General features: G+C 37.5%; 17 protein-coding genes and 2 long non-coding RNA genes across 55 annotated transcripts; 11 read left to right on the forward strand and 8 right to left on the reverse strand.

The window, feature by feature from the left end:
- Window positions 1-14,910: 14,910 nt before the first annotated feature.
- Window positions 14,911-16,983, forward strand: LOC116192732. 2 transcript variants are annotated; one of them, XR_004154137.1, is made up of 3 exons: window positions 14,911-15,941; window positions 16,065-16,490; window positions 16,777-16,983. XR_004154137.1 is itself a non-coding variant. In XM_031521356.1 (2 exons), the coding sequence occupies exons 1-2, from the start codon at window positions 15,111-15,113 to the stop codon at window positions 16,434-16,436; spliced, it is 1,203 nt and encodes a 400-aa protein (XP_031377216.1). In that variant the 5' UTR covers window positions 14,911-15,110; the 3' UTR covers window positions 16,437-16,771. The 2 variants fall into 2 exon arrangements, 1 of the variants encoding a protein (XP_031377216.1); XM_031521356.1 differs by lacking the exon at window positions 16,777-16,983 and having other exon boundaries at window positions 16,065-16,771.
- A 3,104-nt stretch (window positions 16,984-20,087) lies between these two features.
- On the forward strand, window positions 20,088-21,370 carry LOC116192565 (heavy metal-associated isoprenylated plant protein 39-like). Its single transcript, XM_031521150.1, has 3 exons — window positions 20,088-20,375; window positions 20,524-20,599; window positions 20,713-21,370. Exons 1-3 carry the CDS (start codon window positions 20,367-20,369, stop codon window positions 21,024-21,026), a joined length of 399 nt encoding a protein of 132 aa, XP_031377010.1. The 5' UTR covers window positions 20,088-20,366; the 3' UTR covers window positions 21,027-21,370.
- A 6,273-nt stretch (window positions 21,371-27,643) lies between these two features.
- Window positions 27,644-30,025, reverse strand: LOC116193255 (1-aminocyclopropane-1-carboxylate synthase-like). Its single transcript, XM_031522068.1, has 4 exons — window positions 29,724-30,025; window positions 29,460-29,591; window positions 29,202-29,362; window positions 27,644-28,975 (listed from the first exon to the last, which is right to left on the reverse strand). Exons 1-4 carry the CDS (start codon window positions 29,898-29,900, stop codon window positions 27,967-27,969), a joined length of 1,479 nt encoding a protein of 492 aa, XP_031377928.1. The 5' UTR covers window positions 29,901-30,025; the 3' UTR covers window positions 27,644-27,966.
- A 3,285-nt stretch (window positions 30,026-33,310) lies between these two features.
- Window positions 33,311-35,080, reverse strand: LOC116192037 (2-C-methyl-D-erythritol 2,4-cyclodiphosphate synthase, chloroplastic). The gene is made up of 3 exons (XM_031520435.1): window positions 34,503-35,080; window positions 34,258-34,388; window positions 33,311-33,733 (listed from the first exon to the last, which is right to left on the reverse strand). The coding sequence occupies exons 1-3, from the start codon at window positions 34,846-34,848 to the stop codon at window positions 33,500-33,502; spliced, it is 711 nt and encodes a 236-aa protein (XP_031376295.1). The 5' UTR covers window positions 34,849-35,080; the 3' UTR covers window positions 33,311-33,499.
- A 294-nt stretch (window positions 35,081-35,374) lies between these two features.
- Window positions 35,375-37,881, reverse strand: LOC116192038 (DET1- and DDB1-associated protein 1). The gene is made up of 4 exons (XM_031520436.1): window positions 37,536-37,881; window positions 36,104-36,164; window positions 35,831-35,892; window positions 35,375-35,743 (listed from the first exon to the last, which is right to left on the reverse strand). The coding sequence occupies exons 1-4, from the start codon at window positions 37,617-37,619 to the stop codon at window positions 35,648-35,650; spliced, it is 303 nt and encodes a 100-aa protein (XP_031376296.1). The 5' UTR covers window positions 37,620-37,881; the 3' UTR covers window positions 35,375-35,647.
- Window positions 37,882-40,618: 2,737 nt separating this feature from the next.
- Window positions 40,619-44,549, forward strand: LOC116192985 (G patch domain-containing protein 4). The gene is made up of 11 exons (XM_031521700.1): window positions 40,619-40,844; window positions 40,931-41,015; window positions 41,110-41,186; window positions 41,281-41,305; window positions 41,425-41,512; window positions 41,601-41,667; window positions 42,123-42,222; window positions 42,771-42,949; window positions 43,255-43,467; window positions 43,568-43,684; window positions 44,097-44,549. The coding sequence occupies exons 1-11, from the start codon at window positions 40,767-40,769 to the stop codon at window positions 44,160-44,162; spliced, it is 1,095 nt and encodes a 364-aa protein (XP_031377560.1). The 5' UTR covers window positions 40,619-40,766; the 3' UTR covers window positions 44,163-44,549.
- Window positions 44,550-50,001: 5,452 nt separating this feature from the next.
- LOC116197579 (probable WRKY transcription factor 29) lies at window positions 50,002-51,517 on the forward strand. Its single transcript, XM_031527759.1, has 3 exons — window positions 50,002-50,510; window positions 50,647-50,760; window positions 50,844-51,517. Exons 1-3 carry the CDS (start codon window positions 50,107-50,109, stop codon window positions 51,298-51,300), a joined length of 975 nt encoding a protein of 324 aa, XP_031383619.1. The 5' UTR covers window positions 50,002-50,106; the 3' UTR covers window positions 51,301-51,517.
- Window positions 51,518-52,655: 1,138 nt separating this feature from the next.
- On the reverse strand, window positions 52,656-56,146 carry LOC116200161 (endoglucanase). Its single transcript, XM_031530887.1, has 8 exons — window positions 55,866-56,146; window positions 55,491-55,703; window positions 54,963-55,163; window positions 54,809-54,886; window positions 54,199-54,351; window positions 53,997-54,105; window positions 53,574-53,740; window positions 52,656-53,194 (listed from the first exon to the last, which is right to left on the reverse strand). The coding sequence occupies exons 1-8, from the start codon at window positions 56,124-56,126 to the stop codon at window positions 52,799-52,801; spliced, it is 1,578 nt and encodes a 525-aa protein (XP_031386747.1). The 5' UTR covers window positions 56,127-56,146; the 3' UTR covers window positions 52,656-52,798.
- Window positions 56,147-58,106: 1,960 nt separating this feature from the next.
- On the reverse strand, window positions 58,107-65,363 carry LOC116200150. Its single transcript, XM_031530875.1, has 9 exons — window positions 65,120-65,363; window positions 62,237-64,915; window positions 62,049-62,152; window positions 61,347-61,416; window positions 60,463-61,233; window positions 60,107-60,309; window positions 59,900-60,023; window positions 58,948-59,154; window positions 58,107-58,621 (listed from the first exon to the last, which is right to left on the reverse strand). Exons 1-9 carry the CDS (start codon window positions 65,276-65,278, stop codon window positions 58,484-58,486), a joined length of 4,455 nt encoding a protein of 1,484 aa, XP_031386735.1. The 5' UTR covers window positions 65,279-65,363; the 3' UTR covers window positions 58,107-58,483.
- Window positions 65,364-65,554: 191 nt separating this feature from the next.
- On the forward strand, window positions 65,555-69,893 carry LOC116200165 (protein SGT1 homolog B-like). The gene is made up of 10 exons (XM_031530898.1): window positions 65,555-65,890; window positions 66,268-66,337; window positions 66,535-66,659; window positions 67,284-67,449; window positions 68,123-68,219; window positions 68,336-68,401; window positions 68,825-68,963; window positions 69,177-69,259; window positions 69,339-69,443; window positions 69,535-69,893. Exons 1-10 carry the CDS (start codon window positions 65,731-65,733, stop codon window positions 69,640-69,642), a joined length of 1,119 nt encoding a protein of 372 aa, XP_031386758.1. The 5' UTR covers window positions 65,555-65,730; the 3' UTR covers window positions 69,643-69,893.
- A 918-nt stretch (window positions 69,894-70,811) lies between these two features.
- Window positions 70,812-90,068, forward strand: LOC116200170. Of its 34 annotated transcripts, none has more exons than XM_031531065.1 (21): window positions 70,812-70,961; window positions 71,050-71,128; window positions 71,362-72,320; window positions 80,465-80,779; window positions 81,008-81,328; window positions 81,506-81,612; window positions 81,753-82,012; window positions 82,137-82,176; window positions 82,420-84,040; window positions 84,119-84,464; window positions 85,031-85,137; window positions 85,240-85,509; window positions 85,673-85,993; window positions 86,114-86,220; window positions 86,361-86,537; window positions 86,677-86,914; window positions 87,355-87,558; window positions 88,417-88,480; window positions 88,698-88,808; window positions 89,058-89,227; window positions 89,536-90,068. In XM_031531065.1, the coding sequence occupies exons 5-21, from the start codon at window positions 81,040-81,042 to the stop codon at window positions 89,694-89,696; spliced, it is 4,593 nt and encodes a 1,530-aa protein (XP_031386925.1). In that variant the 5' UTR covers window positions 70,812-70,961; window positions 71,050-71,128; window positions 71,362-72,320; window positions 80,465-80,779; window positions 81,008-81,039; the 3' UTR covers window positions 89,697-90,068. The 34 variants fall into 34 exon arrangements, 31 of the variants coding, with proteins under 31 accessions (XP_031386925.1, XP_031386922.1, XP_031386773.1 ...); XM_031531062.1 differs by having other exon boundaries at window positions 82,420-83,226; window positions 83,305-84,040; window positions 85,031-85,509; XM_031531168.1 differs by having other exon boundaries at window positions 70,813-70,961; window positions 82,420-82,738; window positions 83,567-84,040; window positions 85,031-85,509.
- A 3,511-nt stretch (window positions 90,069-93,579) lies between these two features.
- On the forward strand, window positions 93,580-94,233 carry LOC116207235. The gene has a single exon (XM_031540141.1). It carries the CDS (start codon window positions 93,580-93,582, stop codon window positions 94,231-94,233), a length of 654 nt encoding a protein of 217 aa, XP_031396001.1.
- Window positions 94,234-97,125: 2,892 nt separating this feature from the next.
- Window positions 97,126-97,812, reverse strand: LOC116192635. The gene is made up of 2 exons (XR_004154118.1): window positions 97,656-97,812; window positions 97,126-97,500 (listed from the first exon to the last, which is right to left on the reverse strand). It is a non-coding gene; the product is annotated as an uncharacterized LOC116192635 (long non-coding RNA).
- Window positions 97,813-98,875: 1,063 nt separating this feature from the next.
- On the forward strand, window positions 98,876-99,529 carry LOC116207246. The gene has a single exon (XM_031540150.1). The coding sequence runs from the start codon at window positions 98,876-98,878 to the stop codon at window positions 99,527-99,529; it is 654 nt and encodes a 217-aa protein (XP_031396010.1).
- Window positions 99,530-102,656: 3,127 nt separating this feature from the next.
- LOC116207255 lies at window positions 102,657-103,307 on the forward strand. The gene has a single exon (XM_031540162.1). It carries the CDS (start codon window positions 102,657-102,659, stop codon window positions 103,305-103,307), a length of 651 nt encoding a protein of 216 aa, XP_031396022.1.
- Window positions 103,308-110,073: 6,766 nt separating this feature from the next.
- LOC116192857 lies at window positions 110,074-111,505 on the reverse strand. Of its 2 annotated transcripts, none has more exons than XR_004154155.1 (2): window positions 111,369-111,505; window positions 110,074-110,355 (listed from the first exon to the last, which is right to left on the reverse strand). It is a non-coding gene; the product is annotated as an uncharacterized LOC116192857 (long non-coding RNA). The 2 variants fall into 2 exon arrangements; XR_004154154.1 differs by having other exon boundaries at window positions 111,357-111,455.
- Window positions 111,506-117,110: 5,605 nt separating this feature from the next.
- On the forward strand, window positions 117,111-118,008 carry LOC116193285 (late embryogenesis abundant protein At1g64065). Its single transcript, XM_031522109.1, has one exon. The coding sequence runs from the start codon at window positions 117,118-117,120 to the stop codon at window positions 117,907-117,909; it is 792 nt and encodes a 263-aa protein (XP_031377969.1). The 5' UTR covers window positions 117,111-117,117; the 3' UTR covers window positions 117,910-118,008.
- A 5,774-nt stretch (window positions 118,009-123,782) lies between these two features.
- Window positions 123,783-124,854, forward strand: LOC116193085. The gene is made up of 2 exons (XM_031521837.1): window positions 123,783-124,083; window positions 124,182-124,854. Exons 1-2 carry the CDS (start codon window positions 123,900-123,902, stop codon window positions 124,652-124,654), a joined length of 657 nt encoding a protein of 218 aa, XP_031377697.1. The 5' UTR covers window positions 123,783-123,899; the 3' UTR covers window positions 124,655-124,854.
- Window positions 124,855-128,021: 3,167 nt separating this feature from the next.
- On the reverse strand, window positions 128,022-130,165 carry LOC116193084 (probable membrane-associated kinase regulator 2). 2 transcript variants are annotated; one of them, XR_004154194.1, is made up of 3 exons: window positions 128,663-130,165; window positions 128,416-128,569; window positions 128,022-128,323 (listed from the first exon to the last, which is right to left on the reverse strand). XR_004154194.1 is itself a non-coding variant. In XM_031521836.1 (2 exons), exons 1-2 carry the CDS (start codon window positions 129,792-129,794, stop codon window positions 128,478-128,480), a joined length of 1,224 nt encoding a protein of 407 aa, XP_031377696.1. In that variant the 5' UTR covers window positions 129,795-130,165; the 3' UTR covers window positions 128,022-128,477. The 2 variants fall into 2 exon arrangements, 1 of the variants encoding a protein (XP_031377696.1); XM_031521836.1 differs by having other exon boundaries at window positions 128,022-128,569.
- Window positions 130,166-134,192: the final 4,027 nt, after the last annotated feature.

Raw genomic sequence — 134,192 nt, forward strand, 5'->3', positions numbered from 1 at the left:
TAATTATATCATTTTTTTTATCTAATAAAAATATGCTGATTGTGCACACTTGTAAAAGCAATAATAATTTCATGTGTATGCATGGGCATTCGAGTAAGAATGATGTTATTAATATTTTACAAATTTTATTATAAATAACAAGTAATACAAACTAAATATTTCTTCGTCAACCGATTAAAACTTGAAGGATTAAAAGAAAGCTATAAACAAAACTATTTTTTTAATATATAGCACTACAAAATTTTGCACTCTTAATTCACAGAAAAAAAAATGTAAATTCACCAAAAAAAAAAAGCTCTCTTATTTATATGTTATTTATTACTTGATCCTTGCTAGTGTCCATTTGGAAAAGGAAGAGGTTTGTTGTGTTTTGCTTTTCTTTTCTTTTGTTGATAAGTCGGTGTCTAATCGTCCATTATCTCTTATATATATAAGCATTTACCGTTAGTCGAATACATACATCCACTAGCAGCTCGAAATATATACCTCAAAAAGAAGTAAACTAAACATTTATCTATAACTGAATTCCTCACAAAAAAAAAGATATAGCATTCATGGATCGACTTAATTTTAGGCTAATGTATATTTCATTTTCTCATCGTTCACATAACACGTGACGTTCATAGCACGAAAATTCGTGACTGGTGGTGAGCATATTGAAAGAGCAGAAACTTCTATCCCAGGTGGAACTTTAGCTCCAATTTCTCACCAAATCTCTCTTCTCATTCAAGGGCTACAGTTCAGAGGCCACACCTCCATGAGTGACAGCCCCGGTCACGTATGGCATTATACTGCTTCAAGATCCACATACAGACGTCGAAGCACAGCACATATATAACACATATATAGACCATTTGCCTAAGTTTTACATTTGGTCATACAGAAATTGTAAGCTCAGGACAACGAAGGTCCGATGAACAACATTCTTATTCTATTTTAAATTCGAGATTGCGTATGCATAAGAGTTCAATAATTAGCAACTCATGTTCTGTATTAGCACTAGTGAAGTCGTGAGACCACCTTGTCTTTCCCAATGTTAAGAACACAGCTAGATCAAAATTGTCGCATGTAAGAGAAAAACCATTTGCGTATGTTTTAATAAGAATTAATTTGTCCGGATTAACATTGAGAAGCAACCAATAATTAGTCCCTCGTGTTTACATAAGTGCACGCGGGGACATATGTATGGAAGATTTAAAACACTTTTTTTTACTTGATATTCCGAAGTTTAAAGACCCCGACTAAACCAATTTGATCTAGGTCGGTACATTAAGAGAGTAAAACTTTCCTAACATGAATTGTTTCAATTCACAATACCCGAATCGAGACCTTATTTAAGAGGAATAAGTGTCAAATTACTTTTGAATGAATCAATGTTGATATTTAAACACATTAATTTAATGATATATATCAAGAATTAGTTAGGGAACGAAAATGAAAACATGGGTATCCATATATAACTATATATGTATATATATTTCTATACTTGAATTGAAGAAATTAATGTTCCCCTCTCCCGCGCATGTTAAACGTTGTAATTATGCGTACATGGAAATATTATACAAACACATACATATATGTCGTGTTTATCCTTTAGGGAAAGGGAGAGAGAGAGGAGAGAAATTGAAACATGAAAATGAAAGGGTCTGTTGATTGATGCAAATGAGCCACCGCATTTGATGTGAAGAGAGGGAGATTTGTGAATTTAGAGAGAAGAGACGTTTGCTTGGATGGATCGCAAGCCATCTTTGAAAGTTATTTACTTAATTATCATTTTTTTTAATATAAAAAAGGAGGGACTCCCCTCCCCCTCCCTTTAGGAGGAATCAGAAAAGGGGAACAATGATTATGCTTAACTTTAAGTAGGAGCAAATTGGATTGGCAATAGGCCCCACTTAGAAATACGAAACCAGGATTTTGGGATCAGCAATATGAATATTTCTAGGAATGGAATGCGGGGTACGAGGACGATGTCGAGATTGAGCCCGGAACGGGTTAATTTCAAAAGAAATAGAAACAATATATAGACGAGATCGTAACCGTATCATCCCTCGGCTTGACTCTAACCCAAGCCGCAACGGGCCTACACCATTAGCTTCTTCTTCCGCCCCTTCCTTGAAGGATAATTAATTCTTTGGTTTGATGTGAATTAATTGAATAATTATATGAGTGATTTAGAGAGAGAGAGAAATTAGTGGGACATTGCCTCTAAAAGCAAATTGGTTGTTGGTTAAACTTGTTAAGTCATGGATGTAATGTCAGTGCTGTGAAGTGTCTAATTAAAAATAATGAAAATACTCGAGTCCTCCTTTATGATGATTGGATCGCCGTCCTCCATCTAATATAATAATTAATGCAAACCATCATCATTTTGATCTTAATCTATACTTACCCCCACCATAAATCTTCTCTTTAACCCCTTTCTTTCTCTTATTCTCTCTCTTTTATTTTTTCCAGTGACGTCCTTAACTTATCATTTGAGCGGGTTTTCGTTTACAGCACCAAATGCTTCTATTGAATTTTAAACTCAGACATTACAGGTAAAATTCACTCACTAATACGTAACAGCAGAGTTAAATTAATTGATGGATTTTGATCCTTCATTCACCCAAAAAATAAAGTTAATTAATTGTACCACATCCTCATTTTATTTTCTTTTCTCTTGCTTTCTCTCTCTCTCCCCTATTTCCTTCTCCCAATTGAGATAAAATATTAAATGATCATATCTCACAATGATATGGTGATGGAAAACTAATGAGGTTGTTTCAATTAAGAATACTTACCGTAATTAATCAAGTGATTAGCACTTATTATTCTATTTATTGCAATTTAATTTGTGTTTTCTCACATCACGTGACGAGATAGGATCATCGAATAATTTCTCCCCCAATTGCTGTTTTCCACCGCCTAAATCCTAATGCGGGCATACACTTTCCTTTAATAATAGTTTTTGAGCTTTCTCACCCTTTCTGTCGCCCTCCCTAATTGGAAAACAGAAATGCAATGAACCGGTTTGCAATCTTTATATATTTTACGTCGACTTTAAGTTCATGTAAAGCATACCTCTGTGCTACATCAAATCAAGGGGTAATCGACAACTAACTAACCGTTTGAGATCAACTCATTATTCGTAATCAGCTGATACTCACATTATACCTTATCGTATCTTGTTAAAAGTTCCAATTACGTATCTGTCACGTTGATCATGCAACTATCACTCTCACTTTGTAATGCACTACGTAGTTTGGCTTTTAATTTATTTTACTTGGACTAACGTACGTTTGAGGAGACAAATGCGCTTGTATATCAAGCTTAACAGGTTTTACTAGCGACCGGTCTTTCTAGAAACAAAGGTCTGGTTCCTAAGTAAATATAATATATATACATATTCTATAGACTAAGCAAAATATATTATATGTATTACCATCCAATAGCATACACGTGATGTCATGAATGACATCAGTTATGTATTATGATGATTAGATGATGACGGTTCAAGTTTAAATTATGGTGCAACATATCATAAGTAACTGGTATACGAGATATGTACCTATCCTTGAGTGAAGATTCATGTTTATGTTGTTTTTCCTATCCAAGGCAATGTCTCTCTTCCTTAAACCTTGCAGGAGAATATTAACTATTGGTTCACCTGTACGGCATGTATAGCCAGACTTACCTCTTTCATGGGCTTGCTACAGGAGAATATTCACTATAATGTTCACCTAGATCATGAAAATCAGTCTGGATGAAAATTTTGACAATCTCAGCGGGAACAAAGGGAGAATGTCAGAGGGGCCTCTAAACAGTAACTATCAGGGCCTAAATTCCAACCATCCCCAAGCCTACACCTCTCATGCCCCAGCCCATTATTGGCTTTTTTCATGGACCTGTTGGAGATGCATATGGACCGACCCAAATTAAGGTTTCGGCCAATTTCAGACATGTTATGCCCAATTCAACTCAATCCAATGAAAAGAGAACATACATAAATCCAGGGGAAGAATGATCAAAAGGAAAAATAGTATAATTTATTTTGTTGCAATCTGCCTAACGTGAAATCATTAATTATGGATCTTTTGCTTGAGCAATTTTCATAGTACATCGGCCTTTCCGATCGAGCTGTGTCATGGCTGTTGAGAGTTCAAATTGATTGTATCCTCTTTCAGGATTTTTAACGGAAACTGTGCCACATCCGCGTTTAAATCAACACAGAAACTACGGGAACAACTTGCAAGGTCATTATACCCGTTTGGTTTCGTAATCGAATTTTAAAATTTTAACTCTAACTTTAACTCTACCCACTACACAACAAAAACCAACTCTTTAAAGTAAAAAAGGTGGGGCCCATACATAAATCCACATACACCTCCATTACACTCAATTTAATTTTTAATACTAAATTCTCTCAACTATTCATTATTTTTTCACATTTTTTCTCATAATTCAACAATACAGTCATTACAACCCAATTAAAATCAAAACTCAACTCAACTCAATTTTAAAACCAAACACACCAGAAACTGTAACAAAAGCTTAAATTGGGCCTTGGGACAACAAATCAAAGAATTACGAGCAAAGCACACGGAGGACTTAGCGGCAATGCAACAGGCAAATGAAGATATATATGCTGCTATGGAAGCTAAATACGAAGATAAGTTAAATGAGCCGCTCACGGACCTCCGTGCTTACCGCGTATGTGACGCCGAGATTTGGAGGCACATAGGCAATGGCTAGCTGAAGGAAGTAAGTAATTGTTTTTCCAGTTAATTGATTTCACTTCAGCTTTCTAATTTAGATGTATTGTTAAGGTCGACGATTATGTTTGTAATGTATATGGTATTTCATCGAGTAATCCACTCTAACAAGCTTCTGACATTGGTTAGAGACCTCCGCCGAAGTTTTATATATATATATATATATATATATATATATATTCAGAACGATAAATTTGAAATATGCTTGTATGTATGCATGGATTATGCAGCTTTCGTTTGCAAGTTTATTGATTTTAGAAGGCTGTTATTTATGGGTTTCATTGCTCATGTTGTATGCAGGTCTTTCATCTAGTGACACATGCTTAAGGACTCCCGAAGTCATTGGTCAGAGACATTCACCATAGTCCCATTTACATATTCAGAATTATTATTTTGAATTTAGCCCACATACGTGCCTAGGTATACGGGCTTGTGGACCATGCGGGTTAATGCATGGGTTTAACTTTTGCTCGGTTGTATTAAGATGCAAGCTTTTATTAAGACATCGATATATTTGGAATGCATTTTGATGTTATATATTTTGATATCCCAATATGGTGGTTTGAAAAAATTATTTGTATCATAATATTTCACATCGGATTGATAGAAAGACATCAAGTCAACTTATGGGTATCATCCTTTTTCTTTATTTTTGAAAAATACATTGCCAAAGGAGACGCGAGATGAATATCGCCAAACACTGTACTATGGAGCATGCCAACGTGTCATCGAAATTTGAACTATGGAGGCGTGAGGTAAAACGTCACGAAAACATGGACATTTCGGGACGAGACGCATGCATCACCGCAAGATGGAAGCTAAGGAGACGCACAAAAAGGTGTCACTATAACTTGAATCTATGGAGATGCTAAAACGGTATCTCTAGGACTGGGAAGGAAGTTTTATAAGGACTAAGAAGGGGAGACACCAGAAGCAGGACTATAAGGACACGGAAGAAGCGTCGCTAGAATGCGAACCTAAAGCGACGCAAAAGAAACGTCACCAAAGAAGACCTTTTAAGATGAGAGACTTTCGTCGATTCGTATCCAACTGCTGGGAAATTTTCACAGTGAAACTCACGTCACGGAATGCCATCAGCCCAACTTTAAATTTCCCTCATCAAACAGCATTTAAGATCTCATCATGAAGTAACTGCAATAAGCCATCTCTATCCATGGCTTAGAAAATAACATGAGCATTTACAAGGTGAAACTACCTAAAGACCATGATGGAGCAAACAATGCATTAGGATAGGACATTTAGAAAATAAAATGAAAAGAAAAATAATTCACATGAGAATTGGCACATCGGTTGAATAAACAATAAACTATTAACTTATGTATAAGGAAGATGCATAGATGGGGCTTACCTGGCAGTGAGATGTGTGATAATCGAGTGTGGTAATGCGTAAAAACCATTTTTATAACCGAAAGAACGAACGACCTAAGGAAAAGCGAGTTCCAAAGGGTGATTTTGTGGGGATGGCGTAAACAATTTCAGTTAAGGAAAGCTGTAATATTGCCGCATCCGAATTGGAGAAGTAAATGCCAGAGCAGAAGCAGATTGAACCACGTCAAGATAGACCAGCAGAAGCAGAGTCAAAAACCGAAGAGGTCGGAAGTGCTGAGAAAGGGATAAAGCAAGGGATTTTGTGATTAACAAAATCTAAGGAGGAGACATATATAACCTTTCTGATGGGAATATTGAAAAACTCACGCGAATTAGAGCGAGACGAATGTAAGAAGAACTTGATCGAACAGTTTGGCAGTGGGAGAAGAAAATACAATTGGAGTGGACCGAACAGAGGTAGTTGATGGCCGGGAGAAGAGGAAGCAAAAGGTGCCGCTCCATGTGTGGCGTGCAGTATATCTTTAAGTGAAGATTCGTTTTTTCTGTAGTTTTGCCTCGGCAATGTCTCTTTCCGTCAAACCCTGCGGGAGAATGTTTACTATTGAGGTCCAGTGTGCAACATGTATGGCAAACTTATCTCTTTTGTGGACTTGCAACAAGAGAACGTTCACTGTTAGGTCACTTGTACAACATGTATGGCCAGACTTACCTCTTTTGTGGACTTATAGCGTGTTCATGTGAACCGTGAAAATTAGTCGAAGGAAACTTGAAAGGCTCAATTATAGAAAGGGGAAAATGGAGAAAAAAAGGAGAGGAACAAAGAGAGAATCATAGAGGGGCCTCTAAAGCCCAATGCTAACAATTTCAATCACGGCTCTTAGCCCAGCCATCCACAGGCCCACACCTCTAATGCCCGGCCAATTATTGGCTGCTTTTCTGTTCATGTTTGAAATTCATGGACCGACCCACATTATGGTTTCGGCCAATTTCTGAGATGCTATGCATATTTCAACTTGATCCAATGTAAAGAAGATATGCAAATCCAGAGGAAGAATGACGAAAGCAAAAGTAGTTTATTATTTTGTTTCGTCTGCTTAGCGTGAAACAATTATGAATCCTTTTCTTGAGCAATTTTCTTAGTACACATTGACCTATCCAAGTTGTACTCACGGCTACTGAGAGGTCGAACTGAACATAGGTCGTAAAAAGAGTTAGAAGAAGCTTGTGATCCGGAGCCAAAATGGCTCATTCGGGGCACCTCAACCCCATGCTGCCAAAGATGCTGGTTGTGGTAGAGGATGATAGCGGCCGCGTTAAAACATTAATATAGCGTGAGTTAAGCCAATTTTCATGGAGCAGTTATTTCTCCAAGGTCATTCTTCAAGGTCTCGTCCTTCCCATGTCCATCCACCTCTCCAGACCTGCAAGAAGGGATTTCGTGTTGGCATCGATCAAGATCATTTTTGCCTAATACTTAGATCACGTGTATAGGAATAATGTATGCACACTATTCAAACGATTTGGGGTTCAATTTCAAGTGAGGTTCATGAGCATAGTACAATGAAATAGAAATCATAATATTTAATAAATAGGCACTACTAGTCGTACCATGAGTATCGAATCCGTAATCTCTTAGTTGACATGCGAAAACTTACGTTACAATGCTATACCATCTTTGATAGATTCTACATTATTTCAATAAGTAGTTTTTTTTAATGGCTGAATAGGTGATTAATAACTAAGTAGTTAGTTAGTTAGTTAGTTAATTTATGATTTTCGGTTAATTAATTATGGCCAAGTGTGCCGCCTCCATCAACTGCTGCTTAGTGGCGAAAATCTTTTTTATTCCAAGCCTTTTGTCTGGGTGTGTGAAGTGAGTCCTGTTCTCCCCAATCGAATCTTTAATATTGGTCCAAAAGAAAATTCTTTAATTGCTTTTTCTTTTTCGTTGGAAAGGTATCTTTAATTGCTTTAAGTCATGTTGTTCGATCACTAAACCACTCCTCGCACAGAAGAAAGAACTACTGCCCGGTTGTCCCATGTTATTAGTTACGTAGCTATAATTTTTATAACTATATGTGTCATTTGGTATGCCATAATGAAATGTAAATGAACGGAATGGAAATTTACTTTCTACTCTATTTTTTTGGCAAGGACTTTTGACTTTATTTTCTTTTATGAAAACACATGAATTAGAAATAGCATTCTATTTGGAGAGAAATTTCTTTATAATATCGTGGAACGGTAGTTAAAACTTAAAAAGAGTGCTCATTCGATCATTTCTACTAAATTTTATACATATCATATACCATCTTTTAATTTTACACATACTATCTTTTAATTTTATATATCTAAACATATGATATATCGAATGATATCATGAAAAATTAAATTAAATCTAATCATTCATGTTCTCTAGCTCAATCTAAAAATCACTATTTTTTTTATCAATATAATTACATTCACTATAAAAAATTATATTCCATTAATTTCGTTTTAGTCAGGCGTACCAAGCGGGGCATAAGATTCCAAACATAGAATCGACTCCAAGTAAACGAATTCAAGATAAGAGGGAACTCAACTATCGACCAGTATGATATCGAAATATATAAGACGTCGTCGCCAACTGAAGCAAGGCAAATAAATAACAGCGTGCAAAAGACGATACCACAACATCATAAAATGGATTACAAAGAAAGACATCATATGTATCCCCCGACAAAGAATCACTGTATATATCAGTACGGAGTAAATAACGTCTTATGCATATGATCTACAGAGCGATCAAACCATGAATATTTTGCATGTTTACGTGAATAAGCATTAAGCATTATTTTATATATTTCAAATGTCACTGTCGATCTATTATATCCACGCGCTTTACACTCGAGCCACATGACTTCGCGTGTGGACATATTATATCGACCACTAGCTCCTACTACTAGCAAAGATCCAAAAGAAGCGAAAATTATTCCAACCCTTTTCCTTCTTTTGACAATGACCTCTAACCGACGAAAATTGGTTAGCTTCTTTTCCTTCTTCCCCCTAGCTACTCATCAGTATGCCCGTTCCATATGGATCCACTTTCTGAATAGAAATTTGTTTTCAACACAATCAAATATAAGGTGCGATTAACACCGGTGACAGGTAAATTCCAATCAAATGTCAAGAAAATACGAGAGAAATAAATATTGTTGGTTCGACCAAATAATAACTCTAAATCTGAGGAGTTGTACACAATAGCGTGTATATGTTAGTTTCACATAATATTTTTTTCATTAAACACCCTAGTTAGTAAGTTGATCCTCTTTTTTTTTTGTTTAATTAATTCTGAACAGCATCTAACTATTCTGTTCCACATCTAGTAGCATGGCATCATAATGGACATGGAAAAAGATGCAGCCTTTTGAAAAATTTAGGTTGTGTTTTGTTTTAATTGGTTTGTAATGATTATGTTGTTGAATTATGAGAAAAAGTGTGAAAAATAATGAATAGTTGAGAGAAAATAATAATTGTGTTGTTAAATTGTGGAAAAAACAACGAATCGTTGAGAGAATTTAGTATTAAAAATTGAATTGAATCGTTAAAAAAATTAAAGAAAAAGGGAAAAATAATAATTATGTTATTGAATTGAAGATAAATAGAATTAAGTGGGGCAGAGTCAAAAAAATTTTAAAAACCAAACAGGCCAAGTTTCAAATAAGATTAAAAATATCCAAAAATTTTAAAAAATTCTTTGTTTTCCCGTGAAATTACTAGATATTCTTAATGTATTAGTCGAGATCAATTCCCGCTGGGACGTCAATTTGACTGTGACAACCACGGAAGAGAAAGAGGGACAAGGAGAATAGTTAAAGGACAAGAAAAAAAATATGTTATCGTTTGAGAATGGAGACATTTAGATAAAGAATTTCCAAAACTGTGAAAGGTTCTACAATGTCTTTAAATAAAATTACGAGATTAATTTTCTTTTCATTGTCAATTTGATTATGATCACGAGATTATATATATATATATATATATAATTTGTTTTAAAAAAAGAAAGAAAATCCTTCCCGCACCGCGAGGTATACTACATTTTGATTCATGTGCGCTTAGCTCCTAACTGATGGAGAATTAAAGTCCTCACAACAGTGCAAACGGTCTCTCCTAAGAGGGAATCATTGCATGTCTGAAATTCTTGATCTGCAGGTCCCTTTTCACGCCACAATTAACGGAAACAGTCCCTATGGCAAATTGAGGAATCTTAGCCATGGCATTATCCGACCCGAGAACTCAGATGTGGCGTGCCAATTGGCGGAGGGAAAAGATTATATATATTAATGCTGATTTATTAATATTAACTCTATATCTCATGAAAATATAACTACTTAATTAGGGGCCCCATTGATCCCTTCATGCAAAGGCTACACCTAGCTAGGCCGGCATCCTATCCATACAGATCCACTTTAAACAAAGATTTTACAATCTACATATGGAGCTAGACGTTGCAGTTGGAATGTGAGCCATGGCACATGCACATTATATATGTAGATTCAACCGATGCGCAGCTTTCTATAGATTTAGCGAGTTTACGATGATTTTTCGCTCTATATACATATTATAACCGTACTAACTGATTTTTGCCTTGCCTTTCATTTGTACACAAGGGCTGGCTGATTTAACTCGGATATGGAGATACTGGTTTCAAGTGGCTCGGATGGCCCGCATTACACGAAACTGTATATCGGAACAGTTATATATATATATATATGAAATACTTTATTTCTTTGAAGGGCCGGCCACAAATAAGGCCGCATCAGAATTATGTGATAACATAAATACTCTTGATGGGTCCTCGAAGGAAAGTGGCCATTTCCATTTGGCCATGTCCATTTTCTTCTGATTGACCATTTTTCTGGGGTTCGGATTATGTGGATCGTCACATACTTTGGTCCTGGCAGTTTTTAATAAAATTATCCTATATAAGCAGCGGTCGCGACCATCAATACTTGAGAGATTGGCTCGGCGGGGTTAGCTTACGGGGAGCCTGGGTCGTCATTAATCTGGCAATGTCCTAATTACTAATTATGAATATATAATCACACAAAAAAAAGAGTGTAAAATTGGAAAATGAGAAAAGAAACGGGGACAACACACAATAGTTAAAAGACAAGATGTCGATGGTCAAGACTTGTCCTTCACCCATCGATCGATCTGGTAGTGTCCGACCGGCAAATTATAGCTTGTAGAGGATCGCTATTAAATAATACCACGATAGAATTGGAGACACTACCAATGGCTTAATTTAAGAGAAAATATCTCACTGCATGAATGTGCCCGCCCCCCCCCCCCCCCCCCCCCCCCCCCCAAAAAAAATGGCTGCTTTGGCTTATACGTAAAATTTAAACATTTTATAATCTATACTTACTAGGATAAACTTTTCGGATGAATATGCCAAATTGAGCTGAAGATTAACATTATAGAGTACGAGGATTCGGTAACGAATATACATATTCCTATAGCCGAAAAGGAAATACTTATTAAACGAAAAGGGAAAAAAAAAAAAGGACTTTCGGAGTTACCGTCTCTGAGATTTACGACTGTAATATTTAGATTGCATCGCACGCATGCACCCTGGGATACATCGGTCCATAATACTTAATGAAGTCTTTCTTTTTCTTTTTTTGGCCAGAAAGGGAAGCAAAGCCTTGGTGTAGAATAGAGAAGTGAAGTCTTTTAATTTGTATGACCTTATGAAAATCAGCTCACGACTTCGACTGTTCCCATTAATACAGCTGAAATATATCAGTATGATAATATACATTACGAGAACATCATAAGATATAGATCTTATCAGATTGAAGTCTTTGTCTAAAGCCACCATCAGTTGTTGCAATTTAATACAGCTGAAATATGTATATATATATATATATATATATCAATTTGTTACATCAAGAAAAAGATTATTACAAGATATAGGTTGACCCAGTACTAGATACAGAGAAAATTAGTTTCCGAGTTGGTCAATATTATGAGATTCGAAATCTGATGCATATAAAATTTCTGAATAGGGTTAATTAATATAATGTTGAGACTTGAGAATTAGACTCCCACTAAAGAGATAATAATAAAAAAAAGAACTGAGTTTATAAAGAATTCGAATATCACTATCTATCAGCTCGTATAATTGGTGAAAACCTAAATGTTGTTCATGCAAATAAAGTATAAGACCGGATTCATCGATGGGATCTTGAAGCAATCGGAATCGAACAAATTCATAGTGTCTAAAAGTTTAAATTGACATGTGATGATACCTACCTAAATCCATTATCATAATTTATTATACAATTTTTCTTCGTAGAAGATTCTAACTCTCAACGAACATACATATATATATATATATAACTTTCGATTATGGAATAATTTTGTCTTTGCGGAAAACTTAGGATAGATGATGTATGAAAAAGTGGTCTCACACTAAAAACATAATCGGTAATTGATTGTTAGGGTTATCGAATCAGTCGTAGCACATCGATACCCCATGGAGGCGTGCAGTGATATTTTCGAATCAACAAGTATCCGGCTGGCTAATGAACGAAGACGAACCTGTTCGTCTTAGTCTGGCAGGGTTCAAAAAAGTCAAGAATGCGGAATTTCTGATCGTGCAGTCGCGTTTTCTTGTTGGGAGAACAACATAATGTATAGGGGGAGTGTTGACCTGTTCAAAGCTCACCGATTCTTTGCTCTACTCGACTGACGAATAGGGGACCATTGGATGTTGGACAACTCATCAAGTGGCTCGCTGACAAGGGAAAAAAAAAAAGAAGAAGACAAAAGTGATTTGATTCAAACAATTCGGCGTCTTAAATAATGTCTTAAATTCGAGTCCTGATGAATACAATGAATTCATAATAGGAGAATTTTATCCCTTAGTGAATAAAATCGGCTCAACTGAATTAGTCATGGTCCAAGTGGTCTTTCGGGATTCATTAAAAAAAAGCTAGAAAAATGAAAATATCTTGCGGCTAGCTTGTTCTGCCATGTGTTCCGAAATCCAAGGCCCTCAGAGGTTCATGAAATTACCGAATTGCCATTTCGAATTATACTTGAGAGAATTTCTCGTCGCTCATTCATCAAATAGCATTACACGGAACGAAAGTAATATTGATATGACGATTCAGAAATATCAAGGATTGAATAAATGATAAAGGGTCCATATGACCATGTCTCGTGATAATACGATGAAGAAGAATCCAATAAACTTCACATCACACAATTAATAAAAATAATGACTTAGTGTTTATTTACGTCCATATTTATGTATCGTTTGGTGTGATTTCATCGGCACATGTACGTAACAAGTTGTAGTTTAGTTTTGTAGGAGTCACTAATTTGATTTGCTAGGAAAAAGAATTAGTTTATAGAAGACTAACGTGGTAGTTGCTATAGCCTAATACGGTTTCTTAATTTTGTCATCTATTTTTAATGTGAAAAGTTAATGAGGACAAAATCACTTTGTAATGCGGACCACGTTCTACTTCTCCTGGCAGCTACCGCGACATCGTTGATTGAGGTCATCATTAGCTAGCAAGGTATTAGAATATGACAACATTCTCGACCTTCAACCATGCAAATTAAATTTAAGCAATCCACCAACACTAGTTGAGTTAATTTAATTGGTTTTCTCAGTGAGCTGAATTAGATATATACACAAGGTGGTGATCGAGTAGGCATATGATATAATATGATATCTCGGTTACTCGTAATTTACCTACTATGCTTAATACTCTGAGGCATTATATAGTCATGCCTTTCTTGCGTTTTGTTTTCCCCTATTTTTCCATGTCAGGGTCATTCTAAAGCGCAAAGCATATCGTGATAATCCTTAACGAAGCTTGATATCCAAAACGTTATTTGTTTTCCGAGAGATAAAAGTAATACGATAATAAGTCCTTTTGAAATTCTTCACACATTAGAACAGTATATTAAGCAATTAAGTACAACCTGCACAACTTATCTCATGAAATGAAAACAAAAAAAGTTTTATGATACAATTGCAAACCTGCTATATATGATAAGTGAGAATAATAAATGTTTTTCGTGGGTATAAACTGTCAGCCTGAAATCAAATGTTGCGTTTAGTTTCAAAGTAATATTTTGAATTTAAAAAAAAGTGGTATAAATGGGGCTCATCCTTTGATTTTGTATAAATTATTTTGTTTTGTTGCGAAAAAAAGTGGTATAAATGAAAATCACTATTTAACTTTATATGAGTTATTTTATTTTATTATGGGTATAATTAGATTAAAATTGTAATTTTAAAATCACATTTGCAAACCAAACAAGTGATTAACATTTTATTATTATTAGTGTGCATTCCGTGTCTTTTTATTTTGCCCTTTTTTTATTCTCATATTAGATTTACAGGCCTTTTGTTTATCGAAAAAATAATTACTTTCAAATGGAAAGCAAATCAAATAACCAGGTGAATGCCAAACCAATTCATTCTACTTCCCTTTAATCGGGCATGCATCGAAGTGCCTTCTCTAACAGCACCTAGATATCGTCTGCAGTACGATTCAACGTTATGACTACTCTGGATAACGTCGCTCTGTCTGATTATTCGTTGTTGCCTGTTAAGGCCCGCCGCGAACACGAGATGGATTTTAGCACGCTATCCGGAAGATGTACTTCTGCAATTTTTCGTGGAGAGGAGGGGTAAAGTAGGAATTACACCTGAGAAGGATTGCCGAGTCAGCGTCTTGGGAGGATGGGGAAATGGTCTGGCCCTTTGACCGGCCCCTTGACCCCCCAAAATTTCAGCCTCCTCCTCCCTCCCCCCACCTCCTAACTGCTCCAACCGTCTCCCTCTTCCCTTCCTTTTAATCCGCAATCTCTCCATTTCTCTCTCTCTCTCTCTCTCTCTCTCTGTGTCTTCTTGACTTCTTCATAATCATCATATTCTTCTTCTTCATCTCGTTCTCTGCAAGGAGAGCTAAAGATTCTGTCGACAGACGAAGAAACATGCCGGCGACAGAGTACCAGGGATCGTTTCTCGGGCGGATAAGCATCCGCCGGAACCAGGTGGTCTCCATGGACGGCAACCACGAGCAGGAGCTCGAGGACCTCGAGATCTTCCAGAAGAACATCTCCGACCGCTTCTCCGACCTCCTCTCCGACGATTCCTCCTCCTCCTCCTCCTCGTCCGAGCCCTTCCTCTCCATCGCCTGGGTCCGCAAGCTGCTTGATGTTTACCTCTGCTGCGAAGCCGAGTTCAAGGCCGTCCTCATCATGGGCCGCGACCCTTCCCTGATCTCCAAGCCCCCGCTCGATCGAGTGCTCCCTGAGCTCCTCGACAGGTCCGTGAAGGCCCTCGATATCTGCAACGCCGTGATGCACGGGGTCGACTCCGTGAGGCAGTGCCAGAAGCTGGCGGAGATCGCCGTGGCCGCCCTGGAGCAGCGGCCTCTCGGGGAGGGACAGGCGAGGCGGGCCAAGAAGGCCCTAGCCGGGCTTATGACCGCTTTGGGGATAGACGATAAGGACAGTGGCAGCCACAAATCCACCGAGCGAGCATGGTCTTTCGGCCGCCGTGGGGGCTGTGGCGGCGGCTCGGCGGCCAAGGACCGGGGGTTGGGACAGTTCCGGGCCCCATCCTGGGGGGTGCCGAAGAACTGGTCCGCGGCCAAGCAGATTCAATCGATGTCATCCAATCTGGTGGCGCCACGTGGGGCGGACTCCACTGGGCTCGCCATGCCCGTCTACATCATGAGCATTGTGACGGTGTTCGTGATGTGGGCCCTCATGGCGGCCATCCCCTGCCAGGAGCGAAGCGGACTCGCCTCCCATTTCCAGGTAAGAACAAATGCAAGGACGAATGAAATTGGAATTCGACTGAGAATATCTGCAATCCCACCAAAAAAAAAAATTCAATGAATGACGGCAGTTTGCCTGATCGATGGATGATTGCATTTGCAGGTGCCGAGGCAATTGGGGTGGGCGCAGGCGATGATGTCGCTGCACGAGAAGATCGGGGAGGAGTGGAAGAAGAAGGAGAAGAAAGGGTCCGGGTCCTTCGTTGGGCTGCTGGAAGAGATGCAAAGGATGGAGAAGGTGGGCCATTCCTTGATGGACTTCGCGGACGGGTTCCAGTACCCAGGGGAGGCAGAGAGGCTGGAGGAGGCGGCGGCGCAGGCGGCGGAGCTGGCCGAGACCTGCCGGAGGATGGAGGAGGGGCTAGTGCCGCTGCAGCAGCAGATCCGGGAGGTCTTCCACCGGATCGTCCGGAGCCGGACAGAGGTCCTAGATGTGTTGGACCAGGCTGGGAAGCCGTCTGCTCCATCAGTGTAACACGTGTCACCACCCCACCGCACCCCAAAAAAAAAAAAGGACAACAATGAACATGTGAGAAATTTTTGTCTGTTTGGCTTAATAGGTTGATTAAATTAAATTACCCACACGATCAGCCAAAGTTAAGCATGCTTGGTTGGTCTTAATCTAGGCTGTTTAATGGTGCTATAATTTCATTTACATCTCTCCGTAATTCTGTTGATTTACATGTTTTTCACACCTTAGGGAGGCGTCACATTATAGAAATGTACATAGGCAGGCAACTGTCCGAAACTTTCGCTTGTCGGGAACGGTATATTATGTAACTAAAAGAAATTACAATTGTCTTCTGTGTATACAGTCCTGAGGAAGTTGCTGATATGGCTGATGATCTCTTGGCCCTTGTCGTCCTCCTACTATCTCCATGCATACTGTGAAAGTATAACATTAGGCATCCATTTTTTGGTTTGGATATACACATATTGATTGGACCGTGAGTTCGTTACGGTTATAGTAGGTTCTGTTGCGGGACTGAATGAGTGAGATGAAAGGCTGCTCTTTTCCTACAGTTTAGCGTGCTTTCTGGGATGAGAATATCATTTGCCGTAACATAAGGGATTTTCAACCGACGCGTTGGATTTTGAACGGTCTTCGACTCTTTCGGATGTCGTTTATAACTATGTCCCTGTCTGAGTTCTTTTAATTGTATATTACAACCTGATAGTTGAGTATATGGACTTTAGTTTGGTGGGGGATGGAGAAAGAAACAAGCAGGCAAACACAACCACCGAAAGGCAAAAGCAGAAACTTTTCCTCGTGTCTTCTTTCTTGTCATGAAGAGTCCAATCGAGTAAGATTTTGGCTTTTGTTTCCTCTCATTCAGGTTCATATCTCATACACTGTGTTTGGGAGAAGGAATTCGGACGGATTTGAAGCGAGGGGATTTACAGGGGAAGGAATATCCCTTGTTTGGAAGTGTCTTGCGGGTTAGGGAGAATGAGGAGAAGAGAAATGGAGGGAGGGCACGCTTCCTCCCATTCCTTCCATCATGAGGAATATGCAAACCCTCCAAATTGAAAGAATCTGAAGGAATTGCCATGTAACTCTCTTCTTCCTCACTCAGCTTCACTGCAAATCCTTCGCACTCCTCTCTTCTACCTTTTTCTTTTTAGTTTATTTTTATTACAAACGAGACTAGTGAATTTAATACAATAAAATAAAAAAATTAATTATTAATAAATGGACACAAGTAACCTTATTACGTATCGAACATAAAATCTCTCAATTACTTGACGAGAGCATGTCTTGTCCTGCTACCATATTCTCTTCCAAACAAGGGAATGCTACTGTCTCTCTCTCTCTCTCTCTCTCTCTCTCTCTCTCCCCCCCCTCCATCTCTCCATCCCCTCCTTTCCTCTCTCGCCCTAAAACAATCACAAACACACCGTTAGGAATTTGCTTATCCTTTTGTTTGGATGCAGAATTTGGAGGAAAAGGATTTAAATAGATAGTCGTCCTGTACCATAACAAAGTTATGCTAGATTCAGATAAAAAGAGAGTGATGAATAGTAGCATGTATCTCTCCTAGTAGGAATCGATATTGGTGCAATGTCACACATTTATTGGTTCGGATTGCCGGAACCAATCTCCAAATTTAATAATTAAATGAGAAGCTTTTACACTCTTTTGGAAGCGAAATCCTTAACGAGATCACCTGTAAGTGCAACTGTACAGTTTCATCCCATGCCGTTGCTGTGTTTCGGGCCCCTAATTTATTCTTGAGGGGTACAAAAGCCATTTTCCGTATTAAGACATGATAAACCTCCCGCACTAATATGCCTTGGTTCGAGCGGTTCAAACGCTTATTTTTCTTAAGTAACACATCGAGTTCAAGTCTTGTAAATGAAGAAAATTCATGTTGGGAGAATTTTATCTTTTAATAGGCTAATCCAGCTTGAATTGAAGTATTCGGGATCCGTTTGCCTTTCGGATAAGCAAGACAATTTATGATCCACTTCACTTGATAATGTAATGACGAGAGGACAAATTAAATGGAATGACAAGGGAATAAAATGTAATACATCGACGGGAGAGAGTGCTACTAACTACTATAATTCAGTCATATTGGCAAAATCAAGATTTTTGGATATCCCATTATCCATCCAAAAAAAAAAGAAGAAGATTTTTGGATATCCAATTCCCCTTAATTACCTATTACGGAAGAATGAGATTGATCTGCAAATATATCATTACCAGAAACTGAAGGTAGATGGCATCAAGATTGGGGGCCTGTTCCCTACGAAGCCCACTTACGTGCTATGTGCTTACATGATCAATAACGGATTGGGCCCCCATCTCTTGCTAGGATATGAAGTGAGCCCCGCCTCTCTCCCATCGATTTTGTTTTGGCGTTCGCATCTAATTGGAATAGATACTACTATACTCATCATTTTCATGTAATAAATTCATTGTGAAATTATTCAATTTGTCTTGTCAATTTGATTGCGAAATCGCTAATTGAGACTGCCCCGCCAAAGATATTTACGTGCGAAATTATTGATTGGTGTTCCTATCTAAATAAATTAGACTTTGAGGGATTGGAGAATCGAGAGTTATTGGATACATAATCAATCCCATCCCTCGGATTTTTATACCATTTTTAGGCACATGATATTTATATTAATGACTAATAAGGGTGGAGAGGATTGTGAAATTCAATGATAAAATCGCTGTCAATTGATTGGGATGATTTGTTTTCATTTGATAGGAATTGACGGCAAAAATTATTAAAACGTAATGATACCGACACCCATATAATAATATTTGACAAATACGAGCAGATCAGGCAAAATAGATTATACAAACTGCATGCTTATCATACTTAACTTTAAACCAATCCGTCCAACGGAAAATGAAAGAAAAGGAAATAAATTATAAACAATCAATTGGTGGCTCAAACAAAAACCAAAAAACTATAAGTCTAAATTACGTATTTTTTAACTGTGTGTGACAAAGTTAGCAAACTGTTATCCGTAACGATTTCTATTTATAATCGTAAGGGAACAATTCGAAACTCATTAAAAGTACTTGATGATTAGTTCTAGTGAAATATGGTGAGACGTCCCTCGAAAAAATAAAATGAATAATTTCTTTTTATTTTTTTGTGATGTCTTTTTTAAAAAAAATTTCAAATACTTATTCGGATCCATTTTCTGCGTAGGAACATTTCCGTGCAACCACCACGTGGTTGTCAAAGGCTTGTAATTCCAAAGCTCGCCTACAATGAGCAATATTCTCATGAGGACACATTCGTCCAGATCCTCCAATCAAATAGAAAAGAAATCTTCCCGCCATTCCACGTGGCAAAGAACCTGCTTACTCGGCAAAGCGAGCAAATCATGTCGAGTTGGTGTGATGCTTTCACGTAGGGGCGGCTGCAGAGGAACACAGCCCGGACAGCGACCAAGACTCGGTCGTCCGGTCTCCGCCCACCGGAGGAACTCGTCTCATCTGATTGAACTTACCAACTCATGCCCTAATCGATCAATTATGCCCCACAAACCCCATCTAGCCGAATCACTCTCCCTTGTTCCTTTCCATTAATCAAGCCAATAAAACGACCAAGCGAGCTTGATTTTTCTTTTATATGGTTGTATGACGTAACTGACTTCCGAGTCGTATCGATACTCAATTTCCTGATGTGACAATCAGAGCTATAAATATTATGGTTTGATGCCATGGGAAGTGGATTCTCATGGTTAAGCCTGTGGCTGTGGGCTATATATTAAGCAGGTCCATCCACCCATCTTCCTCACCAATTTATTATTTAAATATCTTCATTCGGCTTCATCATCATCATCATCATCTTCCTCCTAATTCAAATATTTCTTCTGCTTCTTCTTTCACAATTTTCCTTCCCCTTCTTCTCTGCTTCTTCTGCTCACGCCTGAAATGTCTAAGGTGAGAGTTTTTTTCATTTATCAGTCATGAATTTCGTTTCCTATGTCATCATATGTCGGGTTGGGCATTTGTGTTTTGGCTCTTAGTTGTCATTCCGGTGGGAAAAGTTTCCAGGAATTTGATGTCTGTGTTCTTATGTTTACCGCAGAAGATCGTCCTGAAATTGGACTTGCACGATGACAAAGCGAAGCAGAAGGCTCTCAAGGCAGTCTCTGGTCTTTCCGGTACTCACCATTCCTCATTTGCCTTTGATTTTTCGATTAGATTGCTGAAATACGAGGTGATTGACATCGAGCACGAGATATGTATTCACACGAACGAATGGGTTTTTCTTTAGGGATTGAATCCCTTGCGATGGACATGAAGGATAGGAAGCTGACAGTGATCGGGCAAGTCGACCCGGTCAATGTGGTGGCCAAGCTAAAGAAGAAGTGGCACACCGAGATCCTGACGGTCGGGCCGGCGAAGGAGCCCGAGAAGAAGGAAGAGCCCAAGAAGAAGGAAGAGCCCAAGAAGGACGACGATAAGAAGAAGGAAGCAGACCAGATCGCGGAGCTCGTCAAGGCCTACCAGGCCTACAATCCTTGGCTCACGAGGTACTACCATGTGGCGAGCGTCGAGGAAAATCCCAACGCTTGTGTCATCACTTAAGCTCGGGATTGGATCGGTCGTCTCGCAGTCTTCTTAGCAGTTTTGATCAGTGATTGACCGGTGATGATATTGAGGAGGCCGAAGAGCGAATAGCTCGATCGGAGAGTGCTTCCCCCTTGTACAGCTTGATAGGGTGAAGGATTAAAGAATTTGTACGGTGAACTTGAGGGAATAAACATTCCAAATTAGAAAGGCAATCTTTTGTAGGAAAATAAAAAGCTCGAGTGACTTCTGGTTGTACTATGAAATAAGCACTGTATTTCTTTCATATACTGATTCGAAACGCAAAATATTAAGAAAGATGCGGAATTCGAGTTCAATGAATTGGTGAATTTGTCCTGTCATTGGGGTATTTCACTTTCGTCCGACTAGTATAACACCTTACAAACTCACTAAATAGGTAAGTCTAACTACATTGATTGTATAGGTGATCTGATAGAGAATATCTCTTACATGACTTCACTGAGACTCAATCTCGTTTCCATTAAGAGAATTGTGCGTTCAACTAGCAGGCAAACCGTATTGAGTTTTCATGGAGTAAACTCGTACTAAAACTACTCAGGCAGAGATTGTTTTCGAAACATAGACAAATCTCTGTCTCGGGCATGTTCCTAAGCCTGGACATCCTCGTTGCTTTATGGGTTAGATTCAATTCCACACATCCTTGGAAGACTTTAGACAATGTCATATGAGGCGTCTTTTAGGACCACGAAGGATTATTATCAATCAATTCAAGAGAGAGAAGCCTCTGGAAAATTAACTTGGTTGACTCTAATTCTTCGAATTAATTTTTCTTCCTCTAGCCCCACAGTATTCTATAATTCAATGGCCTTGTGTTGTTTCTACGAGTCATAGGAAAGAATTAAGAGCTCTACATTCCTAACAAAAACCAAAGCAGTGACTTTGACCTTAGCGACCGCCCATTAGATATATACTCCACTAGGGAGATCGAGTCCCGTGTTGCACACGGTCATCACCCACTTAATTATAGATCGTAAAATATAAATATGAATGATATTTTTTAGTTATTATTAAGTAATAGTGGGTCATCAAATTTATATAGAAATTCATATAATTAATATATATTTATTGAAAGAGTAAAATGCGGTTTGCCCCCGATCTTTGGACTCAGTTGCATTACGCCTCCCAACCTTTGAAAATTTGCAACTTGCATCCTCACCTATTTAAAAAAAAGTATGGTGCACCCTAAATGTACTTTCCGACCACTTTTCCAGACAAGCCAAGTCACATGCATGTCATGTGAGAACTACATTTATTAATTGAAAACACAAAAGAAAAGGAAAAACCATAGACGTCTGTGAGCTAAAGATTCTCCACCCGACCAGAACTCAGCTAGCTTGGCGGTTCAAATCCACTCGACTTAGCTTGGTAGTGTCTGCTCAAACCTGCGAGATCTTTTCCTTCTCTGATATTGTTTTCTTCAACATCCATTAGGCCGAACATCTAATAAGCAGTTCAAATGTAAATTAGCAGTTTAATTTTCCACACTTAACAACATTCACATTACTTGTGCTCGAATCATAGCCATGCTTCAGCCTCTGTATCTAAGCTACAACATCTTATAGATCAACGCAATATTTTGGGTCTATTGCAAGATTCACTTATGAATGGAACAAATAAACTGGGTCTGGAACAGTGTACCTGCATGCTTCAGGCAATTCTTTTTGGTCAGATGGGTCTGCAGCTGTGACATACAAAGTGTCCCTCCAATTAGCTGCGGTGCACTGAACAAGTCGAAGTTGGACATGTAAAGAACTTTCTTGGTTCGATCCTGAGTGTAAAATGCTTTGTTCAGCTTAGTGTCTTGCTCGTGAAATGGGCGAACCCCTTCAAGCACCTCATCCAATACACTTTCCGGGATTGCCGAGCGGGATCCATGTGGACGCCTTGCAAGTTTATGACTGGTATGCTGTGAGGAGATTCATTGGTTGTCGGTTCTGTATCCCGATCCATGAAGCCAATCCAAGTTTGGTTGAAGATGAGCGGGACCCTTTCCACACCGGAGTCTATAAGCCCCTTCAAGCCAGTTTTCGACTCATCAAAGGCTCTCAGCTCTCTTGCCCTGTCGAAGTCACCTCCATTTTCGAAGGAAAGAACCATTTTCTACTCCAACTCTAAACGCAAATCTCAACAAGAAAATGCTGGAAAATGCAATTCACTCGATTCTCAATCTCAAGGGTCAAACTTGTAGGAATAGTAAGGAAAGCTCTTTTTTTTCTTTTTTTCTTTTTTTTCTCTTTTCCCTTTGGGTGAATTAAGGAAAGCTCTTCAATCCCGAGAGCTTCGAACGGTGACCTAACTTGATTCAGACTAATGCCCGGCAGTGGGAAATGCATCCATCACAACAGTTTCTTGTTCATATAATAATTTTATGGAGAAATTTTATCATTTTATTTTAACTTGTAAGTGGCATGTACTTTTTTTTTTTGCTGGAATTTTGATCAGAAATTTGTTGAGGGGGCATGTTGGTTATTTTCCGGTAAGGTTGGGAGGTGGTCTGCAAAAATTTGAAGGTTAGGGGGCAAACCCAAACTCTCATCGTAGGTCGGGGGGCAAAGTGTATTTAACTCTTATTGAAATAGTGATTAGATCTTATATTTAAAAAAATACTTACTTTCCTCATTTAATGTTGACATACCGTAATAGCTCTTTAAGTTGCACGATTTTCTTTCTATATACGATTGTATTTTATTCTAAACTCATAGAGGTTTTTTTTTCATAAATCTCTCTGTAAAAGGAACACCGCTGTTCATAGCTTGTGAGAGAAAATTGTGTTGTCAAGAAAAAAAATAGTAATGAGAATGGATAAAGAAAAACAAAAAACGAAAGAATGAAGCATTGTGATTGTGAGGCCTGTATATAGAGATGTAAAATGGTAAATATTATACATGTTAAAAATATATTTGGCTGTCCACATATCAATATACAATTGATTGCATGATAGTAGTTTTATGCATATTGACAGGTAGATTTTATTTAGAAAAATACATATCCAACTCAGATATAATTTAAAGTACCAATACATAAAAGACGGCCCACTTTATAGATAAATTTATTTTACATATTATATATTTTATTCCACTTTGTAAATTAAAATCTATATAGTACTTGACTATAAATTAAGTAAATGTCGAAATTAATTCAAATTTATTATTTTATACGTAAAATAATTTAGACACGTTTGTGTAAAATAATTTGAAATTTATATATTACTTAACTTTCAACTCAGTAAATGTAACAAAATCAATTAAAGTTTACTATTTTATCCAGTGAAAAAATATATATATATATATATATATATATATATATAAAATGAAAGTATGGGCAGTATATAATCCGCAGTACCCATACTACCCGAAACCCTAATACCCTAAAACACTATGTCATAATCCGAACACTTATCTTGGAGTGATAGAGTAGGATCCGTAGTATACGAGAAAATCACTCGCTTGATCAAGTATACTACTAATCAATTTTACGACAAAAATCATGAAAATTAATTATTGTAAAACTAATAGAAAAATAAACATACACATTAATATATTATTTACTTAATCGTTAAGTAAACGTATATACTAATATATTATTTATAACATTATTATTTATTCACAACGTATTTGTTATAGTATTATTTTATAATATTATTATTTACTTTATCGTTAAAAAATTTATATGCTTAATAAAATAAATAGAAATGTGGACGCATTATTATTTTCGTTCGTTTATTCATCAATAGTCGAATAGAATATATTATAATAAAAATCAATTTATTAAAAATATAATGAAAAATAAATGAAAACGAATAATAGTCGCGAGAATAGAAAATCGAAATCATACCCTCCCCAACATACTTCGAAAACAGCCAAGTTATAGATATATATATAACTTGAAGTAGTTTCAATTTGTGACCAATGACATCGTCGATGCTAAGTCGGTGTTTACTTGACTATGACAAGGAGATATTACCAACTCGACGTCCTAGGAACTCTAGAATAAAGTGATTCGAAGAAATGATTAATGGAATTTCACATCGTTGATGCCCATTAAAACACAATTTTCCTGGAGCCATCGGCAACTCAACATCTTCAACATACCATAGCCAAATTTTCTAAAACCTATTGCAAGGATAAACTCTGATCTAGCTATATATTAAACAATCGATGATTACATCGTTCCTATGTGATTTTACGTATTTAAGAAAAAGAAATTAAAGGAGATGTCGCTATATATACGCACATTACATAATCTCTATTGATATGCATATGGTTAGGTGGAAGGCGGCGATGGAATTGTCATCTGAGGTCATATGTTTATCATACAAAATAATTTGTCCACCAGTTTATAACTAATCTTTGTTGGGGTTGTTTAATTAAGCAAGAAATCCCTCATCCAACCATTCTGCCCTCATGTTTGCATATAAAGAGGTTTATTAAATTTGTCTCTGATGATTGATATGAGTTAATTCAAACGATTCAGCACTTGTTCCTCTTAAATAAAATTTTACATTCGAGTCTTGTAAATAGAAAAAAATCATGATTGGGAGAAATTTATCTATTAGTGGGCCAACTTGATATGAATTAAATTAGTCAGAATTTATTGGATGTTTTTACGCATCAGGTTGCATAAAAAAACTGGACGGTTTTTTACTCATGAGAAGAAAATCAATAGTGGCCTGCTTTGTTCTTTTACCTACATTGATCACCTTCTTATTTAAAAAAAAAAGTAATAGAATTTGCCACAATATGTGATAAGCGTGAGACTTGCCCTTCTCTCTCTCTCTCTCTCTCTCTCATTTGTATGTTTATTTATAGCTAACCTCAACTGCTTACATTTTCTTAATTAGGTTTTATATTTTTATTTTGATGTTTGTTATATAATAAAGGAAAAGGCAATTCGAGGAAAATTATGATTGACGGACGCAAGATCCTGTTTTTTTTTAATTATAATGGAGGTTATGAGCCTGATACAATAAAATAAAAATATTTAATATATTTAATAAAGGGAGCATGGACAGTCTCATTAGAGTTTCAAATATGAGACATTTTGATCACCATATAAGTGCATGCGCCATTGCGCTATATCTTTTTTTATAAGAGAGACCATTTGACTTTGCAATGTTTGATTTCCTCTGTTTGTTTTTAGGGTAAATTGCATCGGTGGTCCAAAATATTTTACAAATATTTTATGATGGTCCAAAAAGTTTTTTTCGCTATATGATGGTACAAAATGTTTCAAAGTTGTTTCATAATGGTACAAACCGTCAACTCGAGCTTGACGCCGTCAAGCCGACGCTGACGTGGCTACTACGTGTCACCTCCTTACTGACGTGGTCGAAAAATTTTAAATAATTCTAAAAGTTTTAAAATTTTAAAACTTTCAAAATAATTTTAAATTTTAAAAACTTTTAAAATAATTTTAAACTTTTAATTTAAAATAATTTTAATATATAAATTTTAAATAATTTTAATATATAAATTTTAAATAATTTTAATATATAAATTTTAAATAATTTTAATAAATTTTAAATAATTTTATTAATTTTTAATTTTAAGATTTTAAATTTTAAATTTTTCTAAAATTATTTAAAAAATTTAAAAAATTAAAAAAAAATTAAAATTCTCAAAATTTTAAAATAATTTTTTTTCTAAATTTTTACTCTTTTTTTGTATTTTTTATATTTTTTTAAAAAATTTAAAAAATTTAAATTTTTTAAAAATAATTTTCAAAATTTTAAAATATTATATATATTTTTTAAAAAAATTTTACTCTTTTTTTGTATTTTTTAATTATTTTTTGTATTTTTTTGGACTTTTTAAAATTTTATTTTGTCTTAAATGACGTGGCGCACTATGATTGGTTCCACGTAAAAAAAGTGACACATAGGACGCGCTACGTCAGCAAAATGTTAACGGCGTCAACTCGAGTTGACGGTTTGTACCATCATGAAACAACTTTGAAACATTTTGTACCATCATGTAGCGAAAAAAACTTTTTGAACCATCATGAAACATTTGTAAAACATTTTGGACCATTGGTACAATTTACCCTTGTTTTTATTGCTTTTCTTTTAACATAACTTTCTTTCATAAGCACTTTCAAATTTCAATGTGAAGGACCACCCACTAATCCAACAGAAGTCCGGCCTGGCCCAGCCCGGCCCACTACCCCGCTCGACGAATGGAATGACCATTGCAGACTAGAGTTTTAATGAAGGTATCACAAATCTTTCTGCGCTGAAGGTAACAACAATGATGTCATAAGACATAGGTTTCTCGATCAGTTTATCTTTATTCATTCAATATATGAAATTTCTGGACCAAATCTTACGCCGGTTTTTGAATGTTCGTTTCCACAAGGGATCCCTGATGATTCAATGAATTTATGTGGATTATCGTTATGACATGATGATCCTTCTTATAGTTAATAGTCTAATTCGAGCTTTAAAGATGTCATACCCTGAGGGTCGTGCTTAATGGCATGGTTGCGACTGCTGCATTTGTATTTAGACACTGTTAATATGCTTCTTCTGTACATCTTAGTGAGTGCAACTGACATTTGCTTTCATACCCTTGACATCTATTATGTACAGGAGTAACTTGATATATATGGCACGAAATGGTCGGATTTAGTATGGCAGGTTATTCCTGCCGAAGAACTCTACATGGGTTAAAAGTAAAGAACTTCATTCAGATATTAGAGACATACATGTTTCTCATTTCTGAATGTACATGAAGGGAATCGTTCGAATCTATTAATCTTCCGATTCGCTGCTAGCAAATCTCTTGCTGGCTCGAACTGGAGAAAATGAATCCTATACCTGCCTATCATTATGATGAAGCAGAAAAAAGATGTTGGATAAAGGAATTGCCTAAAGATATTTGATAATTCTGAAGGAGTTTTCAAGAGGTCACTGGCTTCCTCAGGTCCGAGCTTGAACAAGAGGTGACTGTGGAATAGGCGAATGAGGAGACATCATCATCAAATCGTCCATTTTACGAAATGAGAAACTGAGCCTGAGCTTGGTGTTCTGGCTTTGCCAGCACTGTTTCTTCTTTGCGGGTGCCACCACAGCATTCTCGCCCTTGACGACAAACGCCCGGATCCTTTTCAGTGCGATCTCCACCGTCGGTTCATCCATGTTGGCAATGCAGACACGGAACCACCCGGGCTCGGAGCAGTGGAACGAAGAACCGGGTGAAACATTCAGCTTAACCTCATTGATTATAATGCGCCAAAGGTCTGTCTCGGCCAAGAAACTCTTCTCCCTCAGGAGGTGGCTCAAGTCCATCCACACAAACAGGCCTGCATTGCTCTGCAGACACCTGATCCCGACTTGGGCCAGACCATCGGTAAATGTCTGGTGCCTATTTTCCAATCTCTTCGCACTTTCGGAAAGGAACTTCTCTACGAACTCATCATCGGACAGCAGAGAAGATATCAAATGCTGGGTTTGGGATGAGACCAACCCGAAGCTTGACATCTTTCGGGCGCATTCAACCACCTTGTCGTTGTAGGAATACACGATCCCAACCCGGAACCCTGGGAAGCCCAAGTCCTTGGAGAGGCTATAAATTATGTGTATCAGATCATGATTGCATATTTCTTGGTCTTCCTCGATTATTTCCGAGATGCTGATGAAACTGGGCTGGCTGCCAAAGACTGTGGCGGAGTATATCTCATCACATATCAAGTGGATATTTTTCTCATTGATGAAGCTTACAATGTCACGTAATGTCTTGCGGTCGAGGACAGTTCCTAGTGGGTTTGAAGGGTTCGTTATGAGCAGCGCTCTGACTCTGATATTGGCTTCTTTAGCTTCGATGTATGCAGCTTCCAGGGCCTCTCTTGTGACCTTAAAACCATTAGAGCTGTCGCATACAACTGGGAGAAGCTGCGCACCAGTTCGCCAGCACAGGTCTCGATCAAACCTGAGATTGACAGGCAAAAAAGTTGCTAAGAAACTGAAACTTCGAATATATAATTTTTTAAAAAAAATTTCCGAAATTTCTTGAAAAACATTCATCTCTTTGGTTCATAATATCAGTATAGCGAACGTACAAATGTTTCATAAACTTCTGAATAAATTAGGAAGACGTACATAAAAGTATGACTGTTTTGATTGCTTAACATAGGTCGAGGGAAATGTCTTATTACCCTGGATAATAAGGAGTAGGGACCAAGATCGCATCCCCGCGATCAGCCAAGCAGAAGCTGATCAGCTCGTGGGCTCCCGTTGCTCCACCACTCATGACAATGCGGTCCGGATTGAACTTCCCTACGCCTCTTCTCACTTGCCCCATAAATTTCGCGACAGCCTGCAGATTATAAATTGCAACAATTTAGAGATTAGACAAACATATGATTTCATGAACGGACAATCAGAAATGGAACTAATATGACCGTTCTCCTTACATTTCTAAACTCGGGCAGCCCGTGGTAGTCCTGAAAGATGGCCGTATCCTTGAACATGTCCACTCCTTCAGCAGTGCAGATAGAAGCTTGCGGATTGTTGATGAGCCATTCTTGAATCAAATCGAAACAGAGCTGGCAAACAGAAATGACGCGATAATAAGTTCATCTGGCCATTAGACAATAGACGTAATAACTCTTGAAAATGACCACTGATATGTTGGGTCTAGTTAGTTCTCTCTTTTCAACAGCATTAATGTGTGTTACCTGATTTTCGGCGAGGCCCATTTGGATAACCCCATCAGGGTTCCGGGATGCATCGAACGGGTTTCTCTCGTAGGCCTTCCACCCATCAAAGTAAGGCGAGTTCTCGGCGTGCCCGTCATTGGTTGCTAACTTGGACAGTAAGGCCTTCCTGCCACTTGACATGTTCACGTTCGCCATCGGTATCTTTTGCAGCAGCGAAAAGTCGACAAAGCTTTCTAGTTAGTTTCTATCGCCGAGAGCCGAAGTCAGTTTTCCAAGTTTGGAGCAAGAGCTTGGGGGAATATATCTTGGCCTCTTGGGATGGAAGCGTATATATAGATGTCGGATGGACCCCTATGTTTCTCCGAGAGTAAATATGATGAAGTTTCTGAGAATCCGAGGGGCATATCAGTGTTAAAGTGGCAGCTGAGAGGGGGCCAGACGACAGAGAGGCGGGCAGCTGCGAAGTCATTTCTTCCTCACTAATAAAAAGTGTAGGGCCACCTCACGCATCATTGGAGTTCCCGTGGGATATCCAAGTGAGTTCTTCGTCCCGAACCCGAACACTCCGCGTCATTGATGTTTTCAGGTACAAATGAGATCTATAAACCTAGAAATATAAATTTAATGATTTTATAAATTAATACGAATAATCCCATCACGAGAATCAAATCTGCAACCTCTTAATTGACAGATGAAAGCAATGCGCCCCGCGCTGTCCATGTTTTAGCATATGAGGAGTGGTTGCCAGAGAGCATAGCCACGATAGTCTCCTCGAGAATAGTCAGATGCTATAAATCAGTCGATTCGAACCGGGGCCACTAAGCGTCATTCTTGTACAATCATCGGAGACCATGGACTCATTGGACAAAGTTATACTTTGATTATAAATTTTATAAATAATCGAGTGTTAGACTGAGCCACTAAAATTGATCAGTAAATACTAGTAAGAATTCTAATTGCAATTTAAAACATCTGAATTAATCTCATCTCTGTTTTAATTCATAATTTTCTCCATTTGAATTTGATTGTCGCCCTCTGCCTCTCGACAAATTTTCTTATTTTTTACTCCCTACCCCCAAGAGAGACCATGCTTAAGTGCCTAAGTCCACATTTGAAGGCATAAGTCGAAGCAAACCATGGAATTGTTTGAAACAACTCATTTTGAATGTGAGATTTGATTGTCTCTCCCCAGTTGATTCCGACTTGTCTGAACATAATAGCCCGGTCATATGCTTTTTCTCATTACTCGATTTGGACCATTTGATGTCGATGACCATTCTCCATTTTTGTTTCATGTCACCCGACGATACCAGATGGGTCGGGCCATAAATGAAATAATGACCATAGGGTCGTCCCGATTGAAATAGGTAACCATTTATGCTTTTTTTTTTTATATTATTATATAAAGAAAATTCATGAATCTAATATAAAAAATTAGAATGTTTTTGATTTAGTCTTTTGATATTTTTAAATTGGGGGTAATTTAAACATGTGGGTGGCTGCAATTGGTCCATTAATTCTTTTCCTTCAGTCAAAGTTCCCAACATTGAAGCAGAGGTTTTCAATCGGACCCGATTGTCCGGTTAGGTTCCACTCGGATTTGGATTTGGGTTGGACTTTACAATTGAAACCGAAAGTCCTCCCCTTCGTCAAATGTCAATGATATATAGTCCTTGCACGTGGAGCATTGAACATTCTTTGTCTTGGGCAAACCGACCTTTCGGCACAGTAGACCATTATGAGATGCAAATCCGTAAAAATAAAATGTAAAATAAATTATTATTTTTAACTGTGCTATCAGTCCATAGACTCAGTATGCAGTATAGGAGTTCAAAATCTATTAACAGTACCTTGTGACCATATTTAAGTCAAATATTCGAAATGGTTAGTAATCTCAGGGCGCTTGGGGTGGCCAATAAGAGATAAATTCCGATTTAGAGCGGGAGGACGAGAATACAATATGTAATTTCATCGAAAACTAGAAAAACAATATGTAATTTTCAGCAACCAGTCGACCTTCTGCACGAACCCGCCCTACAATAGCCTTCTGACCAGACTCCTCAACCCAGTCAACCTACTCGACCGGAGTCGTCGGCGATTAGTTCTTGACCAGTCCTCAGCGACGAGACGACCCTGCTGCTGCAGCCTGTGGAGTTTTCATCTTCACCACTCCCTCTTCCTATCCTTGCCCGAAGGGATCAATGCCAGAATTCAGGCGGGTCTCTACTTATTTGCCTCATTTCTTAGCAGAATTCTTCCCTTATACCCAATTTGATTTGTAATTTGATGTAATCTTTACGCGATTCAGTGTCAAATTGTCATAACAATTGTTTTTGCCTGGTGGTCAGTGTTGATTTTGGTCCTTGATTCCCCGATCATAGCTGGCGTGGGGATTGTGTCCTTAGATTGGTTAATTGGAGTTTGTAGAGGTGGATCGGGTCTATCCTATCCGTGAATGTGGCTTTCAATGTAGAATTGTTGATTTTGCCGAGTGTTGATTTCCCCAAACACAATTATTGATCAAGTTTCCCTTTTTGCATGTATCAATTGATCGAGTGCCATTTTTGTCCTTTTCAAAATGGCACGTAAGTGATATGTGCCGCCTTCTTTTGGCTGAAAATCTGGATAAAATTTAACCGAGAAGTCACCTGGTTTATTTTCAAGTTAAGTCGCGAGATTACTCTGTAAAATTTTAAAGATCAAGAGGCAAACTCAATTTCACCTCATAATTCGGAGGCAAGTGCATTTAACTCAAATTTCATCAAAATGTCAAATAGACCAACCGCCCCTATGTCCCCCTTGCCACCGCGTCCTCCCCGAAACATCCTTTATACGATTTCCAACCATAATAACAAGAAAAACTTACCACTTCAACTATAGTATCTTCTTTTTTTTTTTTTTTGAGTCTCTAAAATTGATCTCACAATTTAAATTAAATAAAAAAGAAAGGAGCAAAAACTGTTGGGGCTACCACGCGGTAGCCGTCCATTGGTCTCTCAAACGTTGAGAGACGCCGCAGCGCCGGCCATCTCTTCCCTGCGTCTTTGACGATGCCACGTGACATCAAAGACACAGGTGAAGACCCACGCTGCAGACAGTTTCATGGATACCTTGTGTTTTAATCCAAAAAAGGAAAAAAACATGCGTATACGTTCCTCACATGAATGGCAATTACAAGAAAGGAGAGGGAGGGAAAAAGAAACGCGGAAGATGGCGAAGAAGAAATGCGGTGCGGGCTTGCCCGACACATTTAAATCCTGGAAAAGCCCTTTCTTCCATATCTCTGCCCCGTCTTTCCATTCAACCTTCGAACCTGGACACAAAGACTAATAAAAGAAAGTTCAGTGTTCAGATTGCAGTGGTCCGTCACGCCTCACTGTGTCATCAAGAAACATGAGCATTTAAACATATGATGTATGCCCTGTCGTCACATTCAATCCAAATAAACTACACAAGGACATGATATGCAATCCGAGATCATCTCAACGTCAATTTCGACCTCACGAACAGTTTGGAAGTGGCAACCACTTTATAATTTGGCACAAAAACAATCTAAACCGACCATGCTCAACGTCCCTGCAACTATAGCAGTGTGACAACTCGGATAACTTCTACTTTCATGATTTGATTTCTTCTTCCCTCTGTAAATGGAACGGAATACCGAATCGCACTTTACGTTTATAATTGTGATTTCATCTATTATTCGATCCATTAAAAGTACACACCCTTTCGGGGACTGTAATACATGGCTAAAAGAACACAGTAAGTCGATTCTTCTCGACCTACTCTTTTGCTTACTTCCTCATGAGAAGGATAACCGTATGAGCTGCAATGCTCCGGTTTTCCCCGAGGCTATCAACCTTCTCATGGGTCTTGGCTTTGAGGTTCACGACACTGGGGTCCGCCCCTAGCAACTTGGACAGGTTGGACCTGATGGCCTCCTTATGCGGGCTGAGCTTCGGCCTCTGAAGGATCAGCGTGGCGTCTAAGTTCCCGATCTCGTAACCCGCTTCATCCATGAGGCGGACCTGGAAATGTATTCATTCCACGGTAAATCATATTTGACCACTCAATCAGCACCATTGACTAGGTTGAAACCGAGTATCCCCATTCACAAAAGCAAAGTTTAATACGTGGGGACAGAGTTTTCAGGCTATCTGTGAGCTTTCATTGAATATAATCGACCTTTCCGAAAATTTTGAAGGGAATTCACTTCCCCCGATTTTGTTCTTCGTTTGCAGTTTGAACAAAAGTATTTTCCCTTTTGTCACCAAACACCGGAAAGTGCTGAAATCATTTTACTGGAAAGTATTGCCTTGGCCTTACTTCTTTCTACAAAACCATAGCAACAATCTCAAAGGGGACTCTCGTCAACTGTACGAGATGATAACGAAGATTGGCTTCCTAATCCTTTTCGAAGTAATCCAAGTCAAGTATACAACCCGAGATCAAAATTTTAATTCAAAAGCCTCTGCTTTTAGAGGAACATCAACAGCAAATGAATCATTCTCCGTTCATTGATTCAAAGAGTAAAAGGAGAATTTTGACTTACAGCTTCCTTGATGAAAACGGAGGATGGAGCTCCCTTCCACTTGGGATCAGAGTCGGGGAATATCTGCCCAATATCAGGAAGCCCCAGAGCTCCCAAGATCGCATCCACCACGCAGTGAAGCAACACATCCCCTGCAGTCAAATCATACCCAATAATCAATCACGGAAACCCATTACAGAAATCAAGGCCCTGAGCTCAGCTGACGCAAAAAGCTTCGATCTTTGAAGAAGAAGAGGAGCAGTTACCATCAGAATGAGCCTCGCAGCCCCTGTCATGAGGAATATCGATGCCGCCAATTATCAGAGGGTACCCGGGCTCCAGCCTGTGGAGGTCAAACCCGTGGCCGACTCTGAACGGCAGCGACTTCGAGGGCTTTGTGGCGGGAGCGGTTCCATCTACTTCTACGGCGGTCGGTGATGCGGCCATCGCCACGGAGAGTGGCGGCGGCCGCCGAAGGATCAGCGGGGAAATGTGCAGCGCCGGGAAATCGGGGTGCCTGGTGGCGGCATATCCGGGACGGTGCGGAGAAGACGGCGGGTCGGGGCGGAGGGAGGCAGCGGGGATTGAGGAGGAGAGGAGGTGAGCGGCCATAGGGGGGTCGGGAAGGAACGATTGTGGCCGTGGGTTAAGTGGTGGCGAGGGAGTGATGCAGTCAAGACATGATTCCAAGGCTTCCGGTCCCTAGATGCCAAAAAAACGAAAAGTAATCCCGGTGTACCATACACCCAGCTGTGGGCACACTTGTTTATGCGTTGGGCTTATCATGCACCCGGAGCATGGAAATACGTATATGTACAGCCCAACTCGTTTTACACGAAGGAAAATTAAGAAAATAAATAATTGCTGCCAATTTTTCGAAGTGGAGAAACTCATGTTATTTCTGTCATTGAAAAGAAGAGTATATATATTTTTGGAATGACTGATTACAAGGGATACTAATCGACAATGGGAAATAAATAACTACCCGAAATTCGAACTCAGGATCACTTGGTTTGAGATGGGAACGTGCTTTATTCATTTCATCGATTTCTCGGGCATTAGTCATTTTTCATCATAAACATATTCGCTCTGTGCAGGATCAAATCAAGAATCATTCTATTTCACTTGATGGTACACGTAGAACAAAGGATCATCTCTTTGCTTGGTAATCCTGACAAATGGTAATCACAAATTCATCTGTAGGTATAACTTATGGTCTTGTTGTACACACAATATAACCGAAAATTACATTCTCATCCATGTTTTAAGCTGCTAGTGACATTCTTCCAAGCATACAGATTACAGCCTTTCCAGACACATTTTCGAGCCATTATAAGATATATATACAAGGGAGACCCAGATACTGTTCTCAACTTTCCTGAATCGCCGACATACTCCAGCAAGGAGAAGCTCAATCAGAAAGATCTGTCACTGATGCAGAAGCTCTGGGCTGCTTGGACCCGTGATCTGGATTGAGAAGCTCGGAGGCAGATCTCTTTGGTCTCAACTGTACTCGGAAATCTAATCAGCCCAGTGAAATATATAAAAGAAAAATAAATGATTTGAATGAGTCATTACTGAGTGAGCAGCGGACCTTTTCTTCAGTGCGGCGATAGAAATTTCGGATCAGAATGTTCTTGGCTTCGGTGGTAATCACTGCAATGAGTTGCAACCAATACAGCCACATATTACTAAACACCATAGTAATAGTAGCAGCAGTTGTCGATTAGATGAAAATATGACTCAATTATCCAAACACAACAGTCTAACGTTGATTTCTGTAGAAAGAATACTATGAGACGTGAACAATATTACCAGAAACAAGCGGGATAAGAGATCGGAGCAAAGCGTCAGCAATCAAACTCACCCTGGTCAGGTGGTGGCAGGGTCCTGCTGTGAGTAGGGTGATAGGTAGTAGGGGTCATTTTCTGCATGAAAACATTATTTGTTGTTAACTAAACTGCAGCTAGTCCTCCAGATTCTCGAATGACAACATCAAAGGGCCATCAAGAAAACTAGTGCTAAACGCAATGCTATGATTCAAACTACTTGTGCGCTCCTTAACAACATATTCCCCCCCTCTCTGATACACAAAAGCATACGCCAAAAGTTCTTTCTCAAGGTTGATAGATCCCAAGAATAACCAAGATTACTCTTTTTATTTTATTTTATTTTATTTTGTTGGGGATGAATTCCAAGATTACTAATCTAGCCCACATAAACATTTTTATTTTTTTTACTTATCCAAAAAAACATTTTAGAAAATTTGATTCCATAATGAAAGTCACCAATCTATGTAACCCATTCATCAGTTATGCAAGAGCTTCCGGATTTCTAAACAGGCAATTTCTTGATTTACCAAGCTCAATAGACAGTAAAATTTGGCAGAAGACCCTTTTAAACAAGCTGAATGTTCTACCTCATCAGAGACAGGTCATACAACTACGTACTGCATTAGCAAGTTTCAGAGAGACACATAATTCTAAGATTCATGGAGATCAACTGTTCCAGTACCTGGCGATTGAAACCAATGACTGGTTATTCTAGTTATGGCATCATGAGAGTCTGGAAATTGAATATGTTGTCTCAATAAGATATACAACAAGAAAGCCTTTTAGAGATTCTCAAGACTTAAAGCACCGTTTACAGCACACCATGAGTCAGAAATGAAAGACATATTCTCGCAGAGTTATCACTGATGATTACCGACATAAATTGGAGTAAATCCATTAAAGCGTTGGACAATGAACCAAAAATAATCGGCTAGATGCAACACATTCAGCTAGCCGGAGGGCAAGTGAATTTCATGGACATTGTTTAAAGTCAAGAAGAGAGGAAGCCATTGATATACGCAGCTCATCCAGATTCAGTTTGGACAGGTTTTTGCTTATTTATTCCAGGTGTGGAAAGAGAGTAGCTCGGATTAGACTACATCCAATCAGCCTGCCATTGTCATTCAAATATCTAAATCGCAATACTACAATCTTCTACATGACTATTAAAGCTGATTGCCATAGAAATCAGCATTTGCATCCTCAGCCAAAATGGATGGTATTCACAATGTTCCTTAACGCGAATGCGACGAGAAATGCCCAACTAAATCCGAGCAGCAGCAACAACAAGAAGAAGCAAGCAATAAATGCAGATTGCCCGTATTCTAAATCTAAATTGGACTCTTCAAAAAACCCTTAATCTGGATAGGGAACAAGAAAAATTCATCCAAAAAGCAAAACTTGGGAAGTTAAAGGTGGGATTTTGGCTCAATCTGCGGGAAGAGAGAGGGGGCGGGAGGAACTTACAGAGGTATTGGAAGGATCGGAGGGCCGAAAATGGCTGAAGTTGTGGGGGTCGAAGGACGGCCAGTCGCCGAACAGGGACCCCATCAAGAATGGCGGCGTCTTCTTCTTCCTCCTACTGCACCCCCGAACCAGAGAGCGAGAAGAGAAATGGAAATGGAGCCTTGATTATAGAAGAACCGGCCCCCTCTTCCTTCTCCTTCTCCTCCACCACCTTCCTCTTCCTGTTCCTGTGAGAAGTTGGCTCCTGTTGGCTGGTTAACAATGAATGAAATCTTGCAAAAATGGACGAAAAACGATATGAATATGAATCTATGATCCATCTTGATTGAGGCCAGCCTTGTGTCCTTAGTAACAGGACAGGAATCTCCCATAGAAAAAACACAGTACTACTACTAGAAAGACCGACCACTAATCATTTTGTTACCAATCTATCTAATAAACTTGCCATAGAAATTTTTTTCACCAATTTGCCAAACAACTCCATTTTTTCTTTTTCTTTTTTGTATAGGCAGGTATGTTATGTTATACACAATGTCCCTTCCATGTTTAATCTTACTAAAACATCTTAGAACTCATAATTAATGTTTTTCATTGCGGACAGACACTACTGTGCGAATCATAATGTTGAGACTGTTTAGAAATAAAAATTTGTTGAAAACTAGATAAATTCATTCTTTTGGTAATCACGCAAAAAAAAATCAAGTAATTGTCACTCTTCAAGATGAAGAACTTCATCTCGTTCAACTAATTAAATTGAAATAATTGGATATCAATATTAACATACCGTATTTTAATTGGATGTCGAATACCATAGTAGATGAATAATAACTATTAACTATATGATATTCCCTCTCATCACTTCGTATTATTTTGGATTTGGCAATGCCCAAAATTAGTTTTTGCCAATAATAATAATTTATGAAGCATGCAGAGGTTTAGGCCAATTGATATTAGTTTCTTATTCTTTCTTGCATTCAGTGTAAATGAGGAGAATACAAATAAAAATTATCAAGAATAATTTTTATGTTTCAATTTACAAAAGGAATTATATATATATATATATATATATATATTATTATTTTTATATCATTTTTCTAGACTCATATATATATATGAATTAGAATCTGTTGAAAAAATAACTCTAGTTAGACTTGGATCAATTCACAATCCAAAAATTTAAACCCGTTAATTGTTAGATCCAAGTATTATATAAATTCATGAATTTCCTCTGTTGTTTACAATGTGAGACAAACTTTTGTCCCTTATTTTAACAGAATCTCATTGGTGAGAATTGTAATAAAAACTTCTTATTTTCATGTCCAATGCGATTTAATTGCACAAAACTTCCTCTCTCCAATAGCTTTTCTAAACTTTCGCTTTTCCTTTTTGCCCATGTTCTGATAATTCTATTAGTTAAGAGCCATTTGATTTATGGATATTATGGTAATTTCAAATAATAACTACCTCTTCCACTCTCCTCTTTTTTCTCCATCTCTATCCTCCTCTTTCTTCCCTCCTTTCTCTCATATGCTAACAAAGCCATCCCTTATTTCGGAAGAGAAACTGCCAATTACATTGCTAATCTTGGCTCTTATTTTCCATTTGCACTATTAAATAAAAAAATAAAATAAAATAAAATAAAAAAGCACATGTCTAGTTTTTTTAAATTACTTTTATTGGATTTCACAATTGTACTAGTTTTTTGTCCCGTGCGTTATACGATTTCATTTTGATATATTTCTATATAATTTATTATTGTAATTATTTACATTCTGAAACACCAATTCTCTTATTAATAATAATAATAATAATAATTAATTATTAATTTTAATCTTCAAATATTAATCTTCAATAGTTTTTTTTATTATAAAATAGAGTAAGTTAATTATTATAATAATAATTTAAAATTAATTATTTCAATTATAGGTGTCATTTTTAAAATTAATGATTAATATATATCTGTTGCATATATTACATTTTCCAATTACGATAAAAAAATGTTTGGTCCTTTTTAAAACCTTGTTTAAGAGATCCATATTTTTAAATTTTATTTTTATTTTATTTATGAGCTTAAGCTTATAATGTTGTGTCATATATTTTTCTTCTATAGGATCATAATTTTTTTTTTATAAATTCTATATATAATTAATTAATTTCTATGAAATTTTATATCATTTCCATTCTATATCCATTTTAATACACACACATATATACCATTTCTTATAATTCTTAGTTTGATTTTAAAAAAAATATATTTACTTTTTACCATGGCAAAATATTTCAATGCTAATTTTATGTTTCATATGATAACCAATTAATAAAGTTAGACTAATTTTGAATGGTTTGATAAATATAACAAAACTCAATTATTGTGTAATGTGTATTTATTAAATTGTTGTATACTACATGTTTACACAATTTTTTTAAAAATATAAAATTTTTATGACATCCTTATTTCATATATTCAATTGTTATTTTTATATTGCAATAAGTTCATATATTATAATAGGAAATGCGATATATGAAATATACAAATTATTTCAAATTATTTCTATTAATCTTTCAAATAAATTACTTTAATTAATGATTTTGTTTATTAAGGAGGAACATTATTAATTTGACTTTTATATATATATATATATATATGGATATATGGATTATCACTTCGCTTACTTTAAAGTTCTTAACGTGAGAGTAATAAATTATGTGCTTAACATTGCTGATTTTTTTCAGTTTTTCAATCTATTATTCTCTGTTTTTTTTTACATGTCTGCAACGCAGGAGCATTCCTCGTGATTTCTAATGGGAGTTCATGGCCTTCACATCGAACCGGATGGTCCTGTCATCAATCGGGCCGAACCGGATCGTAGGACTACACTACATACTACACATGTACTTACTGGTTCTAGACCTCCAGTCCTTGTCCGGCGGGTCCTAAAGTACTCTCGTGTCATCTACGCCACGCCCCAGCCGCAGCACACGTGTCCGATCCAACAACCCCACCAAGCTACCCCATCGGACCGCACAGCAGATTAAATCGCCGCCGCTGAGTAGACAATCACACGAACAACATCGATACTCCTGGCAGCACCTGATTATTGCTCAGGTTCAGTTAGGTCTGGAAGAAGAGAACCGCGCGCCGTCTCCAAACTTGTCTCCTCCGCGAACAGAGAGACGGCTGTGGATCGCCGACGGAGCCAGGACGCCGACGAGGCCGCACCAGCAGCAGCTATGGCGGCGCCGGAAGCTCCTCTCTGCTACGTCGGGGTCGCCCGCCAGTCTGCTGCTTTCCGCCTCATGAAACAGATGGTGAGTCTTCCACCTGGATTAACTATCGGCCATGGAGCTCTGAACCTGAGTTGCGGTTTTTATGCGGCTTTGGTGGTTGTTTGCAGGGGTGGGAGGAAGGAGAGGGGCTTGGGAAGGACAAGCAAGGGATCAAAGGCCACGTCAGAGTCAAGAACAAGCAGGACACTGCTGGTCTGTCCCTCTCATTGTTCTCTCCCATCGTATGTTTTTGATTGATTAGGGTTCTGTGAGATTGTTATTGAGGAAAGATCAATTTTTGGAGCAGGTGTGGGCTCTGAGAAGCCCAACCCGTGGGCATTTGACACGGCTCAGTTTGACAGCATTCTCAAGAGATTGAAAGTGGTATGATGCACTGCTTATTGCCATGGATCTGACATTAGCCTGCTAGTTATGTTAATTTTCTAATTCTTTTCCCGTCGTGGTTGCTAATTTGCAGCAAGGTTCAGAAGCCAATGCTGAAGGTATGGCTTCTTGAGGTTCTCAGCAGGATCATTTGTTTGGCTAGTTTTGCAGTTTGTTAACTGTATGTCCATAAAAGTGGGGATTTTGCTCTATATATGTTTCAATTTGCTTGCTGCAGTGGAGAAAGGTGCTACTCAATTGCAGAATGAGGCTACTGATTCTAATGATCAGGCTGCAATAGTTAGGGCTACTCGAGCAAGAGGAAGGTTAGCAGAATAGTTTGATATCTTTGCAGGTTTACCGGGTCTGTTTACTCTACTCATTTTCTGTTGTCTTTTTTTTCCCTTGGTTTAGGTATCAGAAAAGAGAAAGAGGCAAATTGGTCCAGGCATATTCTTCGCAGGATCTTGAAGGAATTCTGGTATGTTCTGAATATACTTTGATCTAATTTATCGATTCATTTAGTCCGTATAACTTGTGGAATAGCGATGCATTTCATGTTTTGTACCAGTTAGATTCATGTCCGAAGTGTTTACAGAAGAATTGCACAGTCATGATGGACTTTTTTCTTTATCATGTTATTGTATAGAAAGAAGTGTAAGAAGTATTGGTACGTGCCCTCTAAAATTTCTAGTGTATAGGCTTTTAGTATCTTTTATTTATTTATTTATTTAAATAAGCTCGAGAGACCTACAGGGTCTTTGTATAAGTGCAACCTACAGTGTCTTGAGTTCTATGAGGGTTGAATTTTGGTTTAGCTGAGGAATATTGGAAACTTTATTCAGTGTCTTTACTTATAATATGAATTTATTGCTAAACTAAAGGTTATTCTTTGGTCGAAGCTCTCATCTTTCCATTTACACATTCATGCTGCAGGTAAAAAAGGTTGAGCCTAAAGAAATAGAATCTGATTCTGATGTGGTTGATGAAGTCAATGATGCGGATATAACACAAACCCATGTTTCCAATTCTGAAGGTAATCCACCTCGACAGAAAGAATGTTTACTATATCCGAACAGAAGTAGTTGTTTATGGTTGGTGATCAATGAAACTGCTGAAAAGATTTGGGGAAGCTGCAGTCAAAACAAATTTATCTGTGCTGCTGTGTCATATAATTGTAGAAACAATGTGATGCTGTCTAAAATGATGTGTGTGTGTGTGTATTTTTATATATTCGACATATTTTAAGATTTCAGTATATCAGTAGTTTTAGGAGCGACATATTTTTGAGTTAAGCATTTGAAATTAATGGTTGATATAATTGAACAGCAGGATAAGGGTGACATGCTTATATGTGTAATTCCCTCCTACATTGTAGGGATAAGAGAAGAAGACTATTGATAAATATTGCATTATTAGCTGTATCATGACTCATGATGGCCTGTTTCCAAATCTTAGCAAATTATAGCCCGTATACATTTCCTATGTGGGTGATTACATCTTCTTGTAGTTGTTAAACTGAGAGCAGTTAGCATATTGATACTACAATTGAAAATTCATGGTTGTAACGTCTTGACATTACAGGAAAGAAAAGTCAGGATGTGGCAGAATGGTGGGGATCAAAACATGGATTTGTTTTTGGAGGTTTTCTTGGGGCAGGGGCTACTCGGAAGAAGTCAGCCTTCATTAAAGAAGCTGGCAACAAAAATGAAAGAACTGCGTTCTTTGAGGAAGATCAAGAGAATCTCTACAAGCTTGTCCAGGTACTGATATTTAGTTGGTTAAACTCTCACTGTTATCACATGATCTGTAGGAGTATATGCCCTTTATGTGCGACATTATGTGGTTTTATGGGCACTGGTATATTGGCATATGTATCTAGTCCAATGCTGTAGATAAAATCAGTATGACATTTACAAGAAATTCAACATGTTTGACTATGTCATTCTTAAAAACTCACAAGGAGAATGAGCTTCTTGATTGTTGTAAAAGGAAAAGATATTTTTATAGTAGAAATTGATTTATTATTATTATTATTATTATTATTTTTAATTCCATCCCATCATAGGACAAATCTACAACTGGGAAGCAAGGACTTGGCATCAAAGATAGGTCGAAGAAAATAGCTGGTTGCTATTTTCAGGGGAAAAAAACATCATTTGATGATGGTAGTGATGAAGAATCTTCCGATTTGGGTTCCCTAAAGCGAAAACGTTCTGACATAGCGGAGATTGCAGATAAGGTGAATCTGAAAAGGCTGTGTAAGCAGCTTCTTCGTCAGGTACATCTTAAGTACTGGCCTTTGTCCACTTTATTTTGATTATTGGCAATTTTCCCAGTTGGAAAATATATACTGATTCTTGGTTTTATTGTTCTCTCAGGAACCGGAGAAATCACTGAAATTGAAAAGGCTGAAAGTCCTTGCAGAAGAGCGGTCGCCCTCTATTTTCTCCATTTTTTCTTCAGAAAAGGATGCAGTTGCATACCTTAAAGGAAAGGTATGTCCTGTCTTTATCTTCTCTTGGTTAATAGGTTCCGTTGCCTTCTGCTCTGGAGACTTTGCTCCTTGTTTCTTGAACCCTGACCACTCAGTTTGCCTTTTAATGGATGACCATATATTGTGTTACCAACTCAGCATGACGTGATCTTCTAAGTTTCTGTCTTCAATCTGAAGCCTAAGAGAGTTTTTGTCGACCATGCTACAAATTACTGACACTCCCAAGGGAAAATTATATTGGATACCTTATATTGACTTTGAGTACAAGTTTTCAGTCTTCATATAAGGCAGATGTCTACTATCCTTTCTTCAGTTTGGTCTTGCACTTTGTGCAGACGGACTTGTGAGTTTACTCGTTTTATGGTTCCCTTGTCATGGCTCATCCCCTCTTGATGTTTTCCCTTTGGCTGCAGTTGGAAAGAAGTCGGAAATTCTCTATTGAAGGGAAGAGGGTCAGTCTTGCATCACACAGAGGCTGAAAACTTTTTGCTATGAATATACGAATACGGAGTTGCGTGTTACTCCTGTGTACATTGCAGCTGAGTTTGGACAAGGGCGGTTGCAGGTGGCTATTGATGCATTCTCATCTGCAGTCCTCGCATCGGCGAGTCGGTCTTGTACTTAGGTTTCCTGTTGGATCATAGAAATAACAGTAGATGTCCCTTTGTTCAGGATGTAATTCCTCTTTATCAGATTTTAGGTCTCTGATCTTTCTGCAAGTCTCAGAGGATTTTTAAAAATTATTGGCTCATTGGATAGGAGGTTAGGTATTCTTGCATCCCCTAGCATTATAGGAGAGCACAGTGTCATCCGCACCGATGTGTTTATGACTTGGATGATAATATATAAAGTTTGCTTTCGGGAAATATGATCCCCACGGTCAGTGACCGTGTACTGTGAATTCTCTGTTATAAGCCCAAGAGTGGATAGATCTATCATCAATCCGTCATTCGCGGGGTGTAGGATGTACTGTCGAATATAACCCATTAAACTGAGAGCATCTCGACTAAGAGGCGCATATAGTACCATCCAAATAGACAGGTGAATAAATAAGAAAATGAATGTCAAAAAGCGTCGGTAGCTTGTAAATCTGAACTTTGAAAGAGTACAAAACCAGGGACCAAAATGACACGGTTTTCTCGCATTATATGGAAGACATAAAAAGGTATATTACGGTGATATATGTAATATACCTATAAAATATAAAGAAAACAAGATATCCAAACGGAGAAGAAAAACATAAAATATAAAGAAAAAATATCTAGAGATAAAGCAAAATAAATGTTTAAGTAGATATCCAAACAAGATATAGAAATTTCTAACAGATTAGATGAAATCTAAAAAAAAATTCCAAAATTCAGTATATTTTTATTAAATTTGAATTCTTTGATTCGCGAGGAGCTGGATGAGAAGAAACTAGAGTGTCCGGTTTTGTAGTAGAGATGGAATTGAAAAAGATGCATCAACTGTAACCCCAAAAGAATCAGATTTCATAAACAACATAGAGGAAGAATGACGAGGCGATCGTATTTCTTTAGCTTTAGATTCGATTCTCGTCAATAACATTGTTTTATGTATTTTTATTTTGTTTAATCTTTATTCGATTTAGAAGACTTATGAATTGCCTTGTAATTGGAAGAAAAAGAAATCTCACCTTGCAGTCACCAAGAAGCCGCGTTCAGTCCCAAAAGCCGGCAACCCACTCGCTTTCAATTCGGTTCAATTTTCTAAAGTCTCGCCCACACCCTATAGCTCTGCTAAGTCCATAGCCCGGAAAAATTAGGAAAAGGAAACCTACGGGGGATAGAGTGGGAGAGGACATCTCAGTACATAGTGCTGAGGATGGGCCTCAATCTCCCGCATGGCCACTTGCATGCATTACCCGATCTTCACGTCGGCCATTCAAGATCCGGATATCCGAGGGTAGGCCTACCACCGATCCACTTCCCGATGTTGAAGGCGGGTTCTCGAATTTTACTCTACTTGCCCCGTTGATGATGAGGAAACTCCTTATGAATCAGACTAGCTAGCAAGCATATGGTTCCTTCCATAAGTTCGACAGCCCCTTCCATCTTCTGGGAGTCCAACCCGACCTTCTCTCTGGTCTCTTCTGTGTTGTATAGGGCACCCGCTGTTTCCCTATACAACAGTAACTGTAAGATATTTATTTATCAAACACTCAGATGCCACATTTAAAGTTTGGATTAATTACTTTAAAAAAATACAAACTCTTCACCTTTTATCAATTCTACACTACAAGAGAAGGGTCCTAGGGCGACCCATTTTTGGATCACTAGGTCTCCCGACTCTTTCAAAAGGGTCACATAAAGTATAGTTGTTTTAGACTCGGCGACTCATTCACAAATTGGTCGCTATAGATCCGACCCAAACTTTTGGGTCGCCCAAGGGGAATATGAGCCGACCCAATTTGGGTCGACAAAGCTATAGCCAAGGCTGACCCAAAATTTTGGGTCGCCCATAGTTAACCGGGACTGACCCAATTTGGGTTGGGAAAGCCTTGCTTTGGCCGACCCAATGTTTTCGGTTGTAAAAGCTTTGTCTTGGCCTACACCATTTTTTAGGTTTGTCCTCTAGCACCAGGCTAATAGCCTGCTGTCAGTCCACGAGGACAAAAAAACGGGTGCCACTGTCAGTATGATACCAACGTGTTATCAATTTGTTCATCGCTTGTTGACAAGTTGTTTGCCAATTGCAATGTAGACAATATAAATTACACTTGAATCAAATTTACAATCCAAATAATTATGTCCATATTCATAATAATTTAAGATTTCTACAATTACAAGACCCGACAAAGTCAAATACTTATAAAACAAATTCATACTTATTCTGCAGCAACTTTAGCTCGAAACTTTGAGACATGGACAATTTCTCCTTGAATGGTTGTTCCTCTTCTTTAACATGAGCCCCGATGATCTTCAATCTCATTCGTTATCCTTTTGAATGTTCACCTCAAACCTAGGGCAAAAGGCCACATCACTTCGGGCAAGTGCATAACAAATGACAAATGACGGAAGTAACTATCGATCATGCTTTTTGTTTCTTCAAAGGAGGAACAACTTATCGAGCCATCCGATGTCGCATAATTTGGCATGTCATCAAATTGGAACTCCATATTATTGAGAATCAACTAAAGGACAACAAAATCATGGTTAAACATATACTAAAATCAGTAGTGATAATCATGGAAGACAACATAACAGAAATAAAGCAACACGAAATTGGTAGGACTATCTCTCCCTGTTTTGAAAAAAATCAACTTACTCTATAAAATCCTTTGGTTTCACTTATCGAAGAGCGAGAAATGATCATCGTAACTGGAAGTCACAATACAAATTGACTCGATTGCCAACAGTAAGAAGCAACACAATCAAATGCCTCTTTCCCATCCATTTTTCCCAAACTTTAACTTAGCATATGAGTAGAGAGAGAGAGAGAGAGAGAGAGAGAGAGAGAGAGAGAGAGGGTCGCTAGTGCTCAATGACGATAGCTTTCTCCTTCTTTTGCTTTTCCTCTGTAGAGGTGAATGGCTAAACTTCTCTCAATTCATCAATTTCACTCTCCGCGAACTGAAACCCATCTTTCCCTTCCATCTCTACCGCGAGTTGAGCTGAAAAAGATGAGAGCTTGTCGGGGAAAGAGTTGTTGTTATTGAGAAGAGAGGATGCTGCTCTACTCATCGTTGGCCAGAGGTGGCTCGGAACGGAGTTAGGCATTGACAGGACTAAGAGGTTGAGATGAACTTCTCCATGAGGAGCAAAGCTGAGAGGCAACAAATAAGGAAAATGAAGGTGGAGACAGAGTTTGTGTAGGGCCGGAGATGGTGGCGGTGTAAGGTGAAGGAGCTTGGGCATCAGGGGAAGGCATGAAGAAGAAGGGGGTAAGAAGAGGTTAAGAACCAAATTTTAAGTGAAAATTTTGAAAATTTAAAATCGTGGGTGAGAAAGTGAAAAATCGGAATAGACCGTTCCTATGGCGACTAACTTGTACCGACCTTAATTATTGGGTCTCAAAAAATTATACCTATGATGACCCTTTTCTATGGGTTAACATAGGCTGGCATACCACAACCATTTTTTGCCAACCCATCCAAAATGGTCGGCCAAAGCCCTATTGGGTCGCCCCAGACCCATTTTGTTGTAGTGCTAGCATAATTTTTTTTTCTTAACTTAAAAAAATGCATGAACTATTAATTTGATATCAATTTTAGCACTCATTGACTTTTCTATTTATTTAAACAAGAATTGCTACCCACACCCCTCCAATTTGGTAGCCAAGGTCACCGGCGACCTTATGGGAAAAGCGGTGGGTCCCAATGAGTCCCTCATTACTTGAATTTTTTTTTTAAAAAAGAGGAAAAGTAAGATTGAGAAAGGAATGAAGGGGTAGATATTGGAGCCTCATCAGTGGCCACCGTCCCCATAGTCGGGCTCATCGGTGACCTCTTTCGTCATGGACAACTCCGATTGGGAGGGCGGTGGTCTCTATTGAGGCTCATTCGATTGAAAAATTGATATCGTACTAACATTAATATCAAATTGATAGTTTTTCTATTTTTAGGTCAAAAAAAAAGTTCGTGCTAGAATTGATAAAATGTAGAAATTTTGTGTTTTTTTAGATGATTAATCCTTTTAATTTTTATAAGGAGAGTTCAATATATATTTATATTGTGTGTGTATATGCACAGGCACACATCAGAAACTTATATAGAAGAAATATGATAATTAATCTTCTTCCATTTGTTATTTTAGTATGAGAATAACGGGCACATAAAAAGTATTGGCAGGAGAGCAAATGGGGAAAAAAAAGGAAGAAAATGTATATGATATACTTCTAACTTCTAATTATATATTACATAGATCCAGGACCATGTGTCTCTTATAATACCGAAAAGATTCCAAGTGCTGATAATAAGAATAAATTTTCCATACAAATTCAACAAAAAAAAATCCCGGTTTTCTATGGAGAAATTATCGGCTGAATTTAGTTATGGTTCTCAATTTTTAATTGTTTAGTTATATTATTATCCATTAAATTTCCCCAAACTATACGTCAAGTCGAGTTAAATAGTTTCGTCATGTATGGGTATGGATTTGGTTGCGGCCCGAAGTTGCAACTTGCGAAGATTTTATTTATATAATAAATTGCCGCTTTTTTTGACCACGCGGGAGAGAGGTCTTTCCCTCTCTTCGGCCACTCATGAGCGGTATGGTCCATGCATCTTCACCATTATATCAATTGAGAATTTTTCACCAAAAAAAAAATTGAGAATTCAAAATAACACGTAAACGAGACCGGATATAACGATTCGATCGACATGAATATGAAAAGCGAGATCAGTTCGTGCAGGAATTTCACAAAATTATCGTTAAACTACTGCACGCACCTGTTTATATCGATCAACTGATCTTTGTCGTGCTCTAGTTGAAGTTCTGCGAATTGATGAGGGTAAGCCTATGGAGTATTGCGCGTGTGGAAACTAAACAGAGAAGGGACCGATCCCCCGTCTCCTTTTGCTCAGAGAACAATCTACCCAATTTTGTTGAATAGATAATATCCTCTTTGAAAATTTTATCTTAATTATTATAGCAAAAAACACGAAAGTAAAGAGAGATCGCAATTGTCAGAGTCCATAACCGACCTGACGTGGAAATTTTAGGTTGCGTGGACTTCTAACTTCTTTATAATATAATATATACAGTTAAAAAATATCAATAAGATCGCATGCACGTTTCTTACACTTTTTAACAAAAAGCATATTTCCTGGAGTTTCAAGTTATTAATTACATATTAAAGTTCGACGGTGAGCCTGCATGCACGACATGAATATGTAAAGCGAGTAGTTAGAATGGTATGAATTTGAGTATCAACGTATAGGAGAACCTTGATCACCCGGTTAAGTTTTCTGACCCGAAAATCCGAAAGAAACTTATGTACCGAATTTATTATTGGATTACTAATTTTTTTCGGTGAGCGATTGGACTACTAAATAAACTATAGCTAGTGTGCCAGTTCAATTAAAACCCATTTGACAATTTCAGCCCAATATATACGCGCGCACACACAGATATATATATATATATATAGAAATATTAAAAAAAAAAAGAGGGAAGAAAGGAGTTCATTTAAAACCCTTTGACTTTTCCCATATGTCAACGGACCAATGTGGATACAAAACTGGTTTTCGTTCCCCGTTTTCGGTGTAATAATGCACAGTTGGAGAAAAAGGCCAAAACGGGCTTCAAATTGACAGCTAATTTGTGCTTTATGTGTGCGCGTATATATAATTCCCATCCAAGTCTTACCTCTTTATCGCACTCAAACACACAGTCTCTCTCTCTCTCTCTCTCTCTGTGTCTGAATATTATATGCCTTTTGGGAATCAATATTATTCCTCAATTCATGGCCGGAGAGTTTGTACGCAGGGATGACTGGGATTTAGACGCCGTGGTGACAGGACGCATGAACCAAGCCTCCTCCACTCCTTGTGACATCAAGGAGTGGTTTGATTTGTTCATCGACGATGACCCTCTGATGAGAATGAGTAATACCGGATGGGAGCTTCCTCCTGATGACTTCCCAACGGGCTTTTATGAGACGATGACGATGTCTAAGGTTTTGGATGATTTGGAAGGGCTTTACGACCACCCGGTGATGCTTCCCGCTTCCTCTGAGGCCATTGAAGTTGGGTCCTCGGGCAATACTGCAGAAACCAGTGAAGGTGCTCAGCAGCTGCAAGAAGGAGCTGGTTCATCTGCACTGGCGGATGTTGATGTTGTTCGTGCAACTGCTAAGTATAAAAGAAGGTAAGAAAATTGGATTTCTGTAACGATTTGGCTTTGGATTTTCATATATACTTATAATTTGTAATTAAAGTTCAGTAGAGAGTTTGATCGACATAACTTGGTTGAATTTAATGGTTAGTTCTTTGATCTCTTACAGGAAGAACCAACACAAACAGGTAGTGCAGCACGTTACATCGGATGGTCTTTCATCGGATTTGTGGGCTTGGCGTAAATATGGCCAGAAACCAATCAAGGGTTCGCCCTTTCCAAGGTAACACAAATTATAAATTCAAAGGTTGGCATTTTATTCCATTTCAGTGTGCCGGACGGCTAATTTATTTGGTTTAATTACAGGAGCTATTATAGGTGTAGCAGTATGAAGGGATGTCTTGCACGAAAACAAGTCGAGCGGAGCAGCTCAGAACCCGGGATGTTCACAGTGACCTACACCGGAGAACACAGCCACACACAACCCACTCGCCGAAGCGCCCTCGCTGGCATAAGCAGGCCAAGCAAGTTTTCTACTTCTAAGAAATCCAGCACTGCTGCCACCACCGATGAATTCGCACGCTCAATGCCTAAGTTACCCCAAGGCATGTCTATTAATAATCATGAGAGCTCTCCAACCTCAACTTCAACGATGGAAGACGGTCCATGCGCATGCAAAGCAGAAACAACATTCCTGTGGGGTGAGAGTGAAAATGTTGATAAAACTCTGAATCTTCCAAGTTTGGTTTTGGGTGAAGAAATATTCATGGGATTTGATGAGCTGGAAGGTTTAGGCATAGATTTTGCCCTAACTGGTTATTGATTTTGATGGGAAATGTGGGGCAAGCTCATAGAGATGAGATTGTTCCTTTGACCAAAATCTTAGATATCTTCATTGCAAATGAGATGTCTTCAGATAGGATCTCATATCGTATTGTTGAGGCAGCCAATTGAGAAAGACATTTGTGTATAGTGACACTCGTTTGATCTGCCGTAAAAAAATTCAGATTCGATTCTTAACAATAAAATTTCTCGCATCACTTTATATCTCTTTCCCATATCCCTTTTAAATTCGTTGATTTTCCTTGTAATGAAAAAGAAAATAGATGCCTAGCTAGCCAGTTTTATCTTTTCAGCGAAAAAGAAGAAAAAGCCACCACCACCCCCCCGCCCGGATTATTTTAGTGTAGCTTGTAAAGTTTATGACTTTTTTTTCTCGGTTATAAAGAAGGCTCAAAGTCTAGTACAATGAAAAATGGTGTAACGTAATGGCGTACGCCTCGCCTGTTATCCTAGAGGTCATAAGTTTGATATCTAATGAGACTGTTTGTGCTCCTTTATTACTTAAGTTCTTGATCTTTTAGAACTTTTTCGATTTAAGTGTAATTTATAACTAATTTTGTGGATAGAGCTGAAGTGAACGGCTAAAGAAAAATAATGGAAAATGAATATGATGGACCTTTAGTTTTTTGACTTTCTATATGTGGGAGGATGAAAGAAAATTATATTGAAAATGAAAACTTCTATATGAAGCATATTGGGATATATACAAGCAGCATGGCATTTTGAGACTGCAGTTAATATACATAGTAACATATGGGGGCAAATTGAGATTAACTATTAAGACATTGTCATTTACTAAGAAAATACTTATCCCCAACGATAAAAACTAGAGTGATTGGAATATCATTTTTTTCGATTATAAGAGAGTCTTATAAACCTGATATAATGAAATATAAATTATAATATATAATAGAGAAGCACAAGTAGTCTCACTAAATATCGAATCTAGAACCATGTTGGTTACTAAGCGAGAGTATGTGCCACTGAGCGAGACTATGTGCCACTGTACTACACCCTCTTTTAATATAGGACTGTCATTTGAGCTAATTGGCGTAATCGGCCTTCTAATTTTGTATAAGATTCAATAGCAGGATATACATATGCATGTGAATATATTATGATATGCACAGAAAGTCAATTATTGAGACTAACGTACAATTTGCAATACAACTTGCTTGAAAGTCAAACTTAATTAAGATCATGAAATAAAAATCAAAGCCATACTTTCAACCAGTACGGATAAGTGGACGATCTCGGGGGTAAGAATGACATCACTGAAAACGAAACAAAGCTTTGAGAAAATTTAATTTGCCTTATCATCATAATGCAATTATATGAATTAAGACCTTCCTGTTTATAATTTTGATCTTATCGTAAATGATTTCATAAACAAATCATGCGTATGGATCGATAAGGACGATCTATGATGATACATGCATCATATCATATAAATTGTATTTGGTTAAACTATTCGTTCTCTAATAAACTGAATCGACTTGATGGCTGGTCCCTCTGATCTTTTTATCGACTGCACACTTTCCCGATCCTTCTTCGGTGTCAGCAAGAAGGGCAGCCACCGAGCCCACAAAGGCAGCGTTAATGTAAGTGGCGGGCTCGGAGTGGGAGTAGTCTGATCGAAGGTCACTATAGTGATCGTTCGAGTTAGGTCCTCCAACTATGGCGCCTATGTGCACGTTTGGGTTCGGGAGCTGAGAATTGTAATAGGAGTAGCCGGCGTTGCACCCAATCTTGGCTGCGTGGGTCTGGATCGAGGGAATGGACGCACCCCGGTGGTGCAACTGTAAGGGGAATTTGGACCCAAACCCCACCATGTATGACATCTTCATTGGGTTGTTCCCAAGTATGTAGTCCACCTTAGACATAACCATAATACAAAGTAAAATTAAGAGTTGAGGAGTGCCAAAAAAAAAAAAAAGGAGATTTGAAGTAAGAGGGAAAATGTAAAAATAAAGAGTAAAATTTGTGGAAAAAAAGAGAGCAAAATTTCTTTTCTTTTAGGCTCATTGGGCCATCACGATGGCCGGGCTGATCTGTTTTTTTTTTTAATTACGAAGAAGATCCATAAGTATATTAAACAGAAGGAAATGAGAAATAAAAAGGCCAAAAAATGTCCCTAAAATTAATCTTAAAATCTCATAATTTAGAAGTGAGAATGTGTGATACTACATTACAAATATTTTCTTAGCCAAAATTTGTCGAATGGGAGAAAAGTAAACGAGTATGTGTAAGAACCTGTGATTTTGCAAATGCTCTGATCTGGGATGGAGAGAAATGGGCCGATCCGCATTGAACTCCATCGACGTGGGCCGAGCCCAGCGTTCTCGCGTATGCCAGAAGCACCAGGGACGCGCTTGTCACGTACTGCAGGTTGCTACTGTCTCTCGTATACAGTAGACCGCCTGCATTCCATTACGTGCAGGATTTCATTTTCGAGAATATATGACACTGACTGTACTTGATGAGATGAAGGATTACATTCTCTATTCTGAATAATGTTAAGACGCATTGGTTTGTAAAAGATTTTCTAGTTTCTGATAGACTTGGCTGCCAAGAAAGTATGTCACCATTGGCATAATCATCGGGCATATCATAGTCCAGTCAGGATATTCAGGGGTTTCGTGATAACCCGAAGATATGCAGATTTAAGATGGATACCGGGAGTTGCCCTGATCTGCACAGAGCTGCTACCGCGCATCAGAGCACACGCAAATGATTCCATATCATTGTTGAACTTGCTCAAGTTCTTCTTCCCACCATAAAATTCCTGGAAAAGACAGTCCTCTTTAGAATATGGTTTTCGCTTTAATACGGTTTTCCTACGGAATAGTCTCAAGAAATTAAAAGAGCTGAAGACAACCTTAGCTAGGATTGCTTGTACACCAGCAAATTTGTTGTCCCAGCTGAACTCGGACACTGCCTGGCTCCAACCTTGGTTGCTCACAATGTAATTCATGTACTTATCCTCTCCGGTCGCTCTATAAAGCCATGTTGCTGCCCATAACAGTTCATCCTGTCACCAGAAATTCATCAATCGAATATTTTACACTGTCTCATCCAGTGCTTAAATTTATCTAGTTATGCATGATCTGTTTATGCTTACATAATCTGGACTTCCCTCTACTTTCCTTTTAGTCCGTTTGTGGTGTAAGGACGTTCTTTAGCAATGTCCGACTCTTTTATTAGGACTGACCCATTCATGTCATTATACTATATAGACAATAATATAATGATGCATTCTGCACGATGGAATTAAGTCGTGGAATCGCGTTCTGCTTCTAATTCAACATATCAGACGGCTCCTCAAGCTTGATCATAGAGGATTGATCTTATATGAGATGAGAACAAGAAAGTTGATGATTCATTGAACTATTATCCATCTCGATAAAGGTTTGTAGTGTTTCCTTTTCCATTCGATCCACTTCAGTATCAACAAATTCTAGACAGATGTGATTTCATCTTTCTTGTACCTGATAACCCGAGAACGAACAGTAGAAGGGGCAAGAACCCTGGTAAGATCCTCTGTACCTGTCTGCAAACTCAAAGAGCTGGAACAGTAACCAAGTGTTAAGTTCATTCGATAGTTGGAACGAGACCGACTCAAGATTAGGAGCGGTTTCTTACTGATCTAGATGTGCTAAGGAGCTTGGCTGAGTAATTTGGGTCAACACTTTTGAAGACAATTGAAGCTGCGGAAAGAGCTGCAGCAGCCTCAGCTGCTGGCTCAGTTCCTCGTGAATTAGGAGTAACCTTGTATAGTGTTCGAGGCGTGTCCATGTCTTCGGGTCGTTCCCAGCACCGATGATCGGCATTCCCGTCTCCAACCTATGGAAAGGCGTATAATGAACACCAAACTATCAAGTTTCCATAGTATTCATAGGCTCGTTACTCGTACCAGATCTAAAACTAGATCTAATAGCTCGAACCAGTAGTACTGAGACTAATGGCTGGCTGTCGTGAAGTTCAGTTTTATGTACCTCGTTATCACAAAATCTTTGGCATAACTACTAATTAAAGCCTAGAAACTGTAAGTTTGGATGACTGACTCATGATGGTGGCAAAATCTATACTAAAAGCGAGAATTGGAAAGAGAAAACTTGTTCCGGTATACACATTGAGCTCGATAATGCTCATATGTATAAGGTAATGGACCTGTGTGTAGAGAGTAGTAGGCGAAGTGTGAGCTTGAACTAAGAAGTCGGCCCCCCAACTTATCGCGCTTTGGAGATATCCGAGCTGATTCACGGATGAGATCTCCTCCTCATAATCCAAAGCTACCCAGCTCAGCAAGGTAACGGTGATAGCCATTGGCCACCCGAACTTCACATTGTCACCAGCATCATAGAATCCTCCAACCAAGTTCACCTGCAGAAGAGACCATGCCATAAGACTAGATTAAGGGAGAGCATAAGGTAGATTTCTTGAACTTTGATCAAATGTTCCAGTCCATGAGTCGGTTTACGATATCTACAAGCATGTTAATTGGTACGTTATGGAATCGAATGTTGACGGAATGTACATAAGTACATTTTCGAGCATGCCATCGGTGAGTGCAGAGTCTCCTCTCCACTTCACTCGCTGTTGGGCAGGCAACTTCCCTGAGCGCTGGCCTTCGAAGAACAAAATGGCCTTCTCAAGAGCCTCGCTGTAGTCGTAACTCGATGAGCACGATGAGCTTTCATGCTCAATAGAAACCGCAAGTTGACAAGCACACAAGCACCATAGGACGACCAAAACCGCAGCCATGACTTCATAATGCCCATGCGGCATATTTTGGCTATGGATCATAGGACTTGCATGGAACGCAATGGAGTTCTTGGTTTTTATAGAGGGCAAAGTACTGCTCTGAGCAGGGCGGCCCAAGAGACTTTGTGGTCTAAAGCCAAATTTTTTGATATACCTTTAGCTTTATTGGATTGAATTAATGCAATGTTTGTTTGAATTTTATTATTTTAACTTTTCAAAATGTAAAATTACAAATTATAAATTTAGTATCAATTTGTTTGATCATTGGTTTCTTAACTGATAATATAGCTAACTAATTCATTTAATCTTTCATAAGACATCATAAACATTAGGGAAATTAATTTCAATAGTAAAACCTCTTTTGGGCCGAAGCAATAGTTTCGGGTTAGATTGACTTTTATAAAGAAAACGAAACTAGGAAATAAAATAAAAAATAAAGGAGGTCGTCCGTTTGAAAAGATAATGCGGGAATCCATCACGAAGTAAATATAATGATAGAACCCCTTGAATAGTACAATAATAAAGAGGACTAAGTTGTGGTTTATATAGATTATGGAGAATAATTAGCGATTGCAAAAAAAAAAAAAACAAAGAGAGAGAGTGAGAGAGAGAAATTGAGCTGGAAGAGAGAAAAATTAGGGATTAATCGAAAATTAATTAAGCTGTAATTGATTAATTAATACAAATGAGAGAGAATGAGATTTATCAGGAATCATTTAACTTTTAGGGACCTTAATCATTTTTTATGTGAACTTGAATTGGAAACTTTACTTAATGGGAATAAGCGTCAAATCACTTAAATTAACCCAAACGTTAGTTAAGGACCTTAATTTATTAGGCAGAGATAAAATAATTGAGTAAATTATGAAGGTAAATTTTTTTAAATTAGGGAGGAACCTCAAGTAAAGGCTTGATTCGCCTTCTGCTAGGACCGCCTCTGGCATGGAGGCGAACATGGAGACAGAGCCACCTTAGAAGTTTGTAATGCGACGGATAATTGAAAATATTTTTATTTTTGCGTCTCTCTTATAATTGAAAAGGAAAGTTTTTAACTCCTGACCTCATAACTGTTGGATTGTCTGCACTAGGTAGTCTACTGGTATTAGGAAATTTTACAATTTACGCCCACATGTATTAGATTGTCCTCAGTATTTAAGTACATCAAAGAGCCTCCAGCTAGTTAGCTTGCCAAAATTTAAAGCAACCAGTATAGTTTTAATTGTGTTAATTAAGAGGACAAAAATAATGTTGCAGTAATTTACTACTGTAGGGAGTTAATTTTAAAACATATATGCTGCCATTACGTATATTGATGAAAAGCTTCTTCTTTTTTTTTTTTCCGGTGTAAAGAGAGAAGCTTTAAAGAATCAACCGAATAATAGAAATGACAGATTTCATTAATACTACACGATTTAATTAATTTTTTCTTAGCATTTCTCAAGAAAATAAAATTTCCCATTTTTTACGTACAAAAATATCTCAAGACCTGCGATGAACAATGATCTTGTGAATTTCTTCATTTTATTTATTAATACATATCTATTGATTTCAAATTATTATGTATTGTCTGTAAAAATTGTCATTATGATGTATAAAATATTGGAAGGTACCGATTAGATATGCTCGTAACTCAAGTGTAATCTTTCTTGTTCGATAAAGGGCTTCTCATTGACTGAATCTCGAGTCACCGGAGAATTAAAGCTGGCCATTCCGAAGGAATAACCGGGAGAAGTCGTGGATGATGTAGAGGGATGGGGATTGCTTGAATCTCTTGATGTAACTTGAGCGACTGAGATTCCACAAAATCATGATAATGTAGAAGAAACACCAACCTCCACTCCTCAGCGTCCCATGCTTCAAATGTTTATACACATTAACTGCCCCACCGACTTTCTCGTGGAGACCTTTGCTTTCAAGCCTGGGCAACAAAACTTCTGTCCTGAGAATTTTCTCGAAAAAGAAGAGTTTCCTCCCGACAGTTACCTCTCCTTTCCCCGATCTTCTCGGGTCCTTCATCTACCATAGAGAAGAAGTAGTCTATTCATTGTAATAAGCTGTGGCAAAATTTGATACAACCTGGGAGCTCTCCACAAGCACAAGTGAGAAACACGCATGAAATACCTCGTTCGGAATGAAATACACATACAGACTGCTACTGTTATATCAAAACTGATTAGCAATTATACACCGTACTCGTATCTTAGCTCTATTTTACAAGCAAAAAGAATAAATAAATAAATAAATGACAAGTGACATATAATGCTTATCTACATCATCGTATCTGGATGGTCCAGAACGGTAATCCTTCGCCCAGGAAGGTCGTTTGCTGCGGTTATCAAACTGCGATTCTCAAATAAAATATGAAGATCAACTGTTAAGATTTGCATAATACAGAAATTTCACAACTGGAAGGTTCCCAACTCAAGGCCATGTCTGGTAAGGAGTACTTTCCTATTGCCAACCCATTCAAGTCGATATGAGAGGTCAAGGTTCTGAATCAAATACTTCAAATTTTCCATCTCGCTCTTCAAGTGTTCCTGCAATGGAGAAACCATGAGGGCATTTCAAACAACGAAGATTAATGGTATCTATTGTTATTATATTACTCAATCATAAGTTTCATGATAGTAATTAAGTCCCTCTTAGTCAGGCTATTGGTATCCCCATTGTATTGTTCTATATTATCCCATACATTTAAATGCTGTAGGACCCAACACAACGGTGGAACCATGAACACAAGAAGCTATACCTAAACTAGTTAGATATGCTGTCCTGCCCAAACAAAATTTTATAAGCACATAGACCCTATATAATGACAACAGCAAACCTGAGAACTGCATATATATGATTTTGAGAGCATTACCTTCAGACTGGTTGGTCCATCGGATCCCATTATGCTTGCTATTACACTTGTCCGCGCAGTTTTGGGCGAGAATCCCTCCCAAGGAGGGACAAAAATCAATTTAGTGCATTGCACAGGAACATAGTTCCGACTGAGTCTCTCCCACCATGCAGATCCTAATGACCACCACCTGATCATTAATCCATGCTCGGAGAATGCAACTAAGCCCTGAAGTTCGAAAAGGAAGTTAAGAAATGGCAGGAGAAAGAGACTCCTATTAGCTGGATAATTCCGACTTAAAGCAATATTACAGGAGTTGTTATTGAACTTCAGGTCAATGCATAAGAAATATCATCGAAGTAAACTCATGCCAAGCGAGAGTTCACAACAGCATGCTTTCATCTAACAGGAACGCAACCATTGTGTGTACAGAACCAAGTACCATATTCCCAAAAACAGTACTATAGGTGGTCCAGACTCCAGATATAACGCTTCAATGCAGCTCAGGGCAGTAAAGATTCAGATGTACTGCAAATTTTCATAGGGTAAAGGAAAAAATACATGTTCCGTTTCTTCACCCCAAGTCCAGAAGGTTCACTAGATCAAATTTTACTACAATTCAGAACCAGGCCAAGTAAGATTCATGCATTGAAGAATGATCATGACCGAATTAATTGTAACTTTCTACCCCCTTTTAGGATATGGATATGAGCTCCGGTTTTAATGAGGGAAGAAGTGCTCCAACAGATAAGTAAGAGGGAGACAAATTGTAAATTTGACAAGAAATCAATTCTCAGCAAAATACTGTGAATACCAGTTGGCAAGTTGGTCTAAGACAAGGCCCGGGAAGAAACTCAAGTCAAACCTTATGACAAGATTTAACAGATAAAAAATGCATTGAAATAGCAAAATCAAAAGATAATCCAATTCTGCGTTTTGATAAAAGAAGAGATAGTAATGCAGAGTGAGATACCTCCCCATCAGGAGAAAAACTCAAGGCAGAAATCACAGTAGTCAGTGCCAATCCAGACTGTCCTCCAAGCAAACTTGGCAGTGCTAGAGGTGCACTTGCATCGAGAACCTTAATCTTCGCAACACTGCTCAGGATGCAAATGAAATTAAAAAAGTAATAAAGTCAAAAAGGGTCGTCATTTAATGAAATGAACTCATCGGTTCATACCTTTGCATATCATACACCCGGATGCTTGCATTCTTAACATCTCCTATTGCATCTCCCACAGCTAATCGAGTTGACGTATCATTCAAAGCTACCATGGGAAAAACACGCACTACTTCCTTCAATGTTGTCATAGAACTTTGAAGGCAAGTTTTGCGCATGACCAAGTTGCTAGGGTCCATTGTTTGCAAAATAAAGTTAATCACCTGCAAATTCATCCAACTAGTTATAGTAGAACTCTCATACTTAAAAGGGAATTCCTCACAAAAAGTCAAAAAAATATGTGGAACTGATAAGGAATTTGGTAATTCTATTTCCAAAGGATCTATCAACTCAATTTGTTAAATTGACGCACTAACCTTATCAAGATATTGAGCCATGTTCTTAGGAGCCCCACGCAAAACCCTGATGAGAGTTGTAAGGGCTACTAAGTGAACAGGTGAATCAGATGCAGTAGACCATATCTGGCTTTCTATAGCTGTCAAAAACCCATGAATGTCTGCCATTACCAAACTTGGAAGAAGGATCCCGATTAAAGTCTCTCGGATGATAGTATTAGGTACAGCTGGACTTGCTGAGGTACCACTTACACACTCTATCTGGAAAAAGATATCACCGATCAACTGGGGTATCTCAGATTCAATGCAAGTCTTCCATGTCTCATCCATGCCCTCAGCCAAGAGCTCTGCAGCAGTGCAGCTATATTTTCCGTTCATGGCCATTACCAACTTCACTAAATGATGGACAACTAGTTGGGCAAGGGTTGGTTTTACAAGGCTAGGGTACCAAATGGCCAATGCTGCTGCAACAATAATATGGGAAGTCATTGCATCTTGTCCTGTCCCCCCTACACATGAAATCCAGTCCTGCAGTTCATATGATTCAAGCCAAGCAACTATAGTGGAATCTTCAAACTGCAAGATCTCCTGAGTTTCTGACATTCCCTCTTCCTTTGTACTGTTCAATCTGTTTTCTTCAGTTGCATTGAGAGAACTCATAAACTTGACATGTTCAGAAGTTTTTTCGCTGCACAGTGGCTTTGGTATTGCCCGTGAAGCAGCACAATGGAATAATGACCTTGCGGCCATCCGTACATGTTCAATATCATCTTGCCAGAAACTCACCAGAAGCTGCAAAGACACACAAATAGAAGGAAGTCAAAAGCTATTGAGAGAACCAAACAAACCGCAAAAATATTTTTAGAAAGTCAAGCAAAGTCACATGGAGATAATAGATAGATAACCTGGAGGGAAGGTGGCTTTATATCTGGAACTTTCTCCACAAAATTTCGAGTATAGAATGCGGCCAAGGCGCTGATAATACACCAAGCAAGTTTTTGTTTAGTATTCCATTAAAAAAAGTTTTATTCTTCAAATATGTACAGATTTTAAGAAAGTGAAGGCGGTGTCTTATCTATAAATTTAGAAAACCAAGAACCCTAAGAAAAACAAATAGCTTTAGGTGTTCCGGTAACACTAGAACAGTTGAAAGCACGGAAATAAGTCATTTTATTGCAACTGTAGTACTTGCATACACAATATTAAGCATTCAGCTACAATGAGCACTTCTTCCCATAAAAAGATTCCTGGGCCAAAGTCAATTAATTCGACCGGTTAAGCTATTCATAAGTGTGACACCATCATTCACACTATAAATATTTGTTTTCTGATGTACCATCATATACTTTACAATTTTTTTTAAAAGAAAAGAATATCGCTAAGCAGTCAAAAAGCAGTTATATGTGAAGCAATTCAAGTAAGTACGCTTCTCAAAAACATCTAACCATATGTATTGGCGTAAATTTAAGTGGAATCCCACATTTGAAGTACAAATTGATGCTACAGATGCGATTCGACCAACCAAGAACAGGTATTGGCATTTTGAAAAAGTGAAGGTAACATCAAACTACAAATCCAACTGATATCAGAGAAAGGGGGTTTCGTACCTGCTAGCTGCTGAACAGGAATGCCACAAGCTAACCATTCGCTGTGCAAGGGATACCATAGTCAATGATCTCAGTGCACAAAATTCCGATGACAACTTCCAGAGCTGAAATGTTAGCGGAATGTCTCAGAAGATTGCAAAAGTTCAAATAAAGAGCACCCTGCACTACATACTTTTCATTCAAAGTACCTCAAGAACTGCATTTATACCCGGAAAAGTCAGCGTCAAAGCCCCTTTGTCACCAACCAAGCCAGATGATACAATGAAATTCTCTGGTTTCTTCAGCTTCATGTCAGTTTTAAGCAACTGATCAAGTTCAGTATCAACATCCCAAGAGTGCAAAAATGACAAGCTAAAGCGTATTATGTTTTCTTCAAAAGACCTAATCAAGTCAGATTCAGCAGTGCTATCATTAACTGTTTCATTCATGTCTGGACCAGAATCCTTATCTCCAATCTCAGTACCCTGATGGATTTCTCCTTCCTTTCCACCAGAACTTCCACAGTGGCCATCTCTTTGAAAAGGAAGCATCAATGATGCGAGATCAAAACTGAGTGCTGCAACTCCAGGGAACGGACAAGAGCACTTAATGGAGTGCTTGATGTTCTCAAGGAATGGAGTGGGTTCAGATAACCTAATTAAGATCTCATTCATGCCAAGGGCTTTAGAATCATCAGACTCAATCATCTTTGTAAAACTTGCCACCCCATTAACTGACGTTCTACTCTTCTCCAAGTTTTTCAAATGAGATCTAGAATAACCTACATCTTCACTAATAGGAATGAGTAACGACGATGCTGAAGTATTTTTACATGCAAAATCGGCTACAGAATCCTTGCTAACCTCCTTACAGAAATGTTCATACATGGAATGAGAAGCTGTACCACGTAGAACTCGCTCTCGAGACCCTGTTTTAATGTCCCATATGCATAAAACATCATTGGCATCAGAAGCACCTGCATAGCTTCGACATAAACATGCAAGATAACCTCTTATTCCATCCCACACGACTCTTGTAGGGTTACTAGGATGTCCAGGAAACATTCTCTCGACCCTCAATGTTTGAAGAGATGCAAGAGCTATGCAGCCATCATCCCCAACAGAGAGGAAACAATCACTCCATGGACGATCTGTTCCAATCGGAGGGAGAATAATTTGGCGGACAGGAGCCACATGCTGGTGCATTACTGCAATGGAAGTGCCAGCATCAAGATCCCATATTCTAATAGTGCAGTCCATGCTTCCAGATATTAGAACATGACGGAAATTCCATCCTTTTGCTGAACCCAACATTCGGTGTGATGCTAAACAAATAACCGCACTTGTGTGCCCACAGAAAGGTTGCTTGATCACATCAGAATTAACTCCATTTCCACTATAAGAATCCAGTACATGAACCACATCAAACCTAACAACCTCTATTTCACCGTTCAGATAACCATAAGCAACAGCATATGGAGCATATAAATCTTCAGAAATGACCATAGACGAAGATACTATCCCTCGAGTGTCTGCAATATCACAATTTCTGCCTTCAGAGTGAATTTTGTTTGTATCCTTTATAATAAAGATGTCACCCTGAGAAGAACCTAATTCACAGGCTATTCCATTCTGGTACTCTGCTTCATGCTGCCAACTAGAATCGATAAATGGAATCCATTCAACGGAAGAGGGACCCCTTCCTAGCATTTTGCATTGATGAAATGACTTATCACTATTAGCATCTTTCCTTGGCACTGACCACATTGTGATGCAGGATTTCCATTGGAAAGGTTCTTTGAAATGAAAGCAATATGATTCAACACGAAGAAGATTATGGCTCAATTGAATGTATTGAAACCTCACATTCACATCATCTGGATGAGAAGCAGCAGGGATTGAACAAAAAGGCTTGCACTGGAACACTTTGTTCAAATACGAAATGTGATACATGATTGAAAAGCCTTTTCTATTCCATAGAATGAAATTTGCTGCCAATGCTTTGTCTGTGTCCACTTCATTCAACAGAGTCCCCTTATAACTGCCTCCAAGAAAAGTGCTTCCAATCACAGGCAATTTATCAGTTGCACCGTGAGAAGAAAAATCATTGGCAAAATACAGATCCCCGATAACGGCACCAGTATCTACTAGCTGAAATATGCAGTGATCATGTGACAGAAAAACAATTAGATCTCCTTGGGCAGCACAAGACAAAACTGGGATCTCACTAAACCCTTCTGCCAACACGGTTATTTTGGGCTGAGAATCATTTTTGTGTATTCCGCTGTCATCCTCTCCAGCTGATTGAGGGTGCCTCGATATTGGAATTGACTGCAGCATACCGTGAGAATCAGCCAAAATCACTGACTGCTTTTCTCTATCCTCCAAAGATGAGAAAGCAGTCATGAATATTGGCAACCCAATTGCCAAATTACCATGAAAAACTGTTTGTGTAATGGCAAGAGTGTATGTATCCACGATAACTATGGTGCACTTAGGAGGCCTCTTGTGATGAGAATCTCTATCCACTAACAGCTCGTCAGCATAATCCACAGACCCATGTTCTGCTAAATTGAGACTAGCAGAGAAAGAACAGCCGACACACACATATCTAGGATTCAAGGGCAATGTTTGAATAACAGATGGACTTCCCGCCCAAGGGGCCAACTTCCTCCGCCGACGACAGTGCCCACTGCCTCTGCTCCACACACACAACACACCGTCAGTACAGGCACTTACTAGAGCACCACAACCATCCGCCGTAGAATCTGCAACAGAATTAATTGAATGATCAGTGTTCACATCTCCTGGCACTGCAGTGGGATTGCAAATCGCAAGATCAGCTATCGGTGCAGCATGGCCGCACAACATGGCGATCGGTTTGAGCTCCTGGAACGACAAGAAACATAGTCAAACAAGGCCAACTTCATCTGGAAAAAAAAAAAGAACATAACTCAGAAAATACACTCAATCCTACAATCTTGTCGCTTCATAACCGTCTCGTCAGCTTAATCTATCAACTATGAGCATCGCAAATTCAGCGTTAACCATCTTAAAGCTATAAATCAGCAAAGAGGGCGGTGTGGTTCCTACCGGCTGGGAGTCCGTGCCGGAGATGTTCCACCAGAAGATGGAGCCATCGGCGCCGCCTGTGTACAGCGTGGGCGGATGAGCCAGCACGGCGGCGGCGGCGACACGGTGGAGAGAAGGCGGCGTTCCGGACCATACGCACGCCACGGATCGGCACTTCATGGCTTCCCGTTCCCTTCCGTCGCTGCAGCAGCAGCTCCGACCGTCAGGAAGTGAAGCTCGCTCTTCCCGTCGCGCCAAAACGCAACAGATGGCCGTCGTTTGCGCCAGATGATTAACGGGCCCTGCTAAGACTACGATTTCAACCGGCCCATTAGCATTCTGGGCTAGCGGCCCAATTAAGAAGCTTTGGCCCAATAGCATTGACCGAGACCGTTGACGTTGACTCATGAAGTCTTCTCATGCTCAGTCTCCAGTGAAGCATCTGGATTTCTTCCTTGCTTGTACGGCGGTTTCCCCCTCCCCTTCGTATTCTAAAATCTATAAAAGTTCCCTATTCTCTTCGTCTCCCACTCCGCACAGAGTTCCTTCCTTGGACCTGAAGTATACTTCCCATCCATAAATCTCAAAATCCCCATTGCCTCAGTGGTGCTCATTGTTGAGAGTTCCCATCAATGGCGAGCGAACTTGCAGAGAGAGCGAAGGAAGCATTCGTCGACGACGACTTCAACCTGGCCGTTGACCTCTACTCCCAGGCCATTGACTTGGACCCCGGCAACGCTGATCTCTTCGTCGACCGCGCTCAGGCCCATATCAAGCTCGGCAACTACCGCGGTATGTTTTCTGTTTGTCGTGAACGTGCATTACTCCTCGCTCGTGTGTATCAATAGCACTCAGAAGGCAGTGGGGAGCTTGTTAGTTTTCCCCGGGTTTCTCTCTCACTTTTGGTAAATCATCGGCTTTGACTTTACATGAAGCAGCCGCACGTGCGAACTTCTTGAATTTCTTAATGATATGTTGGTCAAATGGGGGCGAGTAGGCTGGTAGGGAGATTCAAATTCACGATCTTGTGCTAATTCATTAAGCTAATAAAGCAACTAGGTGGTATTATGAGGACATGGTTGGTTTCTTTTTTATAACTTCCACGACTCGATCCCGGCCCGAAAATGCCAAGTATTCTTGATTTCTCATTAACTTTCCTATTTGAACAGATGCTATTTCTGATGCTAGCAAGGCGATCGAGTTGAGGCCTTCAATGGCCAAGGCATACTTTCGGAAAGGGTGCGTATGCGTTGTTTCTTTAATGGCGTCGGTCGAATAAATTTTCTAATGCTTATGAACGTAAACACCTTATAACAACCCTGTGAAACTTGTTACTTCGCTCACCAATTTTGTTGCATCTGGACACTTCATAAGTGTCTTCACAGCCCATTGGAGAGGCTTTCATAATATCTGCTTAACTTTTCAATGGTTTCCAGCTCCGCCTGTATGAAGCTCGGAGAGTACCTTACTGCGAAGGCAGCCCTTGAACGAGGTGCTTCTCTCGCCCCGGATGATTCTAGATTCACCGAATTGCTTGACGAGTGTAAGAAGCATACTGAAGGTGGGTATATGTTTATTTTCCAGCTGTCAACCCATAGGAAATAGGCAACTGTAGATCCTTTAATTTTATCGAGATGTCAATTTCGTACTCCCTGTTCTATAATGCTCCTCTTGGTTGATTCTTTTCTTTTTTTTCCCGGTCAACATCTTCATTGAACTGTTGTAGCCTTATAGGTCTCTGATTCCACCAAGCGAACTAGGCTCTTATCAGGTTTAAATGGTTGAACTGTTTTATGGAATGCCTTGTTCTACTTTGAACTGATTTATGGAATTCCTTGTTCTACTTATGAACTTTGATCGGGAGTCATACTGCCGAGCATGAAGAACATGACCCTATATCTATATTATTTTTTCCATTATCTGTTTAGTTTGTGATATAATCCTAGCTTTGCTTTTGTTAGCCCATTAATTCCCATTATTTTCTTTTCCAGTTCGTTTTTCCTTTGTCTTTGGTACTTGTTCTGTAAATTTGGATGAAGCGATACGCTGTTCGTGTTTTTGGGATTATTTCCATCTCACATTTCTAGATACAGCGTCCACAGAGTTATTTTGTTGCTCATTAGGTAATTTTTCTCGTGAGAAGTCCATTCTGGATGCCTGACATAATTTGTGTGGCCATGCACAGATGAGATTATTGAAATCAAGACCCCTGGTTTCTTGCGAAGCGCGGCAGCTTCTGCTGTTGCTGACCAGTCGTTTAATGCAAAATCTGAAAGGCTTGAACAATTGCAAAATGGACGAAACAAAGCACCGGAGGTTAATGCTGCTGCAACAGTCCAGCCAAGATACAGGTTACTGCATAATTTCATTTATTTATACTCTTGTTTCCATCATTGCTATTAAGCTTTGGTAGCTGTTAGGGGTGCCTAAAGAAAGTTATAAGATCCTTGTTACTCCTTGGGGCATATGGATTCAAGAATATCTTCTCAGTAGTCATTTATCTGCTATATATGTGATTTGAAAGCTCTATACCTCAGACAGGAGGGGACAAGGAAGTCCTTCCCTGCTTCACTTGCACCTGGACCTTGTTACTGAGCAAAGCACTAAGATGAAAGGAAACAAATTTCATTTTTAAGGAAAAGGAAAGCAGTCCTTAACTATAAGGAAACACATAGGCGAGCAATGCAAACCAAACAGACCTATTGAAGAGCTGCAGAGAGCATAGGTTGTGGATAATTAATTCCGTTGATGGCTGGAAAAAATAGCATATTTCTCTTCCACTTTATTATCTTTGGGGACTACCCTTTGTAGCAGTATTGGCATGGAAATCCTTATACCTGGCTTACCTTAGTGTAAGACAATGCTTAATCAATCTTAAGAATCTGTATTTGAGATCCGGGAAAGTCGGTGATTTATAATTAATACTGATATGTGAATCTGTCTGTTTAGAGACTTGACTCCATTCACTTCCAAAATATCTTTCTCCCATGTTGCATGGATACCTAACAGTTGATCATCCGACAGGCATGAATTTTACCAGAAGCCAGAAGAAGTTGTTGTGACAATCTTCGCAAAGTGCATTGAACCAAAGGATGTCACTATTGATTTTGGGGAGCAGATTGTATGTTCTTTTCCATAAAATTTGTTCAATATACAAAAGTTTGATATGCATCTGTTTTTTTTTTTACTAGTATATCTCTGTAATTTCTTTTACTACTTATGGAATCTTTTTTGCAGTTGAGTGTATCCATCAATGTACCTGGTGAAGAAGCTTATCATCTTCAGCCTAGACTATATGGAAAGGTGTGTTAAATTATTGCTTTGCTGGTCCATTTCGTTAGCGTTTGTTGCTACTTCTCGTCATTTGTTTCTCTTGTTAAATTTGTCATTGAGATTCCGTTCATCTCATAACGAGTTGTTGCACCCGATAATGGCAATACTGATCTCATAATTTAGTGAAACTTTTCCTCATGTTCTGCCTTCCAAGAAGACACGGTGCTGTAGTGCTTTTACCGTTATGGAAATAGAGTATTCTTTTATTTGTGTTAATGTTCTTCCCGCTCTTTTTCTGTCATGGAATTTGGTTCACAGGGTGGCAAGATGATTGACAAGTTCGACAATTTCTCTACCTCTTTATATGTTTTGCTCTGTTTCCCTTTGATTATGTACTCTGCCTTAAATTTTCTTTTTGACTAACATGTACTTGTTTGCCGTGATGGTAAACAGATAATTCCTGGAAAGTGCAGATTCAAGATGCTGAAGACTAAGATCGAGATACGCCTTGCCAAAACTGAACAGATCCATTGGAAGTCCCTCGAATATAGCAAGGAAGCTGCAGCTCCTCAACCAGTGAATGTCTCGTCAGGTCTGTAACCACCTTCCATAGTATTACTGATCGTATAGGATTCAACCCGCACCTTGTGATTCAGCAGAAGCTTGAACATATACTTGACTTTTAGTTTGAGCAACTTTATCGTATTTAATCCTCAATGATCTTGACGGGGGAGAAATGAGGGAAAAAGAAGCGCAAGGTCAAATTCTTTCATGATTCACTAACTTTTCTTCTATAAATCTGCAGTCGGATCATGCAGACCTGTGTACCCATCATCAAAGAACAGGACAGCAGACTGGGACAAATTGGAAGCCGAAGTTAAGAAAGAGGTATGAGATCTTCTGGGTGATGTCATATTGGCTACTTTGCTTCTTTCTTCATAGGGTAAATGGATGTTTGAAATATTAGGAAAAAGAGGAGAAGTTAGATGGAGATGCAGGTCTGAACAAGCTATTCCGGGATATATACCTAAACGCAGATGAAGATATGAGGAGGGCTATGACCAAATCTTTCGTATGTGATCGCTCCAACATCCGATCTGTTATTCATGTAGTATGTAGTCTTCAGCATGTGGATTATCTGTTCTTACTTTCTATGTTTGCAGCTGGAGTCGAATGGAACCGTTCTGTCCACCAACTGGAAGGAAGTGGGCGAAAAGAAAGTCGAGGGTAGCCCACCTGATGGCATGGAATTGAAGAAGTGGGAGTATTAACACGGTACATGGAAGTGATTACGGATGTGAATGCTGCTTTTGCTAATTTTTTGAGCGTGAAAATGTGAATATCGATTCGATGTGTTATTGGGGATGATACTTGTGAAGCAGTTACCAGTATCCACGAGTGTTTTGCCTAGAACTCTCATTAAATGGTTGTTGGTTACTCAAGATGAGGTGATGGCTTTCTTACTGCCAAGAACTCTCATTAAACAATTGCTAGTTATTCGAGATGAAGTGATTACTTGCGACGTTCTGCTTGCACACATAATTATAGGAGAGGTCTGGTGATTATATCCACGAGCTTCGTACGAAAAATAGCAGACGACAGACTGAGAGTTCTGCTTCGTACTAACGGAGCACATATGCCTGTGCTTGCTCGTACCAAATGTGCTCCAGCCTTGTTGGCCTCATCACCCGTGGCAAAAACTATTAACATTTCGGCATTGTTCGGCCAAATGCAGTTAAGATTTCCTCTTCATCCTCCTCCTTTCCTTTCCCTTCTCTTCCTCGAATCTTTTTCCCTTTTAATGAACTGTATCCAAACCAGTAAGGATTTCATACATACATGACACACCGAATGCGAAAATCAGTTTTCGATTCCATCGCCTATTCTAGCACTTGGAAATGGACCAAAACTATGAAGTGACCCTTCCCCTTGGTTGGATCCTCAGTTTTCCAGAAAAATTAATTATCCAGAATAATTTAGAATCTCTTTAGGCAAAAAGAAGTCTTCATTTGTTTTTTCAAAGTAATAATCTAATTTTGCCCAATTCGACTCTATTCTTCTCCATATTCAATAACATAATCATTACTATTTTATCTTTTTCTTCTTTTTAATAATAATTTTTACTCATATTTTTTTATGGTTATTTTTATAATTAATTTTTTAATAATAAATTTTCTATATACTTATGTATATATATTATCACACTTTAATATATTTTGTTAACATTTACAATCATTACATAAAATTAAATTGAGTTGGATCACTAATTCAACTCGAAAACCGAACGCGAGCTAAATTATTTAGAATAAATTAGAAATGGGCCGACATTTGGGTCCGGTATAAGTCATTCCTTACCTCAGCCCAAGCTATATCGTACTATGGATTTGTTGGTGGACCGGACTTTGGAATCTATTCCCTTTACTTCACTGAAAATTTCTATAAAGAAAAACAAAGAAAGAGAAAATGAGCTTTCACAGCTTTCCCCAAAGTCCCATTTCGCCACACACATCCTCTCTTCACACTGTCACCGGCGCGTTCACCGGAAACCACCGCCGGTCTCTTCATCGCCTCTGCCCGAGACTATCTTCAGGTACCAAGCCATACCCTCTATCTCTCTGCGTGTACATAGATCTGGCAATATTGATCGCGGAGCATGAAGGTTTAGCTGCTGATTACAGAGCATAAACTGATTAGCTCAGTGGGTCTTCTTGAATCAGCGATTCCGGGTATTTTCGGGCAGCGAGCTCCGCAATAAAGGTGAAGCTAGCCCTTTGCTCACTTCCATCTGTAAAGCCCTCTTAGTAAAGCACGAAAGCAGCAATCTTTAGTTTACATCTCCTACAAAGTTAATTTTCGGGACTATTCATTTTTTCGGTAGTTACATGTTGAGGATCCTAGAATGTTTCGATGCACTGCCGGTTGTTTTCTGCGTTAAATAGTTCAAGTAATCCTTTTTAGTGACGTTCACCTGTTCATTTCTTGTATTTAAGGTCAGGAACTCATCATGGTAAGGAAGAAAGATCCATTTTGGCATTATGTAGAACCTGTTGCAGAAGGCCGATTCAAATGCAAATATTGTGGACGAGATTTCGCGGGGGGTATTCCAAGAGTCAAGTCCCATTTATCTGGTGTTAAAGGTCGTGACATTGATATATGCCTTAAGGTCCCCAAAGATGTTCAGGCTGCTGCCCGTGAAGCAATTAACGGGGTCAAAAGGAAACAAAAGGCTGAAGCCTCTTCAGATGATGTTCAGATCTCTGCTCTAGATGCACCTAATGGAACAAATAAGAGACCCAAAATTGAAGCATGCTCGGGTACCTTTGATGACAATTTCTCCAATGTGCATGAGAAGAAAGACGGCCACATGTTGGATAATTTGCTGGCGAAGTTTGCTTTGTTGAATGATATTGATTGCAATATTATCCAGTCCCCTTCTTTTGTCGAATTCATGAATGCTCTGGTCGAATTTGGATATCGCTATAACCTACAGAGCTGTTCGAAGCTAAAGACCAAGCTTATTCCTAATTTTTGGATGGAAGTTGCTGCATATGTGAAAAATCTGAAAAGTTCATGGGAACGGGCTGTACCCTAATAAGTGACATTAGGTGCAATGATATCGAGGGCAAATTCCATATCAACATCATATCCCAGCGTCACTTATTAGGGTACAGCCAGTCCGTTTCCATGAACTTTTCACATTTTTCACATATGCAACAACTTCCATCCCTAAATTAGGAATAAGCTTGGTCTTTAGCTTCGAACAGCTTGGTAGGTTATAGCTATATCCAAATTCGACGTTGAGGGTAAAATCAAATACAATGAAAACACTTGACAGGAGGCCAATTGATCTGAAAGAACTTGGTAAGCTTAAGTTGATCAGTGAGAACTCTGCTGATGGATTACCAAATGACCTGAAGATCCTACGCCTGAACGAACCGCAAAACAACAGGTACGATTATCAGCTGAAATTCTTTTGTATGTGCATATGGATAATCTAGTATTTGGGCAGTCGATGCTGGACACTCTGAGTTTTGAAGATCATTATAATTGGGAAATTTCACCATTTTGACACTCATTATGTATTATAAGAGGAACCGTATATCATTTACTATTAAATTTTTTTGTCATCTGCATATAACTTACATGGTGTAACGGCTTAGTTTCAGAAAACTATTTATAGAATGAAGAGAGAGGATATTCATTTTCATCATAACTTCAGCACTGTCCCTATTGACAATCTTGTCTTTTATTAGAAACAAATTATTCAAATGTACTCTCGTTGTGTGCTCCATATAGTAGAAAAATATATTCAGCTGCCTAATCTGGTTTATTCATACACGCTCCATAATTCATGCTTGTTTTCTTAAAAGAATGAACACTTTCCTTCAGCAGTTGCAATAGCTGGTAGTGTATATTAATTGATATTTATACCAGCAAGTATCTTACTCAGTAACTTCTTGGTTAACTCATTAAGCTCTTTTTATTGCTTAAAAAAAAAACTATGACAGGTCTTCTTCATTCACAAGGAATCAGTTAGTAAAACCGAATTATCTACAGTTGCATTTCATAACAATGGTTTCCTCTGCCCTGGTAACTGGTCAAAAGGTTGAAGATGAAACTTATATTTTGTTTAAGTTATAATCCACCCTCAGTTGAATGTTATAGTCGACCTCCTAGTAAGCCTTAATAGAAAGATTACCCAGAAGCATGATGAAGAAATTAGCAGTCTTAAAGAAGAGTTAAATGAAGTCATTAAAAGAGTAAAAGAAATTAGTTTTAAAGAAACTCTTGATGAAACAACCAAGTTGTTAGATGAAGTCATAGGTATCAAGGATTCAGTTTCAAAGGGGGGGAAGGAACCTCTAGTTGAAACACCAAATGAAGAAGTCTTTAGAAAGATTATTCGTGAAGAACTAGCTAGATTCCATGACCGCCCTAGAAAGCATCTTTTAGGCCCTCCTAACACTATGCATTGGCAAAAGCTTAAGCCTGAACAACAGTGGAATCCTTTAGACCAACCTAGAGCCCCAAAAGGGTATAAGTTAGTCAAAGAAGACCAATAGTCATGAACTCTGAAGAAATAGCTGCTAAGTTAGCCAAACTTAGAAATAGAATCGCTCAGCTTAGAGTCTTAGAAGAAGAAACTTCTAGATTTAATCCAAAGAAAGAGTCAGTGACTATGGAAAGAGAAGCCACTGAAAGAGCTTATGCCAACCTTAGTGAAAAGGAAGAAGAAGCCTTAAGATATGAATCTGAGAAACCTTATGAGTCATCCAAAAGATATGCTAGTCGTCCTAATAAACCTAAACCTCAGTCTGAAAGAGAGCAGTATGAAGATTTTATGAGAAATCTTAGGGAAAGAACTGCTAAGATGAAGTCAAAATTCGATGATTTTGAGAAATCTTATAGAACACCTGAAAGATTCCCAAAGGCCCTTAGGAAGGAAAAAGGAATAGTCATAGACAATATTCAGGATGAAGAATTTAAAAGATTCAGAGAAGAGAAACGTGCTAGAGAGCAGGCTAAAGAAAAAATGAAGTCTAAAGAACCAGTCAAACATGACATGTATTCAAAGGATGTAGATTCTGAACCAGAGGAACTAGTCCCAACTTTCGATTTATCTCAAGGATCTGCTCTTAGATCTTTAGAAAGAAAAAGATTCCAAGAATATAGAGACAAAGAAGAGTCTAGTTCAGAAGAAGAAGTCGTCTATGAAGAACCTTTAGACAAATACGATGAAGAGTCGGACAAATTTAGTGTTCATAGCAGTATGCCTAGTCTTGCCACTGCCCGTGACGAAGATACAGTCTCTGAAGTCTCTGTAGAATCCAGAAAAACGAAGTCTGTAGATCTTAGAGGAAAGTCTAGGTCTCCAAAGAGAAAGTCGAGATCTAGGTCCAAGTCGAGGTCTAGATCCCCTAGAATAGATTCTCCAAAGGATAAAGCCTTTAACATAACAGAAGCTCAAGGTGAGGTTATGTTTGCATTCTCTGATGATGAAATCTTAGAAGATAATAGATTCGATTTAGGACAGGAAAGAGGATTTCCTGCAGAAACAAGCAAGCGTAGGGATAGGCCTACAAAGAGAGAAGAATCATTTTTTGAAGAATATAGACAGGGCGAAAGCTCTGAACATAGAAGAAATTTCGATAAGGATTTCTATGATCAAGGATTCTTCCAGTCTGGTAGAAAATGGAGAAAGGAAACCCCTCAGAAGTATAAGCTTTTGAGAACTGGTAACATGAATTCTTTTGGTAGTATTCTTGATCTTGATTGTATTGATGATAATGCAAAGATTCTGTCTGATTGGGTCATGAAGACCAAACTTGAAGTCCAAATAGGAGAAGAATATAGCAAGCTTAGCAATAAAGAACTTTGGCATCTTTTATTGCATAAAACTCGTGGTCAAGTTCATCAATATATGAGCATGCTATCTACTCTTATCAATTATGATACAAATCCTTTTGTTTCCTTCACTCGTGATGAAGTCTGGAGTCATTTTGTGACTAATGTGGAAAGAGAATTCGTTGGTGAAGTTACTACAGGACTCGGTGCTTTTGAAAAGCAACAAGAATTGAAGCATAAGCTTAACAAGCTTGAAATCTGCGATATGTGTTATTTCAATTCTTTTTATTGCAATTTTAAGGAATACTATTATCAGCTTATTGAACCTGCTGATATTGCTGCATATAGAAATTTATTCATTGATAAGTTGCCTTATCCTGTGTCATCTGTTGTCAAAGAAAGGTATGACAAAGAAGTGCAATCTGGTGTTATCTACCCTACTCTAGGTGGTATTGCCGCAATAGTCAAGAAGCATATGGAAGAAGTCTGTCTTAAGAGAAAGACTGAAAAAATGATGCAAAAAACTAGAATCTGTTGTGGTCCGGAACAAGGTCTAGATATTCCACAACAATATGGTTGCAGTCGCTCGTCTAGAAGAGTCTCTAGAAAGTCTTCTAGTAAGCCTAGAAAGAAGTATCGTCTGAAGCGTTATTCTGGCAATAGGCCACCTTGGAAGAGTCAGTCTAAAAGACGAAATTGGAAGCAGAGAAAATTTTTTCGAAGGGGGGGAGGAAATAAGTACTCTAGAAACCCTAGAAAAAATCAATGGAATCAGGATAAGAAAAAATATTGCCCTGAAGGGAAGAAAACATGTAGATGCTGGATCTGTAATGAAGAAGGTCATTATGCTAATGAGTGTAGTCAAAGAAAGAATCGTAGCAACAATAGAGCCCAAATGTTCTTAGGAATCATGTCTAAGAATTACGAGCCTATAGAGGATTCTGACTATGATAGTGATGAGTCTTATTATGAGTTGGTTACAGATTCAGAGTATTCGGATTCAGATTATTCTAGTGATGCCTAGGGAAAACCCTAATGCCACTTTTATTCAGGTTAAGATTCTTAACAAAACAATCATGGCTTATATTGATACAGGTGCCAGTGTATGCTTTGGAAAACCCAGCCTCCTACCAAGTAAGTATTGGAAGTCTATGGAGTATCCTTTAGAGATAGCCATTGCTGATAAGTCTGTCCTTAGGATTCATCATAGAGCCGAATTCATGACTTTAGTCATAGAAGGAGTCAGGTTCCCCATACCTAGCATTTATAAGCATGATTCTGGAATGGATATGATTATTGGAAACAATTTCCTTAGACTCTACGAACCTTTTGTTCAAAGAACTAGATTCATAGAACTCACTTGTCCTTAGTTAGATAATCAGAAAAAGAAAATAGTCCATATCCCAATCCATCATAGTAATAGAGTCAAACAGCTTAAGCTCTTAGCTTACATTTCTAAGTCCATCCAAGACATAGAAGCTGAAATAGATACTGTTGAAATAGAAAGACTTTTGGATTCTATCACTAGCGACAATCCCTTAGATCAAGCTAAGAATAGAAACAAGATGCTAGTTGAGATTAAGCTTAAGGATCCCCTTAAAGAAGTCAAGGTTCCAAATAACATTCCTTACACCATCAAGGATGTAGAAGAATCCAAGGAAGAGTGCAAAACCCTTCTAGAATTAGGAGTCATTAGAGCCAGCAAGAGTCGTCATTCTGCCCCATGAATCCAAACCTGCAAGACAGAAAGAATCCAAACCTGCAAGATTTTCATCCATGAATCTCTGATAGATTGATGGAGCTTGTTTTAACCCGAATGGTAAAACAGTGAATTCATATTGCTTCTGAGGAGGGCAAGTGAATGCAGTTAACTCCTTAGTAGACTCTTCTAAACGAATTTGCCAATAACCAGACTTGGCATCCAGAGTGCTAAACCATTGACATCCTTTGAGCTTAGCAAGAATATAATCCTTTCTAGGAAGACTATAAGCATCACCAAAAGTGGCTTCATTCATTTTCTTATAGTTTATAACCATACGCCTCTTTCCTCTCTTCAGCTCATTGTGATTTTCTACATAGAATGCTGGGGCAGAATGACGACTCTTGCTGGCTCTAATGACTCCTAATTCTAGAAGGGTTTTGCACTCTTCCTTGAATTCTTCTACATCCTTGATGGTGTAAGGAATGTTATTTGGAACCTTGACTTCTTTAAGGGGATCCTTAAGCTTAATCTCAACTAGCATCTTGTTTCTATTCTTAGCTTGATCTAAGGGATTGTCGCTAGTGATAGAATCCAAAAGTCTTTCTATTTCAGCAGTATCTATTTCAGCTTCTATGTCTTGGATGGACTTAGAAATGTAAGCTAAGAGCTTAAGCTGTTTGACTCTATTACTATGATGGATTGGGATATGGACTATTTTCTTTTTCTGATTATCTAACTCAGGACAAGTGAGTTCTATGAATCTAGTTCTTTGAACAAAAGGTTCGTAGAGTCTAAGGAAATTGTTTCCAATAATCATATCCATTCCAGAATCATACTTATAAATGCTAGGTATGGGGAACCTGACTCCTTCTATGACTAAGGTCATGAATTCGGCTCTATGATGAATCCTAAGGACAGACTTATCAGCAATGGCTATCTCTAAAGGATACTCCATAGACTTCCAATACTTACTTGGTAGGAGGCTGGGTTTTCCAAAGCATACACTGGCACCTGTATCAATATAAGCCATGATTGTTTTGTTAAGAATCTTAACCTGAATAAAAGTGGCATTAGGGTTTTCCCTAGGCATCACTAGAATAATCTGAATCCGAATACTCTGAATCTGTAACCAACTCATAATAAGACTCATCACTATCATAGTCAGAATCCTCTATAGGCTCATAATTCTTAGACATGATTCCTAAGAACATTTGGGCTCTATTGTTGCTACGATTCTTTCTTTGACTACACTCATTAGCATAATGACCTTCTTCATTACAGATCCAGCATCTACAGGTTTTCTTCCCTTCAGGGCAATACTTCTTCTTATCCTGATTCCATTGATTCTTTCTAGGGTTTCTAGAGTACTTATTTCCTCCCCCCCTTCGAAAAAATTTTCTCTGCTTCCAATTTCGTCTTTTAGACTGACTCTTCCAAGGTGGCCTATTGCCAGAATAACGCTTCAGACGATACTTCTTTCTAGGCTTACTAGAAGACTTTCTAGAGACTCTTCTAGACGAGCGACTGCAACCATATTGTTGTGGAATATCTAGACCTTGTTCCAGACCACAACAGATTCTAGTTTTTTGCAACATTTTTTCAGTCTTTCTCTTAAGACAGACTTCTTCCATATGCTTCTTGACTATTGCGGCAATACCACCTAGAGTAGGGTAGATAACACCAGATTGCACTTCTTTGTCATACCTTTCTTTGACAACAGATGACACAGGATAAGGCAACTCATCAATGAATAAATTTCTATATGCAGCAATATCAGCAGGTTCAATAAGCTGATAATAATATTCTTTGAAATTGCAGTAAAAAGAATTGAAATAGCACATATCACAGATTTCAAGTTTGTTAAGCTTATGCTTCAATTCCTGTTGCTTTTCAAAAGCACCGAGTCCTGTAGTAACTTCACCAACGAATTCTCTTTCCACATTAGTCACAAAATGACTCCAGACTTCATCACGAGTGAAGGAAACAAAAGGATTTGTATCATAATTGATAAGAGTAGATAGCATGCTCATATATTGATGAACTTGACCACGAGTTTTATGCAATAAAAGATGCCAAAGTTCTTTATTGCTAAGCTTGCTATATTCTTCTCCTATTTGGACTTCAAGTTTGGTCTTCATGACCCAATCAGACAGAATCTTTGCATTATCATCAATACAATCAAGATCAAGAATACTACCAAAAGAATTCATGTTACCAGTTCTCAAAAGCTTATACTTCTGAGGGGTTTCCTTTCTCCATTTTCTACCAGACTGGAAGAATCCTTGATCATAGAAATCCTTATCGAAATTTCTTCTATGTTCAGAGCTTTCGCCCTTTCTATATTCTTCAAAAAATGATTCTTCTCTCTTTGTAGGCCTATCCCTACGCTTGCTTGTTTCTGCAGGAAATCCTCTTTCCTGTCCTAAATCGAATCTATTATCTTCTAAGATTTCATCATCAGAGAATGCAAACATAACCTCACCTTGAGCTTCTGTTATGTTAAAGGCTTTATCCTTTGGAGAATCTATTCTAGGGGATCTAGATCTCGACTTTCTCTTTGGAGACCTAGACTTTCCTCTAAGATCTACAGACTTCGTTTTTCTGGATTCTACAGAGACTTCAGAGACTGTATCTTCGTCACGGGCAGTGGCAAGACTAGGCATACTGCTATGAACACTAAATTTGTCCGACTCTTCATCGTATTTGTCTAAAGGTTCTTCATAGACGACTTCTTCTTCTGAACTAGACTCTTCTTTGTCTCTATATTCCTGGAATCTTTTTCTTTCTAAAGATCTAAGAGCAGATCCTTGAGATAAATCGAAAGTTGGGACTAGTTCCTCTGGTTCAGAATCTACATCCTTTGAATACATGTCATGTTTGACTGGTTCTTTAGACTTCATTTTTTCCTTAGCCTGCTCTCTAGCACGTTTCTCTTCTCTGAATCTTTTAAATTCTTCATCCTGAATATTGTCTATGACTATTCCTTTTTCCTTCCTAAGGGCCTTTGGGAATCTTTCAGGTGTTCTATAAGATTTCTCAAAATCATCGAATTTTGACTTCATCTTAGCAGTTCTTTCCCTAAGATTTCTCATAAAATCTTCATACTGCTCTCTTTCAGACTGAGGTTTAGGTTTATTAGGACGACTAGCATATCTTTTGGATGACTCATAAGGTTTCTCAGATTCATATCTTAAAGCTTCCTCTTCCTTTTCACTAAGATTGGCATATGCTCTCTCAGTGGCTTCTCTTTCCATAGTGACTGACTCTTTCTTTGGATTAAATCTAGAAGTTTCTTCTTCTAAGACTCTAAGCTGAGCGATTCTATTTCTTCAGAGTTCATGACTATTGGTCTTCTTTGACTAACTTATACCCTTTTGGGGCTCTAGGTTGGTCTAAAGGATTCCACTGTTGTTCAGGCTTAAGCTTTTGCCAAGGCATAGTGTTAGGAGGGCCTAAAAGATGCTTTCTAGGGCGATCATGGAATCCAGCTAGTTCTTCACGAATAATCTTTCTAAAGACTTCTTCATTTGGTGTTTCAACTAGTGGTTCCTTCCCCCCCTTTGAAACTGAATCCTTGATACCTATGACTTCATCTAACAACTTGGTTGTTTCATCAAGAGTTTCTTTAAAACTAATTTCTTTTACTCTTTTAATGACTTCATTTAACTCTTCTTTAAGACTGCTAATTTCTTCATCATGCTTCTGGGTAATCTTTCTATTAAGGCTTACTAGGAGGTCGACTATAACATTCAACTGAGGGTGGAATGTATGACTAATATGAGGATATTGACTACCCTGAGTACATTCTACCAGAGACTTGTTTTCATCTAGATACTTTTCTGTGGGAAAAGCTAGACCATGAATACTATTCTCATCAAAGAATGGATTATTACGGAATGTTTCACCGAGACTCCTTTGATAGCCTACTTCTTTTATAAGTTTCTCAAGATTTCCAGATCCTAGCATGATTAAAGACTAATCTTTTTGCTAAACATGGCTCTGAGTAACTGTTCTGGTAGACCCTCAAACTGGTTTTCTTGTGCAAGATGGTGCATTGTCAAGGCTAGAATTAATTGTCTCTGTGCTGGAAGGTGACTTTAATGAAGAAGGTGAAACTGATTGGGCACAAGAGTACTTCCAGAGTAATGAAATAACCTCAATAATCCCACTCATGGCTGGAAATCTTCATGTGGTCCTTAATGGAGGGATGGGAACACTTGGGGATATCACCTTTTATGAAGAATCTAGCATGGCAAGAAACGGGACATTTAGACTTGGAATCAAAACTAGTGGAGATTGTTGTGAAGGATTCCGCATTCGTGAGGGCATATCCAATGCTTTTGTTGTGAAGGCTATTGAGGGTATGTTGCATAAATAAGCCGCTTACCGTATCTTATGATGCTCTATAGTAGATTCTTGGTTGTTGGATTTGTTTATTTGATTGATTGTTCACAAAGCATTACACCTTTGAAATTTAAAGAACTGCCGGAAGAAATTATAATTCTCTTTCCCTCTCATATCTATCTCTCTCTCTCTCTCTCCTTGAAGCAAAAAGTTGTCTCATGCAAGACCTGAACTTGTGATAACAGCTGCCAGGTGGACCAACTGAGCCTCTTATGGTATGCTTCTTCCTGACGATTGGCATTCTCCGTGCAACTTGCAAGAATCATCGAGTGTTCCTGTGACGGGAAATTGTAATGGGATATTCGATGACGGGTTTCTCTGGTTTTTGGATGAATCTGGAACTGTATACAAGCATCACCAGCAGGAGTACTACTTCAAATCAAAGCAGGCAGCAACAAGATGGTTTAAGCTGAAAGCCGTCTTGCAGTGGGCAATTCTGAGGAGAATAATTATGAGGAAGAGGGCTCGAAGAATGGTTTTGAAGAGCAGAGTTGCGAAGCGATTAGGTGAGTGTAATTTTCTTAAGGTTACCTTCTTTTAGTGGATTGCTAGCGCTCTCAAGAACATTAAGACATTTCTAAATATAATAAATGTTTTATTTCTTTCCTTTTGTGATTACAATGTTGAAATATGAACTACTTCGGTGCAAATCAGTTTGAAGTTTTCATAGGACATGATTATAGTCAGCACTGCAGGTCAGAATTGGAATGTCAAAGAACACAAGCCTGGTCCAGTAACCAGCCCCACACAGATGTATTTTACGTGCAATCATGAACATGAAGATGATGAGGTGGGTGCCCTGATTTGCCAGAGTAACTCTATGCGTGTGATAATGCATACGGACATTCTGGGGCCATTTATGTGTTCCTAATGCTATTGACTTCTCGCCAACTAATTTCTTTGATTTTATTACCTTTCACCACATTCCAGAAAGATGGAAAACTGAATCCTATCTATTCAAGTGACAGAGACACTGTCCCATCAAAGCTGGATACATCAGGAATAGGTCAATCTTTAACTCTCTTCCCAACATTACTCACTGGAGATGTTATCGAGGCAGAGGAGGTTCTCAGTCCTCATATGGCCCCTCAAATGAGCCCAATCAAAGCTACGAAACAGGTCTGTCACCGGCGCGTTCACCGGAAACCACCGCCTGTCTCTTCATCGCCTCTGCCCGAGACTATCTTCAGGTACCAAGCCATACCCTCTATCTCTCTGTGTGTACATAGATCTGGCAAAATTGATCCCAAAGCATGAAGGTTTAGCTGATTACAGAGCATAAACTGATTAGCTCAGTGGGTCTTCTTGAATCAGCAATTCCGGGTTTTGTCGGGCAGCGAGCTCCGCAATAAAGGTGAAGCTAGCCCTTTGCTCATTTTCTATCTGTAAAGCCCTCTTAGTAAAGCATGAAAGCAGCAATCTTTAGTTTGCATCTCCTACAAAGTTAATTTTCAGGACTATTCATCTTTGCGGTAGTTACATGTTAAGGATCCTAAAAAACATGTTTCGATGCACTGCTGGTTGTTTTCTGTGTTAAATAGTTCAAAGAATCCTTTTTAGTTATGTTCACCTGTTCATTTCTTGTATTTAAGGTCAGGAACTCATCATGGTAAGGAAGAAAGATCCATTTTGGCAGTATGTAGAACCTGTTGCGGAAGGCCGATTCAAATGCAATTATTGTGGACGAGATTTCGCGGGGGGCATTCCAAGAGTTAAGTCTCATTTATCTGGTATTAAAGGCCGTGACATTGATATATGCCTGAAGGTCCACGAAGATGTTCAGGCTGCTGCCCGTGAAGCAATTAATGGGGTCAAAAGGAAACAAAAGGCTGAAGCCTCTTCAGATGATGTTCAGATCTCTGCTCTAGATGCAACTAATGGCACAAATAAGAGATCCAAAGTTGAAGCATGCTCAGGTAACTTTGATGATAATTTCTCCAATGCGCATGAGAAGAAAGACGGCTGCATGTTGGATAATTTGCTGGCGAAGTTTGCTTTGTTGAATGATATTGATTGCAATATTATCCAGTCGTCTTCTTTTATCGAATTCGTGAATGCCCTGCTCGAATTTGGATATAGCTATAACCTACCAAGCTGTTCGAAGCTGAAGACGAAGCTTATTCCTAATCTGGGGATGGAAGTTGCTGCATATGTGAAAAATGTGAAAAGTTCATGGGAACAGACTGGCTGTACACTAATAAGTGACATTTGGTGCGATGATATCGAGGGGAAATTCCATATCAACATCATTTCCCAGTGTCCAGCAGGGTTAGTGTTATTGGGTACATTTGAAGTTTCGAAGAATGATTTATCCAGTACCTATTTTAAGGAAATCATTTCTTTTGTTATTCAACACATCGGGCCTCAAAGAGTCCTACAATTCATTCAAAGTGATGCTCAACAGGTGGAGTTGCCTGGGCCTTTACTCCATAAGGGCTTTAACCATATATTTATGACTCATTGTGCTGCTTGTGAAATCCAGTTGCTCTTTGGGGATATCTACACTGGAATTGAATGGGTTCGAGCGACATTTGATAGAGCTAATTTTGTTGTAGATGTCGTGTACGAGCATTATGCCGTTTTGTCACTGGTAAGAAAGTATACCAACAAGAAGGAATTGAAACAACCTCTTTTGACTGAGTTTTCCTCAAACTATGAAATGCTCCAATCATTCGTTGAAGTTAAAGATCAGTTACTTCTACTTGTGAAATCTTCCGAATGGTATACATCTGATTGTGATGCAGAAGAAACAAGAAGACAGATAGCCGAAACAATTCAGAACGAGAACTTCTGGGATCAGGTGCAGGAGGTGCTAAAGGCTCTAGAGTCAATTTTCCATGTGTTCTGTTTAGTTGATAGCAGTGGCTCCACCTTTGGCTACTTGTATGGTGCAATGGAAATGGCCGAAGAAGCAATGGAACAACTTTACAACAATAACCCAAATAGGTTCCAGAAGTTATGGGACACTTTTAATTCAAGAAAAGGTCGACTTATGCACCCAATGCACGCTGCTGCAGCTTTTTTGAATCCCGCATTCATGTGTAGTGAAACTTTTAAACATAGCCCCAGAATCAAAGATGGTATGAACTTTGTGCTGAAGAATTTGGTAGCCGACGAAGAAGAAGATGATTTTCTTGATCAAATGGATCAGTATCATATGAAAGCATCGGAAGTGTTCACATATACAGCAATGAAAATGCTGAAAACATCTCACCCTCGTAAGTTACTGTACCCATTTTCTTCTGCTAACATTAACGCTATCTCTATCTTAGGTTTTAACTTTTACCTTATACCAGGTAAATGGTGGGACTATTGCGGTGATTATCTTCCCATACTAAAAAAATATGCTATCCGAATTCTAAGCCAACCTTGCAGTAGTTCGTCCTGCAAAAGGAGTCTAAGTGCATCCGAAGCTGCCCAGATCAAGCGACGAAGGGAATCCACACCAGCAGGGCTGGAAAATTGTCTACATTTAAGGATGAATGCAACGTTGATGGCAAAATCAAATACAATGAAAACAATTGACAGGAGGCCAATTGATCTGCAAGAACTTGGTAAGCCGAAGTTGATCAGTGAGAACTCTGCTGATGGATTACCAAGTGACCCGAAGATCCTATGCCCAAACGAACAACAAAACAGCGGGTACGATTATCAGCTGAAATTCTTTTGTATGTGCATATGGATAATCTAGTATTTGGGCAGTCGATGCTGAGTTTTGAAGATCATTATAATTGGGAAATTTCACTCTACTGACACTCATTATGTATTATAAGAGGAACCGTATATCACTTACTATTAAGTTTTTTTTTGTCATCTGCATACAACTTAAATGGTGTAACGACTTAATTTCAGAAAACCATTTGTGGAATGAAGAGAAAGGATATTCATTTTCATTATAACTTCAGCATTTTCCCTATCGACAATCTTGTCTTTTATTAGAAACAAATTATTCAAATGTACTCTTGTTGTGTGCTCCACATAGTAGTAAAATATATTCAGCTACCTAATCTGGTTTATTCATACACGCTCCATAATTCATGTATGCCTCCTTGAAAGAACGAACACTTTCCTTCAGCAGTTGCAATAGCTGGTAGTGTATATTAATTGATATGTATACCAGTAAGTATCTCACTCAGTAACTTCACGGTTAACTCATTAAGCTCTTTTTATTGCTAAAAAAAAAAAAACAAAAAAACAAACTTTGACAGGTCTTTATTCACAAGGAATCAGTTAGTAGAACCGAATTATCTACAGTTGCATTTCGTAACGATGGTTTCCTCTCCCCTGGTAACTGGTCAAAAGGTTGAAGGTGAAGGTGGATCTCCTATCCATGTCTTTCTGGTAGACCCTCAAACTGGTTTTCTTGTGCAAGATGGTGCATTGTCAAGGCTAAAGTTGATTGTCTGTGTGCTGGAAGGTGACTTTAATGAAGAAGGTGAAGCTGATTGGGCACAAGAGTACTTCCAGAGTAATGAAATAACCTCGATAATCCCACTCATGGCTGGAAATCTTCATGTGGTCCTTAATGGAGGGATGGGTACACTTGGGGATATCACCTTTAATGAAGAATCTAGCATGGCAAGAAACGGGACATTTAGACTTGGAGTCAAAACTAGTGGAGATTGTCGTGAAGGATTCCGCATTCGTGAGGGCATATCCAATGCTTTTGTTGTGAAGGGTAATGAGGGTATGTTGCATAAATAAGCCGCTTACGGTGTCTTATGATACTCTATAGCAGATTCTTGGTTGTTGGATTTGTTTATTTGATTGATTCTTCATATCTATCTCTCTTTCCCTCTCTCCTTGACGCAAAAAGTTGTCTCATGCAAGACCTGAACTTGTGATAACAGCTACGAGGTGGAAAAAACCAGCTGCTTATGATATGCTTCTTCCTGACGATAGGCATTCTCCGTGCAACTTGCAAGAATCATCGAGTTTTCTTGTGACGGGAAATTATGATGAGATATACGATGACTGGTTACTCTGGTCTTTTGATGAATCTGGAAGTGTATACCAGCATCACCAGCAGGAGTACTGCTTCAAATCAAAGCAGGCAGCAACAAGATGGTTTAAGCTGAAAGCCGTCTTGCAGTGGGCAATTCTAAGGAGAATAATTATGAGGAAGAGGGCTCGAAGAATGGTTGTGAAGAACAGAGTTGAGAAGCGATTAGGTGAGTGTAATTTTCTTAAGGTTATCTTCTTTGAGTGGATTGCTAGCGCTCTCGAGAATGTTGAAATATGAACTACTTCGGTGCAAGTCAATTTGAAGTTTTCGTTGGACATGATTATAGTCAGCACTGCAGGTCAGAATTGGAATGTCAAAGAACACAAGCATGCTCCAGTAACCAGCCTCACACAGATGTATTTTACGTGCAATCATGAACATGAAGATGATGAGGTGGGTGCCCTGATTTGCCAGAGTAACTCTATGCGTGTGATAATGCATACGGACTTTCTGGGGCCATTTATGTGTTCCTAATTCTATTGACTTCTCGCCAACTAATTTCTTTGATTTTATTACCTTTCACCACATTCCAGAAAGATGGAAAACTGAAGCCTATCAATTCAAGTGACAGAGACACTGTCCCATCAATGCTGGATACATCAGGAATGGGTCAATCTTTAACTCTCTTCCCAACATTACTCACTGGAGATGGTATCAAGGCAAAGGAGGTTCTCAGTCCTCACATGGCCCATTTTAAAGCTACGAAGCAGGTCTGTGTGTTTGTTAATCCTCATTAGAACATGAGTTTTCTAGCCTCTGCCATAGCTTTGGATGTGTTTATGCTTTCTGTTTTTCCTTCTAGCTAAATAATGATTCACTAAAGCAAAGTTGTTTATTATTACAAATTAGAAGGGCAAGGAAGTGCTACTAAAAAGGTCTGGATCATTCAGATCAACCATCACAGATGCTGGAGGCTCCATTCCTGCGAAGCCTGACAGCAACTATTTCAGCCACTCATTGACGCTTTTCCCATCATTATTGAATGATATGGAGCCCAATAAAGCTGATGTTCTGGAGCCAATGCCTACAAACTCAGGCAGCTACATTGAACTTACTAAATTAGCCCCCATGGCGGCACTTAGTTCTGGTGAGTCTACATCCAGTGCATGTCCTTCTTCGTGTTATACTTTTTATGAGCTCATAAATGGGCACCTTTTTCGCCCTCAGACTTTGGTTTCTGAAGCCTATGTTTTCCGGACAGTGGAAAAGATATAGCTTAAAACTCATAAGGTATAATAATCTGACGTAATAAAAAAAGATAGTTGCTGCACTTCACCACCTGCTTGCGCTTTTGGGGAAGTTTTTCGGTTAACATGGTCTAAAAATACGAGCTGTGATATTGGCTCCCGGAAACTCTCTCTTCTTGTGTATTTGTTTTCTCTTTTTGTTCCATGGTCGTTGTAAGTTTCATCTGTATGTGTCAAGCTCACTTGTGTCAAAAATTCGTACTGGCTGCTTTTGATTCGTTTAATTACAGCAAGGTAGACTGATCTCGGCCAACTACTGACAAAACCGATCTTCTCCCAGCTCTATGTTTGTTAAGCAACGTTAGACAGCCGGCGGAATCTAGTAGTTGTTTAACAGCGCTTGATGATGGTGCCCTTGGACAATGCAAGTATGAGAACGACATGAAACGGGCGAAAAAGAGATGGCGCAAGCTCAAGTCTGTTTTGCGGTTGGTCTTCTTATGGAAAGTCATTGCACCAAGGAGTTTTGAGGGGCATTCTAAAGGTATGTTGGTTCCATCATTGGTTGAAAACTAAGAAAGAACAAAAGAAGTTAAGCTAGCTTCCCACCGGCATGCAACTGGCACACAAACTACTTAATGTGCCATATACTGAAGTGAGTATCGGTCTACACTTTGTGTCTGTATTGGCATGAACTGGTAACTTTCTTGTCTTCCTTGTGTGAACTGCTTATATACTGCTTTTAGCGCATGGATGAGAATCGCAATGGTTGTAATTTTCTCTGAGAAATTTCCTTGAATTCATTATAACAAAAACTTCCTCGGCAGACTCTGGCCGGCTTCAACGAGAAATAACTTTGGACAACTAATTACCATGCTTCTTTCAGGTGAATCATAGCCAGTTACGAAAGATAATACTAATAATCAAGCATCAGGATGGCCGTTAAAAGAACCTTTTTTGTGGATATCTTTTATTTTACAAAAGCTTCCCACTCTTCGTCAATGCTTTTTTTTTTGGGCTAAATCTTCAAAGACTTGAAGGATGGAATTTCTGGCTAGGTAACCGGCCGGTTATATTATTTAAATGTGTTCACGTTTCAAGATTAAGAAGTTTTATCCCAATTTTGCAGTCCTCTTCTAGAAACAGTGCACAACTGAAAAATTGGTGTAGTCGGTGATTTCATATAACGTTTTATTTTTGTTCTTCTCTACGAGGAGATAATTAGTTAGATTCAAATCCTGATTTTGGAGATAAATAAAATTAATTAGGCTCCAACTATGTCCTTCTAGTTTATATTTCATGATGCACCTAGTATGCTTTAATTTGCAAATTATGTAGATACTTACACCATTTATATTTCATCTCTTACTGTCTGCGTAACCTACGCTGTATATACATCCAGGGTCTCAAGTGGGAAACTTTCCTGCAAAAGTGCACTCGTCAGCTGTTTCCCGGCGTGTCCACAGGTGCTCTTGCAACAAAGACAATTATTGCAACCAAAACATTTATCATAGAGCTGTTAATATCAATGGGTGTTGTAGAGAGATCTAGCGATTAGATCACAATTAAACAATTGGATTCTAAACAATTTAACTCGAAAACTGTTATGCATTTAAGAAATTGGAAGATAAGTTGTTGGAGAGAATCTTTAATGCGTCTATCGATGCAATGAAATGTATGAAGATATGTGCGCAGGAAGGACACAAGCTGGACATTGGTGATGGGATCACTGGAAGATGCATATGCCTGGAGGAAGTATGGTCAGAAAGCGATTCTGGGTCAGAAGTATCCCAGGTAAGGATCTATCCAATCCGTTCACTGGAGTTCTGATATCAAGCTTTGTGATCGTTTATATGAATCATCCCCTTATTCTGCAAGTAATTGTTATCAATGTCATTTTAATAAATACTTGCCTTTTGAATTACTTAATAGCTTCCTAAGGGTTCATGTCGAATTATTTGGCTGCTACAGCCTACAACTAATGCAAATTTTAATTTACATTGATATTCGGTATTGGATTATCGAATATCTCTCCATTTCCAGGTCTTACTTCAGATGCCAAAACAGAAAGATCTCTAAATGCCGGGCAACAAAGCAGGTCGAGAGACTTGACTCTGACCCCACAACTTACAGAGTGACCTATTACGGGCACCACACCTGTGACATGTCCGCTGCTGTCTCAAGCCCATCACAGCCGTCGCCACCACCATCGGGTATGCTCATGAAACAAGGCCTTCGATACCTGTATGATTGAGGAGACAGATGCTTATTCATCTGTCTTATGTTGCACTTTTTTATCAATCTCTCACTTGTCTTTCCCCCATGAAGTTGTCCACGAACCTGTTCATGTTCACGTGGGTATTTCTTGCATGAGACTCGAACAGCAATTTCTTTGCCTATCTGTTGCTCATCCAAGGCTCCATCACAGTTGGATGGGATCTCGCTTGTTTAGCAATAGAGCGGTATGACTAGGTTACGGTACTGATTATCATCATGCTAACTGTCTGCTCCTATCATGTAGGTCCAGAGGTAGAAATGCCAAAGTCTCCTCCTACAAAACGAATATCACAGGCCTCTGGCATTAAATGCGATGATCACAAAGAGAGCACGGATCAGACAGCCGTTAATATGAGCAACCTTGGTGATGACATGGAAGATACATTGGCGGACCATCCACTTTAATTCCACCATGACAGCATTGCCTAGCTAGTTTGTAATTCTTCCCCTGCCCAATATACATATTTACTTGTAATCATGCACCTGCTGGACATTGTTTGTGGTGTATATATGTTTGTGATCGGGGACGGAAGTAGGTGGCTGGTGATCCCCGCCCTGCTGCCTCTGGCAATCAATTGAGGGCTGGGAGCCTTGATTGAGGCTAGATCTCGCCCTAATGAGATCGGGGCTCTGTCGTAGTTTCCCAACCCTGACCAGGGCTAGATCTCATGCTACGAGCATTATGTTGGAAGAAATTTTCTGTACAAGTGATTTCGGAGAGTTTTGTTGTTTGCTTTGGCCAACATCATAATAATTGCAATTTCCTTTCTCCCTAAAGAACAAGCATTGAAAAAAGATAACGTGAACTCTTTTGGGAAAAAAAAAATTCTGCTGAAAAATACAGATGCTCAGGAATTTCACGAGTAAGAATTCAACTTGAAACGTCTCAGTTTCAGGTCGAGGATTACGCGACTGCAGCAAATACCCTTGCTCAACCAAATATCCTTTTGTCCAAGGATATTGGAACATTTTTTTTTTAAAATTAAGATCAGCAAAGAACATCGGAAGTGTTGGACCGGGACAGGACCACCTGAGACGATTGAAGTTGTGAAGCCTAAATCCTTCGTTTCGTAAAACAAAGAAAGACCTTATGAAAGGAAAAGAAGGTCCGATGTCCAACATTGAATTTAGGGGCTCCCTTGCTTCAATTATTATCCGTACCAAAATTTCGTGCCTTTTTTCCTTTTCGTACTTCCGGTTTCACGCAACGCGGGAGCCCACCGCGAATATTGATACCTGAACGAGTCAGCTGATCACAATTGAATTTTGACGAATTTTGATATCGCATGCCGTCTCAGCTCATCGATTAATTATGTATATACTTGACCTTTGTTTATAACTAGTATTGAAAATTTAAATCTATCACAACCGACTGTTTTAACAGCTTGAAAAATTGTGTTATTGAGTAGCATGCAAGTACTGAATTTGATTATCTGAAAGAAAAACCTTATAATTCTTATTTCTTTGAATATGTTATGATTAGTGGATCCATTAACACTTTGGGTTTCATATCACTTTCGCTTATTTATATGGGGAACATATGGAATATAGATAGATTTTGGGATATACAGATACTCTCACTTTTGGTTCTTCAATAAATTGATTAGAGATCATATATTCGTTAATTTTGTATCTATTATTTGATATATTTCATATGATCTGATTTAATTCTTTTATGGTGGAAGACAAGATACGATAACCCTAGTTGTTTCATATTCTGATCATATATTCTTTCGTTGCATCAACTCGATCGAGATTGTTCGGTTTCAATATACTTAAAGTTAATTTGTCACATCAACTCGAGATTGTTCCAATTTCGATATATTCAACAACTACTTTCCGGGTAGATGATCAGGTATGAATATGATCTCTTCTAAGTTTTTTTCCTTCCCCTTTTTCTTGTTATGTTCCATCGAGAATGAATTAAATACTTTTGAAACAGATTATTTTAAAAATAATAATAAGGCTTTGTAGTAATTTCATACAAAATGGAAGATATTTGACTACGACCCGGTGAATGAATTTAATGTAGTTTGACTTACCTCGTAGGGTCCCTTGAATGTTATTTTTAATCCAATAATTTTTTCTATTCATATTTGGAATTTTTTTCAAGTCATGATACGATTTGCATTATTCGTGATAAAAAAAGGAAATTGGTCCTTGAATTTCATCGAAGAGAAAACTAATCCTCGAGACATAGGTGGGTCAATAAAAAAATTTTGAAGCTCTAAAAACATCCGAAACCGCGTGTAAATAGAATGTACGGTTGGAAATCTAGGTAAAACCCTCTCTCAAAAGTCTCAGTCCCATCGTCAACATCGTCCAAGCCCCTCTATTAACAACATATTAAGCCAAAAAAAATGATATTATTTTCACAACATCGGCCAAGCCCCTCACTACAATAATGTTCTTTCTATTCATGTTTTATGGAAGTGAATAACCCAGTTCATCAAAATTATATCGAATCGAATAACTATTACTCGTGAACCAATTACCTATTAAGTCTACAAATTTCGTATTTATTGCATCTCTGACAACAACTAATGGAATCTATAATCTATCTATAATATATAATGTAAAGTAGAATTGGCCAATTTATTATGCATTAAATGTATTAGTATAAGCAATTAATTTTATTTTCTATAAAAATCAATTTTGATTTTTTTTTTCTGGAAAATGATTTGTAACAAAATGAATCTTAAAATTTGTATAGACTGAAAGAATATAAGTCCTTTGTTATAGAAGATGGTGTAAAATAGTTAAAATAGATCGTCGTTTGTAAGTATTTTGCTCCGATTAACATTGCAAAAATTTATGTATATATGTAATGTATAACTTTTACATCTATCATGTCAAATGAAGAAATTTTTATATATCATAATTTATTTAATATTGTCTTTATAGTTCATTATAAAAATAAAAAATATTAATAATTTTAAAGAAGCAAATGTACTTGTGCTTATTTGGATATTGACTGTGAGTTGATTATAATTTGTTTTTGTAGATATCTCCAAATTTATAAAATTTACATATCTATAAATATCATTGGAATTTAAACATTACATAAAAGAGGTTATTTTTAAAAAAGTGTATTAGCCATATCTATTTACTTGTTTATTTATTTATTTTATTATTTATTAAAAAATTAAATTAAATAAAATACTTTATATGTTAACCGGTTCAGTTATCAACATGCATGTATGATTTCTAATTGAAAATATTATGTGTTCGTTAGAAAAATCACTTGCTAAAGGAATTTAAAATAATCTTTCCGGTTGTTAATTTTATGATCTTAAATTATATATAAAATTTTTATTTTTTATTAATCTTACTGGAATACGAATTTATCAAATAGTGAACACTTCAATTATGATATTTGTCTTCAAAAAGTATTTTAGTACAACTTTTATAAAACAAATATATTAAAAATTTGTGCATCGCACGGGGTGGTGGCTAATAGATTCTGAAGAGAATATTTCTTGGATTATCTATCTTAGAAAAGCCATAAAGTTAAATATCTTCATGTAATGTGAAATTATTTAACTATGAGTTCAGCAAATATAAAATCATAATTAACTGAGAAAAGAGAAACGCTTACAGAGATACTGGAAATTTTTTTGAAATCTTGAAGTGATGAGTTCAGTTTGTCGTGTGAACATTATGCCTACTCATTTTTTTGTAAAAGAAAAATAAAAGTGTCAGCAACTGGAGAAGCAGCTAGATTGACCCAAACTTCTAATTAAATCGAATGTTTAAATAATTTATTATAGTTTTAGAAGCTATGTAACAGACTTTGTTATCTCTTAATTAATTCACATGTCACATCAGATATATAACCCAAAAATGAAAAAAAAATAAAAAATAAAAACCATGCACCAAAGATCTAAGGCAACGGATTAAATCGAAGCTTCGATATATTATTTGAATAATTAAGCAAACATTGGCACCATTTATATTCAATCAGTTCCTCATAGACTGTCGAGCTTCTCGAAGTCAAGACTACGCGTTTGCTTCTGAATAAAATTCCAAAATATTAATCAAATAATTAAATAAAAACATCATCAGTTTCCTGGGAAAGAGCTTCCCCCCTCATGTTCCTCGTCAGACAATAACTATATATATATATATCCCCCGAAATCCTCCCATCTCATAGCACAATATTTCCCAACAAAGAAACACAAGACAAAGCACACTCAATCAGTGCTCAACCAAAGGTTATACTAGCAAAGATTCACCCAAAAAAAGGTTATACTAGCAAGAAGAGAAGCCGAAATCATCCAATCAATCGATGGCTGAGAGCTACCACAACCAAGAATACCCCTTAGCACCAGCCGGGATTGACGGTCACCCTCGGAGCGATGCCGAATCTCTAAATGACAAGGAGGAGAAGCGTCGGAAGAGGATTAAATGGGCTATTTACATCAGCGTCTTCGCTGTCTTCCAGGTGATCGTGATCGTCGTCTTCTCCCTCGTCGTGATGCGGGTCCAGAGGCCCAAGTTCCGTGTCGGTACGCTCCGTATCCAGGCCTTGACCACCGGTGCCCAGGGTGAGGCCTCGTTTGACACGACATTCGTCGCCCCTATTAGGATCAAGAACACCAACTTTGGGCCATACAAGTATGATGCAACCAGCGTGACCTTCTCCTATGGCGGGGTCGCCCTAGGACGAGTGATGGTCCCCAAGAGCAAGGCCAACTTCAAGTCCACGAAGAAAGTCGACATGACCGTAACTCTGAACTCGAATGCTCTGGCAGCCACTTCTTCGAATACGAGCCTCGGGAACGAGCTGAGCTCAGGAAACCTGACGCTGAGCAGCTCGGGGAGGATGAATGGGAAGGTTGAGCTGATGCTGATATTCAAGAAGAAGAAGTCGACCGATATGAACTGCACTATGACTATCGCCGTGGCAAGTAGGACAGTCCAGTCCCTGACGTGCAAGTGATCATCTACATGAATGACTGCATACGTGTTTGCTCATTTTCTCTATCGGTCGATCGATCGAACTGTTAGTTATTTGTGTTTTATTTTTTATCCTTCTTTTTCAATCATCTCTTGCATTTTGGTCAGCAGAACGATTAGTCATTCGTTGAGATTTACTTCGATGATCACATATGAGTTGGTCAATAATGTTGTCTTGAGTTATTGGGGCTTCTCTCTCATGATGGTCCTGCTCATATATATGAAGCTGAATTTGTCAATCAATAAGTTGAATTAGTAAACGATAAATTTTCTATCTAGGAGAATGAAGGTGAAAGATATATTGGAAGTTTGTGCACCAGTTAGCCCATACCTCTCAACCTCTCCGCCTGAAAAAAAAAATGAAAAAGGAAAAAAAGAGAATTGGAGGCATGAGACTTCGGTTTGAAAAAAATATTGATTGAGGGTTAAAAAGTAACTAATACTCACGAAAATTCTTTGAAGTGGAAGATCACATAAGGAGAAGGAAAGAGATATAAGATTTGTATTTTTTTCCTTTTCAAAAAGTATAAGTAATGACGGTGAAAAAGTGTAAAATAATTTACTTGAAAAAGTACATGTAATTTATAATAAAAATACAATTATTATATTGTAGGTTGGCACTATAATTTGAGTTCGGAAACTCTCAATATTATTTCCTCGCCAAGTGTATATTTGCTCTGGTGAGGTAGGACTAGCCAACTTTTTGTAATTGTGTGCACATATTGTGTCACTTTCTATATTTTTCTTTACTGTATTTCCACTCATGAATTTTATGTTTATACAGAGATATCAAAATAGAAATTAAGAGGAAATTACAATGATAATCATTAGTTTCGAGCTTATTTCTATTTTTTTTAATCAAAAATTAGAGTTATGAACAATTAGATTAAACTTTCTATTGTTAAAGAAAAAATATAAAATTTCATCTTTAAAGATTGTTTAACAATTTTGTAATTATTTACCATTTATACTCTTTACCAGGCTTTGCTTTTGTAATTATTTTGTTGCCTTATTTCCACTTTATGGTAATTTTTTGTTTCATTTTATATACAATGAAATACTTTATGCAATTTTGTTTTGATTTCGTCATTTATTTTGATGGACAATTTGTTCAAAAGTCCAATAAATATATAACATTTTGATAATATGATTTTATAAGTAAATATATGCATAATTAAAAGATTATACATTCACTTTATATTAACGTTTTAAATTTTATATCAAAATGAGCATGGAAATTGGAAATTTATTATGTATTTCCTTTAAAATTGTCTGCATTGAATAATTAATTTAAATAATTTAAACGCCCCATTTTATATATTCGAGTAGGAATGTAACACAAGACTAATTTAGATGTAGAAAAAAAATGTACTAAGTTTATAAATTGAATATCTATAATAACTCTTTATATTATGTTAACATATAAAATTAATATGTAATGAAAGATTAATTACTAGTATAATTATTATTAATTGTAACATTGTTAATTTACATTTTTTAAGTATTAAAAATAACCATAATACGAGTTAATCAATACATGAATATAACCCGTGCAATACCGAGAATTGAAAACTCGTTAATGTTGAAAAGGGGGATGCTTGCAGAGACACTGTTAATGAGTTTGGTTTATTATATTAACATATGCTTACTCACTTTTTGATAAAGAGAAAAAAAAATGGTCAGCAACTGTAGAAGCAATATGGTATTCGGTAATTCAATTAATTCAGTTGAAGCTGAGTCAGTTTACTAAGTGCTAAAACTCTCTCAATCGTGAAATTTTTCATTCACAAGACTCGAAGTTAAAACCTTGTTTAAGAGTAACGGATATTGAATCGCTTCAACTGACTCATGTTGGTGAAACAGTACATTATTAAAAAAAAAAAGAGAGGGCAGTATATTACACGTATAAAATTCTTTGAAATCATAGAAATTAGCATGCAAAAAGTCCTATAGATATAAAATTCTAGATATCATTGGGATCATTTTAGCCAAATTACTTTAAATTAAATGGAATGTCAAAATAATTTCTGTTTCATGCTATGAAACTTTGCTATATCTTTTAATCAATTCACATGTCACATCATCAGATATATTACCCAAAAATGGAAAAAAAAAATAAAAATGCACCAAATATATAAGGCAACGGATTAATCGAAGCTTCCAATATTATATAAATAAGTGTTGTTACATCCTCTTAATAATCAAACCAAAAATACTCCTAATTCAAAATCTCACTCACAATAATATGATTGTAATTTACACAATATCTAATCATTATTCAATAATTGTGAATAAAATTGAAATATTGAATTATTAGGATAATTTAGGCACATTATCTAAGAGGATTTAGCATTCGCGGATTGAAGAATGAACGATTAGCATTTTTCTTTCGGGGCATATTCTGAGATCAAGAAAGGGTCTCTCCTGACAGAATTTGAGACTTTTACCGACACACTTTTGCACTAAGAAAGACCCTCCCGACACACCTCACGACAGATATCATCGTTTAAAGTATGGCAATGCATTTGTTTTTGTGTTGGGAAAAAGCATCCTGTGCCGACACATACTTTTGTGCCGGAACAAACTATTATCCATGTCGACTCACAACTGAGTTAGTAGAGAGTGGACCTATCACGACACACATGTGTTGGCACAGGTCATTAAAAAAAAAAAATTAGGCCGCGAGCTGCCTTGTTTCCGGGTTACTGATATCAATAACCGAGAAGCAGCGAGCTACCTCTCGAAGGCAGCTAGCTGCCTACGCTTTATTGATACGGCCTTTCTCTTATTCTTCTTCTTTTAGCTTTTACTTGGCAAACGAGGAGAAGGAAAAACCGAGAGGAACGGGACAATAATGAAGGTGCAAGTATCCAAATCAAGACGAGAGTGTCAAGCTCATTATATTTCACAAATCAACATGGCCAAAATCCACACCAAGAGATTATTATAAAACATGTTCTAGTTATAGGTGAACAAGATTGTGAAGTCTCCGTAACTAACCCCATAGCAAAGAACACAAAAGACCTATTTCAAGTCTTCTTTTCCATGAAATTCCATCAAAAAACATGTCAGCTACAGCCCACATTATTCCTAAGAAATCAAAATTTAGCGTCATCCATTGTCTATGACTAACTCCTCAAATAAACCGCTATCGCGATCTCGAGCCTCATGGTGGTCTGTTGCGCAGCTACGATGCAAGGGAAGGAGAGACCGCTGGCTGTCTAACTGAGCTGGAGACGTCTTCTTGTAGCTGCGACAAAAGCGAAACAAAGAGAGAGGAGACAAAAATGAGCACAGAGGGAGAAACACAGAGAGAGTAAGAGAGAATTAACTGAGAGTCGATTGGAGCTGGAAGGGGTCTTGAAAGTTGTTCTATTGAAGGAGCTCGATGAGCCATGGACTCACCATGGAAGAGCTGGGCTCAGCCATGAGATCATTTGGGAGAGGACGACTCCGTGAAGCTGAGGGTCAAAGGAGCCCACCGGGAGAGAGAGAAATTGTCTAGACACGATGTAAAGCGAGAGATTTGTTTAAAATTGGTAAAGAGAGGGAGATATAAAACTTCAAATTTTCGTTTTGGTGCCGAAATTTGACCTCTCCCAGCACACATGCATCGGTATAAGTATATTCATGTGGCGACTCACCTGCATATGTGTTGGCAAAACACCCCCTATCCCAATGCACGAGTGTCAGCTGCGGGTATGCACTTGTTTCGACTCAATTTTGTGTGTCGACAAAGGTATGAACCTATCTCGATTCAGTTTTTTGTGTCGGCGAAAGGATCCCTAGCACGACGCACTATAAGTGAGTTGACATAGACTCATTCTTTCCCGATGCACATTGATTCCGTAGGCAACGGTCATTTCGCATGAACTTTTCACAACACATGCCCGGTGCGTCAGCATGAAAAGAGTATGCAAAAACCATTTTTCTTGTAGTGCTAATGAACTTTGACAAATTCAGTTCGAATCAAGTCAGCCCATTGATGAAGCTCTTCCAATCAAAATTTTTATTTCATTTACAAAATTTGAAGCTGAGACTTTTTTTTTCGGTCTGAACGCTGGTATCCGGAAGCCTAATTGGGCCCCGACTAATCTAGTCGAGCCGGGTCGGCCCACTAAGGGGTAAAGCTCTTCCAGCGTGAATTTTCTGCATTCACAAGGACTCAAACCCGAGACCTTGCTTAAGCGGAACAAGCGTCGAACCGCTTGAACCAACCCACGTTGGTTGAAGCTGAGACTTTGTTAAAATAGAACAAGTATTAAATTGCTTGGATCAATTCTTATTGGCAGGAATTTAGTATTTTTATATAATCAAGCGAACCTTGGCCCCATAGAAAAAATGTCGAGCTTCTCGAAGTCAAGACAACGCGTTTGCTTCTAAATTAAATTCCAAATCCTCTCGAATATCAATCAAATAAATTAATAATAGAATCAGCTTCGTGGGAAAGATCTTCCCCCTCATGTTCCTCGTCAGACATAACTATATATATGCCCCAAAATCCTCTTATCTCATATATAACACAACATTTTTAGACATACAAACACAAGACAAGCACAGTCAATCAGTGCTCAACCAAAGCTTCATACAAGCAAGAAAAGAAGCCGAAATCATCCAATCAATCGATGGCTGAGAGCTACCACAACCAAGAATACCCCTTAGCACCAGCCGGGATTAACGGTTACCCTCGGAGCGATGCCGAATCTCTAAACGACAAGGAGGAGAAGCGGAGAAAGAGGATTAAATGGGCTATTTATATCAGCGTCTTCGCTGTCTTCCAGGTGATCGTGATCGTCGTCTTCTCCCTTGTCGTGATGCGGGTCCAGAGGCCCAAGTTCCGTGTCGGTACGCTCCGTATCCAGGCCTTGACCACCGGTACCCAGGGTGAGGCCTCATTTGACACGACATTCATCACCCCTATTAGGATCAAGAACACCAACTTTGGGCCATACAAGTATGATGCAACCAGCGTGACCTTCTCCTATGGCGGGGTCGCCCTAGGACGAGTGATGGTCCCCAAGAGCAAGGCCAACTTCAAGTCCACGAAGAAAGTCGACATGACCGTGACTCTGAACTCGAATGCTCTGGCAGCCACTTCTTCGAATACGAGCCTCGGGAACGAGCTGAGCTCAGGAAACCTGACGCTGAGCAGCTCGGGGAGGATGAATGGGAAAGTTGAGCTGATGCTGATATTCAAGAAGAAGAAGTCGACCGATATGAACTGCACTATGACTATCGCCGTGGCGAGTAGGACAGTCCAATCCCTGACATGCAAGTGATGATTATCTACATTAGTGGCTGCATACGCATTCTCTCTCTTTTTGTCTATCGGTCGATCGATCGATCAATCTTTTTATTATTTATCTTTTATTTTTTATCCTTCTGTTTTTCCTATTATATATATTTGTAACGACTGAGGGTTCTTTTTCCATCAAATATTGCATTTTGGTCGGCAGCACGTTTTGTGATTTTCTTTGTTATATATGTTGTCTTGAGTTCTTATGGCTTGTCTCTCATGATGGTCCTGCATGCTCATATATATGAAGTTGAATTTTTCAATCAATAAGTTTTTTCGGTAAGCAATTTTTTCGGTAAGCCAATCAATAAGTTGAATTGGCGGCCGATAAAATTTCTAGGAATGTATTGTAAATAAATTATATGAGGGGAGATTGGAGATAAAAGCAAAGAAATTCACTGATAAAAGAGGGGAACAAAAAAAAAAGCGGTAACATAACTAAAGCATATTGTAATATAATAACCTAGGATTTTTTTGGTTATCTTATAGTAAATTATAAAGTTGTTGTTAGCAAAGAAAGAGGGTGTTAGCGCAATGGTGTACATTCTTGCTTTCAATCAAAAAGTTTCAAGTTCAATTTTCATTACTCGTCATTGTGAGGATGGTCATTTAGTATTTTTTTTTCCGGCTATATAGAGAGGCCGGTGAACCTAATACAATGAAAGATCATTTAGAATTTTCTGATGCGATGGTTTTCGTTATTAGGCATGCAATCGGGACCAATTATTTCAATTTGTGTTAGCGCTAAAAGAATAGAAAAAGAGTGGGAGAAACGCATTTTCTGGTAAACTGTTAATCTAATAATCAGAATTAAGCTGCGGAAGATCAACTTTGACTTTTGAGTCAAGACGACTGGCAAGTGCGGCAATCGGTTCACGTGCTTTGGGGTGAGCATCGATCAGAAAGAATCCCATACGTTCAGAAATCGGGAGCTTTTTATTTTTTTATTTCGTATGTCAAGTGTGAATTATGATATTCAAAAGTCTAATAGATCCCGACTAATTTAATTGAGTCGAATCGGTTCATTAAAGGATAACACTCACCCAGCGTAAAAAAATTTTATTCACGGCACTCGAATCAAACCTTACTTAAATGGAACAAAGACCGATCTACTTGAATCAATTCATGTTGGTGGAATTGGGCACATTTTGATTGGTACGTGCGAGTGAGCCACGAGACATTATTGCTAGATTTGAACTCTCTCTTAACATTCTCCTGCTCTTTACGGAGTCAAACTGCCTCTGTTGACTACTCCTACCAAGAAGCCAAAGCCGTATGTCTTTTCCGCTGCGTTCAAATCCTTCGCAGACCTTTTCCATGGACCGTCCAAAAATCCTCCCCTTATAATCTCAAGAATGGAAGATTTTTCGGTAACCACTACTTAGGCCCTGTTTGGCTTTAATGGTTAATTTTGACTATTCAAGTCACGGCTGCTGGATTAGTCCAATAAAGAATAAAACTCCGCTAATTATAAAGTTTTTTTCATTCATAATACTTTAATCTAAACTTTATATAAGGAGAATACGTACCAAATGATGTGAAGTCTAATGTGGCAAAAGACTATATGCAGGCTGTGTTTCAGTCAATATTCTAGGTCAGATGAGTCCAGCTGAGGTGTTACAAAATGTTTGGCCAACACAAAAGTGATTCACCCAAAAATTTAAAACACTAAACAACATTTTCTACTTAATGACTTAGGACTATTGAATCTTCTATAATAAAATGATGTCGTCCTGAAACCTAAATAAAAATACACCCCATTTTTATTTGCCATGATATGCTACAAAATTAAGTAGGGATAAGCGTCTGATTTGAAGGTACCATCGGATTGGACACGCATAGTTGGCCAAATTCAATACTATAAGCAATATCTAAAAGTGTGTATGATTAACACAAATTATGATGGCGTACCTTTTTTTCTTTTTATCTTTGAAAATTCAGTATCACTTAGCAATTCAAACAATAGAAAGTGATTTGCCTTTACAATATGGGGACTGGTCCTCTTAATGATAATAATCCTATTTGGTAAAGGAGAACCCTTTTTTATGTATCGAACTTATTCTATTCTTTCGTACTTTGTATGAGTATAAATAACTAATAAGATAATAGATATGCCCATCCAAACGCTGTTGGAAGGGATAACATATTGGGTGAAAAGCTAAAACAGTAATATATGGAAAGCAATATTAAACAGATCGCAGCACCTGCTCCAAAGTTAGGTCATTACAAAAGTTATCAAGCTGTTGAAATTTTAAGTTCTTCTTCTTCTCCCTTTTTTTTTTGGTGAAATATATATCTGAGTTATTTTCGATAGAATAAAATTAGATCTTAGGGAAGGCCACATGTTTCTCAATAGAGAAGAAGCCGTATCATTGGACATCGCTGTCACACCTGAAAATGGTGGGAAAACTGGTCCAGGCCAACGGTGCAAATTAAAGTCCAAACCGAAGCTTCTGTCAATAAAATAATATATACAAACACATGTTCTTACAATTACACGGCATAATATTATTATTATTATTATTATTATTAAGGTTCCGGGCATTTCATTGGATTAATCCTCATAATCTATGTGAACATCCTGGAAAGCGTCACTTCGATCACATAAACTGTGCAAACGATCTATTAATGAGTATTTTCGCATATGATTTCTGAAGACTTAAACTTGAAACTTCTCCCAAAAAACCACTCGTTTTAATCGTCGAGCCAATCCTATTGAGCATTATTTAATTATTTATGTTATACCATAATATAAACTGATATATTATCTATATTTTTTTGGTAGATTATCTATATTTAATGGTTTCAATTGGTCCCACCATAGCATCCGAAGACCCTCTAGAAAGTCAAGAATTCCCACCTCATTGAGACCGCGTTCATCTGTCGTCTGAATCAACACACAACACTGTCCCTCAGATGAAATATCATTTTCTTGCAAAGAATGCTAAACATGCATGCCCTCTCTCTTCACACATCATGTCTCTCTATATATATAATCCCATTAATCCTTACCCCAAACATCACAAAGAACATCTCCAACTATATAGCCTTCACAAGCAAAAGAATAAGCAGAGAAGAATACTATATTTGATCGATAAGTCCGATCCCGAATGGCCGAGAAGACGTCCCAGCAAGTGTACCCGCTGGCACCGGCCAATGGAGCCCCGAGGAGCGACGAGGAGGCTCTGACCGAGAAGGAGGCGAAGCGGAAGAAGCGGGTCAAGCTTGCCCTGTACATCGGGGCGTTCGCGGTGTTTCAGGTGATCGTCATCCTGGTGTTCGTGATGGTCGTGATGCGAGTCCACAGGCCCAAGTTCCGCGTGGGTGAGCTCCGTATCCAGAGCCTCAACACAGGGTCCCAGAACTCCACGTCCTTCGACATGAGCTTTGTGGCCCCGATCCGGGTCAAGAATGCCAACTTCGGGCCGTACAAGTATGACGCCACCACAGTGGTCTTCACCTACGGCGGGGTCCAGGTGGGGCAGGCTGCAGTCCCCAAGAGCAAGGCTAACTTCAAGTCCACAAAAAAGATCGACTTGACCGTGACGGTGAGCTCAAGCAATCTGACTAGCGTCGCCGCCGCCTCCTCGGCCCTTGAGAGTGAGCTAAGATCCGGGAACCTGACACTCCGGAGCCAAGCGACGATGACAGGGAAGGTGGAGCTGATGCTTATCTTCAAGAAGAAGAAGTCCACTTTCATGGACTGTACCATGGTCATTAATGCATCCACCCAGGCGGTTCAGTCTTTAGCGTGCAAATGAAACTGATGAAGGCCGAGGCAGAGTTTGCCCAAATTCGTTCAAGTTTTTTAGACATGTTTTTGTTTTTGTTTTTTTTCAAGTTTTTTTTCTCTTCTAATATAGTAAATTGTGCGATTACATACATATATGTATATATATATATATATATACACAGATATATGATCATGTAATTTCCATGTGTAGATATTTCATTCAAAACACAGCTGCTTTCCCCAACCTTGGTCCATCTTATTTATATACGTGACAACTTCTGCATAATCATGTATAACTTGGCAAGGCATCCAATTCGTTCCAACCCGAACCAAACCATCTAAATTCCTCACTGAACTCATTCACTTATACCCTTTTCAATGTCTTATTAAATTTTAGTTCTCAATCATCCCATTTGAGCCACCTGCACGTTTGAATATACGCATTATACTGAACAGCGTTCAGTTTTACTTGTCGATCTTTCAACAAATAAACCTGGCTGCACTTGATTATCACTTTCTATAAGAGACAACTAAATATTCCCCAAGTTCACGACAAAATTTGGGTTACAGCTTGTCAAAGAATCATATTCAAAGAAGAGGGTCCGTAGTCCAGAAGGGATTAAAACCTGCATTGCATTATACGCTTCATGGGTCCACACAAAAGGAAATTTTCATTGAGAAAGTAGCAAAAGACATTGTTTGGTATATTTGAGCTTCTAGAGGACGTCCAAATTAAACTAATTTGCCAAACAAAACATCACCTCACAACATTGGAGGGGTATGTTGAAATGTGGCAAGTCAGAAGGGGGAAAGAAGCACACTTGGGTCACTTCTCACTAGACAATTAATTAATAATACTCCCAGGAAAAAAAGGGCCTACTTTTTTCCTTTTCGGTTCCAGAAGGAAAGCAACAGCCTTAAAGTGCAGAATTACAGATTGAGAGGAACAAAAACGGGGCATGGAAGCCCAGCAACACTGCCAAGAAGAAGCGTTCCAATACCCACCCGCGGTGAGCTGAAGAAATCGGTACGAAGCGGAAGAAGGAGAGACCAATTTGCCAATCAATTTACACATACATTACCTTCGAGAAGTACCTTGATAGCCCTAACCAGCGATGCCACCTGGTGTGAGCCGGGAGAGGAGCCCATGATCAGATTACGGGTACCACTTACTTTGTCTTTTCCCCAACAAGTCTTCCGCTAGGTCCATGTGTATCTTTTATAATTTAAAATAAATAAATCTTAATCACCGATAAATTGGGTCATTACAGAGTGGAGAAGCTAGCATCTCTAAATACTTCTTGCATCTTTAGCTATAGGCAGTCGTTGGTTCTATATCTCCCTCAACTAACAATACCTCATTTTTATTGTCCTTCCCACTTTTGATCCTTGTTCTTTACTTCTTCACCGTCATTCACAACATCTTTGCTTCGAAATTCCCGCTGATGAATCTTGGGTCCATCGAAAACTACATCAGGTTGTCAAGTTATGTATATACTTTTCAGTGCGAATTAATGTTATTATTAATAGGAGCACCTAAAGTGACGATTCGCTTTTAAAATCCTAAGGGACTAATAAACTAATATAAAGAAAGTTCTAGTGAGTAAGGCGATACTGAACTCAAATTTCAGTTGCCAAAGAATTCATTTTACGATTTTGAGTGGGCAAACTGACATAAAGAAAAGTTTGATAGATAAAACGATGCTTAACTCAAACTTCAATGGCTAAATTGTTTTTTTTCCCCAATAATAAGATATCAATAATAAAGTTATGAATAAAATTACTAAATTATAGCCAGAAACCAATAAAATTAACAAATTTAAATTTATATATTGTTCTGTAGGATATCATATAAGTTCTCCTAAATCTTGAAGAGGTATTACAAAATCGAATATCTAATGTGCCATTGGAATTATTTAACATGATTGATATATAATCTTTAAAAGATAAATATTTTTTTAAAAAAAAAATCCTTTTGTTGTAGTGTAAGACTGTTGACCATTAGGAAAAACTTAATCCGTCTACCTTGTTTTCAACCAATAACAACACGATGGATATTCATGCTCTAATACTTGACATAGATATATGTTTTTTCATCAAATTAAATATATACTATTATATAGGTATTTGAACTTCAAAAAAAAAAAAGGATGCTTGCATTTAACGTATAATAAGTATAGTAAAAAATAGTTTTCACATTAGTGTTTCTCCAAATTGATAAATCAATTATTATCATAAATAAGTAAACATCAAGTATTATGTTCATGTTTCTTCCAGTCATGAATAGAAATTAGTTGAGGATATTTGAAATTAAAAATAATAAAACAAAGTAAGGAAGAAAATCATGATTAATGAAGGAAAAAAAAAACACACGCACGCACAAAAAAAAAGGGGGCTGAGGAATTTCGAACCAAGGAAAGCCTAGCGGAAGAGAAGGCTACTGAACAACTCACCAACTGAAAGTCATGAGTGATTGATTGTCCTCATATTTTAGTATATGAAGGCGAAAAAAGGGAAAAAAAAAAAAGAAATTTAATGAGGCGACACGTCAGTCTTCCTCGAGAAACGGAGGGCCGAGTTCTTATTGTTCTATATAACTTATACTAGATTGTTTAGCGTATGCATTGCTGGGATTTTGTATGGAAAAATCCATAATAAGAAATTAAGTATGAGAATAATAATTGATATGGATTGTGAAGTTTGTATTATATTATAGTCCTTTTTTATTCTATGAATTTGGATATAGTAAATTTTATATTACAATGATACATATTTAATTCGAGTATTATGAGAGAAGATTTGCGCATATTCATTATTTCATTTATCAAAGAAATTTCTAAATAGAATAATTTTAAAATTCTGTTAAGTCAAAATCCTTAACTTTTGGTTAAAAAGTAATAATTACGGTCTTTAAACTTTTAAACTTCTATATTTTCTGATGAATTTTTATTACTTATATATTATAAATTATATTATGTATTAAGTCTTTATGAATTTGAATAAATTTAAATAATTTTTTAATAATTTATCTAATGAAACTTTAATTTCTCTTTTCTCTTGACATTTAAACGAATAATTATCTCTGCAGTTGTCATTATTCAAGTCATATTCTGTTTATGTTTTATTTGCTTAAAAATGGTCATTATATTCATAATAATGAATAAAAGCTCGGATGCCACATAATTATAGAAATTTTTCAACATTTTTTAAATTACAAATACTTATAAACAAATAACAATAAGCGATTGAAATCCTTCTTCTTTGACCATTTTCTTATATTATTATTACTCATAATAATAAATTATTATCATATCATTTTTTTATAATATATTAATATATGAATTAATAAGACTTTGACTATTTTACCCCTATTTATTATGTTGGGAATCAAGTTTATATATAATATAGATAGATTAATATATGAATTAATAAGACTTACTATTTTACCTCTATCTATTATAGAGGAGTCAAGTTCATGTATTATATATATAGACATATAGGTAGATATTAGATAACATTTTTAACCCTATGATATTATAACGTTTACATTTATGACTATTATTTATTGTTTTGTAGTCAAGTTTATATCTATATATATATATATATATAGATTATTGGAAGACTAGGCATAATCAAACTGAGTAGCCTAATGGTGTTTCCAGACATGTTTGAATTTGAAGGAGAGAGAAAATGACGGAGTATGGACTGGACTAATATTAGGGACACTGAGAAACCATGAGAACTGATGCTTTGATGCAATATAATTAACATATAGAAATGATAAAGAGCAGAGCATCCATGAAATTAACCATAAATGTCTCTGCGTGATTAACATTTATTTATCGATTTGCAACATCACTTGACGGTTCATTGATTTGCTAATGAATCTTGACCGGTATGTATAGACATTTCATTGAACTACTCTACCATATTTTTCTTCGTGGAGGCTCTTTAAATATTGACCGGCAGTAGAACAAGATCACCCCATCATTACCATCAATAATTCATCTCATCTTTGCAGGCTATTGTGCTGACCAAATCACCTGTGACCTCCCAGTCAATTATAAGTGGCTATAGCTTTCTCACCCCAATTTTATGGCTTCGGATGCATAATAAATCCCACTCTTTTATTTAATTATAGAATAGTATCATCCAATATCCTTTCTAAACATAGATTATAAAATATTGACATTAATTAAACGGAACGGCATGCACAATGCTCGGGTCACTATGGTTAACACTATTAATAAAACCAAGTAATTTGAAGCATGTGTTGTTGTATAATAACTTGTATTTAATAATAATAATAATATATTAATCGATTTGTTAACAGATTAAAGATTGCCCTCAATTATTTGTGTTTAATTCGAATTACCGTTATTCAATTTAATGGTCAAATTGACTCCTTGAATTTAACTCATTGAAACAGTATCTTTTATTTAATTACTTACCATTAGAAGTGTAGGCCATTAATTTGATTTAATTAATTCTTTTAGTAATAATAATGGTTATTATAATGGGTAAATTAAAAAAAAAAACTCAAATTTTGTAAAATGTCTCAATTTTGTCCTAAATTTTGTTTTGTAACAGAAAAAACCATAAGTTTTCTAAAATGTCTCAAAAATGACATCCGTTATAACTTCCGTCATTTTTGCCTACGTGTGACTTACGTGGACTGTTAAAGGGACCCACCATCAGCAGCAAAAATCGACGGAAGTTATAACGGAGGTCATTTTTTAGATATTTTAGAAAACTTATGATTTTTTTGTTACAAAACAAAATTTATGACAAAACTGAGATTTTTTACAAAATTTGAATTTTTTTTTGTAATTTGCCCTATTATAATTGAATGCATTTCTTGCTGTATAAAACGGACAAGTGCCTCTTTTGTAAACTAAGTCCGGAAATTACATTCGAGTATTCTTATTATTCATATAGTTTATATTATTCCTCGGGTTGGGTTCTAGTGAGAGAGCGACATGTTTAGAGCCACAACTACTCCTCGTAGGGTATTGTATCCCGGGGTTGGATAATTCCGTTGACGTCGCGCTATAATATTGCAATGAATTATCTATCCTCAAGAAACTTTCCTGAAAACGCCATGTCCACTAATCGTTTTCAATTATTTGTGTTTCCATTAAATTATATCGCTTGTTTTGATATGTTAGACAATTTTATTTCCCGTAATTGTGATTTCGTAATACTATAATATTTTGCGACAAATTTATTTTCTGTATTTATTTGTAATTCTCCACATTTTGAAATTTTCCACGACAATTTGAGTAGATAATCCTCTCCGAATATTGGGCTATATTGTTCAAGATGTAGAGATATTTGAGAAATTTTAGGAATTTGAGATATTGAGCTATAATTCCTTTGAGACTTGAAAAAACGATATATAGAAGCACGACATTAAAAGCGCATTATTATAGCAAACAAACAGCACAATAATCAAACTATCGGAATTAATTTATGAGGAAAGAGAACTACTTACCAGAAAATACTACCGTAGGGCTTACCACAAGAAAATATTGGAGAAAAGTTCTGCAGCTCTGTCTATGAACGGATCATCAGGATTTGATTGAAGAATTGTCAAGACAATCTAATACCAGTCGTTGTATTCAAAGCTTCTTTCTCATAGTGTGTGTATGTGTATATATATATATATATGTATATAACTGTAATAGCACGTTCATTCTTCTCACGAACAATAAACTGCTTGGTAAAACCTCACGAACAATTGTGACAAGGCAATTCTTCGGAACTAAAATAATGAATGTGACATAATCGTATGAGTATTAATCTTAGGCATTTGAAAATAGCTTACCTTATCTATAACAACCTTGAGAGAGTTCTTGAGGATAGTTCCGCGCTGCCCTATACTATCATTTAATGGTTTTACAATCTACCATAGCAAACCAGTATGTGCAGCATCGCTGCCGATGCTACTCTCTTTTGTTGTTTAGAAAAATGTCAAACCCATCAATGTGATGCAGCAGAATAATGGTAAAAAAAACGGTGGAAACGTACTTTCTAGTTTTCAAGAAACACTTAGCAAAATTGAAGCTGATTTGTCATTGATGCGATTAAGACAACTTTGACAAGGGCAATATGATAACAAACCAAGGCACTGTAATAAGTAAATTGCCAAAATTATACATGGAACATAAGGACAGTAAGACAAAAGATTATTTCCCGGTTACTTCAACTGCAAAAAGGAAGAGATGGAGTAACATAATTTCTCGTATTTATGATGTGAATAAAGTGAGTGCAACACATATAGGTTGATCGTTGTTCAGTTTGCAGTACACTGAAAGGCGAAGTATTAAGATTCAATGCATGGCTTCTCTCGACTAAGGAATTCACTAATTTAAGCATTATGCAGACCAGATAATCCAAAATTTGCTTTAGTCGTTTTTCACTTAGAAACTAAATGACAATTTTTAAATTTCTTTAAAAATGCTAGACATCTGCTTTTCATATCAACACGTCATTTGGAGATGGACAACTATATAGAAATAGAGGATGAATCTTGTCAGTGAAAAATACAGGATAATTAAACAATTCATTAAGAGGAAGTTAAGAAACGAATTAGTGAATTTAACGAAACCTATGAGAGAAGTTCATATAGAGTGTGTTACAATTTCTAACTTGATTTCACGTGCTGTCATCTCTACTCGAAGAAATTTCTTATTAACACAGAAAATCCAACATCTAATCATTTATTCATCCAAAAACCAGAAAGTGTATTGCACTTTTCAACCTAGTAATTATTTAGCAGAGCATAGAATGGATAGGATAAGATGTTGAACACGTGGTCAATACAAAGTCTAGGAGGCTCCCTTACAAATTTACAATTGCAAGGCACTACAATGCAAAGAACAAAGATCATAAAATTGACATAGATGAAATCAAAGGTCAACTGAAAGATACCACGTTAAACATATTATAGTACTCCCTATGGAAGTAGTAACATACCTAAATGACAGCACAACGGGTGGAGAGTAGCAAGGAAAGTGTCAGTAATCTTCACAAAGATGGAGAGTAGGCACATAATTTACCAGAATAGTTCATCCCTATAGTACACATCAAAAGAACATTCATTAGAGTAGTTTGATCAGTCAGAGAAGATTGATTAGCATCAAGAGCGGGTGGAAGAAACTCACACAAAACTGATTGAACATATAGATATAAGATAGAGAGCTTGCAAGTGGATATCAATTAAAGACACTTGTAATGTATGAAACATGCTTTGAATAAATTAAAATAAAATAAAAATAACAGCAGTTTTAAAGTTATATTAATTATTACTACCTATGAATTTCTTTCAACAAATAATTCATGTAAAAAGAAGAGGTTGAGTGTGAAGAAATAGAATTGATATCAAAGCCACTCGATCACTTGCTTTTCTAAATAGGTTGAACATATAGAATCAAATGAAAAGGACATTACGAAAGAGAGAAGGCAATAAAACGCAATCAAAATATAAATTAGCAAAACAACTACACACGCCCACATATATTTCGAAAATGGAAGTGCAAAGGTAACATATAATCTGTAGAATGGTTGCAACCCTTGCATCCATAGACTGACTACTTTAGAAGAAGAATGTAGCCATACCCATCTAAACTGACGTTTACTAAGCTGTCTAAATCAAACAGCAGCATCGGACAGTGGTGGCATATTGTTAGATCCCCTAACATTTGATCTGTTTCAACTTTACAGACAATTCCTTTCAATGAGCACCTTGTAAATTCATTGCCTCGCCGAGGAAAGGAAACCGCGAATACATTTTTTTAATGTAAATTAGCATTATAATTATAATTATAATTCCTTTAAGAGTTTGAACAGTACCTGGTTACGAGTAAACCATATTCAATATATTATAGATTATATGTTTAAAGATCATTGATGTAATCATTGAAGTTAGGCATTTCAACAAACACGTTGGGTACTCTAAATGGAAGATTAAGAGTAATAATTGATCGGATATGCAATTTAAGCGGCACAGATAACAGAGCATAGTTTTTCGGTATTGGCAGGAAAGGAGTGCAAGGGATAGCAATAGCGGACAGACATTCTCAGTAACCTGAAGAATGGGGACGAGGATGCCGGAGGGAGCGGAAGATAGATGAATGATGAGCGGTGTGGCGGGAACGAAGGAAGAGAACCGATCATGACTTTTGAGGAGGAAGTAAGCGTTAGAATGAGACTGTTGAAGGGTGGGGGTATTTTGGGAATTTTAAAAGTATTGGAAACACGTGAGACTTTTTATAAAAGACGTCAATCAATTTTAACTCTTATAAGTTTCAAAAAAGCTAAATAAATCTTATATATTCGGCCTACTAGACAGTTTTGATCTGGTCCGTGAATGGGCGCTATGGAGCTGTTGATGTGGATTTTGAAGCCGTTAATTTTGTCCCCTTATTAATTTGTTATTGGCTACAAATTAAAATATTTAAAAATTAGAAAAATTAAAAAACGAAAATAAAATATGAAAAATTCGGTGGCGCACATTTCTCTTCCCAAAAAATATTTTTTACAAATTTTAAATTTTTTAAATTGTAGCCAATAACAAATTGATAAATGAACAAAATTAACGGCGTCAAGTCCACATCAGCGGTTTCATAACGCCCATTAATAGAATGGACCAAAACTGTCTAATGGACCAAGCATATCGGATTGATTCGGCTTTCTTGAAATATATACGATCCAAGTTTATTGGAGACTAAATTTATAAGACTAAAAATATCTTTCTCCCATTTTTTTTTATGGTTATAAGATGTAATGCCTTTTCATAAATTTATGCCTATAATGGTTCCAAAATGGATCACAACTTGACACAACTGAAGGTCTGAAAGGACTCAAAATAAACTGAACAATAAAAATGCCGAGTCTAAGTCGAGATCTTAGTTGACTCTCGGCTTGATTAATCCAAATCGTGGCAGATCTTTTTAAATAACAATTCATCTCCATCACTTATCCCAAAAAAAAAAACTTATAGAAACGATTCATCTCCACCTTTCCATTTCATCCGTTTTTATCCTATCATGCCCACCATGCCCTAACATATGTTCAACGAGATGAAAATGAATCCATGATCCGAACTAACCCGAATCGGATTCACAGTGCAGCAACTGCCCAGGAAGGACGATGAAGTAATGTCTCCAGACACGACGGGCTCCAAATAAGATGTTCTAAAAACTCTATCGCCTATGAGTTTATTACTGACAGACGATTAATTAAATGGCTGTCTCTCAACTTGCACGACTAAATTAGACCTGTGGACTAGTCACTTCAATTTAAGTGGGCCACAAAAAATCATCAATATAATTATCCCAGGAAAAAAAAAGATATTTTATCTACCCAAAAAATATTATTTTTTTTTTGCTTTTCTTTTCTGATAAACGTATAATTTTGCAATTTATTAGAGGTTCATCATGAGGTTCAGGGCCATCCCATATGCATTAATCAAATTTAATCTCCCCATCATGAATACTCATCCTCGCCCCCACAATGAAAATAAGTGAGACAAATTGCAAGGAAGCGTGCAGCAATTAATTGTATGTTTGTTCTTACTCAAGTTGCATAGTTTATATGATGACAACTGTTTCAATTTCTAGCTACTTAGGTAGTGCTTTCTGATCATGGACAAATACGAGCTTAGAATATATTAGAGTGTGAGAGCAGAAGACCGTGCACACCTCACATAGTATTTCAAAATAATGAGTAATTCTCACAATAATTTACTTCATTACTATATATTGAGTACGAGGACATTTGGTTCTTAGTTCCAACCCGTTAATTGTACCCGTAGAAACCACAATAAATTATGAAACGGTGTCAAATTAGTAGACCTTCGGAGAAAACTAATATTCTAACTCATTAGTTGTACGTGTTTGTTTTAAAAATAATTATTTACATTCTCAAACATAATTTTATTTTGAAAGAATGGTACAAATTTTTAAATATTTAAAATTTTAAATAATAATCTTAATAATATTAGACTAATTTTCAATAATTTAGTGACAATTTTACTATTAACTCTTTTATTTAAACTGCATAGCGTATTTGTTTAATCATTAACATTATGCATGTTCTCTAAAGATTCTAAATGCAAGTATAAGAACTTTCATTTTGCAATTTATTCTTTTGTAAATTAATGTTTTTTTTTATATTCTTATTTTTCTATTAAATTTTCCTGTTATGACGTCCTTTCAAGCAATTAATTGTTCTTTTAAATTAATGTTTTATCATATCTTATTTAGCATGTATTGCATTGTATATATATTTAATTATTAATACATTATGCAAATTTATTATAAATATTAAATTCAAGTATGCAAGTTTGATTTTTTAAATAATTTTTTGTGATATTCTTACTTTCAACTGTTAAATTTTTAATTTTTTAAAATCCTTCATATAATAAACTTAACTATCCTTAATGAAAAATATTTTTTATTAACAATTTTGCAACTAATAGTTTTAATTAATATGTACTGCATATTTATTTTATTGTCAACGTATATAGTAGCAGATTATATAATTAAGTTCAAAAAACAAATTTTATTTTGCATATTTTGAAATAGTGTTATTCAACTATTTTTTTTATATGGATCGTGATAATTTGTACGTATACTCAGTGGTATCAATTAATTTAATATATCCATTTGCATATTTATTTATTATAATTGACATGTTATTTGAATTAATAAATTGAAATATAATTATTGCATTTATTATGAGTATTAATTGAACTCTAGTGAATTTTCGATGCGTACCTTAATATTCGAAAGTTCAATTAACTCTGACTAATATACTTCAAGTCGGGTCATTTATTAAAAGGTAAAACTCTTTCAATATAATTTTTTTTATTTATAAAATTTAAATTTGAAATTTTATTTAAAGAGGATAAGTATCGTACTAATATAGATAATATGAGAAGATATGGACCAGTGGCATAGATCATATGTAAGAGATTAACGCCTTGATAACACTGACATCGTTTTGTTTGACACTTCCGCAATACATCGATGATGACTTCTGTCTGCCCAGTTAAAGCATTTCCACGTGTTCCAATAACAGAAGCAATAAACAATAATGACTTATTTGATTTCAAATAATGATTTTAAAATCACATTTTAATTTAATTTTATCAATAATAAAACAAAATAACTCATACAAATTCAAAGAATAAATTTCATTTATATCATTTTTTTCACAACAAAATAAAATAATTTATATATAATTAAAAAATAAATTACATATATAATTATTTATATCACTTTTTTTTAAAATTAAAATCTAATTTTAAAATTTTATTTTCAAACGAAACGCTGCATGAACAATCAGAAAAATGTAATCGATGATGACTTCTCACTTCTGTTTGACCCAGTAAAAGCATTTCCACGTGTTCCACTAATAGAAGCAATAAACAATAAAGACAGAAAAATATGTAAAATCAAAGGCGGCTCGTTATTTAACAGAAAATTTTCTCAGCATTCTCGCACGTCAATTTTGCTCGGTCGGTTGTTGTAATGTCACCACCGCTGTCATAAATAATTGTACTGATACATACATCTAAGATCCAATTGCATAAAAGATGATTTGATATAGCCGAAGCGGGCAGTCAGTACCGCCCCGAATTAATAGAAGGTGGTTTAGCTTGCGTTTAGTTTTCGAGTTAAATTATGATACAATTTAACTTGATTTTATATAATGATTATAAGTATTAATAAATGTATGGATGGATGAGAATATATATATATATATATATTAATGTGAAAGTTAATAAAGAATTTATTAAAAATTAGTCATAAAAATAATTAAAAAAATATGAGTGAAAAATTACTATTAAATTAAAAAAATATAAAACATTAATGATTGCAGTGTTGAATTTATGAAAAAATAGAGTTGAATTGAGTAGAATAAAATTTTATACTTAAAAACCAAACATAACCCAAATCGGCTGATTGCTACCTCGCGGATAAGATAAGACCGAGCTATGGTAGAAGAGAACGTGCTGAGTCATCCAGATGACACCGTCGGTGAAGAGATTATGTACTGATGTGAAAGAATATATAATCGCACCAACAAAGTGCAGGACTGCTCAAGAAAATTCGAGAACCCAAAATGCTCAATCTAAACCAATCCGCAAATCCTTATATTCCGAAAATATAATATGATTATAGTGCAATTTTTTTTCTTTAAATTTCCTAATGATGGTTTGAGTTTTGCTATTTATACTTAAAAAAAAAACAAAAAAGAAAACCGCACATACATGCATGATAGATTTTTTGTGTGTACTTTAGATTCGAAAGTTCAACGAATCTTAACTAATTCAATTCGAGCTGAATTGACCCACTAAATAATAAAACTCTTATACTGTGGATACTCGAACTCGAAAACTATTTAAGATGAATAAATATCGCACCGTTGAACTAATCCACACTGTTTATGATAGATTTTTCTTCCTATGAATTTTGCAACAGCTTTCCATTAATAGAATTATGTTCTCCACATAAACCCATCCCGCCCATTTCTAATATACATTTTTAATATGCCAAAAGAAAGAGAGAAAGAAAGACAGAGAGATAATAGCATTAAAAAAATGTAAAACCTAAAAGCTATTGCGGAAGGCGCGAACAAGTCACATGTAGGGAACTTGCACTAGTAAGAACCACGAAATTAATTACAAATTAATTAGAAGAGATGAATGCCTCACTTGATAATTAAAAAGTTTCGAGTTTGATATTCAATAAAATTATCCGTATCCCTTTATTTAATATTAGAATTTGTAATTTATTGTACTAAGTCAATGAATTTTTCTTGAGTCTGTTTTATAATCGATATTAATTACAAACTATAGAGTCTACAAAACCTCTCCTCTCTTCTGACCTAAATCTCTCTCATCTCAAAATAAACAGTCTATTTGCTGGACTATTGCTTTCTACGTAAATGAGTTTGGGTTCACGATTATTTTACTACTGGTGTTTGTTGTTTGGGATGCATTATATATGATGTTCGTAACTTTCTCAGTCAATAAAGTTGATCCAGATCATATGGCCTAATACGTGGAATTAAATTGCTCGTAATATATAGGACAACACGACTCAAAAGAGTATTTGGTTATTTGGTTAACCGGATCATTAAAACCAAAATTTATTGTTTAGTTTTATTTAAAAAGTGATTTGAATGTGCATATGATTTTCAATTTTTTTGAAAACCGAATTTATTATTTCATTACAGTTTTAGGTGAAAATCGCACCAAACTAAAACCGATCACCTCTAACAAAGAAGGGACAGATGGATATTAAGGGACATATGAATATGCACAACTTTTTCATAGAGTTTCCTTTTCCGGCGACAGCCAGCCAATATTCGAGTGAAGATTAATCTTAGTCAAATAAATTAAGGATGTTTTGTAGTCACATATAATTAAAGAGATAATCTCCATAAGATATGGTCAAGTAAAACATGGAGCCAGTATTAGAGAACTCGCATAATAGGACAAGAACAAAAGAACGTGAAAGGACACGTACGACAACATATTTTGACTGCTTCCTTAGTTCCTCGCTGTTGACTTCTAAAAGGACCCCGTAAAGTCACTTACCGGCGAGAAATAATTGACCGATTTTACCATGTCCATGTCCATGCGCTCTTCTCGAAGAAATAAATAAAACAGAACAATTAAACAATTGCTTAATTAATAACTGTAAAACTTCCGACTAATTCAAAGGCGGCGCTTTATCTATTGGAGCACTCCATAATTTCAGCCACACGGTTTGTTAGAACATCGCCATCTCTATCTACACCCGCACAATAACATATCTATAAATATGTATATACTTCCACACATAAATGCAGAACCCACACTGAACATTGATTCATATTTCATTAATCACCATCCACTCCTGATCATTCATTTCGAACTTATAAATCAGCTGAACACTCGTTCAGACGGTCGAGCTATGATGGAAGATCCAACCAACCCGCTAGCACCCGTCAAAACCTACCACCGGAGTGATCAAGAGTTCGCCCCCAGCGAGTCAAGATCATCACCTTGGTCTCGGGAACACCGGACGAGTAAGTGCTGCGTGTACATCCTCCTCTGGGCAGTCATCTCCGCTGCGATCGCTCTGGTGTTTGCCCTGGTCGTGTTCCGCGTCGAGACTCCCGATTTCCGGCTCAGCGACGTGACCATCAAGAATCTCCATTATGCCACCTCGCCGGTCCCATCGTTAAATGCCACCCTGATCGCTAATGTCACGGTGAAGAACACCAACTTCGGTCGGTACAAGTTTGAGAACGGGACCTCGGTCAGTGTTCTCTATGCGGGTCATCCTGTCGGGGACAGGATAGTCATCAACGCAGGACGTGCTAGGGCGAGGGATACTAAGGAGGTCAACGTGACTATGGAAGTCAGGTCTAGCTGGTTAGGTTCCGACGTGGTTAGTAGGAATCTGAGCAGCGATTTGAATTCCGGGACGCTGCAGCTGAGTACCTATGCGAAACTGAGAGGGAGAGTTCATCTGATGGAGATGTTCAAGAGAAGGAGGACTGCGGAGATGAACTGCACAATTACTGTTGATCTGCCCAGTGAGAAGGTCCAAAATGTACGATGTAGTTGAATATATATCTCTTTTGATCTTAACAAGGAAAATAATTAAAACGTTCTTATACATATTGTTTCATTCATTCATACATAAGTACATACATATATGTGTGTATTTTCCATTTTTGTTCAAATTCATTAATATCTTTTATTAATAATATTATATTATATTTCATAATTATATTTATATTTATATCATCAAATAATATTATTAACAACTCATTATCATATAATATTATGTAATGATTATCATGTAATGATATTTATATTAACAAATTATTATATATTTTATATAATAGCAAATGGCTCTCCACATGCGACATTGCTTTCGTGTTTGTCCAAGCAATTAAGGTGCAAGTCTACGAATTTCGTATTGGGCCAAGGTTACCATGAACCGGATTCTTCACCTTTTAAAATCTTTGGTGTTGGCTTTTATTAGGAGTTTAGGCCGACTGACTTTGATTCACAATCTATGCTGGACTGAATTATGAGTTGGGCCGGGTCAGGCCGAGCTTAGAAATCAAATTAAACAACTATAAAACGCAATACAATTGAAAAAATACTTTTTATGTAAACAGATTTTATCTGCAACATAAGGGCCGTTTGGATTCAGAGTTAAAGTTACTTTAACTTTGATTTTGATTTTTATTGTGGAAAAGGACAAATGAGATGTGATTATAAATTTGACTTGTGAAACGTGTGTTTTTGTTATGTAGTGTGTTGAGTTAAAGTTAAAGTTAAAAATTTTGAATTGGGAAATGTATATTTTTATTGTGTAGTGTGTTGAGTTAAAGTTAAAATTAAAGTTAAAATCAATTGTCTTTTAATCCAAACGGGGCAAGAGTTTGAAACTCACTAAAAGTACCCATGATAAGACCAAATAAAAACACATGTGAAAAAAGGAAAAAAAAAACATAAAAGACCAAGCAAAAATCCATGCAAGAATTGTTCTCATAATTAAGCTAAGGGATACCTCAAGATCAAAAAAATAAAAAATAAAAAAGAATCACCCAAAAAAATAAAAATAAAAAGATCTAAATGCCGAATATATATTTATGCTTTCAGGTTTCGTGGTTGACCAGTGAATGATAAGCACCTCCAACCATCATAAGTTGAACACAAATTTGAGTTCTGAGAAGTGCATTTATTGGGATGAAGAATAACTTTTCATACTCCATTGAGAAAAAAATAGTTTGCCCCCTGACATTTGAAAGTAGACAACATTTGCCCCTTGGCCTGTAAAATATATAATTTATATGCTTGATTTCATGTATACTATGCCCATATGTCTCCCTTGTAACCAAAAAAATAAAATTACGCTAGATTATATGTATCATAATTCTATTTATACATTTTTTAGCATTATTTTCCTTATATATTAACAATGAAGAGACATTCATGATTTAAACAAATATTTTTCAGATAAAATTACATCATATTTATATATTGAAATATTGTTAATATAATCAAATGCGACGCCTTAATCATGTAATATAAGTGCATCGTTACTTATTTTAAACTTAAGTGAATGTTTTGCACAAAATTTTAATAGGATTGTTATTCTCCTAAGTTTTTTCTAATTTTTTGGACATGCTTGAATTTCTACCTCACCTTTTTTAACCTCCCAATATATAACTAACCTCACTTTATTTATAACTATATAAATATAATAAAATAGAGAAAAAAAACTTAGGTCTTATTAAAGAGTATTTTACTTTTATTTTTGGATAATTACCTTACTATTATTTTTTGAATATATAAAAAAGAAACTCTTCTAACGTAGTTCATTGGTGTAAATATAACATAAACATATATTCATATATTGTATATGTATTTTACCTAGACACTTTATAAATACAATTAATAGACATATACATGCATATAATAAATCATATAAATCATTTAATTAATTAGCATATTAAATATTTTCAAGGTCAAATGTTTGAGTATTTCTATTTTAATTTAGTTAGCAACATTATTTTGATGTTCTAATAAATTAATTTGTCAAAGTTATACTTTTGAGGCCACAAATTGTAATTTTCACAATTTATCAATTTAGTTATTTAAATATAACTCACTGTAAATGTTGCATGCATTTTCAGTCAAATGCTTTGGATATTCCCAATTTCGACAACAGAGCTCCTTAGAGGAGCACAAAGATGACATCACAAATTAGGCTTCGGATTGTCGTCTTGGCCACAACAAGCCCAACGCGACTTCAACCTTTACTAAACATTACTTTCCCCTTTCCACCTATCTCATCTATCTTCACAGACGGTTAATTAATTTCTTTAAATTTGTTTGATCAATCGGTTATTCTTCACGAGTTTGATGAAATTAGGGTTTGGAGTTGTTTAATTACCTGAAATACTTTCATTGTGAGCTTCAATTTTTCACGAGTTTGATGAATTAAGGTTTGGGTTGTTTACTTACCTGAAAGCCCTTTGATTGTGAGCTTCAATTCGGAAGGATTCGATGAAGGACCAGAAGAAAAGTAAATCTAGGAAAAAATAAGAAGTCCAATTGTTCCAGCAACCAAAAGCAATATCACGATCATGGTGTTCGCTGCACCCAACCTCATGAGAAGAGGATAGACATCCCGCTGGATTTATTTTCAACTTGGCTTACATTTTATGTTTTTTATATTTTTTTTTATTTTCCTGATTTTTCCTTTTATTCAATGAGGATAAAGCGTTCATGTATCAAAATATTTGTTGTAGGCATCCAATCGGGTTCCATGTCAGCAATATTAACGGCGTAAGTAAGGAAAGGATGAAAATACAAAAGTAGCATAAGGTAAGATGAAAATAGAAAAAATAATAGAAATAGGACTAAAACAGAAAATGGATGTAAGGTACATGACCAAACCAATACTTTTTCCTTCTGTTTAGTAAATGATTCATTGGCATCATAGTTACTTTTCAGTTCAGATAGTACATTATGAACTATTAAAATGGATTTGAAGTAATCTTAATAAATGAAATGATAACCTTATAATATATTGATTTTATTAAATTTGCATGAAATATTAAAATGGATTTGAAGCAATTTTAATAAATGAAATGATAACCATATAATATATTGATTTCTTAAATTTGCAATGCTATATCACATGCAATTTTTCTTCGTATTCATGCGTAAATAATAACATTAAGCCTTTTTTATGCTCTGTCTTCACGCAATGTAGGAGAGATGATGTATGCTCATTTGATCCGTATTCTTCCTTCTATATATCTATATATTCGTAGAGTGCCTTTAGACTTCCAAAGCTAATTACATTTAATGGAAAATTTGATCATAAGAGAGGAAAACTCTTTTAATTGTTTCTTATTTCCTAATGGGATTTTTACCTAAAATGGCCCATGATTTGTCCGTTTTATCAAATTTATCATATGTTTTTTTTGTCAAATCTATCTCATGGTTTACTTTTTGCATCAAATCTATCCCCGCGTTATCTTTTCCATTAACATCTAACGGCCGTGCTGACGTGGCACGTGGAGAGATAGTGGGCCATACTTGCCACGTATTCGCTACGTCAGCACGGCCGTTAGATGTCGACGGAAAAGATAACGTCGGGATAGATTTGATGCAAAAAGTAAACCATGTGATAGATTTGACAAAAAAAAAGCATATGATAGATTTGACAAAACGGACAAACCATGGGCCATTTTAGGTAAATACCCCTTTCCTAATTGAATTTTTAGGTTTCCAAGAATCATCAATAAGTCGTTAATTTTTTTTCATCGATTCCCTGTAGCAATAATTATTGTTTTCATTATCGAAAATTAGAAATTAATTATAAGGGGTTATTTTCTTATTTAGGCATTAACTATAATTAGATTAACTTTAATATTCATTCTAATATTTATTTTGTTAGCCAAAATATTTTTTTACAATAAATTATATTGACACTATTTTGTTCCATTAGTAATCCAGCATTTATTGAGAAGTATTTATTAATTTCAAGTTAGTTTTACATAATATATAAATAGGTATAAATATAGATAACTTTAGAAATAATCAAATTTAATGGTAATTTATTAAGTTTGATGTTAGGAGGATAATTAGAGACCCTTTTTAGGAGGATTTAGTATATCTATTAATAAATACCTTTGGATTTTCCTATATATGAGAACCATACATCATCTCATCGGGCCATTAAATGCAAACTAATGTGTAAGACACGTGCATTGAATAAATCAGCTCATAAGCACTGTACGTACATTTCAGCCAAACAAAGACTATGTCGTATAAATCTAGCTATTTCGAATAAAAAAAGCACGGAATCTAGCAGGTCGAATATAATTTACAGTGCATTTAATTATGCTTCATCCACCTCTTGATTCTCTTCTCCGATTTCATGCTCACCTAAATGATTAACCAAACAAGGCCAAGCGGAGAAAAGAAGGGATGTGCATATATGAAGCATTAATCTGACTGTTTGATAAATTAAGTGTTTAAGCACTTGATTAATTAAGAAAAGAAATGTATATGAACAGATGATGAATATTAAGTGAAAATTGACTTATTTTATTAAGTTAATTTTTTTTATACTCATTAAGGCTTGATTGGAGGTGCTATTAATGAAACAGAAGTGCTGATATATAATTGTTGAAAAATAAATGCTAATTTTTTGCTAAATAAATGCATAACTCCTGAAACTATGCGAAAAGTTAAACTTAAATTATTGAGATATCAATTTGGCTCAAGTAGTACTAAACATTTAGTCAGTTAAATATTTTTGGTCCAAAACAGTAACTTTAAACTGTGATTTCAGACTGAAAATATCTAACAGACTAAATGTTTTAGGACTACTTAAGCCAAAATGATATATTTAGAATTAAAGTTTAACTTTTCACTTAATTTTAGGATTTCTATGTTCATTTAGTCGCTAATTTTTAGAATAAGCAACAATTTTTGTGAAATCACAATTTGAAATAGTTAGAATTAAAATTACTTGTTAAAATAAAGAATAAACAAAAATAGTTTTTAAAATCGCTTATTGACCTACCGGAAAAAATCACGTTTCCAACCACAAATTAGTATACCATGATTTTGAATTAGTTCACCAAATATTGTTTCTGCTTAATAATCAATAAAAAAAAGCATTTATAAATCCGGCATCACAATCCCAAAGGACGTCTAAGTGGTTTTTGACTCAATAATTAAGTAAATTAGACCATTATCTTTTATTTTTTCTCTATCTCTCATATTCATTTTCCTATATAACTAATTATGATTTACTTTTAACACTTATTTCAATAAGTTGTAAACAAATATGACCTTAATATTCGGTGTTTGAGATGAACCAATTCTAAAATTTAAGTTAGTGGTCAATTTTTAGAAACAGAATTTATACAATAAAAAGTTAATTTAATGAGCTGCAGATACCAAAGATAGATTTCTTAGGGCAACCGGAGAAGTTCCATAAGATGTCTTATAAATTATTTCCTTCTCGAAGTAGACGGTCGAGCAATGCAATTGGACAAACACATAAGACTTGAAATTTCTGTTCTTTTAGATGGAAGCGGCAAGTCCAGTCAACAGTCAAGTCGTGGAAAACTCCAAAAATAAATGGTACGCGTTTTGAGATGGACATCCCACCAAAAATATTATTATGAGATTCTCACAAAAATATGATACCATGGCGTGTATTAGTATAAATCCATTTAAAATTATGAGTCTTTTTATGCGTTCACTGCTTGATATTCAGAAAGTATCGGACTCCAGACTAATCCACATTCATACCAAGTCGTTCTATTGAGGAACTCTCTCTATTATGATTTTTTTTTATTTATAAGACTCGAATGAAAAATGTTGCTTAAGAAAAAGCGAAACAATGTGAACCAACGTGTCCAGAAATTACACACATTCATTTGACTTTATGCGGAGAAAACTTAAATTCCATGAGAAATAATAAAAGCTCACATATTCTTTTCCTTTCTCAGACCACCTCTAGGAGCTGCAGCTTGAATAGTTTAGTCTTCTGCCAACAAGAGCCTGGCCATGGCCGAGAGGGAACAGGTGAAGCCGCTCGCCCCGGTGGCGGGGTATCAAATCCACAGCGATGAAGACGAGGCTCTCTCCACCCAATTCAGCCTCCAGCAGCGGAATTACCTCAAGTGCTGCGGCTGCGTCACAGCCGTCCTCTTGATCCTAGCCGTCGTAATCCTCATCCTTGTCTTCACAGGTAATTAAAGATTGTCCCAGACATTTGCTTCCTCATCTCCTTTGCCTGTGTTTTCAGCACAATTGTGATGGCTTAGATATTGCCGGTTCTGTCCATAGTCTTCCAGGTCAAGGACCCGAAAATCAGGATGAATCAGGTCACCGTGACGAGGCTCGACTTCGCCAATGGGACCCTCCGTCAAGACGTGAACGTCACCCTCCTCGCCGATGTCTCCATCAAGAACCCCAACGTGGCATCCTTCCGGTTTAGCAACACCACCACATCCATCTTCTATGAAGGCACCCTCGTCGGAGAGGGTCGGACACCAGGCGGTAAGGCCCCGGCGCACCGGACGCTGAGGCTGAACATGACGCTGGACATAATCCCTGCAAAGCTGATGGCAATCCCGGGCCTCCGGAGTGATCTGGGGTCCGGTGCCCTCACGGTGGAGAGCTCCACGAAGGTCCACGGCCGGGTGAAGATCATGAGTATGATAAAGAAGAAGGTGGTGGTGAGGCTGAACTGCACGATCACGTATAATATCGCAACCACGGCCGTTCAGGAGGACTGCAAGCGGCACATATCGTTTTAGCTGGTCATACTGCGAAATGCTAGACATTATTGATAGCCTCAACCGATATATTAATGTGTATTAGAAAGTAGAGCTCGGAGAAGAAGTACGCCTAGAAAATGGTTTCTGCGCCGGCTAATGTATATCTTGTCCATGTGTTCTCTTAAAGATCAGTATGTATCATTTTTCGCATCATTATCAATTGATAATTCGATTTATTGCGCGGTGAGAGTCTCGAATCGAGTCCTATTTTCCTTGTAAACAGATGATCAGTTGATCACATGTATGAAATCACTGAAGGGGAGGACCCTGAAGTCAATGAGTTTGCCATTTTTTTCTTTCTGAACCGGATTCATTTGAATTTCTCGCTGGCCTTCTAGAACAATAATATCTCCCTGTTCGTGTGTGAAGACCGAAAGGATTAACGGCAACCCGAGCAGCCTCACGTTTCCAACATGAGCTGCTATTTTATTTGATGGATAAGAGATTTTAGGAGATATGTTGGGTCGATAGGGCAAGAGTTAGCACAGAATTTTCCGAGGCAAGGATGACCAGATTCGGACTGCTCTTACATGTGAGGAAACATATTGATCATAAAGCAGCAAATCTTCGAAACACGCAATATGCCAAAAGAAGCTGAATAAACGAAACATCGATCCGGAATGAGGGTTCAGTATTTGAGGGTGGCCCGCCCTTGAAGTGGAATGAAATGATTTTGAATTCGATTATTATCGATGGATTTGCAATCCGCTATATCTTTGGCTAAAGATTCAATGAAATGTGAATGAGTAACTATTAATATTGTTTTGTTTGATTAAATTGGTCGATTAAAAATGGACCAGCCTAACGACTATTGGATATTTTGTATCTTAGAGGGATTACTGGGCTTTTCAAGGCCCAGAAACATTTATTTTTTCTCCCCTTGAGAGCAAACATTTTTCTCATATAATATAGAAGTTAAATCAGAAAACTCACCCAAAAAGATTTAACCTAAAAAAACTCATATATATATATATATATATAGAAGTTAAATCATAAAATTCACCCAAAAAGATAATAAATAAAGTGTTTGTCAGCTTCACACGAATTAGTTAAATGAGGGACATGTGACATCTTCGTAGCATGTCGAAGATAGTGGCTTTGATGTGGCTAATTATCAAATCGGTGATTTTACTAGATGGCAATAGAATCATATGAAAGCAAAATATGAATATATATTTGCATGTATATCTCGAAATAAGACAAATTTTGCATCGTCGGACGGAAATGATCATTTCTTAATTATGGGAATGATGCCCATGGAGGAGACAACGGCCGGTTAGCACTACCTAATTAAACCTATATATATGTCATTAAAAAAGTACATGGAACATAGCCCCCTACACCTCTAGGTGAAATCGATTTAATTTTATAGACCCCTCAGTTACCCTTTTGTCATAGACCGCAAATAAATTTTACGGCTTTCCAGCTGCCCCTGTCTCCTCTTTATCGGGGTAAAAAATTTTAACCCGACTTAGTGCAGTGTCACTTAATTTCAATTCGAAGTCGATAAGTTACGGATTCAGTTCTTAGACAGTGGCATCATCTCGAAGCTTGACGAAAATCATTCGGTTGCTTACGGTGCTTGAGATCGGTGTTAGGTTTGTCTTTTAATGGTTTAAGTACTTCTGCACTAAATCTCATTTCTCGAAACTTAGCCGGATACGGACAAGGGGCCTAAGGCCGCAAAGGGATGCAAAGAGAGGAGCACTTTTAGTAGGGCCCTCCCCAATTCCCCACATATTCAACAAGTTTGAATCCTTTTTTGGTAGCACAAAATTCCCTCCCAAGGGAATGCACCAGCCACCACCCCACTCATTTGGGTGCAATCAACATCAACATCAACTCCCAAACATTGATTTTTCCATGCGATTTTATGCCCTTTTTGAATTCAACCCCCTCTCCCACTCATTAAAAAGATAATAGCTTCCAAATTCTCAAATAGGTTAATTACAATTTAATCCCTGCAATTAACCTTCCATCTCAATTTGGTCCCTACAGTTTCAGTTATTTCAGTATATCTCCCCTAATGCCACCAAATCTGTTTTCGTCCCAGGAGGTTAGGTGCTCAAGTGGCGGACATAGATATAGTAGTATACAATTTCCCATGAAAGCAAGAGGTTCTAAATTGGATTTTGACCAATGAGATTTCTTACACCCCTTTATTTCTCATGTTTTTTTTTAATGCCGTTATTAGGTCAATGTGCATTCCTTCTTGGAGGGAAAACAAAAGCATGCATCCACTACCTAATAGTTGAAGAAGTAGACCAATGGCATTAGTATGCGTCGATTGGTCATTTCCTATTTCCTCCTCTTGGCTCATCATGTCGATACAGTTGCTTTGTATCGAAGATGCATTGCATACTTCATTAAAAAAAGGTGCATTGCATACATCATATAAAGATGAGAGCCTTTTTGACAAGGGATACTCTGATTTCGCTTGATTAATCCGCTCAATTCCGTGAACTCCAGGCAGTGCACGGAACGGATAAATTGGGCCAAAGCCTATCGGGTGACGTCAATGGGATTCGAAATTGGGATTGGCGAGATACTTATGCTCAAACTTACCACCAAGCCAATCCTCTTGGATTGGAATTATGTAAAGTTGAGAGCCTAAAAATTCAACTTTTCGACCGATATATCTAAACATCCTCTCTCTAGTGCATGTTTGGTGAGCAGAAATGGACGAGGATGAATCGAAATCAAACCAACAATACAAAAAACACAACCACTTTGTATAGTTGATTCAGTTCCAATTCTATTACTGAACATGGCCGTAGCATCAAAGAGCCAAACTGAGATAGGAGACAAACTTCGAAGGCTAATTTGAAATTTAACTTCTTTTTTACTGTAATTTTAAGAACAGAGCCTCCCCTCCCCTCCCACTTCTGATCTTAATAATCTGACTCTTCTTTACTCTCTTGTCTCCTACTCTGTTTGTTCTCTCTCTCTCTCTCTCTCTCTCTCTCTCTTCCTTTGATGAAAGGGGGGAAAGAAAAGAGAAGAGAGAGGGCCGAAAAATGAAGAAAAGGGCAGTCCTTTTCACTGTTGAAGGTCTCCCACTTTTCACACTTTCGCTGACCACTAAACAACACCGTTTCCCCCCCGCAAACCCATGGGAGACCCCACTTTCTCATTATAATCATTAGTTAGTTTATGCCACATCCGATTGATTAATTTCCTCGAATACAAGGAAGGCCCTCGACAGAGTAACAAAACAAAATCGCATAAGAAACAAACGAGCACAACAAGCTGCGATGACGAGAGCTTATCCAGAACCAGGAGGTTCTGGTTACGTGCCATTGCGCACGACCCCCATTTTCCTCTAGTTGATTTTTAACTGCAAGCATTGGACAGTAAATTTGAAATAATTATATAATGTTTCTCCTTTTGTTTTTGTGACTGTTCATCATCAGAACACTATTCGTGTCATGTCGTGCTCTGCTCTTAGCTGACGCTAGTGATTGCCCAATTTACTTACACAGACACGGACAGATCTGATGTTTCTTTCTTTCTTTCTTTGGTTACAAAAAGATGAGATTTTTGCTCCCTCTCTTGCCTTACAAGACCGACCGCCAGTCATCTTCATCACCATCACTGGGACGTCTCCTAAGAACAACTCCTTCTTCTTCTTCCTCCCTAAATCTAATCCTAGTAATAATAATAATAATAATAATAATAATAATAATAATAATAATAAGCCTGAAGAAATTAACCAAAAGATTTACAGTGGATATAGATACCTCATCAATTTCTCTTCCTCGGTGATTTTGATGCCCACATAGGTTTCCCGCCCGTTTTCCCTTCAAGAAGATTTTCTTAGCAGCTCCATGGATATCTCCTGAAATGGCTCGCTCGCCGATCTTGCCAGCAGAGACGATGGCTCCGAGTCCGAGTCTAAACCCATCAACGAGGTCAAAACCCCAGTTCAGAATCACATTAACATTGCCATGAACATGATAAGTAATTGACTTTATGTGATGGGTATACCTCTAGACGCATTGAAGGACCTCTTGCAATGGAGGATGGCGCTCTGTATCCAGTCCTGCTGCTGCAGCAGAGAGTCATCCCTCCTCGATGAAGATGGGTTGCTGTTCGGGGCCGCCGCCACCGCCGACGAGGCCGAGCGGCTCTTCCCCAGATGCTTGCACACCACCCTCAGCCCCGCCGGGATATTCCCCTGCCTGATGTGTCCCTTTGCGGCTCCGCCACCCGCCTCTGCCGGCGTCGGCTGCTCTGTCATTGTCTGGACCTTCCCGGCGCTTCCGAGCTGCCCGGAGGAGAACCTCAGTTTCTCCCCGTACCTCCTCGAGACGCGGACGTAGAGCGGCTTGACCTTCTTCAGGTAGCGCTGCACAGCTTCTTTGGAGAACAAGATCTTCTCGTCGGAGCCATTGGCGACTTCCTCGGGGTGAGCTGGCATGGCTTGCTTCTGCGACTTGGAGCTGTTGTCTCTCGTGAACAGAGAGATGATGGGGACCTCCTCGACCTTCAGCTTCACAGCGAGCGGCTTGCCGCCGGCCTGTGATTTCTCCGGCAGATCCTTTTGCTGGTCGGCCTTCGGTTTCTTCAGGCCCAGCATGAAGACTCGGAGCCTCGTAGCGGACTTCATCAGCGAGACGGGCAGGTGGGGCTTGGAGTTTGGGTTGTTGGGCTCCGAGGAGGAACCCGGCTCAATGGGGACGAGCCGACCCTTGAAGAAGAGGTCATCGGAGGGGGAGCCGGCGCAGCCGTCGCCGCTCACGGAGGAGGCGGATGAGCAGGATGACGAGAGCGTGAAGTTGAACTCTCCGCCGTCGCCGACATCGGACCCCTCATCGACGTCCTCTTCCTCGCCGCTCGAGCTGCCCCCCTTCCCGTCGACTGACCCCTCGTCCCCGAGAGTACTGTCCCGTGCGTTTTCCCCGCCGGCTACTTCTCCTTCCTCTCCGTCGTGGACGGCGAACTCCAGGTCGAAGAACGGGCCGTCGTCGTCGTCATCAATGTCGGTATCGGACTCCACACCGGCCTGGACCGCTGTTGTGACAATGGTGGTGCTGGAGGCGCGGGCATTGCTGAAAGCGTCGCAGCCCCCGACGACGCCTCCCCCCCGCCAGTACTTGAGGAGGCTGAAAGCTTCCATGGTCGGGAGAGCCAGAATAAGCAGATGGCCGTGTGGGTGTGTGGAGATAGATAATGGAGGGAAGAAAGCCCAGATGGGAGGTAAAGGGGGGAGGAAAAGGGAAAGTGAAAAGCGAAATGGAGAAAGCGAAGAGAGAGAGAGAGAGTTTTGCAAAGTCGCTTGCTTGCTTGAAGGGTGCTGTTAATGGAGGTGGCAGAACTTGCAGAGTAGTACTGAAAATGGAGCTGACAGGGAACAGAGGAGGAGAGAGAGGGAAGGAGAGGGAAGGAGAGGGAATGGCGTTTAGCTTGGAAGGTAATGAGGGATAAGAATAACAGCAGGGGAGGGGTTGCAGGGAAGTCATGTGAGGGGAGTCAGTATTTACAGGGACAGGTCCATTTCCTGCTAGGGGGAAAATATGGAGATCTTTTTACCGAAGGGTGACTCACTGTGAGGAAGACGACGAAGAGGAACACAGGCTTTGAGCCAACTGCCCTCTGTACTGTTTGTATACAGTATAATATACGGTATACGTACGTATATGGTAAGGAGGTAAGTAAATGACTATTATGTCGTGAGCAGACCGCGCGTGCTGCTCATTTCCCGTCGGGAACAGTGTGACGAGCCGATATTTGCACGGTTGACCCGCTGACTTGGTCCCACCACGACGGTCTGGTCTTTAATTGCTTTTCCAAGTTTGGGTAATATTTATTATTTACTATCCAGTTGATGATAACAATAATAATAATTAAAGTGACATACTTTACGGTAATTATTATCTATCTATACCATTGCCGTCCATTGAATTAAAAGAATTGGTTCAAGACATTATTATGCAACGAGGAACCGGGAAATGATACGAGAAGTCACTAATTTAGACGCATTAATTCTCATCGATCAGTATCGAATCATGTCTTACGTGGTTCCTTTTAAGAAAGCTTGATCATTCTTGTGTTGGTGTAGTAAAATGTTTACTAGATGAAGTCTACTTGAGGTAAGTGGGTTCCTTTTTCTTCTTTTTTTTTTCCTTTTTTTGCCTAGAACTAGAAAAGGCCTTCCTACGTGTAGCTAAGCTCATTATTCAGTCCGGTGAAAATAGATTTTCTTTTTCTTGGCTTAGAAATAATTCAAAAATAGAATTGGAGGATTAGTTTCTCATATGCACATTAATGAAGAGAATACTCGAAGTCGATTAATCTATTCCTCCCCTCCCCTCGATTTTCCTATGTTTAACTTAATCCGAACGACTGGTTAGGCCCAAAGTCTCGTCCTTTTAGCCAAAAAAATATATTATCCCATGTTGTAATCACTTGTTTATCACATGAGCTTAAAAAATTAAAGGAGATTATTTTATAAAAAAATAAAACTTGTATTAAAAAATTAAAATTTCTGCTTATTTATTACATTGTATAGAAGAAGAGGAATAATGGTACGACGGAACAGCTAAGGCTAAGCTCCGTATGAGAAGTCACGTGGCGTACATCACCTGCATTGCATTGCAAATGGTAGGGGACCGATAGAGTGTAATCGAGTGCATCATTCTCTCCAAAAGCTTTGACTTTTTCTCCCATCAGATTCAATATCATGGGGATCGATCATGGCCTTCCCTTTCTTTAATGTATGTTTGACTTGGACCACCACCCAGACATGACATAGGGAGTGAAGGTCCAGAATTTCACTTTCCTATATGAGCTCCACGGAGCCACTTACATGACCCGGTTTCACGTAACACGGGGATCATGGCCCCCCACTCCGTGCGGGGCAGCTGATGGACTTCCGTGATGTGAGGCACGGTCACGTTAGAAAAACCCATGAGCCTTAAGTTTAAATTACATGCTCCATGTTCTAAATATATATGTATATGGGGTAACCAATAAAAGTTGATTCAGGTGATTCGACGTTTGTTACTCTTAAATAAGGTTTCGGATTCGAATATTATGAATGGAAAAAATCCTTAATTGAAAGAATTTTATCCTTTAGTGGGTTGATCCGGTTCGAAATGGATTAGTTAGAATATGTTGAAATAGGTTATCCCACATGAAAAAATTGAGAAAGAAACCACAAACTTATATGAGACTTGGGTCCAACAACCTATTAACTTAAGTTTTTGGATTGTAGATGCGTTCAAGTCTGTGTAAGCCCAAATGAGAATTTTACATGCTATCAGAGCGGGTTATACTTCCGCTTGCTCGTGTGGGTTCACACTACGCATATTCAGTTTCGAGACAGCCAAAAGTGCATTTCATGTTAATCGGGGCCAAAACTGACCTAGTCCAATTCCGAGGTAGCTAAAAGTGCACCTTTGTTAGGCCTGAGTGTAAAGCTCGATGCTAGTTTGATATTTGTCCCCCCTTGCATGAGCACGGAAGAGGATGCCTGGCTCGTGGTCAGTTATTAAGGGCGGGTGTTTAAGAGCACGTGGCACATATTGGACCACGTGTTATCACGTGAGGGCAGATGTTGAGATAGGTTATCCCACATTAAAAAATTGAGAAAAAAACCACAAGCTCATATGAGGTTTGGATCAAGCAATCTATTAGCTTAAACTTTAGGCTCAAGTGGAAATTTTACAGAATCATTGGACTTTTGGATACTGGGGTATATACATCAAGAAAAAAAATTCTAAATTAATTAGACCAGATATCTCCCATTATAAAATGTAAATAAATAAATAAAATTATGGCATTTAAAAAAAAATTAATACAAAAATAAAAATAAATTTAATATATATCTCAAAATAAATTTAATATTGCGAAGCGTCCGAGTGAAAGTGACTATATGTAATGGACCAAAGATACCTTGACGGGGTGGAACGCAATGGGGTCACTCGATTTGGCACCCCTCCTTAAAAGGGTGAACTAAATGCTCGGACATGTTCATAGTGAAACCATGAATGAATGCCAACATTCTTTTCAGTGTGAACTATCGTATCCGGAAATATAATTAAATCTAAGTCGGTCGAGCTGGGTTGGGCCATTAAGGAATAAAGCTCTCATAATGTGAATTTTTCGCATTTACAAGAACTCATATTCAAGACCTTATTTAGTAGAATAAGAGTCGAACTGCTTGAACCAACTCACATTGACGAATGAATGCCAACATTAAATTCACTATATCTTCTTTCGTATTAAAAGAAACCAAAGTTTAGCAAAATCATTTCGATGTAATTTACGTGCAACTATAACTAAGTTTTTTTTTTTTGGTGGGAAACTAAAGTTACTTTACATCAGCAAACCGATGCGTGTTCAATTTTTACATATCTATTTGTATGCAACTGCATGTTATGTTCCTATATCATGCAGTGCAACAATACTCTTTCAATCATTCCTTTTTTTCCCCCTCTCAAACAATAATAAGATTTTTCATTTATTCACAGAAAAAAGGGGATGCAAGGTGAGATAGAAGAGGATGCAACATAATGCTGCACGTTTTCGTCTAGTAACCAAAATATTTTAAGTTCAATACTCGTTGGGGTCATCTTTACTTTAAAATTTTTATTCCATTATATTATACCTATAAACCTCCTTATGTAACCCAAAAAAATGAATTCAAGAGAAAATGCTCAAGCGGATATTACAATTGCGGGAAATAACGATTTATTCGCCAGTCAAACTACAAATGATAATAATGTGAAAGGTTTAGAGCGAAATATAATAAATATAATTGCAGCTTGTCATTTTGAAACTGTTAATCTCGATCACGACTTGGTAATTGTATTTCATCATAAATCTGGTTGAAAATCAAGAAGGGGAATCCTCATCCCATCCATAATCGTTGTTTTGTAAATGATTCATCACTTGATATGGTTGAGATGAAAAAAGGATGAGCTCGGAATCATTGAAATTTTGATGGCACCCTTTCCGAGAATAAAAGTTCGTAGACAGCCTCTCTTTCGTGCCCTTCTTTTTGAATTTTCTCGCTGAAAATAAGGAAGGAAGGGAATTAGGCTTTGTTTGTTGTCCGCTAATAACAGTCTGATCCATCTAATCCCTCAAAAGACTCGAAAGAATTATTGACTGCATTTCGCTCCGACCTGTCGAGAACAAGGAGAATTGTCTACCCAATTTCCTAGGAACATCTCCTATTTAGGTGTGCATTTTAATATCTAAAAATTTAATGAGATTTAATTAATTCAATCATTAAGGTGAATTCTCTTAATAATGAATATTATCTATTCATAATATTCAAATCTAAAATATTATTTAAATGTAATAAGTACCAAACTATTTGAATCAATACGTACCGATAATATCACCCTTTCTTTTTCTTATCAATAGGAAAATTTTATGGTCCATTAACTGGATTGTCCTTTATCTGAAACCATTGGTTCAACATAGAATCCGAATCCAATAAGTATCGAATCAACGTGGGTCTTGCTCTCCTTGTTAAATCACTTTTCTTAATCTCTCGGGCCGGGAT

The sequence above is a fragment of the Punica granatum genome, chromosome 1 (assembly GCF_007655135.1).
Source record: "Punica granatum isolate Tunisia-2019 chromosome 1, ASM765513v2, whole genome shotgun sequence".
Lineage (NCBI taxonomy): Eukaryota > Viridiplantae > Streptophyta > Magnoliopsida > Myrtales > Lythraceae > Punica > Punica granatum.

What these genes read in the sequence shown, in the direction of transcription:
- LOC116200161 (XM_031530887.1), bottom strand. Translation starts at nt 56,126, where the DNA reads ATGATCCATAGCCAAAATATGCCGCATGGGCATTATGAAGTCATGGCT. An exon ending in CTACTACTCTCTACACACAG is followed by an intron (nt 55,164 to 55,490) that starts GTCCATTACCTT and finishes GCCTTTCCATAG; the next exon opens with GTTGGAGACGGGAATGCCGA. An exon ending in TCCTTAGCACATCTAGATCA is followed by an intron (nt 54,887 to 54,962) that starts GTAAGAAACCGC and finishes TTACTGTTCCAG; the next exon opens with CTCTTTGAGTTTGCAGACAG.
- LOC116207246 (XM_031540150.1), top strand. Translation starts at nt 98,876, where the DNA reads ATGGCTGAGAGCTACCACAACCAAGAATACCCCTTAGCACCAGCCGGG.
- LOC116200165 (XM_031530898.1), top strand. Translation starts at nt 65,731, where the DNA reads ATGGCGAGCGAACTTGCAGAGAGAGCGAAGGAAGCATTCGTCGACGAC. An exon ending in CAAGCTCGGCAACTACCGCG is followed by an intron (nt 65,891 to 66,267) that starts GTATGTTTTCTG and finishes CTATTTGAACAG; the next exon opens with ATGCTATTTCTGATGCTAGC. An exon ending in GGGCTATGACCAAATCTTTC is followed by an intron (nt 69,444 to 69,534) that starts GTATGTGATCGC and finishes CTATGTTTGCAG; the next exon opens with CTGGAGTCGAATGGAACCGT.
- LOC116192038 (XM_031520436.1), bottom strand. Translation starts at nt 37,619, where the DNA reads ATGGGGTCCCTGTTCGGCGACTGGCCGTCCTTCGACCCCCACAACTTC. An exon ending in CCGATCCTTCCAATACCTCT is followed by an intron (nt 36,165 to 37,535) that starts GTAAGTTCCTCC and finishes GTTTTCATGCAG; the next exon opens with AAAATGACCCCTACTACCTA. An exon ending in CCTGCCACCACCTGACCAGG is followed by an intron (nt 35,893 to 36,103) that starts GTGAGTTTGATT and finishes AACTCATTGCAG; the next exon opens with TGATTACCACCGAAGCCAAG.
- LOC116193285 (XM_031522109.1), top strand. Translation starts at nt 117,118, where the DNA reads ATGTATATACTTCCACACATAAATGCAGAACCCACACTGAACATTGAT.
- LOC116197579 (XM_031527759.1), top strand. Translation starts at nt 50,107, where the DNA reads ATGGCCGGAGAGTTTGTACGCAGGGATGACTGGGATTTAGACGCCGTG. An exon ending in ACTGCTAAGTATAAAAGAAG is followed by an intron (nt 50,511 to 50,646) that starts GTAAGAAAATTG and finishes GATCTCTTACAG; the next exon opens with GAAGAACCAACACAAACAGG. An exon ending in AAGGGTTCGCCCTTTCCAAG is followed by an intron (nt 50,761 to 50,843) that starts GTAACACAAATT and finishes GTTTAATTACAG; the next exon opens with GAGCTATTATAGGTGTAGCA.
- LOC116192037 (XM_031520435.1), bottom strand. Translation starts at nt 34,848, where the DNA reads ATGGCCGCTCACCTCCTCTCCTCCTCAATCCCCGCTGCCTCCCTCCGC. An exon ending in CTGCGAGGCTCATTCTGATG is followed by an intron (nt 34,389 to 34,502) that starts GTAACTGCTCCT and finishes ATTTGACTGCAG; the next exon opens with GGGATGTGTTGCTTCACTGC. An exon ending in CCGTTTTCATCAAGGAAGCT is followed by an intron (nt 33,734 to 34,257) that starts GTAAGTCAAAAT and finishes ATACATTTCCAG; the next exon opens with GTCCGCCTCATGGATGAAGC.
- LOC116193085 (XM_031521837.1), top strand. Translation starts at nt 123,900, where the DNA reads ATGGCCGAGAGGGAACAGGTGAAGCCGCTCGCCCCGGTGGCGGGGTAT. An exon ending in CCTCATCCTTGTCTTCACAG is followed by an intron (nt 124,084 to 124,181) that starts GTAATTAAAGAT and finishes TTCTGTCCATAG; the next exon opens with TCTTCCAGGTCAAGGACCCG.
- LOC116207235 (XM_031540141.1), top strand. Translation starts at nt 93,580, where the DNA reads ATGGCTGAGAGCTACCACAACCAAGAATACCCCTTAGCACCAGCCGGG.
- LOC116193084 (XM_031521836.1), bottom strand. Translation starts at nt 129,794, where the DNA reads ATGGAAGCTTTCAGCCTCCTCAAGTACTGGCGGGGGGGAGGCGTCGTC. An exon ending in GTCCTTCAATGCGTCTAGAG is followed by an intron (nt 128,570 to 128,662) that starts GTATACCCATCA and finishes TGATGGGTTTAG; the next exon opens with ACTCGGACTCGGAGCCATCG.
- LOC116192565 (XM_031521150.1), top strand. An exon ending in GGCAGTCTCTGGTCTTTCCG is followed by an intron (nt 20,600 to 20,712) that starts GTACTCACCATT and finishes GTTTTTCTTTAG; the next exon opens with GGATTGAATCCCTTGCGATG.
- LOC116193255 (XM_031522068.1), bottom strand. Translation starts at nt 29,900, where the DNA reads ATGGCGAACGTGAACATGTCAAGTGGCAGGAAGGCCTTACTGTCCAAG. An exon ending in TGGGCCTCGCCGAAAATCAG is followed by an intron (nt 29,592 to 29,723) that starts GTAACACACATT and finishes TCTGTTTGCCAG; the next exon opens with CTCTGTTTCGATTTGATTCA. An exon ending in GGCTGCCCGAGTTTAGAAAT is followed by an intron (nt 29,363 to 29,459) that starts GTAAGGAGAACG and finishes TATAATCTGCAG; the next exon opens with GCTGTCGCGAAATTTATGGG.
- LOC116192732 (XM_031521356.1), top strand. Translation starts at nt 15,111, where the DNA reads ATGCCGGCGACAGAGTACCAGGGATCGTTTCTCGGGCGGATAAGCATC. An exon ending in GACTCGCCTCCCATTTCCAG is followed by an intron (nt 15,942 to 16,064) that starts GTAAGAACAAAT and finishes TTGCATTTGCAG; the next exon opens with GTGCCGAGGCAATTGGGGTG.
- LOC116200150 (XM_031530875.1), bottom strand. Translation starts at nt 65,278, where the DNA reads ATGAAGTGCCGATCCGTGGCGTGCGTATGGTCCGGAACGCCGCCTTCT. An exon ending in TCCTGTTCAGCAGCTAGCAG is followed by an intron (nt 61,417 to 62,048) that starts GTACGAAACCCC and finishes GTGTATTATCAG; the next exon opens with CGCCTTGGCCGCATTCTATA. An exon ending in ATGGACCAACCAGTCTGAAG is followed by an intron (nt 58,622 to 58,947) that starts GTAATGCTCTCA and finishes TCTCCATTGCAG; the next exon opens with GAACACTTGAAGAGCGAGAT.
- LOC116200170 (XM_031530913.1), top strand. Translation starts at nt 81,040, where the DNA reads ATGCTTCTTCCTGACGATTGGCATTCTCCGTGCAACTTGCAAGAATCA. An exon ending in AACGAACAACAAAACAGCGG is followed by an intron (nt 84,465 to 85,030) that starts GTACGATTATCA and finishes AAACTTTGACAG; the next exon opens with GTCTTTATTCACAAGGAATC. An exon ending in ATTTTAAAGCTACGAAGCAG is followed by an intron (nt 86,538 to 86,676) that starts GTCTGTGTGTTT and finishes ATTACAAATTAG; the next exon opens with AAGGGCAAGGAAGTGCTACT.
- LOC116192985 (XM_031521700.1), top strand. Translation starts at nt 40,767, where the DNA reads ATGGCGGCGCCGGAAGCTCCTCTCTGCTACGTCGGGGTCGCCCGCCAG. An exon ending in TTCAGAAGCCAATGCTGAAG is followed by an intron (nt 41,306 to 41,424) that starts GTATGGCTTCTT and finishes TGCTTGCTGCAG; the next exon opens with TGGAGAAAGGTGCTACTCAA. An exon ending in GCTACTCGAGCAAGAGGAAG is followed by an intron (nt 41,513 to 41,600) that starts GTTAGCAGAATA and finishes CCCTTGGTTTAG; the next exon opens with GTATCAGAAAAGAGAAAGAG.
- LOC116207255 (XM_031540162.1), top strand. Translation starts at nt 102,657, where the DNA reads ATGGCCGAGAAGACGTCCCAGCAAGTGTACCCGCTGGCACCGGCCAAT.